Source organism: Tamandua tetradactyla, chromosome 23, assembly GCF_023851605.1.
Source record: "Tamandua tetradactyla isolate mTamTet1 chromosome 23, mTamTet1.pri, whole genome shotgun sequence".
Taxonomy (NCBI): Eukaryota; Metazoa; Chordata; class Mammalia; order Pilosa; family Myrmecophagidae; genus Tamandua; species Tamandua tetradactyla.
The window spans coordinates 32,192,121-32,336,299 of record NC_135349.1 but is presented as its reverse complement, the minus strand read 5'-3'; the positions used below and the strand labels follow the sequence as shown (position 1 = coordinate 32,336,299).

The 144,179-nt window shown below is 37.3% G+C and overlaps 1 protein-coding gene and 1 pseudogene across 9 annotated transcripts; one reads left to right on the top strand and one right to left on the bottom strand.

The window, feature by feature from the left end:
* Positions 1-27,311: 27,311 nt before the first annotated feature.
* TNRC6A (trinucleotide repeat containing adaptor 6A) lies at positions 27,312-129,227 on the top strand. Of its 9 annotated transcripts, XM_077141504.1 has the most exons (25): positions 27,312-27,463; positions 27,847-27,894; positions 49,814-49,901; positions 57,348-57,369; positions 76,935-77,309; positions 87,128-89,707; positions 91,007-91,183; positions 92,076-92,251; positions 93,434-93,466; positions 94,960-95,040; positions 95,381-95,432; positions 100,669-100,811; positions 101,186-101,332; positions 101,481-101,618; positions 102,478-102,606; positions 103,021-103,098; positions 103,387-103,597; positions 106,204-106,335; positions 118,561-118,719; positions 119,387-119,527; positions 123,945-124,052; positions 125,423-125,644; positions 126,528-126,598; positions 127,203-127,342; positions 127,867-129,227. In XM_077141504.1, the coding sequence occupies exons 1-25, from the start codon at positions 27,459-27,461 to the stop codon at positions 128,240-128,242; spliced, it is 5,832 nt and encodes a 1,943-aa protein (XP_076997619.1). In that variant the 5' UTR covers positions 27,312-27,458; the 3' UTR covers positions 128,243-129,227. The 9 variants fall into 9 exon arrangements, with proteins under 9 accessions (XP_076997619.1, XP_076997627.1, XP_076997623.1 ...); XM_077141508.1 differs by lacking the exons at positions 27,312-27,463; positions 27,847-27,894 and adding an exon at positions 27,901-40,113; XM_077141507.1 differs by lacking the exons at positions 27,312-27,463; positions 27,847-27,894 and having other exon boundaries at positions 40,150-49,901; positions 102,478-102,546.
* A 5,966-nt stretch (positions 129,228-135,193) lies between these two features.
* On the bottom strand, positions 135,194-135,823 carry LOC143666608 (MOB kinase activator 1A pseudogene; annotated as a pseudogene).
* Between the last annotated feature and the right edge of the window lie 8,356 nt (positions 135,824-144,179).

Genomic DNA, 144,179 nt, shown 5'->3' with positions numbered 1-144,179 from the left:
TTTTTCTCTTTTAACTGTTTTACATTTGAAATCTAATTTGTTGCATATTAGTATAGCCACTCCTGCTCTTTTCTGATTGTTATTTGCATGAAATACTTTCCCCAACCTTTCACTTTCAACCTATGTTTACCCTTGGGTCTAAGATGCGCTTTCTGTAGACAGCACATAGATGGGTCCTGTTTTTCAAGCCATTCTGCCAGTCTATGTCTTTTGATTGGGGAGTTTAATCTATTAACATTTAATGTTATTACTGTATGGGCAGTACTTTCTTCTACCATTTTGCCTTTTGGATTTTGTATATCATTTCTAATTTTCCTTCTTTTTGTCTTTACTTAGTCTTTATTTCTACACTCTTCTCCACACTCTCTCCTGTCTTTTCCTATCTGTCTCTAGGGCTCGCTTTAGTATTTCTTACAGAGCCATTCTCTTGGTCACAAATTCTCTCAGTGATTTTTTGTCTGAAAATGTTTGAAATGCCCCCTCATTTTTGAAGGGCAATTTTGCTGGATATAGAATTCTTGGTTGGCAGTTTTTCTCTTTTAGTAATTTAAATATATCATACCACTGTCTTCTTGTGTCCATGGTTTCTGCTGAGAAATCTACCTATAGCCTTATTGTGCTTCCTTTGTATGTGATGGATTGCTTTTCTCTTGCTGCTTTCAAGATTCTCTCTTTCTCTTTGACATCTGACATTCTGATTAGTAAGTGTCTTGGAGTATGTCTATTTGGATCTATTCTGTTTGGGGTATGTTGCACTTCTTGGATCTGTAATTTTAAGTCTTTCATAAATTGGGAAATTTTCAGTGATAATTTCCTGCATTAGTTTTTCTCCTCCTTTTCCCTTCTCTTCTCCTTCTGGGACACCCACAACATGTGTATTCATGTGCTTCATATTGTCATTCAGTTCTCTGAGTCCTTGCTCATATTTTTCCATTCTTTTCCCTATATTTCTTTTGCTGGTCAGGTTTCAGCTTTCCTGTCCTCCAGTTCACTAATCTTATCTTCTGCTTCTTGATATATGACATTGTAGGTTTCCATTGTTTTTTTTTGTCTCTTCTACTGTGCCTTTTGTTCCCATAAGTTCTGTGATTTGTTTTTTCAGACTTTCAATTTCTTCTCTTTGTTCATTCCTTGACTTCTTTATACCCTCCCTCAATTCATTGATTTGATTTTTGATTGGGTTTTCCATGTCTGTTCAAACATTCTGAATTAATTGTTTCAACTCCTGTATCTCATTTGAATTTTTGGTTTGTTCCTTTGGCTGGGCCATATCTTCAATTTTCCTAGTATGATTTGTTATTTTTTGCTGGCGTCTAGGCATTTAATTGCCTTAATTTATTTATTCTGGAGATTGCTTTCACTTTTTTTACCTAGGGTTTTCTTGCTGGATGACTTTGTTGTCTATCTGTTCTTGACATTCAGTTCAGCTTATTCTAGACCTCTAACTTAGGCTTTATTTAACAAATTAGAATTTTTCAGTTCTTGTTTTCTTGCTTCTTGTCCTTCCTGTATGGTTTTCTTGTTTCTTGCCCTGCCTCCCCCACTCCCCACCCCTTAGAAGAGTCTACTTAGTTATTATAGACCCCAGCTAGATTTTCCCCAATCAAACTGACCTCCTCTCAGGAGGAAAGAGTCACCTGCATCAGTTTTCTCTGAGGGTGAGACCCAGCAGATTGAAGGGCTTTCCTATGAAGCCTGTGTGCTCTTTTTCCTAACCTGCCCAGTATGTGGTGCTTGTCTGCCTGCGGGTCCCACCAGCATAACTTGATGTGGTACCTTTAACTTCAGCAGACTGTCCATACTGGGGGCATGGTGGAGACAGAGGAGACGTTGAAGGCTGGTTTTAATCACTTCACTTTTCCAGACCCTGGGGTCTGAACTCTTTGAGGGAGGGATTCCACCTGAGCTGGGCCCCACCCCTCACCTGGGGAGGGCACAGCCTCCAGACAAGCTCTCAGACAAGCTTAATTCCGCCCTTGCCTGGGGCAGTTGAAGCCAAGAAGCCTTGAAGTTGTATCCAAAGAGTTGTCAAGCCTTAGAAACACAGCCACAAAAAAGAAAAGAAAAAAAAAACTTTTCAGAGCAGGACTCCTGTTCCTCAAGTTTGCCAATCAAGAGCTTAAGTTGGTACATTGCTCTTTGTATCTCCAGGTCCTATGTGCCCCCTCTTCTCCTTCAGGACCCAGACCTTTTCAAATAATAACAATAAAAAAAAACTCTTTTTTTTTTTTCTTTTTCCATCAGCCCTGCCCCCTCTGCACTGGGGCAAGAACCAGTGACCTCCACTTTTACTCAAGCTTCAGCTGAGCTAGTGGCCTATTTTTAGTAGTCAGAATTTGTTCATTAATTCCACAATTGGAGTTTGGTTGCACTCAGCCCCTCAGCTGGTAAACTGTCTTTCCTTTCCCCTCTGGGAAGCAGCCTGTGGGGGAGGGGCACTGGCTGCCACAGCTTGGGGAACTCACAGTTCTGGGTGGGTTCGCAGCCGGTCTAGCTGTGTCAGACCAATGTATGTTGGGTGTCTGGTCACTGACGTGGCCCCAGTAGTTGTGCTGTACTGTTCCTGGCTATTTATTAGCTGCTCTGGAGGACGACCTAATTCCCACACCTCACTAAGCCACCATCTTGGCCCTCCCCCCTCTTCTTTCAGTTTTGCTAGTGTTTTTCTCATGTATTTTGGGGCCTCCTGGTTAGATACATAGATATTTATGATTGTTTTTCTTCTTGATGGCTTTCCCCTCTTATTAATATATAATATAATAATGTCCTTCCTTGTCTCTTGTAACCTTTTCATATTTAAAGTCTATTTAGTCTGATATTAGTATAGCTAACCTAGCTCTTTTTGGTTACTGTTTGGGTAGAATATCTTTTCCATTGTTTTACTAATAACCTATTTGTATCCTTGATTCTTTTTTTTTTTTAACATGGACAGGCACCGGGAATCGAACCCGGGTCCTTGGGCATGGCAGGCAAGCACTCTTACCTGCTGAGCCACCGTGGCCCACCCTGTATCCTTGATTCTGAGTTGAGTCTCTTGTAGACAGCATACAGATGGATCATTTTTTTAAAATCAATTCTACCAATCTGCGTCTTTTGATTAGAGAGTTTAGTCCATTAGCATTTGTTCTAGTTTACTAGCTGCCAGAATACAATCTATCAGAAATGGCATGGCTTTTAAAAGGGGGAATTTAATAAGTTACAATTATTTTACAATTCTAAGGCTGAGAAATTGTCCCAATTAAAACAAGTCTATAGAAATTTCCAATTCAAGGCATCCAGGGAAAGATACCTTGGTTCAAGAAGGCCGATGACATTCAAGGTTTCTCTCTTGGCTGGAAGGACACATAGTGAACATGGTAGCATCTGCTGGCTTTCTCGTGGCCCTACAAAAAGGATTCTCTCCAAAATGTCTCCTCTTTTAAAGGATTCCAGTAAGCAACTCCACCTTCAATGGGTGGGGACACACCTCCATGGAAATCATCTAATCACAAGATACCACTCACAATTGGGTGGGACACATCTACATGGGAACAATCAAAATGCTCCCACCCAGCAATATTGAATGAGGATTAAAGGATATGGCTTTTCTGGGGCCCACCATAGATTCAAACCAGTACAACATTCAATGTTATTACTGTAAAGGCAGAACTAACTTCAACCATTTATCCTTTGGCTTTTATATGCCATATCTTACTTTTGTTTTACTTTTTTGTAAATTTTTAATGTTTTTATCGTTAAATATAACATATATACAAAGAAAAGAAAAAAAGACAATGATTTTCAAAGTAACTAAAACAGGTAGATACAACACAGATTTCAGAGTTTGTTATGGGTTACCATTCCACTATTTCAGATTTTTCCTTCTAGCATCTCCAAAACACTGGAGGCTAGGAGAAGATTTTTTTCTTTTTTGTGAAAAACAACAAATATAATGAAGATCAATAAATGTCAAAGCACACTGCAACAATAAGTTATACAACAGATTCCAGAATTTGGTATGGGTTACAATTTTGCCGTTTTAAGTTTTTACTTCTAGCTGCTCTAAGGTGCTGGAGATTGAAAGAAATATCGATATAATGATTCAGCAATCATACTCATTTGTCAAACCCAGTCTTCTCTGTATAATGCCACCATCACCTTTGAGCTTTCTCCCACTTTTGGGGGGTATTTGGGCTATGCCCATTCTAACTTTTTCAGTTGAAAGGGCCTGTTGATAATATGGGGTAGGGAATGGAACTAGTTGATGTTCTGGAAAGGCTGGCACCTCTGCATTTCAGGACTTATCTGGTCCAGGGACCCATCCGGAGGTTGTAGGTTTCTGGAAAGTTACCCTAAGTGCATGGAAACTTTGTAGAATCCAATACAATGCCCTAGGTATTCTTCATGATTTTCAGGATTGGTTTTGGTTGGGGTTTGGCATGTTATGATAGGTAGCAATGTCTAACTGAAGCTTGCGTAAGAGTGACCTCCCAAATAGCCTCTCAATTCTATTTGCATGCTCTCAGCTATTGAAATCTTATTTGTTGCACTTACTTCCTCCCTTTTGGTTAGGATGGCATTGTGATCCCATGGTGCCAGGGCCAGACTCATCCCTCGGAGTTATCTCCTATGCCACCAGGGAGACTTTCACCCCTGGATGTCATGTCCCACATAGGGGGGAAGGCAATGACTTCATTTGCAGAGTTGGATTTAGAGAGAGAGAAGCCACATCTGAGCAATGAAAGAGGTTTCTCCAGAAGTAACTTTTAGGCATAGATATAGTTAGTCTAAGCTTCTCTGCTGCAGAAATAAGGTTCACAAGAGAAAGCCTCAAGATCAAGGGCTTGGCTATTGATTTGGGCATCCCTAATGTTTGACACAGTATCTGAGGTTTCCCTGGTGGTAAAATTAATAGTTCTATATATTTTCTCCCATCCCTCAAGGGACTTTGCCAATACTTTTTGATTATCTGCTTAATATATTCTAGGATGTATCCAGGCATTCCATTAAGCTATACAGGATTAAATACCGTGTGTTTTTGATTGTTTAAATGATCTATCCAGACAGGTTGAGTTAGGTTATGTGCTACAGAAAATTTAAGTTATGGAAAAAATAAACCTTTCTTTCTTTGGTCTCAAAGAGTAGATCAGGTTCTAAAATATAGACAATGTCTTCCTTACCGTTGTATTCTGAATTACCATAATCCTGACCTGATTGGCTTCATTTTTAACTCTAAATAGCAGGTTGTACATATGTAAAACAGCCTTTCAAAATCCAGAAATAATAATTACCACTCCAGACTAAATATGACTCCTATAAGAGCTTACAATCCAGCCACTGATTTCTTATAAGTATTTTCTAAATAAGACCATACAATAGTTGCTTTTCTCAGTCAGTGCATCCAATAGCCACCTCCATTCATTAGACATCATGTATAATGTCCAAAGTCAACAGTCCATCAACACTCTCAATTTTAGATAATTTTACTGTTCCCAAGGGAAAGATAACCAATAAGCATACCCTTACCAAATGGAAAATTTAAATCTCTCCTTAACTCTTGTCACTCCCCCCATTCTTTACCCCTGGTGTTACTGTGGTGCTGTTGATGTTTTCTTGTTAAACATATCGCATAGTATGCATTAGCAGTTTTCCCCCATACTCTGAACTTCTACTTTGTGTACAAGATTTATACCTTTAATTTTGTCTTCCATGCGGGACATATGGGTCTATCCAACCCCCTTCAATCATGTTCACCTTCAATATGGTAATATTACTTATAGACCCACTAGTGAACTACCTTCGCTTTTAGCTATTCCCTTACATTTGAGTTTAACCTCATTAGCTAACCATTCACTCATCTCTAGCTTCCATGTATCTCTAGATCCCCTATAGTCTGTATTTGATAAACCTTTGGTTTTAACTTCACCGTGGTCATAAAAATGAAATCATACAGTATCTGTCCTTTTATGTCTGGCTTATTTCACTCAGCATTATTCCCTCAAGGCTTATCCATCTTGTCCTGTGCTTCAGGATGTCATTTCATCTTACTGCTGCATAATAATCCATTGTATGTATATACCACATTTTGTTAATTTATTCATCTGCTGATGGGCACTTGGATTGTTTCCATCTTTTGGTGATTGTCAACAATGCTGCTATGAACATCAGGGTGCAAATGTCTGTTTGTGTCACTACTTTCAGCCCTTCTGTGTATATACCGAGTAGTGATATTGCTGGGTAATAAGGCAACCCAATATTCAGTTTCCTAAGGAACTGCCAAACTGTCTTCCATAGTGGCTGTACCATTGTACATTCCTACTAGCAGTGCATAAGTGTCCCAATTTCTCCACATCCTCTTCAACATTTGTATTTCTTGTTTGTTTAATAGCTGCTATTCTTATAGGTATGAGGTGGTATCTCATTGTAGTCTTGATTGGCATTTCCCTTATTGTTAATGAAAATGGGCATCTGAAAAAGCACATGAAAATGTGCTTTTTATCCACTTGTATTTGCTCTTCAGAAAAAAATGCCTATTCGCATCTTTAGCCCATTTTATAATTGGGTTGTTTTTTCTTTCATTGTTGAGTTGTATAATTTCTCTATATATACAGGATAAGCCTTTATCTGATGTGTGATTTCCAAACAGATTTTTCCCACTGACTTGGCTGCCTCTTCACCTTTTTGACCAAGTCTTTTGAGGCACAAAAGCATTTGATTTTGAGGAATTCCCATTTATCTATTTTTTCTTTTGTTGCTTGTGCTTTGGGTGTAAAGTTTAGGAGGCTATCTCCTATTACTAGGTCTTAAAGATATTTCCCTACATTTTCTTCTAGGAGCTTTATGGTACTGGTTCTTATATTTAGGCATTTGATCCATTTTGAGTTAATTTTTGTATAGAGTGTAAGGTAAGCACCCTCTTTCATTCTTTCACTGTTAATATCCAGTTCTCCCATGCCCATTTATTGAAAAGACTATTTTGTCCCAGTTCAGTGAATTTGGGGGACTTGTCGAAGACCAGTTGGCCATAGATTTGGTGGTTTGTTTTTGCACTCCTGATTCAATTCCATTGGGCAATACTTCCGTCTTTGTACCAGTACCATCCTATTTTGACCACTGTGGCTTTACAATAAGTTTTAAAATCAGAAAGTGTTAATCCTCTTAGTTCATTCTTCTTTTTTTTAGGATGTTTTTTACCTATTCAGAGTCTTTTTTCCTTCCAGGTGATTTTGGTAACTAGCTTTTCCAAGTCTTTAAAGTAGGTTGTTGGAATTTTTATTGATACTATGTTGAATTTGTAGATTAATTTGGGTAAAATTGACGTCTTAACTATATTTAACCTTCCTATCCATGAGCAGTGAATATCTTTCCACCAATCTAGATCTTTGATTTCTTTTAGCAATGTTATGTAGTTTTCTGTGTACAAGTCCTTTACATCCCTAGTTAAGTTCATTCCTAGATACTAGATTCTTTTAGTTGTTATTTTGAATAGGATTTTTTCTTGAATTGACTCCTTAGTTAGGTCATTGCTTATGTATAGAATCATTACTGATTTTGCACATTAACTTTATATCCCACTACCTTTGTGAATTTGTTTATTAGCTCAAGTAACTTTGTTGTAGATTCTTCAGGATTTTCCAAGTATAGTATCATGTCATTTGCTAATAATGAAATTTTTACTTCTTCCTTTCCAATTTGGATGTCTTTTATTTCTTTTTCTTACCTGATTGCTCTAGCTAGAAGTTCTAGTACAGTGTTGAATAACAGTGGTGACAGAGGGCATCCTTGTCTTGTTCCTGATGTTAGCGGTGAGGTTTCAGTCTCTCTTCATTGAGTATGATGCTGGCTATGGTTTTTTTCTATGCCCTTTATCATACTGAGGGAGTTACCTTTGATTCCTACTGTTTTGATTTGCTTTTGTTTTTGTTCTGCTTTGTTTTTTTTGCATGGGCAGGCACTGGAAATCGAACCCACGTCTCCGGCATGGCAGGTAAGAATTCTACCACTGAGCCACCATCACACTGCCTGATTCCTACCCTTTTGAAATGTTTTTATCAGAAAAGCATGTTGAATTTTGTTGAATGCTTTTTCAGCATCAATCGAGATGATCATCTGATTTTTCCCTTATGTTTTGTTAATATGCTGTATTACATTAATTGGTCTTCTTGTGTTGAAATATCCTTGAATTCCTGGTATAAACCCCACCTGGTCATGGTGTATAATTCTTTTAATGTGCTGTTGGAGTTGATTTGCTAATATTTTTGTTGAGAATTTTTGCATGTATGTTCATTAGGGAGATTGATCTATAGTTTTCCTTTCTTGAACCATCTTTACCTGGTTTTGGTGTTAAATTAATGTTAAAGATGAGTTAGGCAGTATTCATTTTACCTCAACTTTTTGGAAAAATTTGAGCAAGATTGGTAGTTCTTTTTGGAATGTTTGATAAAATTCCCCTGTGAAGCTATCTGGCCCTGGGCTTTTCTTTGTAGGAAGATTTTTGATGATTGATTGAATCTCTTTACTTGTGACTAGTTAGTTGAGAACTTCCATTTCTTCTTGAGTCATTGTAGTTTGTTCATGTGTTTCCAGGAATTTTCCTCTTCATCTAAGTGTCTTGTTTGTTGGCATATAGTTGTTCCTACTATCCTCTTCTGATTTTTTTTAAATTTCTTCAGAGTCTGTGATAATGACCCCCCTCACATTTCTGATTTTGTTTATTTGTCTCTTCTCACTTTTTTCTTTGTCAGCCTTGCTAGTTGCCCATTGATTTTATTGATTTTCTAGAAGACCCAACTTTTGGTTTTATTGATTCTTTCTGTTGTTCTTTTGTTCTCCCACTCATTTAACTTTGCTTTAATCATTGTTATTTCACTTCTATTTGCTTTGGGATTAGTTTGCTGTTCTTTCTCAAGTTCCTCCAAATGAGCAGTTAAGTCCTCGATTTTTGCTCTTTCTTCTTTTTTTAATATAGGCATTTAGGGCAATAAATTTCCCTCTCAGCACAACCTTTGCCACATCCCATAAGTTCTGATATGTTGTATTCTTGTATTCGTTCATATCCAGATAGCTACCAATTTTTCTAGCAATTTCTTCTTTGACCCACTCATTGTTTTAAGAGTGTGTTATTTAATCTCCATGTATTTATGAAAGTTCTGGTTCTTTGGTATTTATTGATTTCCAACTTCATTCCATTGTGATCAGAGAAAGTGCATTGAATAATTTCAGTTACCCTTACTGATAATTTTCATTTCTACACTCTTGTCCAAACTTGTCTCCCCTGTCTTTTCTTTTCAGTCTGCAAAACTCTCTCTAGTATTTCTGTAGGGCAGGACTCTTGTTAAAAAAAAAAAAAAATCTCTTAGCTCTGTTTATCTGTGAATAGTTTAACTCAGCATCCATTTCAAAGGACAGTTTTTCCAGATAAAAAATTCTTGGCTGGCAGCTCTTCTTTTTCAGTAGTTCAAATATATCATACCACTGCTCTTGCCACCATGGTTTCTGACCAGAGGTTCACACTAATCTTATTGCAATTCCCTTGTAAGCGACAAATCACTTTTCTGTTGCTGCTTTCAAAATTCTCTGCTTATCTCTGGCATTTGACATTTTTATTAATATGTGTTTCGGAGTGGATCTATTAGGATTTATTCTGTTTAGAGTACATTGAGCTTCTTGGATTTACATCTTCATGTTTTCTATAAAGACTGGAAAATTTTCAGCCATTATTTCCTCAAATATTCTTTCTGGCCTTTTTACCTTCTCTTCTCCTTCTGGAACACCCGTGATGGGTACGTTTGAGTGCTTCATAGTTGTCAATCATCTCCCCGAGATGGTATTCTAATTGTTCTATTCTTTTGTGCATCTGTTCTTTCATGTATTTGAATTTGGATGCTGTTTTCTAGCTTGATAACCCTTCCTTCTGCCTCTTTAAATCTATGGTTGTGTATCTCTAGTGTATTTTTAATGTTATCTATTGTGGCTTTCTTTCCTGTAAGCTCTATTATTTTTCTTTGTATGCTTTCAAATTCTTCTTTATGTTCACTAATATCTTCTTAAAATCCTTTTTCTATTTAGCTATCTCCTTGAATTGATTTAGGAGATTTATTTGAACATCTTTAATTAGTTGTTCCAAATTCTGCGTCTCCTTTGATTTTTTAATTTGTTCCTTTGGTTTTGCCATATATTCTTGTTTTTTTATTATGTCTTTTAATTTTTGCTGGTATCTGGGCATCTAATTACATTCATAAGATTATTCTGAAAGTTGTTTTCTCTCTGGTCTAAGATTTTTTGTTGTTGATTGGATTCATATTAAAGCTCTTCTTTGGCATTTGTTTCATCTGTATTTCCTACCCAAAAGGGCCAGAGTCCCACATGGGGGTGCAGACAGCTTCAAAGGGCCCTGAGAGAGGGTCAGAAAAGCAGCTTACCAAAATTGCACTTTCCCAGGCTTCCCATAAGATGGCACTCTTGAGCAACATATTCCCCACAGCCCTACAAATTTTTTAGCCATCTGTGCCCTTTGCTTCTGAAGCAATTGGAAATATTGGCACCATGATCACTGTGAGCACCTGCTTTGAAAGGGCCAATGATGCAGAATCCAGAGAACCGATTTTTCCAGCTGATAATTGGATCAGAACTGTGCTGCATAGTAGGAGGGTTTTCCTGACTCTCTGAATTCATAGCCACCCATTGGGCAGGATCTGAGCCAATCAGAAGCTGCACTTGAAGGTGGGGATGGGCATTGGCCGCCATGGCCAATGTGTCACTCACAGCAGTTCCTCAGTCTGTGGGAACAGTGGCACTGCTATCACCACATGTGCCTGTCCGGAAAGGACCAAGGCTGCAGGACCTGTGAGTCCAATTTTGCTCACCACCAGTGGATCAGAACTGTGCCATATCCTCCTCTGCTCCCAGTGGGAGGGCTTCCCCATCTCTCTCAGTCTGCTGCAGCCAGCCAGGCAAGAACCGGACTAACCATTCAACTACCTTTTAATGAAATTAAAATAATAAGGAAAATTAGTTCATATTTACCTGTGTGGGTACTATTCCACTACTTTTCATCCTCTGTGTAAATCTAGATCTCAATCCTATTTCAATTTCCTTCTCTTTGAAGTACTTCTTTCCTCCATTTTTTTTTTGTAGTGCAGATCTGCCAGTAACAAAATCTTTCAGATTTTTATAGCTGAAAAAGCTTTTATTTTAGCTTTGTTTTTGAAAGATAATTTTGTGTTTTTTTTTTTTAATACTTTAAATATGTTGCTTCCCTGTCTTCTTGCTTTCATTGTTTCTAAAGAGAAGTCTGCTGTCACCCTTAACTTCATACTTTGGTATGTAACATTTCCTTTCTCTATGACTACTCTTTTTTTTTCAATTAAAAAAAATTACAAGAAACAAACATTCCCAACACATACACTCAGCAATTCACAATATCATCACATAGTTGCATATTCATCATCATGATCATTTCCCAGAACATTAGCATCAATTCAGAAAAAGAAATAAAGAGACAACAGAAAAATATAACAAACAGAAAAAATAAAATTTTACATGCTATACCCCTTACTGATCCCTTTCATTGATCACTAGCATTTCAAACTAAATTCATTTTAACATTTGTTTCCCCTATTATTTATTTTTATTCCATATGTTCCTCTCATCTGAAGCCAAGGTAGATAGAAGGAACATCAGACACAAGGTTTTCACAATCACACAGTCACATTGTGAAAGCTATATCATTATATAATCATCATCAAGAAACATGGCTACTGGAACACAGCTCTACATTTTCAGGCAGTTCCCTCCAGCCTCTCCATTACATCTTGGATAATAAGGTGATATCTACTTAATGCATAAGAATAACCTCCAGGATAACCTCTCGACTCTGTTTGGAATCTCTCAGCCATTGACACTTTGTCTCATTTCACTCTTTCCCCTTTTGGTTGAGGTTTTCTCAATCCCTTAATGCTGAATCTCAGCTCATTCTGGGATTTCTGTCCCACGCTACCAGGAAGACCCACACCCCTGGTAGTCATGTCTCATGTAGACAGGGGGAGGGTGATGAGTCTGCTTGCTGTGTTGGCTGGAGAGAGAGGCCACATCTGAGCAACAAAAGAGGTTCTCTTGGGGGTGACTCTTAGGCTTAATTTTAAGTAGGCTTGACCTATCCCCTGTGGGGTTAAGTTTCATCTGAACAAACCCCAAGACTGGGGGCTCAGCCTATAGCTTTGGTTGTCCACACTGCTTGTGAGAATATCAAGAATTCAACTTGGGGAAGTTGAGTTTTCCCCCGTTCTCACCATTCCCCGAAGGGGACTTTGCAAATACTTTTCCACTCACTGATCAAATCACTCTGGGATTCATCAGGGCATCACCTGGACAAACCAACAAAACCTCATGTCCTATACAAAGTTCCATATACTTAAGGTGTTCAATCAACTATCTACATAAGTTATATTAGTAGATACACTAGTCAAAGTGTAGATTTCTACCAAATAAACATTTTTTGCTTTAGTCTCACACATTAGTTGAAATTTTAAAATATTAAGCACGATCTATTTTCAGCACACTGCAGTAATGACATTCTTTTGTTCTTCCTCATGCAAAAACATTTTTTTAATTTGTACATTTAGTCACTATCAGTATACACTCTAGGTATTCCTAGATTACACCATCTCAATCTTTATCGTCTATCTTTCTTTGTGATTTCATGTATGCCCCAGCCCTCCTCCCTCTATCATTCTCATATGCAGCTTCATTCAGTGTTTTAACATAATTGTATTACAGTTAGGTAATATTGTGCTGTCCATTTCTGAGTTTTTATATTCAGTCCTGTTGCACAATCTGAATCCCTTCAGCTCCAATACCCAGTATCTTACCCTATTTCTATCTCCTGATGGTCTCTGTTACCAATGAAATATTCCAAGTTTATTCACTAATGTCAGTTCATATCAGTAAGACCATACAGTATTTGCCCTATTGTTTCTGGATAATCACACTCAGCATAATGTCCTTAAGGTCCATTCATGTTGTTACATACTTCAAAACTTTATTCTGTCTCACAGCTGCATAATATTCCATCTTATGTAAATGTCACAGTTTGTTTAGCCAAGTGTCTGTTGATGGACATTTTGGCTATTTCCATCTCTTGGTAATTGTTAATAATACTGCTATAAACATTGGTGTGTAAATGTCCATTTGTGTCCTTGGCTTCGTGTTCTTTGAGTAGAGACAGCATATAGATGGGTCCTGTTTTTTAATCCATTCTGCCAGACTATGTCTTTTGATTGGAGAGTTTAATCCATTAACATTCAGTGTTATTACTGCATGGGTAGTACTTTCTTCTACTATTTTGCCTTCTGGATTTTACATGTCATATCTAATTTTCCTTCTTTTTACCTTTACTCATAGTCTTCCTTTCTACACTCTTCTCCACACCTGTCTCTTCTGTCTTCGTATCTGACTCTAGTGTTCCCTTTAGTATTTCTTGCAGAGCTGGTCTCTTGGTCACAAATTCTATCAGTAATTTTTTTGTCTGAAAATGTTTTAATTTCCCCTCATTTTTGAAGGACAATTTTGCTGGATACAGAATTCTTGGTTGGCAGTTTTTCTCTTTTAATAATTTAAATATATTATCCCACTGTCTTCTCACCTCCATGGTTTCTGCTGAGAGATCTGCGCAGTCTTATTGGGCTTCCCTTGTATGTGATGGATTGCTTTTCTCTTGCTGCTTTCAAGATCCTCTCTTTCTCTTTGACCTCCGACATTCTGATTATTAAATGTCTTGGAGTATGTCTATTTGGATCTATTCTCTTTGGGCTATGCTGCACTTCTTGGATCTGTAATTTTAAGTCTTTCATAAGAGTTGGGAAATTTTGAGTGATAATTTCCTCCATTAGTTTTTCTCCTCCTTTTCCCTTCTCTTCTCCTTCTGGGACACCCACAACACGTATATTCATGCACTTCATATTTTCTTTCAATTCCCTGAGTCCCTGCTCATATTTTTCCAGTTTTTTTCCCTGTAGTTTCTCTATGACTACTTTTAATATTTTTTTCTTCATCATTGTTTTAAAACAGTAGATTAATATTTGTCTTGGTGTTATTTTCTTTGTGTGTGCATTTGTATATGTGTTTGGAGATTCTTGGATCTGTGATTTACAGTTTTCATCAAATTTTGAAAAAGTTTGCTATTATTCCTTCATATATTTTTTCTACCTCCCTGTTCTGTCCTTCAGGAACTAGAATAACACCTGCATTAGAAGGCTTTAAGTTGTCCCCCTGTTTGCTGGTGATCTGTCCATTTATTTTTTAGTCTTTTTTCTCTGTATCTTTTTTTTTTAATCTAAGGACATTTCCTTTTCTTCCATAAAGAATCCATACCCCTTTCCCATGCTCCCCACCTGCTGACATTTAGTTTTGGCACAATGCCTTTGTTACATTCAGGAAAAGTATATTACAATGTTACTGTTGACTATAGATGTTAGCTTGCATTGTTTGTACTTTTTGCCATATACCATCTATTTTCAACACTCTGCAATATTGACATTCATTTGTTCTCCCTCATGCAAAAACTTTTTTTTTGTTTGTACGTTTAATCAACATCATTTCCAGTCTAGGCATTCCTAAATTTTACAGTTGCAGTCTTTATTCTCTACCTTTCCTTCTGGTTTCGTACGTGCCCCCAACCTTTCTCTCTGGGATTATTTGAATGGCTTATGGAGAATGCACGGGAAGCTCTTAGCACAGTACCTGGAACAGTGGTACTGTGTAAGTAGGAATACTTGATAATTCTATTATTTTCTTTTGGCTGAAACTTTTACCTATGTATTTTTAAAAACTTTGAAAAATATATAGATTTTATTAACAAAGTAATATTTATTCATAGTTTAAAAGTGAGGTAAAAAATTATTATGGTGATGAATATACAACTACGTGATGATATTGTGAGCCATTGATTGTATACCATGCATGGAATGTTTGTATGTTAAGAATGTATGTGCTTGTACATTCTATCAATAAAACTTTTTTTTAAAAATGAAGTCATCATGTCTTATTAAAAAAATAGCAGAACTCTGGCTTATCCTTCCTGCCCCAATGTTTAACTTCCAGAAAGATCCACTTCCAATAATTTTAGCTGCTTTTGCTATCTAATTACATATTTCTAAATCTGTAATTTCAAAAAATTAAACAGCATTATTTATTACATTTCTACTAGGGAAATAATGCTTAATCTTCTATCCTACTATCCTCTACAAAAATCACAATTTGGGGTTAAATCAATAGTCAATCTTCGTTATGAATATGCAAGCATTCTATACGGAACTATATAAAATATTGTGATTGTCCTTTTTTATTCCCCTCCCCATATTTCATTTGCCTTATTTTTTGTGCTTATCAATGAATCTTTCCCCCAAATCTCCTCCAGAGCTATAAAACACCTCAGTATGGCCAATTTGATTCTATCTCTATTTTTTTTCACTTTCCCTCTCTCTCTCTATATATTTATTTCTCTCTTTCTCTCTCTCTCTGATCTCACCCCTAGAGCCTCACTAGAACCTCATGCTCCTGTCCCAAACTAGACTGGGGCTGCTAAGCCTAATGAACAACTGACATCATCCTGGGCTCTTCTTTCATTGCACACTTGAGGATTCCTGCCACCCCTTAGGATTGAGGAAGCACAGATTCCATGTGCTTAGAAAACTCCCTTTCTTTAATGGAGCTCTCCTTTCAGTAGCTTTCTGAGAAAGGGTGCATGGTAAATGAAATGTGAGACAAATTGAGTCTGGAAATGTTTATATTTTGTTTTCATGCTTGTTTTATAATTTAACTGGGTATAAAATTCTAGGTTGACAATTATTTTTTTTTAAGGACTTTGCTCCATCCTCTTCTAGCTCCCAGTGTTGCCAGATGCTATTCTGATTTTGTACTTATTTTTATTTTAAACTTTTAGGATTTTCTCTTCAGCTCTCATGTTCAGAAACTTCATGGTGTGGCCAATTGTGGGTCTGAAACTTTCTTATTTCTTTGAATATCATTAAGGAAATGTTTCTTTTCTCTTTCTGAAAGATCGATTATTTGGAAATTTAGCTCCTGGACTGATTTTCTAATTTTCATTATATTTTGTCTTGATTTTGATCCTTCTGTTCTATATTTTTGTGAGACTTTCTCAATGCTTTTGGGGATTGAATCATGCATCCTAGAAAAGATGTATTCTTGATCTTAATCTGCATTCTCATGGGTGTGAACCCATTTGTAAATAGGACCTTTTTAAAAAAAATTTTATTAATAAAAACAATCAACATACCATGCGAATATTCTTAATGTATGAACATTCCATATTTGTTATGCATTCAGTGGTTCACAATATCATCACATAGTTGTATATTCATTACCATGATCATTTCTCAGGACATTTACATCACTCCAGAAAAAAGAAATAAAAAGGAAAAAAGAAAAACTCATGCATACCATACACCTAGCCCCTCCTTCTCATTGACCTCTGGTGTTTCACTCTACCCAATTTATTTTAACGTGTTCCCCCTATTATTTATTTTTACTTCATTCTCTGTATCATTTAATATAATTGTTGTTACTCTGTCTTCAAAGTCACTAATGTTTTTTTTCAACAATCTAATCTGCTGTTAACTCCATCCAATATACTTTTCTTCTCTGAAATTGTAGTTTTTGTCTCTAGAAGTTTGATGTAGGTCTTTAAAAAATATCTTCCATATGTCTTTTTAGCATAGGAATATAGTTATAACAATTGTTTCAATGGTTTTTTTCCTCCTGTGTTTTTTTAACATCTGTATCCTTTCTAGGTCAATTTCACCTGAATAATTTTTTCTCCTCACTTTGATTATATTTTCCAGCTTCTTTTTATTTACTTATTTATTTTTGCATGCCTGGTAATTTTTGATTGCCAAATATTCTGAATTTTACCTTCTTGGGTACTGAATATTTTTGTATTCATATAGATGTTTTTGTGTCTTTTTCTAGGGTGATAGTAAGCTACTTGAAAATAGTTTGATCTTTTTAATGATTTCTTTTAAGCTTTGTTAGACGGTATCAGAGCAGTATTTTCTTTAGTTCTAACTTTGTTTCCCTGCTGATGCGAAAGCCTTTTGACTACTCCCCATGATGTCCTATGAATGATAAGGTTTTCCTGTCTGGTTAATGGGAACAAGAAATATTCCAAGCTTTTTATGAGTCCCAGATATTGCTCCCTCTGATCCTTTTGTGTTTTACCCCCAGTCTTGAATAGTCTGGTGACATGCAGGTTCTGCTTAGTTCTCAGCTAAAGACATACTCATGACTCTCTGCAGATCTCTAGAGTTCTCTATCTGCATGGCTCTCTCCTCTCTGGTATTCAGATCTGTGAATGATGGCCATCTTTGCCTTCCCGGACATTCAGCTACATTGCCTCAACTCAGAGAGATGACTGGGCTCTACTTGTGTTCCCTGTTCCTACACCACTGGCTGGAAAAATCCTTCAAGCAATAATCTAAAGCAATCAGGGTTCACCTCATTTGCTTCCCATACCCCATCCTTTCATTGTCTGATGTCCAATATCTTGAAACTATTGTTTCATGAATTTTGCCTGTATTTTTAGTTGTCTCAGGAGGGAGGGTAAATGCAATCCATGTTAGTCCATCTTGGTTGGAAGCAGACATCTTCTTCCTCATGAAACTTTTAATACATTTATTTATCTACCTATCAAATAAAAACATTTGTTTATGTCTTTTCAGATACACAGTTATAAACTTTTACTGTTGTTAACTATTTCAGTGCTCAAATTTGTATTTAATTTGGCCAGTGGGAATACATATATCTTTATATTATTTAATTATAAAAATGGTTAATACAATATTCATCCGAAAAAGTTTATGGGCTGAGAGTGATGGAAGGTGGGCCTCCAAAGAAATACCGGAGGCCATTATAAGAAAAAATAGGAAAGCAACAACTGATTATTTTAGGAATGAAAGTCTGAGAGGCCTAGTAAGGGGTGGAAGTACTCACTTTATTCTCAGCAAAACAGTGAAGGTGCCTGGTAGATCTGGTAGTAAACCAGAGCCCTGTGGGAAGAACACTGTTTGCATCTGAAAGATAAAGCAAAACCCAGCATATCCAAGTGTCATGGTCAGGTTCATGTGTCAACTTGGCCAAGTGGTGGTACCTGTTTGTCTGGTTGGGCCAGTGCTGGCCTGTCTGTTGCAATGAGGACATTTCATAGAATTAAATCATGATCATGTCAGCTGCATCCACAGCTGATTCCATTTGTAATTAGTCAAAGGGGAGTGTCTTCTGCAATAAGTGATGCTTAATCTAATCACTGGAAGCCTTTTAAGGAAGATTCAGAGGAGACAGTCTTCTTCCTGCTTCGGCGGGTGAGCCTGTCCTGTGGAGTTCGTCTAGACCCTCCATCAGAATCGTCAGCTTCACAGCCTGCCCTGCGGATTTTGGACTCTGCGTTCCCACAGTCACATGAGACACTTTTATAAATTTTATATTTGCGAGTGTTCCCTATTGATTCTGTTTCTCTAGAGAACCCTAATAAATACACCAAGAAACCAAGCAAATCTCTAGGAAAACCCAGTACTTGCTGGCAGTCAAGATGGTAATCAGCAGGAAATAGTGATGCTGCTTGATACACATTCTGGAATTGCTTTGAAGAAAGACAACATTCATTCTTCATTATTCAACAAATATTAATTCAGTGTTAACTACCTCCTAGACACTGCTCTGGGTACTGGGAGATACAACGCTGAGTACAACAGAGAAATCCCCATTCTCAAGAACTGTGTATGTCAGCAGTGCTTGGATAAGATAAGTTATCTCATGAGAACGTGAGCAGCTCCAACCCTAAATTCTCAAGGGTCTCTTCAGGGGGACTGGGTTTCTACCTGAATAGGAGGAGACCAAGCATCTATGAAGGTAATATTGGGACTTGACTGCCATCTATATTCTTGTGAGGTCCAGAGATCCCAGGGAAAAGGAGGTAGCATTTTAACTAAGCAATTTGGAGTAGGAGTTTGTTAGGCAAACATATGGAGAGAGATGTACCTTTCAGAGGAAATAACATGCTCATGTCATAAAAGCATTGAAAAAGAGATGAAATTACAAATAATTCAGCATCATAGGAATATTATTACAACATAGGGATTTTAAGACATTGGGCAAGTTAGGAAGTAAGAGTTCATGGAGAGCTTTTTATGTTAGGCAAGGGGCTTCAGAGAGTATTCTATAGAATATAAATATAATTCAAGAATTTTAAGTAGTACCTGATCAGATTTGTTTGTTTAAAGAGACCACTTTTGTGGAGATTTGGATGCAGAGAGGTAAGCAAAGCATGAGAAGAACCATTCCTCCATTTAGTATTATCAAGTGCCTAATATGTTCTAGGCATTGTGGTAGATGCTAGGATATTGTGTTGAACAAGGCAGACATGGTTTGTAAGTGCTCATCGAACTTACGAACAATCAGGAGAATCTAAAGATTATACAAATAATGACAGAAATATTTAACTACAAATGTGATTAATGTTATGAAGAAAAAATATAGCATGCCTTGAGAATATGTAATTGGGAGACCTAACAGGTTGAAGGCAGGTGGTGGTCAGAAAAGTCTTTCCCAAGGAAGTAACATGTGCGTTGAGAGTTGAAAGATGGTTATTTGCAGGCTCCTGGGTCAAGGAGTTGGGGACCTTTTTGAAAATGAAAGAAGAGCCTTTAGATTGTCTGGAGCATGGTAAGAAATGGAGTAGTGGTGGGAGATAACAGTGGTAGGTGAGCCTTATAGATCATATTAACAATATCAGGCTTTGAATCCAGAGTTCTCAAAAGCCTTTGAACTGTTTTAGGCTGGAGGATAAGATGGCCAAGTTTCCATTCTAGGAACTATCACTAAGGTTGGTGTATGAATGATTTTTTAAATTAATTTTTACAATTGTTTTTAGATATAACAACAAACACAAACATTCTTAACATATGATCATTCCATTCTACATATATAATCAGTAATTCACAATATCATCACATAGTTGCATATTCATCATCATGATCATTTCTTAGAACATTTGCATCAACTCAGAAAAAGAAATAAAAAGACAACAGAAAAAAATTTCATACATACCATATCCCTTACCTCTCCCTTTCATTGATCATTAGCATTCCAATCTACTAAATTTATTTTAACATTTGTTCCCCCATTATTTATTTTTATTCCGCCTGTTGTACTCGTCTCTTCATAAGGTAGATAAAAGGAGCTTCAGACACAAGGTTTTCACAATCACGCAGTCACATTGTGAAAGCTACATCATTTGTATGAATGATTTTAAGAGGCTAAGAGTGAACATGTGCAATGCTGGTAAGGATGTCGAGTAATTAGAACTCTTTATGCTGTTGGTAATATGAACTGGTACAACCATTTCAGAAAACCATTTGGCAATTTCTCAAATAGTTAACTATACACATCCTAAGGTACAGCAATTCTATTACTAGGCATTTATACAAAAGAAGAAAAACATAATCACCACTGTTCACACACACAAAAGACCTGTACAATAATGTTCATAGAAGCTTTATTCATAATAACCCCAAACTGGAAACAATCCAAATGCCAATCAACAATGGATAGATAAACAAACTGTGGTATATCCATATGATGAAATATTTTTTCAGCAATCAAAAGGAATGAACTTTTGATACATATAACAACATGCTTCTCACTAACTTATGTTTGACAAGACAAGCCAGGCACAAAAGAGTATGTACTGTATGATTCCATTTATATGAAGCTCTAGAACAGACAGTACTAATTTATGGTGATATGAATCAGAAAAATGGTTGTCTAGTGTCAGATGTGGTAGGGGGCGAGTGACTGAAAAGGGACACAGGACATTTTCTGAATGATGGAAATTTTCTATTTGTTCATTGTGGTGGTGGTTATATGAATGTACTCATTTGTCCAAACTCATTAAATTTTCACTTAAATTGTGTAAATTTTATTTTATGTAAACTGTACCACAGTTTTTAAAAGAGGGAAAGAAAAGAGTAAATCCGTGGAATTTTCAAGGTGTAACAGGGGTGTCAATGACAGAGGAAGGGGAGGAGAGAAAAGATGATATGAGAAAAATAATTTGCTGATGCTTTGAATGGGGCAGAGGTTTTGGCTGGGCAACTTTAGTGACCAGTAGTATTATTACTGACAAGGGGGAAGACTGGGAAAAAGACAGGGTGGGGCAGGGGTGGAAATAAGAAGGCTAATTTTAGACATGTCAGCCTGAGAGGCCTGGGAGGCATCACTTGGCTCTATTACATTAAGCTTTTCCTCTTTTCCCTCCTACCATGCTAGTTTCTTCATTACTTCCTCAGCATATCAGAATTCCTCAGGAGGCATCCTTCTCTTCTCACTTCATAGCAGCAGTTCTTAATAAAGCAGTACATCACCTCTGCTCCCTAGAGGCTTTGGGGAAAAGGTCAAAGGGTTTTTAGTTATCACAGGGGTTGGAAATTGCTCTAAGATTTGCTTCATGGGGGCCATGGTTGCTGGACAGTGATAGTTCCATAAATAATGGAGATTTCTCCCTCTCACCCAGCATTAACATATTTGAAAGGCATGTTTATAATTATTTGAATGCCTAACTCTTTATTTTGAAGTTTAAAATTTCCGGTAATGCAAATGCCACATAAATTGAGGGAGAACTGTTTTCTATTTGTTCAGAACTTGACCACAAGTTGTTCTTTATTCCAGAAAAATTCCATCTCCAACAGCACTACAGCTATTGGCATGTGAGTAATCAGTTCAGCACTGCATTCGGAATAGTGATTCCACATACAGGTGCCAGGATCTGCCTACCTCATTATGCCTTCCAGGGGAGTCCATTGCCAAGCACTTCCATATTAAAAGACGTTTTATTTTATTATAGTTACTTCCCCTTTACTTCTCTTTTATAGTAAAAATAAGCCATGATGCATCTATATATTTAAATTATGTTTAGGTACTTTATTATCTATGATTTTAATTTCAAGATATTGAGAGGTAGTGTTACAAAATACTTGCCATTAAAGGGGAGTGCAAGCAGATCTGTATGTAGTGGTTAGTGATGTGAACTCTGGAGCCAGATCATTTGAGTTTACCACTTACTATTTTTAGTGACTTTGGATAAGTTAATTACCCTCATCTGTAAAATGGGGAAAGTACTCCTAACTCATAGAATCATGTGAGGAAAAACAGTTAGTGATTAGTTAATATTTGTAAATCACTTGGAATAATGCCTGATGGCACTTACTAACTACCAAATAAAATAAATACTATCTCTTCCCATTTGTAAATCACTTGGAACAATGCCTGATGGCACTTACTAACTACCAAATAAAGTAAATACTATCTCTTTCCCAGGAGATCTTACTCACATTCATGTCCTCAATTTCCATTTATACAAAGTTGTGGGAAAATTCTAAATTTAAAAATATTTAGAGTCAGTCTTGCCTAAAAATTACCAGATAACATATATATCTTACAGTGGTATTTGGTAAAAGCCATGGGAGAAAAAAGATCTTTTTTTTTCAGGCACATAATTTTCTAAGTGTTAGGTTAGTCATTTACCCTTCTCAGTAAGATAAGGGAGAGAGAGTTGAAGAACATTTATATTCTGGTAACCTCAGGAACCAAAGGAACAAAGAATCCAAGGGACAAAGACAGATGCAGAAAAGATCTTATTTAAATTTCGATTTGTACAGCCTGTGTTTCTTATTACGCCCACTAAGAAGGAGCAAGAAGTTTCCTGAGATAGTTACAGGTTTTTCCTGAGATATTCAATAAAAAGTTCTTGGAGGATGTTACATACAAATTCTCAAACTGTAAATTTCAACCATTATGTATGCAAAATATTCATTTAGTCTATGGAATATGCTTGTTGTGGGATATGGCATTTGCTCATTTAAGTGAATGGTGTTAATGAAACTCATAACTCCAAAAACCTTTTTTTTTTGTTCCTGATTTTGCAAGTAAAATAAAAATGGTGGTTCCAACAGATTTCAACCCAAATACAATGCAAAGCCTGTTTTCTTCTACAATGATGACTCATAAATGTAAACTTCCAACTTGAGACTCTTCCTTTGCTGTCCCCCAGGCCCAGCTTTGCTTTCTCTTTCATTCTTCAGCTCTTAATGGAAGCTTTACATTTTCAAAGAAACTTTTTTTGACCACACAGTCTATGTTATGTTCTTTTGTTTTACACTTTCCTGAAGCAACATTCTCTTTCTTCTATGCACCTGTTGCAATTTGTAATTATATACTTTATTGTTTGCTTTTTAAAATATGTAATACAGATAGATTTGTCTACAAGACTTAATTTCCTAAATTAGCTCCCTAGAAGTGTCATAGAACAAAGCCCTAGCACAATACCAGACTTTTTTTTTTTTTTTTTTGGCAGTCTGGAGTACACAGGTGAGATATAGGCTAAAGATATGACTTTGAAATTCATTAGTGTACAGTGTTTAAATACAAGAGAATAGATCAGATCACTCATCCCAAAGATAAATTGGAGAAATAAAGTCTGAAACAAAGCTTTGAGGATGTCTAACATTTAGTTACTATAAAGTTGAAGATTTGGGCAAAGACGTATAAAAGGAATGGCCAAAAAGCTAAAACCAAATCCAGGAGAATGTATTTTGTCAAGATAGCCAAGCAAAGAGAGTCTCTTAAGAAGGAGGGTGTGCCCGTTGAATCTGTTGTGTACCCCGGAAAAGCCACGTCCTTTAATCCTCATTCAGTACTGCTGGGTAGGATCTTTTTTGTTTGTTTCCATGGAGATGTGGCCCACCCAATTATGAGGGGTGATTTTGGATTAGATGGGTTCCATGCAGATGTGTCTCCACCCATTCAAGGTGGGGTTGCTTACTGGAGCCCTTTAAGAGGGAACCATTTGGGAAAGAGCCATGAGAACCACCAGAACTGACAAAGCCAACAGAACAGCCAGAGCTCTGGGGAAGCCATTGAAGAGGAAGCTAGCAGCAGATCTTGCCATGTGCTTTTCCAGCTGAGACAGAAACCCTGAACGTCACTGGCCTTTTTGAACCAAGGTATCTTTCCCTAGATGCCTTAGATTGGACATTTTCACAGTCTTAGAACTGTAAACTTGCAACTTAATAAATTCCCCTATTTAAAAGTCATTCCATTTCTTGTATATGGCATTCTAGCAGCTTGCAACCTAGAACAGAGGGAGTGGTCAGCTGTGGTAATTGCATTTGAAAAGTAAATTAAGACAAGCACAGAAATGTTACTATTGAGTTTGGCTACATTAAGGTCACTTGTGAACTTGATGAGAGCAGTTTTGGGGGAGAAGGCCGGATGTCAGGTTAGATGGGTTGGGGCAAAGGAGGTGAACAACTGGAGGCAGCTTATGTAGAAAGCTGTTTTGAGAAGCTTGGCTGAGAAGGACAAATGGGGCTGGAGAGAAATGAAGCATCAAGGGAGTTTTTCTTTTTTTATGTGTGAAAGTTACTGGAATACGTGTGTATGTAAGATGAGAAATATTCAGCAGAATGAGAGACTGATTATTTAATAAAGAGAAAGGGTAATGAGAGGAAAAGATCGCTTGGTTGATGTCTGGTAAGAAGTCGGTGCTCGTCTTATACTGTCATTCTTCTTTAACTAATTTTTAGAGTGCTGGTTTAAAATAGTTATGTACCCCAGAAAATTCATGTGCTTTCAATTCTGATCCAATCTTGTGGGGCCAGACCTATTGTTTAGGGTAGAACCTTTCAATTAGGTTTTTTCCACAGAGATGTGATACACCCAGTTGTGAGTGTAACCTTTTGTTTAGATGGCGATGTGACTTTCCCCATTCAAGATGGGTCTTAATTAGTTTACTGGAGTCTTTAGGAGAGCTCAAAGAGAGGGAAAGGGTTCAGAGCTAATGGAAAATCAGAACTTTGGAAATAGAGAAGCCCCAGGAGACACCAGGAGCTGAGAGAGCCAGACAGAAGCTAGACAGGAGTCAGAGACCAGCAGATGTTGCCATATGCTTTGCATGAGATGCTAAGCAAGCCAGAACCTGGAGAGAGCCAAAGGAAGCCAAGAAAAGAAATCCAGAGTTGCCCCAGAGACGCTAAGAAAGGACCAGCAGTTGCTGGCCACTTGCCTTCCCATGCTACAGAGGAAACCAAGACACCATTTGGCATTTTTTAGGACTCAAGGTATCTTTCTCTGGATGCCTTAGTTTGGACATTTTTATGGTCCTAGAATTACAAACTTGTTAACTTAATGAATTCCCTTTATAAAAGCTGATCCATTTCTGATATTTTGCATACATGCAGAATTAGCAAACTAAAACACTTAGGTACAAAAATCAAGCAGTAATTACAAAGTGATGGGCATGGTTTTATAGTACAATCTATATTTCAGTCCAGGAGGAATCATGAAGTATGTCAAGTCAGTATGAACAGCTATTCCAGAAATTCTACCTTCTTAACTTCCATGGAGCTGGGAATTAGTTCAACTTCAGCACTATTGGCATTTTGGGCAAGATAATCCCGTGCTGTGAGGGGCTCTCTTGTGAACTGTAGGATGTGTAAGAGAATCCCTAGCCTCCCTCCACCTGGATACCACAAGTACCCACCCCCTCAGTTATGACAACCCAAAATATCTCCAGATATTGCTATATGTACTTAGGGGGCAAATTTGCCCTATTAAAAACCAGGGAATTATTCAAATCTAAGAAAGTTTAACAAAACCATCAGTTAACCTTAATAGCTATGTAAATGTTGATGAATATTACTGGTGTTATCACCTTATGCCGTTGTGGAAAATTATTCATAAACCTGTTACGTAAGCATACGGTGCTAAACAAACATGATCATATTTTTTATCTCCTAAAGAAATACTGTAACATAATTAATAATTATAATTGTTAATATAAATTTTATTATCATTTATTATAAAAATTTATAATTAATAATTATTAACTTTTTAAGAAAAAGGATCACGAAAGAAAAACAAACCAAATATTTGCATGGTGTGAATTGACCTTACGGATAATGGCAAGGAAAGGAAAGTCACTAGCATTTGTTTAGTGCCGCTATGTTTCACATTTTGTAAACCTGATTTTTTAAACAAATGTATTTCTAGTTTTTTACTTGTTCGTTGTATAAGACAAAACAGACAAAAAGCAGACACACTCAAAGAAGAAACTAAAAAAAAAAAACACAATACACTGGTTAAATTTTTGTTGCATATATTTTTGGACTTTCTGTGCATTCATTCATTAATTCATCAGTAAAATCGCACATCTCTCTATGAAAGGTTAGTTACTGAACGATCAAGGGAGGCTTTTGTTTTTAATGGGAGAGACTTGAGCTTGTTTTAAAACTAGTTGAAAAAGAGGAAGGTGGGATAATCCGTGGTGTGAGGTTTCTGAGAGGAGGGAAATATATTTTTTGATTTACATATATACATGTATCTTACCATCTACATATATATGTATCTTAAGTGTATTAACATATATGTATCTTATTGTGTCTGCATGTTTCTTACTGCGTGCGCTACTTTGGAACCTGCTGTCTCTCTTATTCTTGTGACAGTGTCCCGTTATTCTTCCTCCACATTATTTTTATAATATCCGCATGCATGCCAGCTCAATTTTTAAGCTACTTCGTGACACTGGACATTTTGTTGTTTTACAGTTTTTCACCATCATCAATACTGCGACCTAACATCTTGATAGTGAAATATTTGTACATATCCAGGATTATTTCTTGAGCAGATATTCGTGCAAGTACAATTGCTGAGTCAAAGGGTCTGCAAAATTCGGTGTGTAAGAAATCGGGTTTAAATCTCAGCCCCGCTCACGTAGTCATTCCTTATAGAGGGAAACGAGAAGCAGAGAAGTAATATAACGGACCCAAGGTAAAAAATAATTAGCAAGTGGTCGCATTCAGAAGCTGCACGGGCTCATAGTGCTGCAGCAGGAGTAGAATTTGCGGTTTAGGCGATTTTTTTTTTTTTTTTTTTTTTTTTGGTGTTTCAGTAGAGGAGGGGCGGTAGGAGGAGGAAACTTGTGTCGCAGCAAAGGAGGAGGGGAGGGCACCAAGTCAGTCGGCCGCGGCGAGAAAAGGTGGGCTCCGTGGACCCCTCAGCCGCTCTGCTAGACGTCTCGGAAGCTGTAACCTCCCAGGGGTCCGGTCGGGAGCTGCGCGCCTTGCTCCAGCAGTTGCCAAAAGCTGGCCAGGTCTGCCGACTACGCTGCGAAGGCCTACATCTTGGGGCCAGTGGCTGCGGCGCCCCCGGAAGGGGTTGCGTAGTGGGGCATTCACTTCCGGTTTGGGGCCTGCAGCGACGGCGGCGGCGGCGGCGGCAGCGGCGGCAGCAGTGGGTCGGTGTAGAAAATGGCGGTGGTGCAGCGGTTCGGGCCTCTTCCCGCGGCGCTGCGGAGGGTTTGAGGCTCGCGAGCCTCGTTCCCCGCGCCCCACTTGCTCGTGCACTTTACACACATGAGGTGAGCTGGGCGGGGACTACCCGCTGGACGGGCGTAGCCTCGGTCGCTACCGCAATGCCCGCGATTGCGGGCGGTGGTGCCGGGCGACCCTGAGACCTCGGGCCTCGCAGGGAGGGCACGGGCTGCGGGGTTGCAGAGGTCGGGCGGGCGGGGAGCGCACTGGGGACCGCCCTGCGTAGCCCGGCCGGGCCACAGGGCTGTGCCTTGCCCCCGCCGCCTGACCACAGTCCGGGCTGCAGACCCGCAGCTTTGTGCGCCCCCTCCCCCGCCACGCGCCTTCCCCCCCCCCCCCCCCGCCCTTTCCCCTCCCCCATTCCACCCCTGCTCGAGCCTCTGCAGCAGCAGCTCCGTTTTCACGCGCATCTCGTTTTATTCTGTTCTAGAGAATTGGAAGCTAAAGCTACCAAAGACGTAGAAAGAAATCTAAGCAGGTAAGATGGGCGAGCCTTCGTCTCTCGCCCCATTAATCGTGTATTTTCACTTTGGCTCGCCCTTTCTCTGTTTAGAAGTTCCCCCGTGTCATTTTATTTCGCACGCAGGGAACAGATATTCGGGAGAAGCGGCCGGAGGGAATATGGGATGGAGGGATTGCGGGGAGATGGGTAATTACGCGTGTGTTCTTTTCTTAGAAAAAAAATCAGCGAAAAGCAATTCTTGTAAACTTAGTTAAAGCATTCTCACCCTTTTAGAATTTAATTAGGGGACTTGCGCATTAATTACTATTGTAAATGGTGCAGGCATTGTGTGACTCATGATTGAGGCGGCCCTTATGGCGGGCTGTCAAACTGTTTTGGCTTCCCCGTTATTACTTTGTAGCTCAAATTGTTGCCTTTATAAAGAAGATACTATGTGTTCGCATTTTTTCACCCCAACACATTGTGGTTAGGCGGATTCTGTTGCATTGGAAACAGTTTTGCCCTTGAACTTTACCAAGTATAAGCTGCATTTGGTTTTCCTTTGAAACTTTATTTGTTTCTGCTCTTTTTAACAACTGGCAAAATAATAAAAAATCTGTTCCCAGTAAGTGCTTACCGTTTCTTTTTGGCTGGAGTGCTCTTGCACTAGTAACCTAAATTATCACAGCAAAGGAAGTTTCTTTTGTAGTTTAAACAATGTCTTCATGGCAGTGTGTAGCTTTATTGAACTTTAATTGCTTAAGGATCAGGGCATTGCGCTGTATTTAACTCTTATTCATATTCCTTTTATGCCTTATGTCTTTCCTTTTTTGCCATTTGCCATTGTCACTCAAAGAAACTTCTAGATTAATCAAATCAGGGAATGGTTTCTTTCACTTGGACTAGAATTTCTCATATCTCAAGATTTGGTGTAGTTTGCAGTTGATGGTTGTAACTTTTAGGTTTATGTATTAATAAAATTCAAGTTTTCTGGATGTTTTTCACCTTACAGAATCATTCCAGATTACAGGCTTTTTTAGTTTTATAGATATTAATCTGTTCACATGATCATTAAAGAGTCTGTTTAGTTGGTGAAGGATGGACATCATTAACTTACCCAATTAAAGTGATTTTTGGTGACTTAACATAATATGGGATCATTTAAAGGAAAGTAAGCCAGACATCACTGACTAAATAACTTTTTCTGGGATATTTAAGTAAGTTTTGTTGTTAAAAGCTATTGAAGAAATATTAGGGTATGAACCAATAAAGGAAACAGGTTGTGTTATTAAAGTGTAACTTCAGCAGCAGAAAAGAGTTTGGAGTTTGGCTCTATTTCTCCTTTCCATTTTTACTTTGTCAGAATAATCTCTATGGAGGTTTTCGAAAATTTGAATAAAAATCGTCTCTGCACCAGGTGTAATTTTCATATTATAATGACTGTGTAGAATTTGGAGGTTTGTATCAGTTAAGTATCAGAGTTTGAATCCTAACTCTGTAACTTACAATGTGACCTTGACTCTTGGCAAATTGCTTAACCTCTGCCTAATCTATAAAATGAGAAGTTTGGGCCAGACAGTTGCTGAGGTCTGTTAGGCCCCTTGAGTTATATAAAAAGGAGACTAATGTTGTCCCCAGCCACAGAAATCATGTACTAGAGTAAGAAGAGTAAGTACATAAGTAACTGTTATACAAGGTAGGTTATGTAAGGGTCAAAAAAGATAACATTTCATTTTTAGGCTTAAGGATCCTCAGCTTGTCAGAAGATACCACAGGAAAAGGAAAAACAAATATCAAGGAAATTATAAGGGATTGTCTATTAAGGGTCCTTTGAGAGGGAAACATTTCATAAAGGTTAAAAGTATTCTTTTTATAGGATTTTATAGTATACTTTATAGGAAAAGAGATGTGATGGGGGAGGGGGCATGTGCTTCCTTTCGACCCTTCTCTAGATTTACTCTTCCTTTTCCCAAATACGAATAGCATTTCTCTTTATCCATAAATGCCCCGATCCCCAGGAATTCAAGGCATTATTCTGTGTTGATTTAACATTTATTGAGCATCTTCTATGTTCCAAGTACAGAACAGGTACTAAGGAGGGGAGGAATGGAAGTAGCTAAATTTATTGAGTACTTATTACCTGCCGGGCACACTTTTCCAAGGACTTTACATGTATTAGTTCATCTGATCCTTGCAGCACCCTATAAGGTAGCTATTATTATTATTCCTCTTTTGCAGATGAAGAATATGAGGCACAGAGATTAAGTAAATTGCTGGTGGCCACACCTGTGGCTATTAGAGGTGCTGTGTGGCTTTGGAACTACTTGAAAACTTTAAACTTCTTTTTGGGGAGGCAGAACCCACAGATACATGAAATACCTGTAGACCAGGGTTTCTCAGTATGGTTACTGGTAACATTTTGCATTGGTTAATTCATTATGATGAGAGGTGTCTTACCTGTGTAGGGTGTTCAGCGGCATCTGCCAGTAGCACCCTCCCCAAATTGTGACAATCAAAAATGTCTCCATAGTTTGCCAAATGTTCTGAGGGGCAAAACTGTCCGTGGTTGAGAACCACTGTTCTAGATCTTCATTATTTTGAGAAGATAATCAAGCAGTTGGATTTTTAATGTAGAATCTCCAAGACTTTAAGTGTTAGGTATTTTAATACCGTGGAAACGCAACCCTATCTTGAGGACCCCTAATTTGGAATCTCTGGTCTCTGAATGTCAAAGATGCATTGTGTGCTGCCATTCTCCTACAGATCCTCAAAACAATGTGCCAGGTAGCTACTGCTACAAAATTAGCACAAGTTATGAACTTAAATAAACTATCTCTCAATTCACTGTTGGCCATTAATATTGTTAAATTATATCATTATCATGGGCATTCAGAAGAGAGAGTTATCATACCTAGGTGTGGACCATGAGCATTGGAACTGGATTTTCAAGAATGAAATCAATTTTGAAAGGCAGGTAAAAGGGTAGAGTAAGAACAGAGCCGCAAAACTACAGGCACAAGATCTGAAAAGTAGTAGGGATTATGAAATAGAAGTAAAGTAGTTTAGTTTGGAATATAAGGGATTTGTAGCAAATAGTTGTGGCCAAATTTGGAGTTTCTTGAATGTCAAATTGAGGAGCTTGCCTAAATCTTTTTGTAGTGGAGAGCTTTTGCATGCTTTAGGACTGAGTAGCGACAAGAGCACAGTAGTAGTCTTAGGGGCTGGGATTATTGGTTAGACATAATTATGGGAGATCAGCTAGTGATCTGGGCAAGAGGTCATGAACACCTGAATTAAAGGGTGATAGAAGAGAGTGTGAAATGCTGTGGAGGTGGAATTTGGGATTTGGTGGCTGATTACTTGTGAGAGGAATCTAAATACACAGAGGTCTCCATTTTGGATCAATGAGAAATTGACCCAGCCTCTGATCAGAATGGAGATCAGAATACTAATAGGAGTCTGGGGAAAGAATATGATGTCTCATTTTCCGGTTGTATAAAATCTCTTCTAGTGCTATGCAGTTGGTCTAATTTGTACGTATATTTTGGAGGCCATAGTCATAGAATCATTGAGTATTTAGAGCTGGTTATGACCTTAGATAGAGATCAGCCAGTATTTTGACCTCTTCTTTTTACAAAAGCTATGGTTGAGCCAGTATTTTGACCCATTCATTTTACAAAAGCTGTGGTTGAGAAGATCAAGTAACTTGCTCAAGGTTATATTCTCTGACCAAGTGACGGGGCTGGGATTCAAACAAGGCATTTTGACTCCAACTCTAGTGTTCTTCCTAGTATTTTATTTTATGCTTCACAATAGGAAAAATATAATTTTGATATCTCCTTTTTTTCTGAAAAGGTAAGAACAGTTATGTCTATATTTTATGCCCTTTCAAGAAATGAGTAATCTACTTTAATGTAGGCTGCATACTTCATGTTATATTGTTTATTTTTTCCCCCTCCTAAACCAGATATTGAATGCCATTGTTCAACAAAAGTTTTTAAAAGTACTTCATTATACCACATAATATAGCATGTAAACAGGGACACTGTTCGAAACACTTCTGCCTGGGGAAAATGTTATATCATAAGAGACTGTAACAACAGGAGTAAATTGGAATATTTAGTCTCCCTAGCTAACTAAAATGGATCCTGCTCTTACAATTCATCAATCTTTACCTGAAAAGTCTGTTTTTGTTAAACTTTTCTGTTGTTTTCCAGGGATATGATTTGCAGGCTGGTGAATTCATATTAATATGTGTTTCTAGCCTAATTTGGCCGACTATATGATAAATAAATTGATAGAACAAATAAAGCGCAAATTGTATGCTTAGTTTAAAATGTGTAGCAACTGTCGGGGGAAAATTTGAATATAAACATCATAAAATCTGACTCCTATTCTGTAGCCTGTTCTGCATTTTGGCATCTGAAATATGCCTGCAAGTACAAATTGGAAAGACTTAAAATCCATTATAGTTGTGTTTTATGACAACCTCAAAAGTATTGCCTGTGATTGAAAAACTAAAGATCTAGGTATGTATATTATGGGTTCTCTTCAGATTGACTTATGACAGGTCTGTCACTCAAGAAAAACTCCCCCTTCCATTTTAAATAAAGAAGGGGGGAAAAAACCCTAAAAAGAACAGTGGACTGAGTAGATATATTTCTTACCTAGATTTACTAATTATTTACCAATTAGCATTTTGTTACTTGTGTATCTCCCAAGAACAAGGACATTTTACCTAACAACGAATTACCGCACAGGGGAAATTAAACTTTGTCACAATACTATTTCGTTCATATCCAAATTTCCCCAATGGTCCCAGTCCTGTCTTTATAGATGCCTTTACTTTTACCCCCCCAGTTCTTTAATCCAGTGTTGCATTTAATTGTCTTGTCTGTTTAGTTTCCTTGCATCAGGAACAGTTCCCTAGCCTTTTCTGCCGCTTTCATGGTATAGTCCAGGCTAGTTGTTTTTGCAGGCTTCACTGTGAATTTGCCTGATGGTTTCCTATGATTCGATGTGGTTTTAAAAATGTTTGGGCAGGAATATCCCATAGGTGATGATTTGTTATTGATGTATTATATCATGCTCCCTCACCCATGATTTTTAAGCAAATTAACTGGAAGGTTATTCAATGCTTTTACCTTTACACTAACTCATTATTTCATTTTAGGAAATAAGCAAGTAGTTTAAACTGAGATGTAATTTAAATGTTTAAGGTTAAAATAATTGTAGGTCTTCATGTTTAAATTGATCAGTTGTAATGATTGATGGTTTTATGAAAGAAGTAGTACCCTTATGAATTGCTAGACATAGACGTTGTTTGTTTTCAGCTTTGACCAATGATATAACTCTGGTAAGAAATTGAAGCGTTGGAGCTGGTTTTGTAATGTGCTTTCTTAAGAAGAATTCCCTTTTGAAGTTCGAGTAGCAGTGTGCCACTAGAACAGGAATTCTCATCCCTCTTATCTGATAGGAGGAAGTGTGAAAAATGGAATGTTTCTTTTTTTAAAAAATAAATTTTAAATAAACTTTTAAAAAATGGCATTTATTAGATTTCAAAGAATCATGGTTCCTGAGAACTTAAGAAGTATTGCATTATAGGAAGGGTGTCAGAGGAGCAGAATAGTGTCAATAAAAGGTGTGAGATTTAAGAACAGAAAGAAACATTGAACCAAGACATGGTTTTTGTTCTAAAAACAAAAGCCATGAAAATAGATGCTGTTTAAATTTCCTTTTTTAAATGGTCTTAGTTTAAGAGTGATTTGTGTTTGCATATTCTGTATGTGTATGTGTTGGCTATGAAGGAGAAATCCTAGCATTTCTATACTAGGGGAAAGCATTTTGAATTTTTAGCAGTGGTATGTTATGTGACGATGACTCAGCTGACTTCCCGTTTCAGATGGAATGTTGAAAACAAATTGAAACCTGGTTGAAGAATTTTATACTTTGAACCTTACAAGATATTTTCTGTAAACAGCAATTGATTGGATTTTGTATAATAACAAACAAGATTCAATTAACTCACTTGTTTTGCTCTCTCTACTATTGGCTTTCCATCAACTAGCATTTATTGAGCAGCTTGCTGCAGTGATATTGAATATTTTTATGGTGTGTTTTGTTGTCTTCAGTCCCTTCTGTTCTTTTGAAGAAGCCTCCCAAAACATGTGTGTCCACACAAGGAAATGGTGGTGCATGATGCTAAATATGCATTGATTTCTAGTGTATTTGATTTCTCTTTGATAAGTGACTATACACAGGATGAAATATTTTATATGTTGTTTTGCTTGGGAATCCCTAGGCTGAATGAAGCATTTACATGCTTACCATATGAAAATAGAGAGGGACCCATAATGTGAATTCTTTTCACTGCTACAGGTTAGTCATCCTCGAGTCACAGTTCTGAGCCTGTCACTGTTTCTTATAAACCTTTGTTGGCTCCCCAGTGACTCAAATTAAAGCTTAGTTTGTTGTTCTCTGCTTAGTTTATCTGTTATTCCTTGTCTCTTCTACCTCTTACCCTATCCTCAAATTCATTCTTCAATTTCTCCCTCAAATTTTAAAACTATTATTGAGATATTATTTATATACTCTCTTAAAGGATTCAGAATGCACAATTCAGTAGTTTTTAGTGTATTCACAGAGTTGTGCAGCAATTACTCTACTTCAGTCTCTATGGGTTTGCCTATTCTGGACATTTCATATATTTACTCTTTGGCCTTTTGTGTCTGTCTTTCACTGAGCTTGTTTTCATGGTTCATCCATTTGTAGCATTTATCATTACTTTATTCTTTTTATGGCTGAATAATATTCCATTGTATGACTACCACATTTTGTTTATCCATTCATTAATTGATGGACAATTTTTGATGTTTCCCCTTTTTGGTTATTATGAATAATACTGCTGTGAGCTGTCATGTACAGGTGTTTGGACATTTCTTCATTTCTCTTGTGTATTTGGAGTGGAATTGCTGGGTCCTACAATAACTCTAATTTTTTGAAACTATCAGTTTTCCAAAGGGGCTGCACATTTTACATTCCCACTAGCAGTGTATGAGGGTTCCAGTTTTTCTCCATTATCATTACCACTTGTTAATTTTTATTGAGATATCTTCATGCACCATGCAGTCTATCCAGAGTACGTAATCAGTAGCTCACAATATCATCACATTATTGTGTATTCGTCACTATGATCATTTTTCAGAACATTTATATCACTCCAGAAAAAGAAATAAAAAGACAAAAGAAAAGCCCCATACATCCTATACCCCTTAGTGTTCCTTCTCATTGGCCACTAAATTGTGATCTACCCAGTTTTTTTTAAATCTCTTACCCCCCCCCCATTATTTATTTATTTATTTATTTGTCCTTATTTTTTTACTCATCTATCCATATCCTGGATAGAGGGAGTGTCAGCCACAGGGTTTTCACAATCACGTGGTTACATTGTAAAAACTATATAATTATACAGTCATCTTCAAAAATCAAGGGCTACTGGAACACAGTTCATCAATTTCAGGTATTTTCCTGTAGCCACTCCAATACACCATAATCTAAAAAGGGATTATATGCATAAGAATAACCTTGAGGATAACCTCTCGACTCTGAAATTTCTTAGCCACTGAAACTTTATTTTGTCTCATTTCTGTTTTCCCCCTTTTGGTCAAGAAGGCTTTCTCAGTCCCATGATGTGGGGTTCCTGCTCATCCCCAGGTTTCATTTCCCATATTGCTAGGAGATCTGCATTCCTGGGAGTTATGTCCCACATAGAGGGGAGGGCAGTGAGTTCACCTGCCAAGTTGACTTAGAGAGGCCACATCTGAGCAACAAAAGAGTTTCTCTGAGGGTGACTCTTAGGCATAATCATAAGTAGGCTTAACTTTTCCTTTGCTGGAATAAGTTTCATAGGGACCAGCCCCAAGATCGAGGGCTTGGCCTATTAAATTGGTTATCCCCAATGCTTGTGAGAATATCATGCATTCCTCAAGTGGGGAAGTTTAATATTTCCTCCTTTCTCTCCAGTCCCTTCAGGGGGCTTTGCAAATGCATTTTTATTCTCTGCCAAAAGGATGTATTGGGGCATCACACTGACCTGTACAAATCAACAGAATCTCACTCCGTAATCAAGATTCTTTGTAATTAAGTTGTTCAAATAAACTGACCATACAGCTAAATTAGATATTGCACCACTTGTTATCTTTTTCGTTGTAGCTATCCTAGTGAGTATAAAATGGTATCTCGTGGTTTTGATTTGCATTTCCCTGATAACTAATGGTGTCAGCAGTTTTTCATGTTCTTACTATTTGCATATCATAGGAGAAATGTCTATTCAGATCCTTGCCCATTTTAAAAATATTACTTGTCTTTATTAGAGAAGTTGTGTATTTACGAAGCAATCATGTATGAAATACAGGATTCCCATATACCACCTATTATTAACACCTTGCATTGGTGTGAATCATTTGTTACAATTGATGATAGCACCTTGTACTATTGCCTACAGTCCATGGTTTAACTTATGGCTCACTGTTTGTATAGTATAGTTCCATGGATTTTGTCCATTTGTTAATTGGGTTATTTGTGTGTGTGTGTGTGTGTGTGTGTGTGTGTGTGTGTGTTCAGTTGTATGAATTCTTTATATATTCTGGATATAAGTCCCTCATCAGATTTATGGTTTCCAAATATTTTCTCCCATTCTGTGAATTCTTTTTCAGTTTCCTGATGGTATCCCTTGAAGAAAAACTTTTAAATTTTAGTAGGTCTTGTGTGTATCTGTTTTGCTTTTTTGGAGGGTGGGGGGTGGAGTGTCACCTGGGTATTGGTACCCAATCCAAGGTCATAAAGATTTACTTCTTTGTTTTCTTCTAAAAATTTTATAGTTTTGGCTGTTACACATAGTTCTATGATTCATTTTTGAGTTAATTTATATATATAGATATATATATCTGGATGTGAATATCCAGTTCCAGCAACATTTGTTGGAAAGACTATTTATCTTGGCACCTTTGTTGAAAATCAGTTGACCATAAATGTAAGAGATTATTTCTGGGCTCTCAATTCTATTCCATTGATTGTATGCCTATAATTATGCCAACTCATACTATCATGATTACTGTAGCTCCACTTTTTGTTCTTTTTCAAGATTATATTGATTATCTTGGGTCCCTTACATTTCTATCTGAATTTTAGGATTAGCTTTCCAGTTTCTGTAACAATGGCAACTGAGGTTTTGATAGGGGTTGTGTTGAATCTGTAGATCAATTTGAGGAGTATTGCCACCATAATTAATATTAAATGTTCCAGCTTATAAACATGGGTTGTCTTTCCATTTACTCGGTCTTTAGTTTTTTTTTCAATGATATCTTGTAGTTTCCACTGCACAAGTCTTGCACATCTTTTGTTAAGTTTATTCCTAGGTATTTATTCTTTTTAGTGCTATCATAAGTGAAATTGTTTTCTAAATTTCATTTTTGGATTGTTCATTGCTAGTGTATACAAATACAGTCAATTTTTCTATGTTGAGCCTGTATCCTGCAGCTGTGCTGAACTGGATTCTTAGCTCTGATAGTGTGTGTATATGTATGTTTGTGTGTGTATTCTTAGGATTTTCTAAATGCAAGAGTGTGTCATCTGTGACTAGAGATGGTCTTTACTTCTTTTCTAATCTGGGTGTCTTTTCTTTCTTTTTCTTTAATTTCCTCAACTAGAACCTCCAGTATGAATAGAGGTGGCAAGAGCAGGTATCCTAGTCTTTTCCCTGAATTTAGGGAAAAGTATTCAGTCTTTTGCCATTAAGTATTGATGTGAACTGTGGGTTTTTTCATAGGTGGTCTTTATCAGGTTAAAGAAGTTTCCTTCTATTCCTTTGTTGTTTTTTCATAGAAAGGATGTTGGAGTTTGTCAAGTGCTTTCTGTGTCTTTTGAGGTTATCATGTGGTGTCTATCCTCTTTTCTATTAATATATTGATGTATTGCATCGGTTGATTTTCATGTGTTATACCAACCTTGCATTCCTGGGATAAATCCCACTTGACCATGATGGACAATTCTTTTTTTATTTATTACTGAATTTGATTTGTTATTCTTTTGTTGAGGATTTTTCAGTCTGTATGTATGAGTCATTGACTTACGATTTTTCTTTGTTGATGCCTTTGTTTGTTTTTAATTCCTTGTACCTGAGTTGATCTGGTTTGGGATCTGGAATCCGGGGCTTCAAGCTATTGATTTGGCATCTACCTCGTTCTGCATTGTGCCGTAATTGTTTTCATATATTCAATTCCTTTTTCTACTGTATGCTCTTTTTTCTGTGGGAGGAAGGGCATGTTGTTATTACAGCCTTTTTTATGTCTTAATCTCAGCCTGGTGTAATATTTTTATCTAGTCTCTTATAGCTAACATTCCATGTACAACTTACTATGTACATATGTTAAGGACTTCATCTGCATTACCTAATTTAATCTTCACAACAACCCTTTGAGGGAGCTGCACTTTGAAACTTCTCACCAATGAGATGGAGGCTTAGAGAAGTTAAACAAGTTGCTTAACGTTACACAGTTAGCTGGTGGAGTTGAGATTTAAGTCCATTTCTCTTTGGCACCAGAGCCTGAGCTCTTAACTGCATGCTGTACTGCCTAGGAAATGCTTATATGAATAGATTGAATTTAAAATGGTCGTTGAAGAAGTAGAATGACAGTAGGACTAAGACTGAAAAGAGTGCATTTTCCATGGTGATGCTGGAGTGATAGGTAGTAAAGGCAAGGAAGCAGAAATTGGCATCTAATTAGAGGGTCCAGTTGTGGGGAGTACAAAACAAGTAGAACTGGTTTTTCTCTTCCAAAGCGACAATTAGTCTTGTTTGAAAGAAGTGAGATTAACATCTGAAATAATTAGAAAGTGAGTGTTATGTAATTAAAGGTCAAGGGTGAGGTCTGTGTGGGCTGAAAAGAATAATGAAGGAACTGATAATTAAGCTAAGCCACAAAAGAAGAGTAGGCTTTAGGTGGGCAGATTTGGCAAACCTGGGATTTGGGTCATCCTTACCAAAGTATTGCCTTGTATTATCTGACAAATCACTTAGATGTTCTGAACCTTGGTCTCTTTTAACTGTCAACTGGGAATAATAGCAGTTTTGTTTCAGGAATATTGTAGGTTCAAAATGGATAATATGTCAGAATACTTTGTATACTACAGAATGATTCTGTCGTTATGGTGGGATGTTTATTATACACTCAGTTTCTAATCTCACCAACTTTCCTCAACCTGAGCTTGTTTTTTTTTTTAACATGGGCAGACATCAGGAAATGAACCCAGGTTTCCGGAACAGCAAGTGAGGACTCTGCCAGTGAACCACTGTTGCCTGCTCAACCTGAGCTTTATATTTTGAAATAATTTCAGTTTTAGAAAAGTGTTCAAGAATGGACAAAGAATTCCCGAATATCCTTCCCTCAGATTCCTCAAATATTGACATTTAACTACATTTGCTTTATCATTCCTTCTTTTTATATGCATAATGTTTTTTTTTCTGAACTGTTTAACTTGCAGTCATGGTATTCCTTTACCCTGAAAAATCCTTAAGCATATGTTTCCTAAAATCAAGGACATTTTCTTAGTAACCACAGTACCATTATCAAAATTGAGAAATTAACAGTGGTATAATCTTCTTAGCTCTACAGACCTTTCTTAGCTCTACAGACCTTACTCAATTGAAATTTTATGAGTTGCCTCAATAATGTCCTTTGAGCAAAACAAAACAGTATTTCCTGGGCACGGATTCAAACCATGATCACATGTGGCATCTAGTTTACATTTGTTTAATAATCTGTTTTTCATTGTTCTTCAAGACCTTGATATTTTTAAAGAGTACAGGCTAGCTTTTCTGTGGAGTATTCTTGTATGTTTGTTGATGTTGCTGTATTTGTCCAGTATTTCTGTATCTGTGTTTTGTCTGATATTTCTTTATGCTTAGATTCAGGTTATGCATTTTTGTCAGGAATAGCACAGAACTGATGTTTCTCTCAGTGCTTGATGTCAGGAGACATGATGTCTATTTACCCCATTACTGGTGATGGTAATTTTAACCACCTAGTTAAGGCAGTATCTGTCTCTTATCATGGCTATAAATGTACTATTTTTGTCTTTGTAATTAATAATTATCTTGTGGGGAGATACTTTGGAGACTGTAAATATCTTTTTTCTCATCAAATTTTCACCCATTCCTTTTAGCATCCATTGATTCTTGCCTGAATCAATTGGTTGGTAAGTGAAGATTTTCTAATTCTATTATTTATACATTAATTGACATTCACTGTAAGATCTGTTACCTTCTACTCTTTTTTAATTAACTTATTAAAATCAGTATGGAATCATAGGTTCTTATTTCTATCCAATGGATTGTAAACCTTTACTAGCATTGTTTATTTTATTACTCAAATTTTGGGGCCATTTAAAAGCCCCTTCAACCTGAGCCTACTTTTTCAAGAGATCTAGGCTGACACTTGGACTCTCATTGCCCCCTCTGCATATTTTATCCCATTTCCTATTTCCTATCTTCCTTTCATTCTTTTTTTTTTTTTAACCCGGGTCTCCGGCATGGTGGTGAGAACTCTGCCTGCTGAACTACGGCGGCCCACCCCTGTTCATTCTTTTTTTTTTCCACATGGGCAGGCTCTGGGAATCGAACCCGGGTCCTCTGGCATGGCAGGCAAGCATTCTTGCCTGCTGAGCCACCGTGGCCTGCCTACCACCCCTGTTCATTCTTAAGAGGAAGTTGTGCTGTTTACCAGCACCTGTGACTCCAGTGCTAAGCTTTCTGCTTGTGTTTTATAGTTCAAAATCATATAATATTTAGAAATACTAAATTTCTTCTCCTTTTCTCCCCTCCCCGCTCTTCCCCCCCCCCAATTTTTTTTAACCACTTAACAACCTACTCCCCCATTATTTATTTTTTGTCCTTATTGTTTTATCATCTGTCCATACCCTGGATAAAGGGAGCATTAGCCACAAAGTTTTCACAATCACATGGTCACACTGTACAAGCTGTATAGTTATACAGCCATCTTCAAGAATCAAGGCTACTGGAACACAGTTCAACAGTTTCAGATATTTCCCTCTAACCCCTCCAATACACCATAAACTAAAAAGGGATATCTATATAATACATAAGAATAACCTCCAGGATAACCTCTTGACTCTGTTTGAACTCTCAGCCACTGAAGGTGAAATAATTTCAGTTGATTTTGTCTCATTTTTCTCTTCCCTCTTTGGTCATGAAGGCTCTCTCAGTCCCATAATGCCGGGTCCTGACTCATCCCCAGGAGTCACGTCCTATGTTGCCATCTTTGTACCTCAAATATGGTACATTATGGGTGTTCACTAACTGTGGTATAATGTTTTTGCCATACCATCCTGCTACAGACATTCAAAGAATAAGAAATATTGAAATTGGACCTAATGCCTTGGGTCCTCTATTTAAAACCAGTGACTGTTCAGTCTTTGTTACTTTTGATGTTAATACCTTAATTACACATCTATGGTTCTTGAAAATATAGTATTTTATTTCCTGACAATACATTCTGTTATAAAAGGGTTCTTGCAGAAGATGGTAAGAAATAAGAAAAAAATGGTGGAGATGCACAGTACAGGGGATAGATATAAGAAGATCTATCAATCTGTCCAGAGAAAAAGAAGATTTATTCTCTGTGGCTCTTGAAAAGAGAGCTAGTACTTTACTTTTAAGAACTGCCATTGTGTAGGTGAAAGGAAAGAACATGATTTTGAGACCCTATATTTAAATTCTGACTCTACTCTGAACTAGCTGTGTGATCTCAGAGAAGTTACTTAACTTTTCTGAGCCTCGATTTCTTTATAAAAAGAAAATATCTTTACCTTTCATTAAAAGATATAAATAAGGAAATACATGTAAAATGCTCAGCATGTCATTGCAGCATTAATCACTCAGAGGTTTGATTTCATTCCTAGGATCCTTAGGACCAGTGAGTGGAAATTACTAAGTAGATATTGGCTTAATGAGGAAAGAATTTTCTAAAAAGAGGCTTAACTGTTGAATAAGCTGCATTTAACATAGCTGACTCTGCCATTGCATGCTGGTAGGGAAGCTCATTCTTGGACAGTGCACATAGTGATTTGTATTGGTTTCTGGAAGATGAGGCTAAAATTTGAAGCTTAGCATGAATAATTGTGTGGAATATGCCATTCTGATTCTGATCTCTTTTTTCCCCTAATCCAAATATTGCATTTCCTCCCATTTTATGTTTAAAAATCAATTTCAAGATATTATTCACATACAGAAAAATTCACACATTGACTTGACAAATACATACACCAGTATAAAACCACCTTCCAATCAAGTTATAGAACATTTCTATCTTCCTATAGCATTGATTCTTAAAATCCATTACAAAGGCTTTATACGTGTAACACAGGCTATAAATAAGTAAAAATACCAAGTTCTTGTAAAAGGGGAGCATTTCTAGAGCAACAAGGCAGATACATAGGTTCTTGCAGATTTGAGGAATCCTGCTACTAGCTTTCAAAGGATGGATGATTGCTGACAGCAATGTTGTCTTAGTGGAGCATGTATCAAACATGATGGAACAATTAGACCTATCAAATCCATCAACTTTTAATCCTTTTGATAGATATGTAAATGATATAGTCAAATATCTTAGTTGAACTGTACTTGCATTTAAGTACAGGAAGCCGAAGGGTTTGGTTACAGATGGTGCATTTATGTATTTTTTCCAGTTGGCTTTCTGAAGGAGGAGATGTGGGGAAAATGTGCCTAGTTGGCTGTGATTATAGTGTTGAAGAGCGGAAGGTTTTCTTTTTTTTCTTTCCTGAAGTGTCCTTACAATACTAGCTGAATTCTGGAGAGGAAGTGTGGTAAATCTTTTAGTATTAAGGAAACCACTTTTGGCCAGAAGAACACTTACTTAGCTTATCAAAAAGCCTTTAAAATGAAATTTGAGAGGAAGGGAGAAAAAATTCCAGATAAATAGTAAGGAATATCCTATAGAGTGACATTACAGTGACATAGAACAGGATTAGAAAAGGAAATGTCTGTAATTCACAGAGCAGAAAGAACAAGTACTGCAGATTTCAGATGTTTCTGTATAATAAGCACTCATAATATCTTAAAACGTGTAGGGAAATACAGTCTTTTGGATGCCACAGAGACTTGGTGAGCGGGGTTTATGCCTAGGCATTTATCTGTTTACTTGAGGCACTGTACTAAGTAAGCACTTCACATTTAATCCTTATAAAAATTCTATGAAGAAGATATATATATGATTATCCCTAATTTTAATATGAAGAAACTGAGGCTGAGGAAGGTTAATATTTAGTACTCAGTGTTTGCTCTTGAGTTCTGCATGTCTTCTAGGATATGATACCCGGGACAGGAAATAAGATGATGATGTAACTAAATTGCATTTGTTTACTAATTTTATTCTATTCCTCATATGCTGTGGCTATATCAGTCCTTGACTTTCCAGGATGGTAGTGTGAGTGAGCTTGCTGCCTCATTACTTCTGTTACACAGAATGTGTGAGAATGAGTCATGTTTACAGTTGACATCAATTTGTTATACTACTCTCTTAGCTACATAATAGCTCTACACAGGACAAAATGACAACAAAGTATAGCAGCAGGTCTCATACTCTTCTACTTTTAACAGATTTTAGCGGTCATATACTTATCTTTACTAAATTATCAATTATGCATAAATTATTTATTTTGCTTTTTACTGTCTACCTGTATCCCCTTTGCATCACTTTAAATAAATTTATTTTATTTTTTAAATAAAATGCAATTTTATTGAGATGTATTCACACACTATACAACCCATCCAAAATATACAGTCAGTGGCTCCCAGGATCATCATGTAGTTGTGCAGTCGCCCCCACAATTAATTTTAGAACCTTTTCATTACTCCAAAAAATAAAATAAAAATATATAGAAGAAAACCCAAAACATTCCATATCCTTAATCCCCCCTATTATTGATCCTGGTATTGGTGTGGTACATTTGTTACTGTTAATGAAAGAATATTAAGATAACTATTTAATATAATCCATAGTTTGCAATAAGTATATTTTCTCCTATTTATCACTCCATTATTAATTCCTTGTAATAGTGTCGTGAATTTATTCTAGTTCATGAAGAACTATTTTATATGTGTACTGTTAATCACAGTCATCGCCCACCATGAGATTTGCTGTTACACATTACCACGTTTTCACCTCTAGCTTTCCTTCTGGTGACATACATAACTTTAAACTGCCTTTTTCAGACACATTCACTCAAAATTCAGCACTGTTAATTATACTCGCAGTAACTTGCTGCTGTCACCTTGATCTGTTTTGAAACATTTAAATTCAGTATGGTTAAACATTCTACACATACTAAGCAAGCACTCCCCATTCTCTAGCCTCGTTCTATTCCCTGGTAGTCTATATTCTACATTTTGTGTCTGTGAGTTTGCATGTTATAAGTAGTTCATATCATTGAGATCATATAATATTTGTCCTTTTATATCTGACTTATTTCACTCAATGTCCTCAAGTTTCATCCATGAAATTTGCTTTAGGATCTCATTTCTTCTTCCTGCTTAATAGCATCCCATCATATGTGTATACCATATTTTGTTTATCCATTTGGTGGTTGAGGGACACTTAGGTTGCTTTTATCTTTTGGCAATTGTGAGTAAAATGCTGCTGTGGACATAGGTGTGCAAGTGTCTGTTCCTATTCCTGATTCATATCTTCTCGGTATGTCCCAAGTAGCCTGATTGCCAGATCATAGGGCCACTCTATCCTTAGCTTTCTGAAGAACTATCAGACTTTTTCTCAGAGCAGCTGTATCATTGTACATTCTCACCAGCAGTGATTAAATGTTTCTATTTCTCCACATCCTCTCCAACACTTGTGGTTTCCTGTTTGTTTGATAGCAGCCATTCTAATAGGTATGAAATGATCTCTCATTGTGGTTTTATTTTGCGTTTCTCTAATAGTTAGTGATGATGTGCTTTTTAGCCATCTGTAATTCTTGTTCATATCTTTTGCCCATTTTTTAATTGGATTGTTAGTCTTTTTATTGTTGAATTGTAGGATTTCTTTATTAAACTTTTATCAGATATGTGGTTTCCAAATATTTTCTCCTTTGAGTTGGCTGCCTTTTCACACTTTTAACAAAGTGTTTTGAAGCACAGACGTAGTCAGTTTTGAGGAGGTCCCATTTATCTATTTCTTCTCTTTGTTGCTTGTACTTTCAGTGTAGGGTCTAAGAAACTACCATCTGTCACTATATAGATCTTAAAGTTGTTTCTCTTTATTTTCTTTAGAAGTTTTATGGTACTGGCTTTTATATTTAGGTCTCTGATCCATTTTTAATTAATTTTTGTATAGGGTGTAAGATAGGGGCACTCTTTCATTCTTTTGGATATGTATATCCGGTTCTCCCAACATCATTTATTGAAGAGGCTGTTCTGTCCCAGTTGAGTGGATTTAGGAGCCTCGTCAAAAATCAATTAACCATAGGCCAAAAAAGCGTAGATGATCTGAGGTTCTTTTTTTCTGAGCCCTCAATTTGATTCCATTGATCAAAAATGTCTATCTTTATGCCAGTACCATGTCGTTTTGACCACTGTGGCTTTATCATCTGCTTTGAAGTCAGAAAGTATGAATCCTCCCACTTCGTTCTTCTTTTTCAAGATGGGTTTTAGCTATTTGAGGCTCCTTACCCTTCCAAATAAATTTGATAATTGGCTTTAACATTTCTGGAAAGTAGGAATTTTGACTGGGATTGCACTGACTATGTAAAATCAATTTGGATAGAATTGACATCTTAACAACATGTAGCCCTCCAGTCCATGAACACAAATGTCTTTCCATTTAGCTGTGTTTTGCAGTTTTCTGTGTATAGATTCTTTATATCCTTGATTAAATTTAATCCTAGATATTTAATTCTTTTAGTTGCTATTGTAACTGGAATTTTTTCCTGGATTTTCCCCTGAGAGTGCTCATTACTAGTTTATAGAGACACTACTGATTTTTGTATGTTGATCTTGTATTCTGCAACTTTGCTGAATGCATTTATTAGCTCTAGTAGCTTTGTCATAGTTTTTTTTTCCTTTTTTCTTTTTTCTAAGTATAGGATCATGTCATATAGTGACATCGTGCACATATAGTGAAAGTTTTACTTCTTCCTTTCCGATTTGGATGCCTTTGGTTTCTTTTTCTGGGCTAATTGTTTTGGCAAGGACTTCTAGCATTATGATGAATTAAAGTAGTGACTGGGCATCCTTGTCTTGCTCCCAGTTGGAGAGGGAAAGCTTTCAGTCTCTCACCGTTCTATGATATTAGGTGTGGGTTTTTCATATATGTCCTTTATCATGTTGAGGAAGTTTCCTTCAATTCCTGCTTTTCAAAGTGTTTTTATCAAGAAAGGATGCCGGATTTTGTCAGATGCCTTTTTTTTTTCATCAATGTCATCATATAGTTTTTCCATTTTGATTTGTTGATGTGTATTATATTAATTGATTTTCTTGTGTTGAATGACCTTTGCATACCTGGAATAAAATTATTTGGTCATGGTGTATAATTCTTTTAATAGGTTGTTGGAGTCAATTTGTAAGTATTTTATTGAGAATTTTCGCATCTATATTCAATAAAGAGATTGGTCTGTAATTTTCTTTAGCATCTTTAGCAGACTTTGATATTCAGGTGATGTTGGCTTCATAGAATGAGTTGGGTAGTGTACCCTCTTCAACTTTTGGAAGAGTTTGAGCAGGAATGTTGTTAATTTCAAGGAACATCTGGTAAAATTCATCTGTGAAGTCATCTGGTCCTGGGCTTTTCTTTGTTGAAAGATTTTTGATGACCGATTCTAACTCTACTTGTGTTTGGTTTGTTGAGGTCTTATATTTCTTCTTGATTCAGTGTGGGTTGTCCATGTGTTTCTAGGAGTTTGTCCATTTCATTTAAGTTGTCTAGTTGTTCGCATGCAGTTGTTCATAGTATTTCTATATGATCTTTATTTCTTTGGGGTCCATGGTAATGACCCTCTTCTCTTCTGATTTTGTTTATTTGCATCTTCTCTCTTTTGTCTTTGTCAGTCCAGCTAAGGTTTGTTGATTTTATTGATTGTCTCAAGAACCAACTTTTGGTTTTATTGATTCTATTGGTTTTTTCCTCTCTCCATTTCATTTATTTCTGCTCTAATCTTTATTTCTTTCCTTCTGCTTGCTTTGGGATTAATGTGCTGTTTTTTCTCTAGATTCTCCAGTTATTCAGTTGCATCACTGGTTTTAGCTCTTAATACTTTTTAAATGTAGGTGTTTAGGGTTATGCATTTCCTTCTCAGCACTGCCTTCTCTGCATCTCACAAGTTTTGGTATGTTGTGTTCTTTTTATCATTTGTCTTGAGATATTTGCTGATTTCTTTTTTGACCCACTGATTGTTTAAGAGCATGTTGTTTAACCTTTATATATTTGTGAAATTTCTGGTTCTCTGGTTATGATTTCCAGCTTCATAATGATCAGAGAAAGTGCTTTGTATAATTTCAGTCTTTTAAAATGTATGTAAAGACCTGTTTTGTGACCCAGCATGTGATCTAGCCTAGAGAATGTTCCTTGGGGGGAGAAGAATGTATATAATGCTGTTCTGGGATGCAGTGTTCTTTATGTCCATTAGATGTAGTTCATTTATCATATTGTTTAAGTTCTCTATATTCTTATTGATTCTGTGTTTATATGTTCTATCTTTTAGAGAGGGTGGTGTGTTGAAGTCTCCCACTATTATTCAGAGATATTTATTATTCCCTACAGTTTTGCCAGTGTTTGCCTCTTGTACTTAGGGGTACCTTGATTAGGTGCATAAATATTTATGATTGTTACTTCTTCTAGGTGAATTGCTCGTTTTATTAATATAGAAAGTCCTGGTCTCTTATAACATTTTTTTTTTTTGCATTTTAGTCTTTTTTGTCTAATATTAGTACAGCTATCCCAGCTTTCTGTTGTTGTTACAGCTTGCAAGGAGTATCTTTTTACATCCTTTCACTTTCAACCTATTTATATCTTTGGGTCTAAGATGAGTCTCTTGTAAGGCGCATATAGTTGGATCATGTTTTTTAATCATTCACCAATCTTTGTCTTCCAATTGGGGAGTTTAATCTACTAACATTCAGTGTTTTATTACTATGAAAGACAACCTTTCTTCAACCATTTTATCCTTTGCTTTTATTCCTCAGATCTGTTATTTTTCCCTTATTTTCCCCTTTAGTTACCTTTACTGGTAATCATCATTTTTTAATTCTCCTCTAAACCTCTTCTGTGTTTTTTAAAGATATCAATGTAGTCAATTTATGTTTTGTAATCACATCGCTGTACAACTGGAGCATTATTTACTTGTCTAGCTTTCTCATTTTATCTTCTGCTACTTTTCTACTGCCATATGTATTCCAGTTTTGAGAAATGATTTGCAGCTTCTGTATGTCCAGGTCATGTCTCTGAACCTTTCCTTGTCTGCCTGACTGTCATGCTGTCCCCTCTGGAAAGCTTTTTTTAGGGCAGAGTTTTGTACATTCTCCTTATGTTTTGATTTTCTTGTGTGGTAAGTCTTGGTTGTCTGTTAGTATTATGAATGAAAATTTAGGCGTTAGACTCTAGGGTGATTAACAGAGGTCTCTTTACCCAGTAGGTTCCTATCCTCAATGCGGAGGCTGATGCTGGCCTCTATATGTGTGAAGGGTGTTGATTGGTAGGCTGCACTTTAGAGTATGATGGAGGGGAGTGGCAGTACCCTCTAATAAGAAGGACTTTGATCTGAGGCACCAAATTGACTGCTAGAATCCTACTGGCTTCCTGAGGGAGGTTTAGTTTCTTTAGAGCATGTTTCCTGGGTTTTATTCTGGATTCAAGTGCAACTGCTTCCTCTGGTCATGTAGGCACAGGAATAGAGAGTGGATGGTAGCATTTGAGTAGCCGTGTACTTTCTATTCCTTAGACAGCTTTTTTTGTTCTATGCCTATTCTTGCTTTCCCTGCTCTGATCTTTGGACCTCTCTAGAGCTCTACCAGAAATGATGGTACATATATCTATCTGGACATCTCTTGTAGTTTATTCTGTATTGTGGCTTCCTTTATTTTTGTTTATTCTTTAGCTCTGAATAGCTTTTTACCTTTTTTTTTCCTGTCATTTCATTCAGTGGGAAGGAGGAGGCAAACACATTTGTTCAGTCTATCGTTTTAAAGTCCTGAACTCAGAGGTTCCATTGACAACTTTGAGCATTTGAAATTTTAAAAATTGAAATAAAACCTATATAATGAGTTTATTACTGATTGTTTCAAAATTATTGATAGAACAGTTTGGAATGTTTATTGAATGTGAAATTATTGTAATACTGAAATACAGGTCACCAATTATAAATAACTTGTGTTCTAAAAATATTGATAGAGCTGTTTAGGAAAGTCAAAGAAAGGTGGTAACCAAGATAACTGGGCGGGAGAGGATTGGGGGAGGTCCCAGTCATTGCCATTAGCTACTGATTGATGATATGGAGCCAGCAGTAGGTTAACTGGGACTTATACTTATCTAGAATGTTTCTTACATTCTAGAATTAAAGGAAATTGCTTGTTTCCCAGTGTACGGTTTACTAATTTTAGGTTGTCTCCCTTGATGTGACATTAAGGTTGTAAAACTCTACTACTTGTGGCTTAGTAAAGAAGAGTTAGTTAAACTGTATAGCAGCCACACTGTATGTGTAGCCTATAGTTAGATTTAGATTGCAGTTTTGTGTTTTATTTCAGATGAATGTTTAAAGAATAATAACACCATTTGCTATATCTTTACTTCTAGTAAGAGTGAAAATGAACTTGTATGCAACATTATTTCTATTTCTTATACATTTTGGGAAAGTTAATTGCAACTGTGTGGTTCAGGGATTTAGTGCAAGAAGAAGAACAGTTGATGGAAGAAAAGAAAAAGAAAAAAGACGACAAGAAAAAGAAGGAAGCTGCTCAAAAGAAGGTAGTATATGTATAAACTATTTATTTTAAACAGTTTAAACATAGATTAAGAAAGAAAAGTATTCTTATTGGGTGTTCTTTTTAAAGTGTTTGATTTAATGTTAACTTCAGTGGAGATTCATTTTAATGTTTAATGTTTTAAAGTATGCATATGCAGTAATTTGCTGAGTGTGTACAGTTTAATGCATAGCTAATCAGTCTTTCCAATAGTTTTTCAAAGGTAAGTGCATTATGTAGGTCTTTATCTTTTAATAGCTGTTTTTGGGTGTTCATAATACATTATTTTATAAGCGTGAAGAGCATGAAATTTGTAGCTGCATAACTGAGGATTTGAAACCTGGCATGCCCACATAGGGTGGCATGGCCTTAAATTTTATTTAACCTCTCTGATCCTCAGTTTACCTATGATTTGTAAAATGAGAATTGAATTAAATGAGAATGTAATTCATATATATAATAGGAAATAAGGTAATGTGGGAATCCAGTAATAAAGGAAATATTAATATATAATAGGATATAAAGTATCAATTTCCTTTTCCCTTTTTGCTTAGTACCTGGCTTGATTTTTTTAAATTTGCAGTTTATAGAAGGATATATAAAAATAATCCTATAACATTATTTGCTGGCCCAAGGACTCTAGTCAGGACATTATAGAAACTATAACCAAAGCTACACAAATTAAGGTAAAAATAAATGATTATTTCTATCATTTACAAAGTTTTTTAAAAAGTTAATAATAATAAAGGTTAATAATAATAAAAATGGTGAACTAAGCTGGGCACCTCCTAAAGTTTCTCAAATCTTAAAAATGTTCTAAAAGACCCAGTGAAATTACTTTTCCATTTCTCTATTCTAAAGAAAAATTTGTTTTAATAGATGCCTCTTTTATACTAGGCATTAGATTTAGACTATCCAAATAGTAATATACTTATCTCCACATTATTTAATAGGGAAAACAGGATAAAAAGATCTATGGTAGAGACATTTATTTACTGGAAATTGTTGAAGCACAGAGAAAAGTGCTTAACTTGGCCTCAGATGGGACAAAGGGACATATAATTTCTTATAATTGAAATTAGGTAGGTGAATAAGGAGCAAAATAGAAAAGGATTCCAGCCAAAGGAAACTTAGAAGTGAGCATGCACAGCCTGTATGTGTTAAAGTAGGAGTTTTGCCTGGGAAGGGAAGAGGGTAAATCTTATGCAGTGGGAAAATGTCAGGGAATGAGATTGGAGAGGTTGGTTGGTGGTAGCTGGAAGCTGTTTTCAGGGCTTTGGCCATTGGTGTTGGGGACAATACTGAAGACGTTTTAATAAAATGACACAGAGATCTGTGTTTTAGAGAGTTTGGCTTTGCGAATTATAGAATTAGATTAGAAGGAGTAGAAACTGAGATACTGATGGATGAACTATTGAAAGAATCCACAGACTTTGTATAAAGGTTATCAAAAGAAAATAATCTGGATGGACTCTTAGATTGCAGATTGAGTGACTGAGTACATCTTGGAAGAGGTTAATCAGGTTAGGGGAATATAAAGAAAGTGGAAAAGATAAGTGATTCATTTCTGGACATGCTGAGCTTAAGATGTCTATAGACAATCCAAAGTGTATATATTCAGCAAATATATATATGTATATTCAGAGAAGTGGTGTACAGAGCACTGTGGAGGAGTAAGGATGAGGCTAGATGAGATGATAGATGAACCTAGTCTCTGCTTTTGGCTGCTCTCTGGTGACTGGGAAGAGATACATGGAGTATTAGTCATTGACTGATGATGCCTCAGACTTCTGTTAGAGGTTGTTGACTTAGGATGGTCTTATCATCTGATGAGTCTTCATGCAGGATGTGTTATGAAAAAATTATGCCCTCTGTAAGTTTAATGTTGGGGGAAGGATTGTCAGACACCACTTCTGTAGTGTAAAGGCCATTTACTCAATGAAGGAAGCACTTAAAAAACTTATTTACTGAGTTTATTGAAGAGGATCCTTGGGTATACTTTATGTAGAATCATTAGGTTGGCAAGCTTCTGAGTGCTCATGAGGCCCTGGGGGTCCCTGTTTCTGAGTTCAAGATTTACTTGATATATCAGGATGTTATGTGAAATGGCTGGAGAAGGGAACTAAGACAAATATATATAATGATATATGTTTGTTTGGAATTTGCACTATTTACTTAGTAAATTCTAAGAAAGAAGAAGTTTGCCGGAACGATTTCTTTAAATATTATGTTCCTGAAATATGTAATATAAATGTAGATTTTTAAAGAACATTTGCTCTTTTATTTTTATTTGTGAATGTAGTTTTAAGTTGTAACATACACAAATAATTTCTCTAATTGTTGAAGTTCTTCCTTTTGTAACCATATCTCTAAATCACCAGGTCAGTACTGGTGATCCCTTATGTGTGCCCAACATAACTGTGTCTTTAACACATGAATAATGATTTTTTTTGTGCCATTTGGCTTTTCACCAAATCTGAAGCGGCAGCTTTCCATACTCTCCCACTCCATCTCTGCCTCACTTCATGGTTCCAGGCTCTCAGCACAACTATGTCCTTCTGTAAGAACCATTGTCAATAGCTTAATGAGAGGGAGTTTCTTGTTTTTTGTGTTTTTTTTGCCAGCTTTTCAGTCAACACTTACAGGGTATCCCTATGTATCCCTTAGAAACTAATAATATCTAGCTGCTGAACAATATAATAAGGAAGGTTTAAAATCTCTAGTAAATGTTAGGTTTAGTAGGCTAGGCTGCCACTGTAAATAAGACTGTTCTCCAATTCCAGATAACCAGCTTACAATGGAATTTTGAATACAAACCATTGGTGAAATGAAGACAGCTGGTATTTCCATAGGCGGGGGCCAGATAGCTCTTTTGTAGTAGGCAGAACCAAAACAAAAAACAAACACAAAAACCACAACCACCATAACAATACCTCTCCTAAACTGGCATACTTGAGCCCTTAATGAAAGAGGAGTTTTAAGGCACGTCCTTGAACTTGTCTTTTGTCTGTAGTGGAGCTAATAAGTGTATCCAGATAGGTGACAGACATTTCCATGAACCAAGCGGGCAGGCCCATCTATATAAATGTTGAAACATAAACTCACCACAGTGAAATCAATCTGCCAGTTTTATATAATCTGTATATAATTTTAGAAAAAGACTTCAGATAATATCTGTTCTAATCCATCCATTTTACATATGAGCGTTAGAATGAATTGTGGCCATGCTTGATTATTTAGAATGACAGAATAGCCATATAATTATATTTATATTACATGTAATGTATAACTTTATATATTTTTTCTAACTCTAGCTGGTGCTTTTCAAAAACCTGTACCATGCCTTTTCCTTTTGATAGGGAATGTTATACTTTTGCTTTCTTTTCAACAGCTAAAAGTGACCTTCAAAACTGCAAAATGACATATTATGGTATTTCTTATTCTAGAGCACTTAATAGGTCCTTATGCTTTGAATATAGAAAAATATAGAGGTTTAACAGTCCTTAATAACCACTGTGGTCTATTAAAGGAATTTAAATTGAGACCATGTGTTATTTTCTATTTAAATAAAAGACCAGATAAAATACCTTCCTATATAAACAATTAGACACCAACAAGGCTCACTGCAATATTAAGAGGTTTTTATTAATTTTAGCTATAGTGCTTCTCTAATAATAGAGATCAGTAACTGGATGACTTTGCTTTTCAGTTTCTTTTTTTCAAACTACTTTTTAAAAAAGGTGATGCATAATACTCTTCTATTTCATATTTAAGAATTATAGCTATTTACTTAGTCTCTGATTTTCAGGCTTACAATTTAATTTGATAACTTGGGAATGCAGTTTCCGAAGTTAAAAAAGGCAACAATAGTAGGAGTATATTACCAGGGCTTTCTCTTCGGTTTGTTTTTAGAAGTTTCTAGAAGGAATCTTGAGGGAAGTATAGTGAGGAGGAAAAAGGAGGTTGAGAAATAGATTGATTATAGAGGGATAATTTAGTATAACCTTTATTTTAAGCATGTAATTGCACTTCCTAGAAAGCATATAATGGTTGAGGGCTGGACAACATAAATTGGGGTCATGTTGTCGTTTAGTGTTGAAAATGTTTTAGTCACTGTTAGTGGCTTTTTGTTGTTACTGTGTTAAGAACTGAAGGAATTTTTAGGGTTTTGTAGTTTTAAATTACTAAGTTCTAATTTAAATAAAACTTAAGTACTAGAAAACTTCCAATTTCATACCCTTTTTTGGAAATTTTAATATTTCCTTGTCATGTCTCTTAAGGTTTGTTTAGATTTGAAACTATTTAGCAGTCTGCTTAGTAAGTTTTCTCAGTAACCTAGATGGTAATACAACCAGATTATGAGCTTTGGCCTCATCTAGGACAGTTAGGTGTACTTTTACACTCCTACTCCTCTTTATCCCATTTTTCTTTCGTTACTCATTCCATTCAGCAGACCTCGGATTTAGACAGAATGCTGCTTGCTAAGAAATTGTAGGAAAGCTCTCTGAGCACTAATAATTTTATTTAAAATTGGTGAATTGAATTCATTATTCCTAATGTTAAGTTACAGTATCTGGTACTGTATTGTATCTGACATTGTAGATGATCAGAAAAGGAGATTAAGAGTGAGTATAGAGTGAAAAGAAATGACTGAGCCAAAGCTTGAGCAAGTGGGGGTTGATTGCAGTGGCAGCAACAGCTAATATCTACTGAATGCTTTCTATATGCTAGGGACAGGTGTCACTGTCCCTGTTTTTGAGGTGAAGAAAAAGAGCTTTAGAGATAGTATCTAGCTAGTCCAAGGCCACACAGTGTTGATGTTGGAGCCGAGATTTCTAGCCAGGCTCTCTGGCTTCAGATCCACACTCCTAACCTCGCAAGCCTGCTTAGGGGATCTTGGTGTTCACATGAACCTGACAGAACAAAGAACCTAGCGTGTTAGGTGTCTGCCACTTGTTTGATGGCTTCATTAACAAATTAGGTCATTGTGATAGTTGCTTGTGGAGTCACAACTCAGATGTTGTTTTTTAAAGAATATGTATTTGTGTGTGTGTGTGTATATATTGTGTGTGTATTTATATATATATAAATTCTCCCACACAAATATACATATACACACACAAAATGGAAATAATTTCCCTTTTTAGATTTGCCATGATCTTTAGTCCTGTCATGCAAGAGAATCTGTAATGATACTTCCTATTTGAAGCATTTTATACTTTTTCTAAAGAGATCTCATATTTTATTATTAGACTCTATTAATAGCTATGAAAGGTAATATGACAGTTTTTTCCCTCCATGTGAGGAATTAGGAAACTGGGACCCAGAAGGTTTAAGTGACGAGGTCATTTTAAAGTAAAAAAAAAAACAACAGGTGAAATTAATTCTAATAATATATTTTATGTAACCCAATATATGTAAGATATTACTTTAAATATAAAGTATTGAGCTATTCTGTATACTTTTTTTAAATACTAAATCTCTAAATCTTTGATATCAGGTATGTATTTTACACATCTTATTTTAAACTAGCCACATTCAGTGTTAAGTAATCACATGTGTCTACTTTTTTGGACAGTATAGACTTAGGCAGTTACTCTTAAAGTCATTGAACCCTCTTGGAACATTCTTTCTTTGAGTGCTATACTGTTTGTCCCTGGACCAGCCTCCCCAAAACAATTTTAAAGAAATTGAACTAAAACGTATCAGTTAGGAGCACTTGGTTTCTACATTGCATTCCTCCACCATACTAATAGGACAGTGTTCTAGTGGGAGGTGCTTTGGGTATCTCCTTGGTGCCATTCTCAGTAGATGGCAGACTGGTGAATGGGTTGGCTCTTGTTCTGAAGCACCATGGAGTTGTTTTTCCAAAATTGCGTGTTGGATATCTTTATGTTGTAAGGCTCAGAAGAGAAAACAATATTGTATACCTTGGCTTTTAGTAATGTGGTCATGGTTCTATTTACTGAACTTAGTTTCCTTTGAAAGTGAACTGTGGAAGAGACCAATAGAGTTAAAAAAAAAGATTTATAAAATGCGGAATAATTTTCATCCTAATTATTTGGCTTCAGAAAATTGTGCATTTTAAATTGTCTAAGACACTTGTGATACTTTTCAAAATATTCATATACTTTGTTCTTATAAGGCTTATTTATTTATTTAACAGATTCTTAAAATAATTTCTTCTAGAAATAGTTGAAATGTTGTCCAGCCAGTTGATGGGCCTTTGACATTGTCTTAACATCAATTTCTTAAAAGTGTTTTCATCCATGTAGAGTAAAAGATGGCTCTTCATTATTTTGCATATCAGTAGTCCTCTAAAACTTCCTAAAACCTGAAACATTTTTGTGGGTCTCTAGAGAAAGATTAATATTTGGTATGGCTTCAATATTTGGGTAATTCATTGCCATAATGTTCAATAATGATATAATTTTTGAAATGGTACTTTTGGTAATTTAATATGTTTAAGCAAAATGAATCATCATGTCCCATAGCAGTTAAGGATAGCTTTATCTTAGAAATTATTCCTGGTTATTCAGTTACTAATTATCCTTTCCTCACCTCCCTGCCTAGCTTTGTATCTTTCATTTTAAGGACTCCCCTCTACAGTTAGTCTTGATCAAAAGATTGATTTTGTTTGTGGTTGGCCAAAGTCCTTTGTCTATAGTTGACTCTTTCTGTTGAAGGCGCTGGAAGTTTGAGTCAGGTGGCTGGAGGCAATCTTGCTATCCCCAAACTTCTCCTCCTGCTTGCAGTGTCAGAAGATAGTGGAAGTAGAGAAAGACTTTGAAAAGCAGTAAAGTTAGGGCTCATGTCTTATCATCTGATCACAGTAGCTTTAATGAATTGTTAGATGTGTCAGAAGTGATAAATTAGTTTGAAAAATTCTCCCACACAAATATTTAGGAGTTGACTATGCTTAACTGTAAAAACAGCCAAACTCATAGGAGTTAAATTGATTACTAATTTGGTCAAAGTGTTTATGTGAAAGTTTTCTTAAAGAAAACTTAATCCGTCTTTTATCATTTGAAACAAGAATATTTGAAGCCATTTAAACCTATATAAACCCATTTAATCCATTAAATGTAAAAGTGATAATTATATGAAAAACATCTTAAAACCAGTTGATAAGAAAAGTATAGATTTTATCTTTAAAGCTCTACAGTTATAGAACAATAACAATATCTTCTCTGCTTTGTGTCTAAAACATGTATTTCAGATTTTTAAAAAAATTAATAAACTTGATATCAGGGACAGTGGGGCACATCCATGGGAAAAGCATGCTTTTCTTTGCGTACCTTTTCCTGTGCAATTCATCTAAGTGACAAATTCCTTATTTAATAAAAGTGTATATGTCTTATGATAGTAATAAATGAACATTTTATCATAACAATCCATTTCTTTCAGTTTCATATTTACATTGTTTTTTGTTTGTTTGTTTTTATTTTAGGCCACTGAACAAAAAATCAAAGGTACGTTGTTTAACACTCTTTTTAAATTCTTTTTTTCATTGAAGCAAGGTTGTTTATATGCATTTTTATTCACCTCCAGGATGGGAGAGAGAAGAACATGAAAGAAACAGGGGTGGGAACAGACTTCTTCAGTGATATCAACTTGGAATCATCTTTTGGGGTTTATTATTTATTGTGGTATATATGCCACCTTTACATTATATTGCCTCAAGACCTACCTTAAAGCTATCTCCTAGGATAGATACCACTTCCTAACATACTGCTTTTTTTTGTCTTTAGGCACACACACTTTTCCTTCATCTTCTTACCAGGACTACATCTAGGACTCCCATCCCATTCCTTAGTGGTCTGTCTGATTTATTCCTGTGTTCTCTATATGATTATCCCCAACTTCTTCTAGGCAGAGCGACATCCACTCTGTACTGTTACTTAGAGTAGTAGATTGCTGACCTCTTGGTCATTGTGCCAGCGTCATCTAGTATATCCCAAGCAAAAGACTTCTGGATGGTAGATTCTTAAGAAAACAAGAAAGAGCCCAGTTCCTCTCAGATCCTGAATCAGAAGCCCTACCTTGTAAAGAAACTTCTGGGGCTCTCAGATACTGAGCTGGTTGTGAGGCCTCAGGATTCTGAATTTTTATTTTTTAGCTTTATCAAAATTATGATCTCTACATTTGATTGGTGTATACATTCACAATACTACCTATTTTTATGAGGTTGTCATTAATTGAAGTATAATATTTATTAAGTGCAGTGGTATAAAAGTGAATAAGTCCTTGCCATAAAGTGGATTATATTTTACTGGAGAAAGAGTGCCAATAGGAAGAAACACCCAAACCAAATATAGTAAATTGTAATTTGTCTAGAGTAAAGTTGTACAGGTTGTCTTGGGGCACAGAGGAGTGATAATTAGCCAAACACAAGAACTTGAGGAAAACCTCCTTGAGACCATGAATTTTTAAAGATGAAAAGATAACCAAAGAAAGAAGGAAGTTATAGAGATTAGCGTGATCCAAAGCACAGAGGAAAGAAATAATGTGATATAAGAAGTGATGGTATTCTCAGAGCATTAAATACCCAGTAATAAGTGGTTAGGGTTGAGACGGAAGAGAGATAGGTCAGCTCAAAGAGGGTCTTATTTAAGCTGTTAACTACCAGAGAGTTTTGTCTTTTATTTTATGGGCAGTTGGGAACCAGAGGGATGACATTTCTTCTTTTCTTTTTTTTCAAAAAAGCTATTTACAACTTCACAAGGAAAGTATTGGCTGAGCGGATTCTCGAAGGGTAGGTAGGGGCTCTAAAGATGGAGCTAGGAGAAGAAAGTCATTCTGGGTGTTGGAGGCAGGTAGACATTAGCAGAAAATATTCAGAGAATGAAGAATCCAACTTATACCTCTACCATAGGAGGAATGAGGGCAAGTAGCAGAATAAGCTTGGAGGTAGGGAGAACCAGAGAGCCTGCAGAGGTTTTTAAATATCATGCCCAAAAGCATGGGATATTTCTTTGTCAGTGGTGCCTAGTGTCACCAATAGAAGCAGGATCAGAGAAAAGAGAAGAAATAGAGGATGATGAGGATTTGAACTGGAGTCTTAACAGTAGGGGTAAAAAAAAAAAAAAAGAATGTTAGGTTTATGAGATATAACTGACAGGATGGCAGCTGGTGTGATCAGAGAACAAACTGAAGGTTGTATTGAGGCTTTGAGCTTGGGTGTCTAAGAAAGTTATAGGAATATGGAATGATGTAGGGAGGAACAAGTTTTATTTAGTTACCTTGCCAAACTGATTTTGCTACAACTTCACTTTTCGCATACCACACTCCCTTGTATTGGAATGTTTAATTGTTCCTTTGTTGCTCCTGCTTCAAGACCAGACTCCTCTGTTTGGCTTTCAGGGCCCTCTTTAATTGGACCTCCTATGATCTAACTGATTTGTTTCCCATCACTACTTATAATTTTTAGGAAATTATTATCTCATGTTCATTCATGATTCTATTCAATTTCTCCACCAAGAATGCTTTCACTATGCCTTTTACCGTTTCTAAATGTCTCAGAGCTCATCTTCTACTGCCATTGATCTCCCCCTTTCTGATATCTTAGGATGTTATGCCGTATCTTAAATTTTGGACACTTGATCATATTCCATCTTAGACTTTTCATAACTTGCATATACTTATTTCTTCAACATGATCTTTGAGTACTTATGGATTATATTCTTTCAAAACGTAAATCATCCTTTACGTCCTTACATGAAATAAGAACATATTTGGATCTTCGTGTTCTTAGATTTCCCATAGCTCTGAGAATGTTAGCTTGAGGATATGAAATTTGCTCCGAAATATATTATTTTGTTGTCTTGCGAGCTTCTTTTGATGGTGGTTCCCTTCATAATTTGTCGTATTTATTCTGATTCATGAAAATTTTTTATTTTTATACTGTTTGCCTATGTAGTCCTTATCGGTTTGGACTCACAGAGATTGCAAACTAGAGGCTTGAGGGTGAATTTAGTTAACACGGGTAGTGTTAAGTAAACCTTTTATCTTGGAATAATTTTAGATTTACAGAAAAATTACAAAGATAGTTTAGTGATTTCCCATATACCCCTCAGCCAATTTCCCTATTATTAGCATTGTATATTACTGACATTGGTACTAACTAAAATCTAGAGTTTATTTAGACTTTATCAGTTCTCCCATTAATTTCCTATTCAAATCACCACATTGCCTTTAGTTGTCATATTTCCCCAGTCTCCTAGTCTTCACACTGTTTTTATTATCCTTTAAGTTTTTAATTGATGCAACATTTAAAAATCAGGACAGTCCATCTAATCTAGAATCCCAGCCTCTCTTTCAGTGTATACTGTCGACACCATTTTTGTCTTTTTATCTTATAAATTCTATACAAAGTGCAAGGTTAGGCACGTGCGGCTGCTGAGTACTTGAAATGAAATATGACTAATATGACTGAGGGACTTAATTTTTAATTTTATTGGATAGCATGGCTCCTAGGACCTTCTTGATTATGACAGTGAAGATTTTAGTGTTGAACCCAAGCATAACTAGTTAGGCTACAACCCTTTCATAGAAGTTTGAATGAAGCTTATTTTTTTTCCTAAGACTAATGCCTTCATCAGTTAAATAACACTTGTTAAATTAATGTTGCTGCAACTCAGTGGTGGCATAGACTCCATGATTCATCTAATAAAAATGTAGAACCAGTATAATGAGTGATAAAATGAAATTCTTGAATGTTTTATTTTTACCTTATGACTTGAACTTTGAAAGACTAGAGTTAGCATGAATATTTAAATATTTAAATGTCTTTTAAAATATGTGTATTATTTAGTGTTTCAGTGAAAGAGCAAAGTAGTGACATTCTGAAAAATTTATGGGGAAGGGTAGGGATGGATGGATAAATTTAAATTGTCTTATGTCCTTTCTAATATATAAAGCAGTGAAGGAGGAGAAGATGTAACATCTTATATTCACTGTGTCCTTGGGAATTTATAAATAAAAGTGATTTTTTAAGAACAGACTTTTAGTCCTGTTTAGAAACATGCCTCTTTGTACATTCCTTACAAAAAAAAGTACTATTGATTCTTTTTTCAGTGCAATTTTATTGATATATATTCACATATAATAAAATTGCACAATCAGTAGTTCACAATATCAACATAAAGCTATACATTTGTTACCACAATCAATTTTTGAACAGTCATTACTTAAAAAAAATAAATAAATAAGAATAAAAGTAAAAATAAAAAAGACCACTTAGAACATCCTATACTACCCCCCCATTGTGTATTTATTTTTTTTCTTACTCATCTGTCCCTACACTGCATAAAGGGAGTGACAGTCACAAGGTTTTCACAGTCATATGGTCACACCTTAAAAGCTGCCTGTAGTTAGTTATTCAGTTGTCTTCAAGAATCAAGACTATTGGATTGCAGTTCAGCAGTGTCAGGTATTTCCTCTAACTATTCCAATATACCAAAAACAGAAAAGGGCTATCTATATACTGAATAAAAATAACCTTCAGAATGACCTCTCAACTCTATTTGAAATCTCTCAGCCCCTGAAACTTTATTTTGTTTCATTTTTCTTTCCCCTTTTGGTCAGGAAGCCTTTCTCAATCCCATGATGCCAGACTCAGACTCATCCCCAGGAGTCATGTCCCATGTAGGGGTGAGGGTAGTGAGTTTACTTGGTGAGTTGGCTTAAAGAGAGAGGCCATATCTAAGCAACAAAAGAGGTTCTCTGTCATTTGAACAATTGAAACACGGAGCCCAGAAAAAGAAAGAGGTTCTTTAATCCTGTATAGATTATTGTAATGCCTTAATGCATCCTAGAGTATATTAAGCAGATAATCAAAAAGTACTGGCAAAGTCCCTTGAAGAATGGGAGAAAGAACATGAAACTATTAAACTTTACCATCAGGGAATCCCTTGATACTGTGTCAAACTTCAGGGACCCTCAAATCAATAGGCATGCCCCCGATCTTATGAAGCTTATGTAGGTAACGGAGAAGCTTAGACTACCTGCAGGCATGCCTAAGAATTACTTCTGAAGGACCTCTGCTGTTGCTCAGATGTGGCTGCACTCTCTCTAAGCCCAACTCTGCAAGTGAAATCATTGCCATCCCCCCTACTTGGGACATGACATCCAGGGATGAAAGTCTCCCTGGCGACATGGGAGATGGCTCCCAGGGATGAATCTGGCCCTGGCACATGGGATCAACAATTCCATCCTGACCAAAAGGGGGAAAAGAAGTATAATTAATAAAGTATCAGTGGCAGAGAGAGTTCACATAAGTTGAGAGGCTACTTTTACACAAGCTTCAGGTAAGGTAGACCTTGCTACCTATCATAACCTCCAATCCCCAACCAGGGCCATTCCAGCCAGTCCTAAAGAACACCTAGGGCAATATGTAAGATTCCACAAGGGTTCCATATACTCAGTAACTTTCCAGAAACCTACAACCTCCAGATGGGTCCCTGGTCCAGGTAAGTCCTGAAACCTAGAGGACCCAGCCTCTCCAGAATATTAGATAATTCCATCTCCCTATCCCATATGAGTGACAGATCCTTCCAATATCAAAAATTTAGAATGGCCGTAGCCCAAATACCCCTAAAGAGAGGGATGGAAAGATCAAAGGTGATGGTAGAATTATACAGTGAAGATAGGATTTAACAAATGCATATGAATGCTGAATCATTTCATTAATATTTCTTTTAGTCTCCAGTATCTTAGAGCAGCTAGAAGTAAAAACCTAAAATTGTGGAATTGTAACCCATGCCGAACTCTGAAATATGTTCTACAACTAATTGTAGTGCTGTATTGCTTTTTTGTATATATGGTATTTTTCACAGAAAAAAAAAGAAGGAAAAAGTCATTTGTGATGATAAAAGAAATATTTAAGCCTTCTAGCCTCCTGTATTCTGGAGCAACTAGAAGGAAAGAAATCTGAGAGGGTTGCATGGTAGCCCATGACAAACTCTGGAATCTGTCCTGTAACTACTTGTTGAAGAGTGCTTTGAAAACTATTGCTTTTTTATTTCTTTGCTTTGTATATATTATACTATATAATAAGGAGGTTGAAAAAAAAAAAAAAGAGGTTCTCTGGGGATGACTCTCAGACATTGTCATAAGTAGACTTTAGCTTCTCCTTTGCAGGAATAAGTTTCATAAGGGCATGCCCCAAGATCGAGGGCTTGGCCCATCAAATTGGCAGTCACCAATGCTTGCAAAAATACCAGGTCTTCCCCAAGTAGGGAAATTTAATATTTCTACCTTTTCCCCCAGTCCCTCAGGGGGACTTTGCAAATAATCTTCTGCCCAAATTACTCTAGGATCTGTCAGGGCATCACACCAACCTGTTCAAAGCAAGTACTGTTGATTTTTGAAAGTTAATATGTTTTTTTTTCCTCATTGTTCATCCTTCTGTCCATTTATCATGCATCCATCTGTCCATTCGTGTGTATCTGTTGTGACAGTTCTTTCTTTAGGTGATATCATAAGTAAGCCATGCTCCAAAGAATAACAAACCCTGAACTCCTGAGGGACATGTGGGGAACCTTAAGTGGAAACAGGAAGAGGGGAAAAAGATACAGATTTTCTTTAATTTTTGGCAATCAAATAGAAAAGAATGGTTTATTGCTGTTGTTTTCTTTCTGGATTAATGTAAGAACTTATGAAATTGAATCAACATTTAACACATTTTTTTCCCTTGCCCCAATTGGAAACCATTATTCTTAATTAATTCTAGTCTTAGTATTTGCTTTCTTTTCTATCAAATGCAATTTAATTAATTAAATCCATTGATCTAGGAGGTGGTAAAAATATTCAGGAACTGTTAAGTGAGTTGCATGTCAAATCCTATTGTAGATATTATCAGTTAACTTTGAGCACTTGCTGTATGCCAGGCACTGTGCTTTATGTTTATTTCATTTACTAAAGGAAAATATTCTAAATATTTAGCCACTAATAGGAAATGGACATCAGCCATTCAGAACACATACTGGAGTAGGGTCCTAAAGCTATTTAATATGCTAGAAGTAACCCCTTAATTATTAAATTTCGGGAAGTCGCTGGGACCCAGGAAAGGATCAGGGCAGCAGTTGGGCACCCTTGGACTTCAGGCAGTTGGTCTTTAAAAACTAATATGAGAATAGGACTTCTGTGTACTAGCACACTACAAATGCATTAATCCCGACCACAGCTCTCTGAAAGTAGAATATTATCACCATTTACAGGTGAAATAGAAGCTAAGAAAAGTAACTTACCCATTGTGTAGCTAATAAGTGCTTGAGCCAGGATTTGACTGCAAACTACTGGGCTATACTGCTTCTCTTTCTTTGAAAACAGCCCTACAGTTATATGGAAGACAAACTGAGAAGGCTGTAGCCATCGTTGCTCATGCTTTAATAATAGTCAGTGAATGAATTAAAACTATGCATCTTTTTGAAATATTTCAGGGAAATCTTTTAAGAGATTTTATACTGTTTGCTTTGTGTTTGACAGCAAAGAAATAGATTTCATAAATTGTATCCCCTCTTAATTTTGTGAATCAGAGGCATTTGACAGCATTGTGATGAGTGAGGAAGTCAGCGTTCATAAATCATTAAAGAAAGCTCTCAGGTTATGGTGAAAAAGACCAGGAACTTTAGAGGCCAAGCAGTAAGCTGATTCTAAAAGCTTTCTTCAAGCTTCAGATCTTTAGGCAGTGAAAACTGATCCCTTTATGGAGGAAAACCCTATCACAAGATTAGGTTTGAAATGAGAATTAGAAAAAAAATACTACCATCCCCTCTCACCCCACCATGTATGCTCAGAGCCTCCATTTCATGTATTCTTCAAAAGGGGTAGAGCACCTTCTAAAGGACCTGTACAGTAGTAGAATCTTATTCCAATATGCTAATTGAAGGATAAATTTGCTGAAGTCATAAGGACATAGTTTAACTTCTAAGATATGACTGAGGGTGAACAATTTGAGTGCATGGGAAAAAATGTTTAATTTGTCCCCCTATTAACAACAAAACACATTACTTTCTCTTTTAGTTGTTGCTGCCAGTGTCCATCATTCTTATGAGATCATATTGGGAGACAAAGATAAATGAAAAGTAATTGTATAGCAATGCATTATTTCAAAGGTAGGATCCATAAAATGCTATTATTCATTCAACATTCATGAAATATTTATTAAATGCCTACACTGTTTTAGGCACTGTTGTGATTAAGTATGAGCAAAACAACCCCAAATCCCTGACCCCATCAAATTTCCATTCTTATCTTTGTATTATTTTAGTAAAAGTAAATATATCTCTAAAAGGCTTTCATTGGTTTTCCTGTGCTCTCTACACCTTTTTCTCTATAAGGTCTTAAATTTTTCAATGACAAAGGCTCCTGGTATAAGGAATTTCAGGCACCTGAATTTGGTGGCTTGTTGAGGGATTACTGAACTGCAAAGATTTTCAGAAGAGAAAATTGAGGTCCAAATAAATTATGACTTCAAGAGTGTTGCCAAACCTTGTTCTCCCAGTCACACACATAGAAAAATGATATTTTTAGGGCTGTTAGGGTAAACAGAGGAAGCTGCTCACAGCTGAAGGCAATGATCCTGGAATCTGGTTACCCCAGACTGAGGTGCTCTGCCCCTCAGCACATCTATAACCCATCCTGTCACACGTTTAGGAAGCTTTGCTTGTACAAAAGTTGAGGCTTAGTTCAATGTTTTTCTCCATAGTGTACATAGTAGAAATTGGGTTTTTTTATTACAGGCTAGTATTATATAATATTTAAAAGACTTGTTCTCATTCCACATGAACTCTAGAGGAACACTGAAAATATCTTGCTTTATGAAAGGCAAATATATGTTAACTTGTTTGAAGTAGAAGCAGAGGTTTTTACTGGCTAAGAATTTGCTAGTGGCAGGTATTTTCCTTCCAATGGAAGATGTCTTTGATCTAGGTAACAAATGAGATTCCTAGCTCCCACTATGACAAGAGGGAAGAATGGTCTTTATGTGGAATTGTGTCAATAAAATAATCATTGTTAGGTATATCAAAGTTTCTAGTTTTCCTTTTCTCCTATTGAGAAAGAAAAATATGTAGATTAATGTACATAATGAGATTATGTAGACTGTTTAGAGGACCATTTTTAATACTGCTTATTTTTACCTTCAGATGTCTGTGATGAGACTGGAGCTGAATTAAGGAGACAGGAAGTAGATATGAGAAAAGCAGAAATTTCTTGCTCTTAGCAAGGTGAGCTATTGTTAAAAATTAGGTTCAGGAACTAATGAGAAAAGGAGCCCATTGTAGCTGGATATTTGTGGCAGCATCCTGCAGTTCTGTCCTGAGTTCCTGGAATTTTTACCTTGGCAACAATTAGGTCTTCAGTTTTTTTTTTGTTTGTTTTTTTTTTTTTGCTTGGGCAGGCACCGGAAATTGAACCCGGGTCTCTGGCATGGCAGGCGAGAACTTGCCACTGAGCCACTTTGGCCCACCCAGGTCTTCAGTTCTAATGGAAAAAAAAAAATCAGACTTCTGGTTGACATTTTGGAGTAGAATTAGGCTAGATTAGCAAGAGTACCTTGATTAGCTATGACCAGTCAGGGGAAAGTGTCACTAGAGGACAGAACCACAATATATACCGTAATTTGCTTGTCTGTGTTTGATTTACACATTTCTTCAGTTCTAATAAAAGTTATATCAGTACTTTAGAATGAGTACTGAGTGAGAGCTTTCTTCTAGTCCTGTAGACTTAAGGAAAATGTACCTGCTAAACCAGTGATTAGAGGCAGGCAGATGCGACCAGAAGCAAAAAGTATAGGTTCATCTACTAAAGATTATCCTGGAATTTTAGTACAAATGCATCACAGTGGTTAAAAGTCCAGGCTTCTTGTTTGTATGACCTTTGGCAAGCTTAACCTGTAAATCTCAGTTTTTTTGTCGGTTGAAAGGAGATCTACTTAATCTACTTAATACTGTGCGGATGGAATGATATAGAATATGAGTTGCAAGGCCTGGTGGTAACAATATGCTGAGTATGTGATAGATAATCTCATTATTAAGGTAAGGATACTGGTTAATTTTTTTTCATTTGCAGTTTTCAGAGACCAGTAGTTGGTGAGAAAATCTATGACTATAACTATCCTAGTAGAAAATGAATGCTCAGACTTGGGTTGGTTTCTGTTCTAGTTTTTCCCCGTTAGTATTAACTCATTGAGCGTACATTCATGGTTTAGTCTTCATAAATAATTTTGATGGCTATGAAGTAATTTGTGAGTAGCTAAACCATAATTAGCCTTTCCTGTATTTTTAGAGTTTGTTTCTAATTTTCTTGCTGTTATAATTGAAATGAAGCAATGTGTACTAGAAGGGACATTGGTTTGGGGTCAATTTTTTTTTTTTATACATTCCGGCTCTGCCATTTATTACATGCTTGATCATGGGTAGCCTTCTTCTGAGACTTAGTTGCCTCATCTGTAAAATGGAAATGATATTTCAAATGTGTAGAATGATGATTAAAATAAGAGATAACATATATTCCCTGGAATCCAGCTTATTCTTCATAAATTTTAAATGCCATCACTGTGGTTGTTCTGTATCCTAGCAACCTTTCAGCCCTTGAAAGAAGCAACATGCTAGCAGTTTTCCCAGTCAAGTCAGGGTTCTTCCCCATCCACATGATGATTTGGTTCTTCCTCTTGTTTAATTAGAACCTGCTTTAGCATGGCTGAATCACAGTGCAGTGTCTTTGTCTTAGTGTAAGGAATATGTTTTACAACACGAGAATGGGATTTTATCAGCTTCAAAATTTGGCAGGCCAGAAGTGGTATTTTATTGTTTTAATTTATATTTGTTTAGTTGGGAAGTGGAATATTATATGTTTAATCACATCAGTTTTTCTTTTTATGACTTTTTCATTCTTATTTCTTTGCCCAATACCTGTTAGATCTAAGGGGTTTTGTTAGCAATTATGTGAGCTCTTTGTTCATTAGCATTTCATTAGCATTCATCCAGTATATTTGATGTAGATATATATTTCCAGCATAAGGATTCTGTGTTATAAGTTTGAAGTAATTCTGAGAATGAAATACTAGGCAAGGATACTCAGGCCTAAAATCAGGTCTCATAGGGGATACATACGTACAAAGAAGATGCAAATGTATGTTCAGAAGAGAGACAGAAATATTAAATAACCTTTTTACTTTTAGTTTGGACTCCCGTCATGAATTCTAGTGAATATGTTGAATGTTTCTCTATGTGATGCCTTGTAGCTTTAAACAAACAGTACTCCACCTCCTTAGGGTTAGAGAGGGTGGCGGGGGGGAGGGGAGGAGGGTTGAATGGATCCCTTAACTTATTCCAAAAAACAAGTATTTCCCAGTTTACTTTTTTATTTGGAATACCCATGCAAATTTTTTTTAAAAATTAAATATTCAGCATTCTTTCATTTAAAAATTTTAGCTTTTTATAAGCTTGTAAAAATTGTAGCATTTTATAGTATAGCTTCAGTTTATCTGGATACTTTTGTATATTTCAGACATTCTCTTCTAATACTTAAAAATTAGCTAATTATCCTGTATTCTTAAATAATTTTTATCTTTTGTGACTTATGACAGTTTCTTTATCATATAATTTTTTGGATTCTTCCTTTAAAATGTTGTCTTTAAATTTTAATATGTTTGGGACTTTTGTTCCTGGAAAAACATTTGTGTTCTAGTTGAATTCTATTAGGTGTAATTTTTTTTTTTTTTTGACTCACAAGTGGAAGTCAAGGCTCTCTAGATGTTAGTCCATTATCTTCTTTGAACGGTTTTATAGACATACTCATACATAAGAGCCATATATAACATTTGATTTAATAAGTATTTACAGATTCTGATTTAGTAAGTATTTGAGCTGAAGAATCTGTTTTGTTGTTGTTTGTTTTTTAGCAAGTACTTCTAAGCAATTCTAATTAAACTGTTCTAGAATTGTACATTATGGAAGAGAGACTTAAGGGCAATGCTTAATAATTTGCCAGGGCTGCTAAAACAAATTCATAGCATAGACTGGCTTAAACAGCAGGAATTTATTGGCTCAGTTTGGAAGCTAGAAGTCCAGAATCAAGGTATTAACAGGCCGTGATTTCTCCAGAGTCTGTGTTCTGGTGGTCGCTTATAGGCAGTCAGTCTTGGCCTCTGTCACATGGCCATCTGTCTCCTCTTATGGCTTCTGCTCTTCCTGCTCAGCCATCTGTGTCTGCTAGATTCCTTCTGCTTATAAGGACTCCAGTCATGTTGGATTAAGGAGCATCCTGTTTCAATTTTGCCTCATGTAAATCTTTGATGTACAAATCTTTACACTCATTTGTAAACCCCAAGTTAGGACTTGAACATGTCTTTTGGGGGAGACATGTTTCAGTCTATCACCCTCAGTCTTTCTTTCTTTTAAAGGGTGTGCCTCTGCCTGAAAAATATTTTTTTAAACTTCTACTTTTCTGAGTCTTGCGTACTCTTCGGACAAGAATTTATGAATAGATTTTGCAAATGTGGATATTCATTATCTCTAAAAGAAGATCTTATAGTTTAGAACAGATGTACTTTCCTTCGACATTTTGCCTGCAGAACAGAATTTGGTAATAGGGTGGTTTTATCCTGAATTCCTCAATTCAGGAAGCTCAAGGTAGTATCATATTCAGTGATCTAGACCTACAGAATTGAATTGATTGTAAGCAGTGTTTTCCTTTATGCTAGTAATTTAAGATGGGAGATGTTTGTGTGGAAAAATAGAGTCCATTGAGGGGGCAGAGCCAGGTGCTTCCCTCAACTCAGTAAAATGTATACTTCCCATTTTTCTAGAATTTGTGAAGTGAATTTAAACTACATGAATTCAATTTAATCTTTTTAAAAATTTTATCTTATTTTGAACTAATTGTTTTTATCTTGCCATTTGGTATTCTTAAAGAAATTTTCAAATAAATAGTAGTTTTATGTCTTATAAAATATAAATACAGTTTGTTTCATTTCATATTGGTTTATAAATTTTGTATTTCAAGTTCTCAAATAGCCATTCAATTCAACCTACTTGCTAAGGAGCAGCAGAATTTAATGGATTGGCAAATAATCTGAAATCAGCTAACAATGCTTAGAACTGCAACCCTTTTTCACAACAGAAATTGTAGCACTCCTTCATTTGTATGAACTTAAAAGCCAGGCTTCGCCACTGTGCCCTTAGGCATTCCAGAACTGCTTGGAGTTGGCATAGGACAGAGAATGTATATTATACAAGGGAAGTACATTACAAATCATCCAGAATGCCTATTAAGGAGCAAAAGGAAGATTTTTCTAGTAGTACAGGGTTTGGCCATGTGTTAAATAAATTTGAATTATATGCTCGTTTTAACTGAAAAAACTGCTCTTGCATTATTCTCCCTTCCCTTCCCTTCCCACCTTTAAATGTAAGGAAAGGGAATTCAAGCTATTATTAGGCCTCAAATTCAGGGGAAACAACAAGCCTTACATCTGTAACAGTAAAGTGACATTGTGCTTTTCCTCTATTTTCTAATGAAAGCTGCAGTGTGGGAAAGCACCAGAAGTTAAAAACACCTTTCTTTGGAATTTATTTTTGTAGATAATTTTCTACTTCACTTTGAAGTTCTCATCAGGTTTGTATTTTTTGGAAATCTGTGCCCCTATGTGTTAATGCTACTGCTGGAAATTTGACTTCACCCAAACTTGTTTGTCTTCCTCTGATGGTGAGGCACATTCTTTCATGTAAATGTTATTGAAAGCTACTTTCTTATTTTAGGAGATCAGCTAGAATAATTGATTAGAGAATTTAGGCCTAAGGAGGTTACAGCTACATATTAGAAACATTAACAGTAGAGAAGAAAGATAAGTAGTATATGTAGTGTTCCTAATAAACACTTGGATACTAGTTTGTTACATGTTAATTTTTCATGTTTCTATGAGAATTTTATTTTGTGGTTCTTAAAAGCATACAATGATTGCTTGTAATAAAGATTTTAAAGTTGTTTCTAGATATTTGTTTTTTAAAATATCATTTGAACAATTGCACTTCAATAAATAAATGCTTTTTATTGCACTTTAATAAATAAGTGCTTAAATTTGGAATTTATTGACAGCTAGAAATTTTGCCTGGAAAGTTTTGTTAGGAAGTTTTTTTTTTTTTTTTTTTTAACAAAAATCAATGAGAAATACTTAGGAAAATCCTATATTGTTGCTATTACCTGAGAATAACATTTTCTAACTGAGGCTCTTTCATTGATATACTCCATTATTGTGGTATATGGTATATATGCCAAGGAATTTAGACTAATTTTGAAAGCAGTTTTATGACATACAATTTGGAACAGGTAGATCATAGATTTGAGGAGAGGGTAAAAGGAGGTCGAGCAGAGATCAGGACCTGAGCCAGTAAGATCAGTTAGTAGTTTTTACAAGAATGAGTTGAGGAGGGCCTAAATCGGAGCATTTGGAAGACAATGATACATATGTATTTTATCAAGGAAATAATCTGTTGAACTAATTGATTGATATGGAAAGATTGAGGAAATATGCTTGCTTGAATAACTAAACAGTGTGACCATTCACTAGAATGAATGGATTCTTGCCTTTTCTTTTCATCTGCCTACTACTTAAACCTGTTCTTGAGGTCTTGTCCATTTTTTCTCATCTAATGCACTCTATTTCTACCTATATGAAAGCCACATTCACATTTCTAGTCCATACTTTTATTGAACCCCAAAACTATATATTCAACTGCATTCTAGATATAGATATCCTATAGTTCCAATAGTTAATCTGAGAATCCCTGGGAGACTCCCTGAGATGCTTTTAGGGGTGTCCCCAAGCTCTTTTCATAATAATAAGATCTTATTTGCCCTTTTCACTTTAATTCTCTCATGAGTGTATATTGTAGTTTCTCAGAGACTGTATTATGTGGAATATCGGATAGATTGCAGAAGCAAATAAGAGAATCCAGCTGCCTTTGGCTAAGTCAGATATTAAAGAGCTTTGCAAAAATGTAAAACAATGGACACTTCTCACTAGGTTTTTTGTTTGGAAAATAGTTTTCAGAAAATAGCTTTTTATGTTAATATGAATAGATTAAAAAATAAACCAAATACTTGTAAAAGTTTCTCAATGTATATTTCTAATATGATAAATATCTAGATATAACCCACATAAAGAAATGCTCTTTGGAGTTCTCATTAAGTTTTTCTTTTCTTTTTTCATGGGCATGCCCCAGAAATCGAACCCAGGTCTCTGGCATGGCAGGGGAGAACTCTCCCTTCTAAGCCACTGTGGCCCCCCCCTCATTAAGTTTTAAGATTGTAAAGGGGTGTTGAGACTTGGAATTTGCTACTCTGTAGTACCATCAAACTTGAACAGATCCAAAACAAAACTCATTATCCCTCTTATCTCCCAAAGTTGATTTTTGTCTTCTATTTCCTATCTTACTAAATGGTTATACCATGTCTACCCAGATCCCAGGCAGAGAGCTGGGATTCATCCCTATTCTCCTTTCTTTACTGAGATGATAATAGTAATTACTTGTATTTATAAAGTACTAAGTACTGTTCCTAATTCTTTACATCTGTTGTCTTGTTAAAACTCCTCAACAATCTTACAAAGTTATGGGTATTAACGGGTATCCCTATTTTACAAATGAGGAAAAGAGACAAATGGGTTAAGGACCTTACCCATGGTCATATGGCTAATATGTTGCAAAGTCCATATTGGAATCAAGCAAGTCTCTTGAATCTGAACTTCTTTGTTCTGGAACAGTTATGTAAGATTCATTACATGTTTCTTGAGGTTGGTAATATTCTCTGTAAAGTCATCATTCTCTGTAAAGTCATCATGACCTGGTGTTTATTAGAGGGATAAAATCGTTGAGAACCTTTTTGTTGTTATACTATAGGATCTTCCACTCCTCCCTGAGTCCATTTTGGAAAAGTATATTTTATAGAGCAGGGGATTGGAAATTATAGCCAAATTTGGCCTACTGTCTGTTTTTGTAAATGATGTTTTATTAGAACACAGCTATGCCCATTCATTTACGTGTTTTCTGTGGCTGCTTTTGTGCTACAATGGAAGTTGTTGAATAGTTGCAACAGAGACTCTGTGGCCCACAGAGCCTAAAATGTTTACTGCCTGATCCTTTAAAGAAAAGGTTTTCCAAGCCCTGTTACAGGACATTGGATTTCTATTTTATTGGTATAGATTGTGCATAGTGGTTTCTTGTCTTTCCCAAATCTTCTCTACATTTCAAGTTATGTCTTTCTTCTTTATCCCTAATACTATTTATTTATATCTCTTCCTTTTGTTCCCATTTTTGGGGAGTATTGAAATTTGGTTTGTGGGTAAATAATGTTAATGTTTGTGTTCCATCTATTTCTGTGTTCTGCAATAATTTAAATAGCATTAGACTTAGAGTTAAGCTGCTTCTTAAAAATGTGGCAGCAAAAAGTGTGATGCCATTATTCTCTGAAGCTATCTGGTTATGGTGGGTGCTTCTATTCATTTCATCATTTCTTCTATGCTAATTAATTACTCTATTTAGATTTCCTGCCTCTTCTGGGGTCCTTGTTAAGTCATTACCTCCTACACCTTTTTCGAGTTATTTATAGACTTGAGCGCAAAGGAATATATATCAAAAAAATGAGAGAAAATCATCTCATTTTTTCATTTTCATTAAAAGAAATTAGGTTAGCCAGTAGTTATCTTTTTATAGAACTATACCTTGGATTTATTTGTTCACTTTAAAAAGTCATTTACTGATTTTTACCTTTATCTTTTAATTCTTTCCTTCTGCTTCCTTTTGTTCATTTTTTAACTTATGAAATTAACTATGCCCTATATACATTCTTGTTTGTTTTAAATAATTAAGGCAGATTTTTCCGTGAGCACTGGTATCTTAAAATTTGGTGTATGTACTGTATTCACTAATATCTTCTTGATAACCTTGAAGTTTTGATACTTAACAATCTTTCCAACTTGAAATTTATTTGCTAGTTCCATTGTTTCTAATTTCATTGCTTTGTAATCTAGAAATAACATCTGCATTTTTCCTTTTTATAATTTATTGATCATTTGTTCCTATAGTGTTGTATGTATGTGTGTGTGTAATTTCTATGACTGTTTTGTAGGTGCTAGTCAAAAAAAGCGTTATCTGCTTTAAAAGTGTATGGTGTTTGTTTTTCTTTCAGTTTTTCTCTTTCTAACAAGTGAATTTAACAAATATTTTGGGGTTTATTTTTCATATTTTATTAACCACATCTTTGAAGTAATTATTTTATTCCATTTTCTTTATCTATTGAGTGATCAAGTTTTATTTTCAGTTTTTCCCCCTTCCAGTACTTTGACTATTTACTGAAGTAGTTACCTTAAATTTTAACTACATATAAACAGTAGCCAAAATTATTCAGTGTCTACATGTTGTCCACAGTCTCATCTCTATACCATTAAATATTTCTTTACTTCTTACTACCACATCCCGTGTTTATATCTGAGATTTTAATAAATTGTTTAATTGTAAACAATTATAAAAAATTGTATTTTCACTATAAACTATAAACTAAATTTGTAATAATTTACATTGCCTAATGTTTTTACTGGTTTTAGTGATGATTTCTGATCCCAGAAATGAATACTTAGCCTTGTTTCCCACATGGTGCTTTACTGATGAGATGTACAACAATTCTTTGAGTTTGAGGTTGGGGTGGAATTGCTAGGTATACAGATATAGGTATTGCTTCTGAACCCCTAGTTACTGGTGTCTTTTGATTTAGTGTTGGTGTTCTCATGCATATCTTTATGTCGTTTATTCATAGTGTTTGCATAAAGATTATCTTCTCATTTCTTGGCTATATTAAAGAATATTTTCTTGTTGCTTTCCATATAAATAATGTCTTGTTTGGGTATAAAATTGTCACAATCTTTTCTTTTTAAGAGTGTTTGTTACAGCAGGGGGGATTGTAACACTTTCACCTTCCAAATACCATGCTAAATTCAGTACTAAGCATGAAAAACCTGAGTTAAAGTCAGTGTTCTCTATGATTTTTAAAGTTAGATATTTTATCTTCCTTTGGCTTCAGAGGTGCTTTAGAATATTCTAATGCCTAATTGCCCTCATTAAATAGTGTTTTAAATAGCTAAGATTTGCTTATTACTCTGAGGCACACAAAGGAGTGTATGTTATTGCTACATTCTGGAAGCATTAAATTTGTGGCAAGATGAAATTTTTACACATAAAGTATTCAGAAAGCACTTGGCTCAAATTGCTAATAGAAGGCTCGTCAGTGAACTTGAAGAAGAATGGTAAGGATTCCAAGCAATACTCAGATATTTGTGATTTTTCGCTGTAGCTCTCCTGAAATACAACTTGCTTATATTACTTTAGTGACATTGAAAAAATAGAAGACCAAGATCATATATTGAAAAGTATTAATGTCAGTGAGATAAACTAAATCTATTAGTTCTTCAGAGAAGGGAGATAATGGTATGGCTAGATTCTTAAGTGAGCAAAAGAAGGCTCTAGAGCTGAGGGTGGATAGGAGGAGTGGGGCCACTATTGAAAATCACACAGGAAACCAAATATTACAGTATCATATCTACTGTAGGTGTTTGATAAATATTTCTTTTATTTAGGCCGTGATAATAACATCTGTCTACTGAGTGGTTACAGTATTCTGGACCAGGGTTTTCCCTGCTTCATAGATAAGGAGAGAGATCTAGGGATAACCCAGTGAGTGAGTAGTAGGGCTGTTAATATTCTAGGACTGGAGTGCTTCACCCTCAAACAGAGGGTTTTCTTTGATTGTTCTCATGGGTAACATGGAGATGTCTCCCTTTTACTTTTGACGGTGTTATCTTTGAGGCTGTCTCAAAATCTCAGAGAAATATTAATCTGCTACAGAAATATGAGGTGGTAGTGTGCTAAGTTAGTATTATGAAATTTGGTTACAGTCGAGTAATAGCCTCTAGTTATATGGAAGATCTTGTATTTGGTGCTTTATAAACATTAACCCATTTAACCTTAGGATAGCTCTGCAAGGTATTATCCTGGGTTTACGGTGGAGACAACAGGCTCAGTTAGGGTTACACAATTTGCCGGAAACACAAAGGTAGTTAAGGCAGAGCTGAGTCTGACATGCAGGTTCCTCTGGCAGAAAAACTCACATACTGTGCTGTCACTCTGTAGTTTTAGAGATTGGTTATATCTTCATTGGTTTAAAGCATTTCCCAGATTTTTAAAATATCTGCTTGGGTGGGTCGTGGTGGCTCAGCAGGTGGAATTCTTGCCTGCCATTCCAGAGATGTGGGTTCGATTCCTGATGCCTGCCTATGTTAAAAAAAAAAAAGAAAGAAAGAAAGAAATCTGCTCCATCAATTTATTTACTTATTTAATTTTTTCTAGGGGATCCAGAAATTAACTGTTTGTGGTTTCTGACTATTTATGCAGTGGGCAAGGGCTGTTTACCAGATTTGCTTAAGACAGGATATCTAATTTATTTCTCTGGTTTTGCTTAGTTTCATCATAGACTTCATACTGTTATCTTTACATTTTCTTCCTTATTTTGAGTGTGTCTTACTTGATTCAGACTTCACATTTTAACAACAATGAAAAATTATCTTTGCCATTTTGTAAGGAAACTAGTGACTTCTTTCTATCCTTGTTCTTGTGTGGTCTTTTAAAGATAAAAATTAGGGACTCAACACTTTAAAAATGAGGCAGATCAAGAACAGTTTTCAGTAAACTAAGGATTCTTTTAGGTCTACCAAAATTATTTGCCATTTTCATCTTTTTAGTCATTGTGAGTTTTGTAGTTGTGTAATCAGTGCTTTGTTCATAGATCAAAGAGTAATATGGGGAAAGAGGAGATGTTCAGCCTATGGTGTCATCCTGGCCAAGGAAGGCCAAGGATATCCCTGCACGCTTACTTCTTCTGTTCCTTTAGGATTGTTTTTCTAAGTGCCTGTGAATTTAGATGGCTTACAATGGAGGTAAACTTTACTGGCTAATCTTTTTCACCCCTTTTCTTTTGTTGGGATTAGTGCCAGAACAGATAAAGCCCAGTGTAAGCCAGCCTCAGCCTGCCAACTCTAATAACGGCACTTCCACAGCAACCAGCACTAATAATAATGCCAAGCGAGCCACAGCCAACAATCAGCAGCAGCAGCAACAGCAGCAGCAGCAGCAGCAGCAGCAGCAACCGCAACAGGCCTTGCCTCGGTATCCTCGGGAAGTACCACCACGATTTCGCCACCAGGAACATAAACAGCTTCTAAAGCGGGGTCAGCATTTTCCTGTGATAGCAGCAAACCTGGGATCTGCTATTAAAGTGTTAAACAGCCAGTCAGAAAGCAGTGCTTTAACAAATCAACAGCCACAAAATAACGGAGAGGTGCAGAACAGCAAAAACCAGTCAGGTGAGAGAAGGCATTTCTTACAAGACTCGAACTATAACCATTAGTAGTTTAGCAAGTTTATGAATTCATGGCTTTTGGTGATGTATTTGTATTGGCTGCAAAAAAAGAATTCTATATAGGGAGTTATGAATGGGGAATCTTAAAGTGTTTCCTATAAGTTATCTGCCCATCCTACTTTAAAAATAATTCTTTTTATCACTATCCTCCAGGTTCTGCTCATTTTAATAAGCAGCTTAGAGCTAAAATTGACCAGAACGCCATGTAGCTAAAATTGAGCACTTTCTTTTTACCAAGTTATATGCTAAGCAGTTGCATATATTATTGTATCTGATCCTCAAAAACCCTGTGGGATGTAAGTTATCCTTATCTCCATTTTTCAGTAGAGGAAACGGAGGCATACAAGACATTAAATAACTTGCCCAAAGTTGCTCACATGCTGTAAAAACACTGCCACTCGTGCAATTAATGTTCAAAACAGCAAATTCATTTTCTTATTTTCTTCAGAGTGGTTTTTCTCAGCTCCATCAGAATTGTGAGACAGAAAATAACTCTAGTATGTGGTTAGAGTTTCCTCATGTCAGTTTACTTTAAAATGTTGTGATAGAATCCGATTGTTGGTTGGTCTCCATTACTTCAACTATTTTTAAGCCTTTATCACACACCAGATAGAGAATTGGGAGCTAATGTTGAGGAGAATCAAGGATTCCAATACGTGTAAAAACACTTATTGAATCAGTATAGCATAGAAGTAAAGAAAAGTCTCTCGAATCATTTGGACCTGGTTTTTAAATCCCAGCTCCATTATATACCAGCAGTGTGACCGTGGGCAGGTTACTTAATTGTTCTCTGTTTCTGAGCCTCATTTAAGCAGCCTTCCCTCACTGTCTCAGATAGTTACTCACTTTCTACCTCTGTGCTCTCTTATATATACTGAGAACTATTCTGTACATTATAATATATTATGGTATTTCACAGCTAATAAGTAGCAGAACCTGGAATCACATCAAGATCTGTCTGACTCCAAAGCTATGCTCGTAACCACCATGCTGTGCTTTGGCAACATACTGGATGTGATAGGTAAGGAGAAAGAGGACACAGATGTGAGTTTTCTAGCATAGGTAATTAGAGCAGGACATTATTGAAAAGAATATAAACTTAAGTTATCCTGAATTAATACTTAATTCCCAAATCACTTGGCCACTATTGCCTGTGTGAGCTTAGTCAAATTTTTTAACTTCTCTGACCCTGTTTCCTAATCTGTAAAATGGAACAGTAGTACTCACATGCAGGTTGCTTTGAGGATTAAATTATATGACATGTTTAAGCAATTAGTGTAGTACCTAATATTTAGGCAATGAATAAATTAAGTTTTCTTCTCCTTAAGTTTTACAAAAGGAACTGCACACTTTTGAGGAAGAAGAATTTGATTTAGACGTCTTATATATAATCTAGGAGAGATATCAAGTAGTAGGCAATTAGTAATTTGGTTTGAAGTTTATTAGGAGAAGACTGGTAGGAAGCAGAGGTACGAGTCAGCAGCATAATAAACTGTAGCTCAGTAGGTACTTTTCAGCTAAGCAATGGCAATATAATTAACAGGATAAACTGGAAGGTGGGGTAGTATATTTAGAAAATGATTTGTTGAATATGTTTTTCAGTTTGGGAAGTGAAAGAACAAAGCTGCGTTTGAATGGTGACAACAGGAATTTTGAGACTATTGTTTCTCAAAAATGGGCATGGGTTAATAAAACCAAGTGTTACAGTATACATTCACATGAGAAGGGGGCATAACATGTGGGCAGAGGAAGAAGTGTTTAAAAAAAGACTGAGAAGGAAATATATCCTGCCTGTTTTGAAAAGGACTTTACGAGGTATTAATGTGGATATTAAGATAGAATTCAAGAGGGTACAACATTCTGATTGAGGTCTGAAATTAAATCCCCAACAACTAGAGAGAATGCACATGGTGAAGGGAAAGCATTATGAAGAATAAACTGCTTTGTGCTTTTTTCTAAATTTTTTTGAATCCCTTTCCAGCATTATGTCCCATATTTATATTAAATTATTTTCATAGCAGCTGCTAGGAATGGTAATAGAAACTTTAGCTACAAAATAGACCATTTGAAGTCAGCAAATCAGGTTAGGCTTCTTAGTGGTGTTAGATTTGTCCCAGCTCCTGAAGAGTTATTAATGGTAATGATATAATAGCTATCCCTTACAGGGTGCTTACTATGACCCACATGTTGGGTTAACTCATTTAATCCTCATTTCAAGATTGTATATCACCTTCATTTTACACATTAGAAAATTGAGGACAAGTCTAATTGTTGAAGAGAAGCAGTGTACTGGGCAGTATAAATAGCATGAGTAACAGCCCAGAAGCATGAAAATTGTATGGTGTTAAATTCGTGTAGTTCAGAATTGTGAGCAAATGATCTTAACTACTTTTATTTTTGTCTATTTATATTTGTGTTAGGCTTTTTTGTTTCCTGAATAGAGAAAGTGGAAGTAGTAGGTTTGACATTTAAACTAAGGAATGTTAGAGTCTTCATGGTAAAAATGAGAAGTGTTGGATATGCCTCCCTCATGCTCTTCAATGCATTTCTTATTTATTCAGTGTAATCAGAGCAAGGGTAGTGCAGCTAGATGAGATTAGGGATCTTATAAATTAGATGTTAGAAACTAAATGGCTTCAGGATCTAGCAGATAAGTGAAGTTCAAGATGATAAGGAATGATGGGAACTATGATAAATGTATTGATTCTTTACCCTGTCCCAATATCTTTACATTCTCATTAAAAAAAATTTTTTGAGAACTCTATGCTGGTCAAACCGGAGAACTCTGCAGAATAAACCCTGGACTGCCAATTTTTGCCCGTTTCTCAGATATGTTCTAATGGTTTTAGTTGTAACTTTGAGACCTCTCTTTTGCAGTTGACTTTTTAGAACCCTAAACTAAGGGATCAGGTCCTGCTGGTATAGTCCTTGAATTTGGGGGATCCTCAGGCCATTGAATCAGAGTTTTGGGGGGATTAATATGCTCTACAGAACAGGCAGTGATATTTTCCTGGGCTAACATGTTCCATTCCCCACTTTTTATTATACAACTGACCATAAAAGTTAAATTGATACATAAAAGATGAAAGGGAAAAAGTTAAAAAATAGAATAGCAAACACCCATATACCCTCTAACCAAATCCAGCAATTGTTAACAGTTTTCCATCTAACTTTCCATCTGTTAACTTTTAACTTCACCTATCCCTCTCTCCACCCTTATCTCCTCCCCTTCTTCATATATATACAAGCCTCGTAGTTGAAGAGAAGCACATATATATATGCACACACACACACACATATGTTCAAGTTGCAGACATCATGGAACTTCACCTTTAATACTTCCATAAATAATTTCCTAAGAATAAATATAGTCTCCTATATAGTTACTAGTCCATTATCCCCGCAAGCAAAAGAATATTAGCAATTCAACAGTGTTTTCTAATATGTAATTCATGTTTACATCTCTAATGGTTGTTCCAAGAATGTCTTTTTGCGTTTGTTTACAATATTATACTATTCTTTAAAATACAAAGCATGCAAAATTGGTATATATTGCTTAGTGATGAATTCAAACATAGCAAAATATAGAAATTTGCATGGGTGGTTACCACTGTTACCCATGAGGGAGTACCCAGTAGTTTTTTCTACTTATGTTGGTAATATATTTTTAAGATATGGGGGTATATGGGTATTTTTTGTATTACTCTTCATAGCCTTTCTTAGGATCAGGTAAATGATGATTGACCAAGAATTGGGGGCTATTGAAAAAAAAAATTATCATTCAAGTTTCTGGAGATGTTTAAAGATTACTGCTTATCTACCTGTGCTTTTGATTCTCTTTTCAATATAGTACATCCTTGCTTTCCATTCTACTTCTTGCTCTCAACTTGCATCCCTTGGCTATACTTGAATCTTTACTGTGCATTACAAAAAATCCTTTAAAACCCATTCTCTCTAGGCTATTACAGAATTCCACTCCTCTCCTTTCAGAGTTCTTCAAGAAGTGGTCTATACTTGCTGTCTCTAATACATTATTTCGTTCAGTACTCTATAATCTAGTTCCTGCTCATTTGACTGAAATAGCTCCTTCAGAGGTCACTGATCTTCTGAATGTCATCTCTAGATTCTTAAGTTTTTATCTTAATAGATACTTAACATTTGTCACTTCTTCCTTCTTGAAGCTCTTTTGTTGCTTGTCCTCTGTGTCACTCTATGTCCCTTGTTATCCTCATTCTGTTCTCTTCCTCTTTTGTATTTTATAATTGTTTTTATTTGGCCAGTCTTGAAATTTTTTGTTCTCCAGTATTTCACTCTCCCTTCTAGGTTTTATTCCCCACTATGTCTTTGTTCCAAATCTTCACTCACTTTTAGGCTCACTTTTAGGTCTTCTCAGTATCTTTGATCTTGGTCCTTTCAGACTCTACATATCTCAAAGTAAGTTCATTACTTTGCCCCCATTCCAGTTCCTCTTTCTGGATTCCTTTGCTCAACACATTGGCATCCCAATCACTCATCTAGAAACCCTGAAATCATGCTTGACTTTTTCATGTCTCAGGCCACTGGTTCACCATGCCCTCCTGATTTTAACTCCACAATATTTCTGTTTTTCCCTCTCCTGCGCTGCTACCACCACTGTCCCCACTGAGGTCCTCACCATTTGAGATCTGGTATAGAGCAGTAGTCTCATGAATGTCTTATATATAGCTTTCTGTCTACCGCCTTCAACCCCCCCCCCCCGCCTTAAACCGGAAGCCAGTCATGATCCATACATTGCATTTGGTTTGGTTTTGCTTTTGTGTTTAATCTGGGACAGAGGTTACCTTGTGACCTGTTTTTATAAATAAAGTTTTATTGGAACACAGCATTCACATTTATTTACGTATCATCTGTGGCAGCTTTTGCACTTTAGCAGAAGAGTTGAGTGGTTGTAATAGAGAGTGCCTGTCACACAAAGCCTGAAATATTTACATCTGGACCTTTACAAAAGTATTTCCTGGTCCCATGAACTAGTTTAGAATAATTGAGACATTTTGTGCTTGTTCACTTAAGTGTTATTTAAAATTCTGCATCTAAGGTTTTCTGTCATATTCCCAATGGTCCTACTTATACTTTCTGGAAGTACTGTAAAACCTAGATACTATTTACTTCAGAAGCTCTTTCCCCTCTGGTGAGATTGAAAACTTTTAAGGCAGAAAGCACGTGTTAAACTATTTTGTTTGTTACAATTAATAAGAAAAAGTTAATTTCCATTAAAAAAGTTCTTCCTGAAAAAAAATTCTCTCTTTTTTTAATACAGCTTAGAATTATCACCAATCTTTGCTCCAGCCCATGCCTTCTCTTTGATCTTTCTGAATAGATGCTCTGAAATGCCCTGTTATATTCTTTTTGAGGTATGGTACTAGAGGTGTCCCCAGTTCTCCTCTGGTAATTTTGTATGAAAGTAGAATGCTGCTACTGATTTGTATTTCAAATGTTTCTCAGTAATGTGCAACTTTCAAATGTTCTTTTGTCTACAGCACTGCAGTGTATAAAAATTTGTATTTTATATTCACACTCAGTAAAACTCAACTACCCCTTTCCTCTCTAATACCAGAGTTTTACAATTTTATATTTTTTGACTATTGCCTGAAAAAGCTTAACAGTTATCCTCTACCTGGTGTGTGTTTATCTTTCAAGTCATTTAGAATGACAGATTTTGGCTTCCTTTACTGACTTTTTTCCAGCTTGGAAAAATTCTCTGACTCTGAAACAACTGATTTTCAGATGTGAATTCTGAGGAGTCCTGCTTTTTTTAATCCTTCAGTGTCTTTCTCCTTCATCTTTTAATTATTCCCTCTAAACTACAAACTCATTCATAACAAAAAAGGCCCATGTGACCCACTCTTAGTAACCCAGTTCTTAAAATAGCCTTTTATTATAGGTTTTGTTGAAAGTTTCAAGTAGTTTCCAAATTTAAAAAATGAAATTTGAGCTAATAATTACTGATGGCATCATTCCTCTTTTTTTCTTAAAGTGCGCAGGAAGATATAGCAAAAGACAAAGTTAGACTGCCACCATCTCTAATCTGTGTTGTTACCAGAATCTGAGAGGGTATTTCACTAACCGATAGAACTGGTTTGCAAAATATATTTTGTGTTGTTTGCTTTTTAGTTTTGCTGTGGTGTGTTCTGACATTTAAAAAGTTTCAATTTTTAGGGCGGGCCGCGGTGGCTCAGCGGGCAAAGTGCTTGCCTGCTATGCCGGAGGACCTCGGTTCGATTCCCGGCCCCAGCCCATGTAACAAAAAAACGGAAAAACAAAATACAATAAAACAAGAAAATGTTTAAAGATGTTTCCCTTTCTTCCTTCCTTCCTTCCTTCTATCCTTCCTTCCTTCTCTCTGTCTTTCCTTTAAAAAAAAAAAAAAAAAAAAAAAAAAAAAGTTTCAATTTTTAGAAGTCAAACCTATGGCTATTTGTTTATTGGTTTCTACCCTTACTTTTATATATAAAAAATTCACATTCATTAGGAACTTTGTGGTTTCATCTTTGAATGCTTTAATGATTTGGTGGAATTATTTTTGATGTATTTTTTCACCTAAAACATATTTTTCCACTATCAAATAATCCTTTTGCCTCACTGATTTAAAATGTTAACTTTTAACATATACTAAACACTTAGACCTGAATCTGGTTTTGGTTACTTTTTCTGTTCAGTTGTAGTGCTTATATACTCTGTCAGTATAGTGCTGTTTATTGTGTAATGATGCAGATTCCCCACTCGTAACTCTTCTTATTCAGATTCTTTTGGGGGGTTGTTCTCTTCTATTTGTTTTATATGAATTTTAAAATCACTTTTACCAAGTTACAAACTCTTGTTGGCAGTTTCTTTAGAATTGATTTAAACTTAGAGCATTATTACATATTCTTATTGAGAAAGAAGTTTCTATATTTAATCAAATTGTCTTTTATGTCCTGAAATTTAATCACACAGAACTTGAGTTTTGTTAGTTAGTTGTATTCCAAGTTATTTTATGGTTTTAATTGTTGTTATGGTTAGGGTCTTTTCTCCATTATATTTTATCATTGCTTATTCCTTGTGTATAGGAAAACTGTTGATTTAAATATATTGATCCTTTTTTGTCTCTTTTCCAAGTATCCATTCCTCTCATTTTGGGGTCACATTTCATTGTTGTTTACCTCCAGCACTGTGTTAAGTAGTAATGTTGAGGGCAAGTATTCTTGCCTTTTTCCTGTCATGGGAATGCTTCTGATGTTTCACTCGTAAATATAAGGTCCACTCCTTCGTTTTTAACTTGAATAGTTTTTTTTAGGTGTCCAATCTTATTTTCTTATTCCTATCTCATGGAATTGACAGCACAGAAAACACACACACAAATAACATCAGTGGGAACTTTTGCAGTAGTCCAGGAGAGGCGGATGATAGCAGACTTGACTTTTGCCAATTTAGAGAAATGTAGATGAATTTGGGACTTGTTGATGATTTAGATATGCTGTGCACAGGGCATCATCATGTTTTGGGAATAAATATGCTTTAGGAAACTTCCCAAGGTAAGGAAAACTAGTAAATAAGAAGGATTGTTTTTTTTTTCCTATGGAGGAGACATCTCTGGGGGGATTAATTCAAGAATTAGCATTCTGCTTGATATCTAAGTGGAGATTTCAAATAAGTAGACTCTTGTACCATTTCAAAAGGGAGACATGGTGGAATGAAAACATGTACTTTGGAGACAGGACTGAACTGATGATAATCAGTAACATTCATTAATCAGTAATGGCCCTTGTTTAGTATACATCTGGGTCAGATATAGCAAAGGATTTTTATTTAATAGTCATTTAATCCTCACAACAACTGTATGAGATAGGTACTATTACTATTATTATTCTAACTGTGCAGGTGAGAAAGCAAAGATTGAGCAGTCTTACCTGTGGCCACAGAGAGTCTGGCTCCAGAGTCTGTGCCTCAATCACTGTATCAAACTGGGGCACTTATTTGCAGCAGGCACTGAACTAAATGCTTTATATATGATGAAATGGTTAATGAAATGACCAGTTAAAGAAGTACGAGTCTTGCAGATTTGGTCATACAGCTGCTGAAGTCCAAATTTGAACCTAGGTGTCTCCCCGGTTACAGCTATGTACTTAGGCACTTTGCTGTATTACCTTCTGATGAATTCTGCCTTTCTCATTTGATTTTCCACAAGCTAACCTCTGAACCTCAATTTCCTCATCTGCAAATTGAAGGTAATACCTATGCTTTGGGGTTGTTGTAAGGATTCAATGAAAAGAGTTCATGTAAAGAATATATTAATAGTAGTAAATGCTGAACATTTATATGTTAACTGATTGTGCAGCTGCTGGTGTGTTGCTTTTTCACCTAGTGAGACTGACTTGACTTTTTGGTACCTTATCTTTCATGAGAGGAATCCTCATAGATATTGAAAGATGATGAACCTTATTTGGCAGCTTAAAGAAATGATTCTTAAACAGGGAATGGAAATCAGTGTCCCCTATGAAACTTTAAAGTGCAGATTTAGTGAATTATGTATTTATTTTTGGTCTCTCTTTCGTTCCTTTTTCCTCCCACTCTTTCTGGTTCACTATATTTTGCTTCTTAGGAATAGTCTATGAGAGGAAATTATTTATTTTGAATCTTATTTTCCATATTAACAATATCCTAATAGTGTGTTACAGTTATTTCATTGGCCTACAACCCTTGGAGGTTGTTTCATTAGGTCTGAAATATGATTTGAGATTTTGATTCCTCTTGTATTAGAGAATCACAGTATAAGCATCTCCTAAAGACAATCTTAATGTAAATATCTAATGCAGTTAATATCTGAGTAATTTATAATGACCAGATCATTAAATTGAAGGAGAATATTGAATCTGGGAAATTAACAAATGTACTAGAACTGCCTTACCTGCAGTACAATGACTAGAATAATAGGCAGCAGTAGGCCTAAGATAATAAAATTATATTGGCTGGTCATTAATGGTCTTAAGTTTCAGCAGTTGAAATTTTACCATAATTCTAGGATCTTCAGCATATCAACAGTTATTTTCTGTCGTCTTTTAATAAATATGGTTATAAAGACAAATTAAGAAATTTTATGAGGGGAAGTGAAAAGAACTGAAAATATTGTTGTATGCAATATTTTAGGTTGAATATGGACAATAATGAAATTAAAATATGATGAAAAAGACTTCAGAATTTTTATCATCTTGTTATAATACCCAGAGCAGTTATATGAGAAAGCTATTCTAGAAAAGGGAGGAGGGAAAAGATAATGAATAGATTTTATCAGGTTTAGCCTGTTCACTTTATCCTTACCCATTCTTTTACACCCCAGCCCCTTCTTTCCCATGGCAAGCCTCTGAGCCGGGGTTCTCCCATTATGCTAATGCATCACTAACACTCAGATCATCCTGGTTCCAGAATTCTTTTACTTGCTAATCAACAAACAGTTCTTAATTTCAACACATATTTATTGAGGAGCTATTATGTTCTAGGCTTCCAATACTGCTTTACGATCTTAGGATAACATTTGTGAACAAAACAGCAGCATTCTCTACCTGTGTTGAATTACTGGATACGGAAAGTCAGTGGCTAGAAGATGACTAGTACCTTTGTAACCATACTGCCAAGTATCAGCTATAAAATGTTAAAATACCTCTATTAGATATTCGTCATTGTTTCTTAGTGCCATTTTGCACAAATGACTTACACTTCACAAATTGTTGTTCTTTTCCTTTATTCTAGAGATAAACCACAGTACTTCAGGATCCCATTATGAAAATTCCCAGCGGGGATCTGTGTCTTCTACAAGTGACTCTAGCACAAACTGTAAGAATGCTATTGTAAACGACTCTGAAAAAGAAGCATGGCCCTCGGTTGCTGGCAGTGATCCAGAGTTGGCTTCAGAATGCATGGATGCTGATTCTGCCTCCAATTCTGAAAGAGAGAGAAACATCACTATCATGGCTTCAGGGAGTACAGGTGGTGAAAAAGATGGCCTTAGAAATAGCACTGGACTTGGATCCCAAAACAAGTTTGTGGTCGGTAGCAACAGCAATAATGTGGGCCATGGAAGTAGTACTGGGCCATGGGGTTTTTCCCATGGAACCATAATAAGCACATGTCAGGTCTCTGTGGATGCTCCTGAAAGCAAATCAGAAAGTAGCAACAATAGAATGAATGCTTGGGGCACTGTAAGTTCTTCATCAAATGGAGGGTTAAATCCAAGCACTTTGAATTCAGCTAGCAACCATGGTGCCTGGCCGGGATTAGAGAACAATGGACTTGCCCTAAAAGGGCCTGTAGGGAGTGGTAGTTCTGGCATCAATATACAGTGCAGTACCATAGGCCAGATGCCCAACAATCAGAGTATTAACTCTAAAGTGGGTGGTTCTTCTACCCATGGTACCTGGGGAAGTCTTCAGGAAACTTGTGAATCTGAAGTAAGTGGTACACAGAAGGTTTCATTCAGTGGTCAACCTCAAAATATTACCACTGAAATGACTGGACCAAATAACACTACTAACTTTATGACCTCTAGTTTACCAAACTCCGGTTCAGTACAGAATAATGAACTGCCTAGTAATACAGGGGCCTGGCGTGTGAGCACAATGAATCATCCTCAGATACAGGCTCCATCAGTTATGAATGGCACTTCCATTTCTCACCTTAGCAATGGAGAGTCAAAAAATGGAGGCTCTTATGGTACTACATGGGGTGCCTATGGTTCTAATTACTCTGGAGACAAATGTTCAGGCCCTAATGGCCAAGCTAACGGTGACACTGTGAATGCAACTCTAATGCAGCCTGGAATAAATGGGCCTGTGGGCACTAACTTTCAAGTTAACACAAATAAAGGAGGAAGTGTGTGGGAGTCTGGGACAGCAAATTCCCAGAGTACATCATGGGGAAGTGGAAATGGTGCAAATTCTGGAGGAAGTCGAAGAGGATGGGGAACGCCTGCACAAAACACTGGCACTAATATACCCAGCGTGGAGTGGAACAAACTGCCTAGCAATCAGCATTCCAATGACAGTGCAAATGGCAATGGTAAGAAGTTTACAAATGGATGGAAGTCTACTGAGGAAGAGGATCAGGGTTCTGCCACATCTCAGACAAATGAGCAAAACAGTGTGTGGGCCAAAACAGGAGGTACAGTAGATAGCGAAGGTAGTACAGAAAGCACTGGACGCCTTGAGGAAAAGGTAACTGGTGAGAGTCAGAGTAGAGATAGAAGAAAAATTGATCAGCACACATTACTCCAAAGCATTGTAAACAGAACTGACTTAGATCCACGTGTCCTATCCAACTCTGGTTGGGGACAGACTCCTATTAAGCAGAATACTGCCTGGGATACTGAAACATCACCTAGAGGAGAAAGAAAGACTGACAATGGGACAGAGGCCTGGGGAAGCTCGGCAACACAGACTTTTAACTCAGGGGCATGTGTAGATAAGACTAGCCCTAATAGTAATGATACCTCATCTGTATCAGGGTGGGGAGATCCCAAACCTACTCTGAGGTGGGGTGATTCCAAAGGCTCAAACTGCCAGGGGGGATGGGAAGATGATTCTGCTGCTATAGGAATGGTCAAGAGCAATCAATGGGGGAATTGCAAAGAAGAGAAGCCTGCATGGAATGATTCGCAAAAGAACAAGCAGGGATGGGGTGATGGACAAAAATCAAACCAAGGGTGGTCCATTTCTGCCAATGATAATTGGGGAGAAACTTCAAGGAGCAACCATTGGGGTGAGGCTAATAAGAAGTCCAGCTCAGGAGGTAGTGACAGTGACAGGTCCGTTTCTGGTTGGAATGAACTTGGTAAAACTAGTTCTTTTACTTGGGGAAATAATATAAATCCAAATAATTCATCAGGATGGGATGAATCTTCCAAACCTAATCCTTCCCAGGGATGGGGAGACCCTCCAAAGTCTAATCAGTCTCTAGGTTGGGGAGATTCGTCAAAACCAGTTAGTTCTCCAGATTGGAACAAGCAACAAGATGTTGTTGGATCATGGGGAATCCCATCAACTACAGGCAAATCTCCTGGTACAGGCTGGCTGGGGGGACCTATACCAGCCCCAACAAAAGAAGAAGAACCCACAGGCTGGGAGGAACCATCCCCAGAATCCATACGCCGCAAAATGGAGATTGATGATGGAACTTCAGCTTGGGGAGATCCAAGCAAATACAACTACAAAAATGTGAACATGTGGAACAAAAATGTCCCAAATGGCAGCAGCTGTTCAGACCAGCAAGCACAGGTACATCAACTGATACCATCTGCAAGTGCCATCTCAAACAAAGAGGCAAGCAGTGGCTCTGGTAAGTTGTAATTTTTTAGAGTCTAAGATATTATAAAATACATCACAGTATTCTGAAGGCAAGCCTTGTTTCAATTTACTGTTAAAAGATCTGTTTAGTGAAGTATTTGAATATACTTACTATAATCCAGAAGAATCTTGAGGAAAATTATAGGGAAATTATTCACCATTCGTTAAGAGAGCTCTACCTTTGGCGATATTGTGAATCCTACATACTTCATTCTCTGTTTGGAATGCTGTAGAGACGATTGAAAAAGTGTCAAGTGGAAATGCTGTGTATTTTTCTCAAATCTTCTGACTCAGGTCCTTACTCGTTTTTTTATGGTTTGACTAGAATATAGTCAGAAATAAAACAAGTTTCTAAGAATGTACTCTAAATACTAGGTGCTGTATTTGTCCTTAGAAGGGATTTATTTAAGTAGGAATGAAATCCAAGTCTTCTAGTTACAGTGGGTACTTAAAACACTTGTCGATAACTTTCTAGTATATTCCTACTTTCCTTTCTCATAGCAGGAACTAATTCCTCTCTCTGCAAATTATCTTGATGATGACATTTCCACTGAGTGCCATCAGAATGCATTGGCTTTGTTAATGGAGGTTTTATTGAACAATGTCCTCATTGGGCATGAAAATAGGAGTGCTTTCATAAACTAATCTTTTAGCACATATATATTGATATATATATGCAAGTATAGTTTATTAATTTAGCTTTAATTCTTAGAAGGAACAGGTAAGGTAAACTTGTTTGTTTTGGTTGTTGTTTTTTCTTTTTAAAAAGTATACTTTAGATTTTTAAGAACCATTGTCCAGCATGTATAAAAGTAGGATGCTTACCCATTATTAGTCTGGTAATTATTTTTCCAGTACGGTGTTGTTGAAAGGTTGCACTTTGGGTTAAAATTTTATATATACGTGCATGTATGCACAATTATCCAGCTTGATCACTTGCTTTAATTCGCTAGGCTTGGCTCAGAATGACTTGACCATTTCTAGGAATTAAGTTAATCCTCAGTGGAGGATAATTTACCATAATTGAGGTTATTCAAAACAATCTGCCCTAAACCCAGAGAGGATTTTGAAAGAAAGGTGAAAAAAATATTCACAACATATAGTTAAATTATAATGGAAATCATTTATTGGCTTTACATAAAACATGCCATCATTTTTGCCTGTCACAACATTATTGTTCAATACGTAAACATGTTCCTCATCCTTTGTTCTCTAAGTATTCTTTATTGCCCTTATTCCACTGTACCTCCCTACCATACGCTGATGACTTCTTTTCCCACACTTTCTAAAGGCTGGGGTGAGCCCTGGGGGGAGCCTTCTACTCCAGCCACAACTGTGGATAATGGTACTTCAGCATGGGGTAAACCCATAGACAGTGGTCCCAGCTGGGGTGAACCCATTGCTGCGGCATCCAACACATCCACGTGGGGTTCCAGCTCTGTTGGTCCACAAGCTTTAAGCAAATCTGGTAAGTTACTGATAATCCCTGGTAGCTGTTTTGAAGCAGTGGTGATCACTCATATACTATAATTAAATTGGATATTTTTTGTAACATTGCTTGAATATCCTTATTATAACGTGGCATACTAGGTGATGTTTAGTATTTGCCTTTTTGCATTTGTAGCATTATTGTTCTTTTCTCTTTCGTGACTTTTGGTCATTTTTCCTGGAAGTCTCACTTATTTGAATATACTTCACCAAATCTAAATTGTATTTTGATAAATTATCCGGAAAATGTCTAGTAACTTTCATACAATCCAACATCAGAGGTTGTATAGCATAGCCATGGGGGCACATACCAGACTGGTGTGGCTCAGGTGCCTGATAATTTCCTAAAAATTAAACCAAAAATTAGGCTTTGTTCAGAAACGACTCCAGTGTTCGGATCAACATTGTCACTATCCCATAGTCAGTGTATAGAATACACATTTTAGAATCCTTTTGGTTGGGTGTGGAGATGAGGTACTTTCTGGTTATGACTTCCAATATTCTTTGGCCACTTTCCTTAAGGATATGTGTCAAAATTAATTCTTTTAAATTTCCTTCATCCTCTTTGCATAATGTTTGTCATTATGCAGTGTATTGTGTTGGTTGAAACAAGTATGCCATCATGGTCCAGTTTAGAAATTCTCTGATATGTGAAAGCATGGGAGAGAGATTTCATGGGATTTTTAAGTAAAAATAAATTCTTGTTTAATGGAGCTTTTAACTCAGTAGAAAATTATACATGTTGGGAAGGGAAATAAAAGCAGGGATTTGCACTTCCAGTCCCCATCCTTTAAAAAATATGTTTGTCTTCTTTCTAGAAGGAGTTGTTTTATTAAAGTATGTTTCTCTTTGTATCATAAATCCAAAAACAGGACCAAAATCTATGCAAGATGGCTGGTGTGGTGATGATATGCCCTTGCCTGGAAATCGCCCCACTGGCTGGGAAGAGGAAGAGGATGTAGAGATTGGAATGTGGAATAGTAATTCATCTCAAGACCTTAACTCATCTTTAAATTGGCCACCATATACAAAGAAAATGTCATCGAAGGTAAACATTTCAAGGGCAATGCCCTTGAAACTTTAAATTCCAAAGATAGTTTACCCACAGAAAATTTAATGTTCTGCCTGCCCATTTATGGCAATCAGTACAGTCCAGGCAGTCCCCAACTTAGGTTTAGCCACTTGTATGGGCAGCCACCTAGAAAAAAACATTAGACCACAGGAACTTCCTTTCTCCCCACTGCTACAGCTTGGGATTTCTCTCTTCCTTCCCCTTCACCAGTGCTGCCTGGGACAACTCCTTATCCCAGGGTGGTACCTGCAGTGGTGAGGATGAACAGAAGGGCAAATCTCCCTGTTGACTCTTTCCATTCCACTGCCAATCCATCTCCCATTCCACCTTCTCACCTGAAGTCCCTGACTTCCCCTTTATTCAGTCAGATGAATCCTCCCTACTCATCCCCCATCTTCGTCCCTTTCCCATCTCAATGGTTCTGTGACAGAAATCCCTAGGATGTATTGAATTTGATTTTGCTTTTATATATGGACAAATCCTATTCCAAAACCTGGCTGTACATCAGAATCATGTGGCATTTGTTACACAGCTTCATGTACTCTCAGCCTACCGAAGTTTTGAAAATGGACCCAGCCTCTTGTCCTAAACAAGCTCCCCAAATGCTTCTGGTGCAGAGCCATGTTTGGGAACTACTGATTTACAGCATTGGTACTTAAGAGATGTTGATGGCTGGTGTTAGATTCTTCTGGGGACTTTTTCTCTTATTCACACTGTATGCCTCGTCCCCCAGGTGATTCTAATACATCCCTCCCTATCCTATTTGAGAACTATTACATTTTGAGAAATCTTAGAATTTGTATATCTAGTGGGTTACTGTACTAGGTAACTACCACAGTCCCTCCCTTTTAATCCTGGGTTTCTAAGTCTAGGACCTCCCATTTACATCTTATAATTTTCATTTGACTGAATTTGCCTCTTGCCTCACCTTACAGCATATAAAGTGCTTTTTACATATTTTACATAAATCATTTGATCCTCATAACATTCTGAGATAGTTTACCAATGACGAAGTGGAGACTAAAAATGGTGGTGACTTGCCCAAAGTTGTATAGCTAGTAAGTGACAGAGCAAGGATTTAAGTTTAGGTCTTCCAGTCCATACCCTGTGTTCTTCCCACTGGACCATGCTGTTTTGTGACTTTGTCTTTCCTTACAGGGTCTGAGTGGCAAAAAAAGGAGAAGGGAAAGGGTGTGTAGCCTTTTTACTCTTTCTCCTTTATTTCTACTAGTAAAAATCTTTAGAAAGCAACTGCAAACATTTATTTAGCCTCTGCTGTGTGCCAGGTACTGTGCTTGGTGCTGGGGATTCAAAAACACTTAGATATGAGCTATAGCTTCAAAGAGCTCATAGTCTAGTATGGGGCATTTAAGGAGAGCTTCATAAGAGTGTCAGCTTGAATTTGGAAGATGCCTGGGGGTGAGATGTGTTAAATAAATAGTCACTAGCCCAATGTAGCTACAATGTAGAATTTCTAGAAAGAAGTAATAAGCAATCTGGCTCTATAGGTAAATTAAGGACAGATTGTAAAGTGCCTTCAGTACCATGCCAAAGAATTTCAACTTTATTCTATGTAAAATATGGAGCCATTGAAATTAAGTAGCAAAAGACTACAGAATTTTGTTTTTTATTTTTAATTTTAAAGAAAGCTAACCAATGATAGTATGAAAGATATGTTAGAGGAGAGGAGGGACCATGGTTAAGAATCTCAGTTAGGAAGTTTCTGCATTAACTCAACTTAGAAATGTAGGCCTGAATTGGGAAACAATAACGGATATACAGTGGAAGGGACTCATTTGAGACACATTTCAGAACAGAGGGGACAAAAGGACATGGAAACCAGTTAAACATGGGGGTGGGAGTATAAAAGGAAAAGAAATCAAAGACGACTTCAGAAACGTCGGAAAGGGTTAGGTGCTTGCTTCAGAGACATGCTGCTAGAGGGGGAAATTATCAGGCTGTGTTCTGTTCTACAGTCAGAAGGAACAGCTAGTAACAATGGGATTAGGGAAGTTAAGGCCACTGATTGAGTATGGTCCTGTGATCTTCACATAAATGAGACCTTGGTCTCTGTGGTCTCAGTGTCCATACCCACCAGCCTACTAATTACAGACCCTTTATTCTCTCAGCTCTCATCTAAATGTAGTTTCTGTACTGCTTGGCAACACAAATTGAAATTTTAAAATAATTTTCGTATAGAAACTACTGATGGTTTTTAATACAACCCTTAAACCATAATTATGGATTAAATTGCTTTTTCTGAACTGATCTGAGAACCATTTTTACTTTGTTTTGGTGTAAGAATTCCAAAAACCCCAGACTATATTTAATCTTTTAGAACAAAGTCTATTTGTAAGTTAATCAGTTCTCTGTTATTCAGAGGCCCTTTTTTTCTTTTTGTGGGTCATCCAGGCCCATTGCTTCTGTCTTTTCCTTCTGACTACTTGCCTTTAGAGATTTCTCTATACATTACAGCTATACCAGAGGACTGGAGCAAAGGAAGTTGAAAATTAAATTAAGTTGATTTTTTAAATTGTTAACAACTCTGATTAAAGTTGGTTGGAGGAAAAATTATTGGCTAAAAATAAGAATTGAGAATTGTCTTGAAGTTTTATTAAGCCATCACTAAACCCAGATAAATAGAGATGGCCATGGCATCTTTTCTACTCTTTTATTTTACAAAGGGAATGATGAAAGGTGGAAACAAACAAGAAGAAACATGGATAAATCCATTTGTTAAGCAGTTTTCAAATATCGGGTTTTCGGTAAGTATGGTTTCCTAGCAGCCTCCCCCTTTCCTTTAATGGCAGGCTATATATTTTTCCTGGCTTATTTTGTTTTCTTAACAAATTATTCTTCATCTTTTAGCCCTTATGAATGTTCTTGAAGTAAGAGAAAATTACCCTTTAAGCCTTCTTTATTTTTCTGAGTTTTAATTTATATGGCTAGAAGTATTAACCACAATTTTATATAAAAATTTTTTAATCATGTTAGGCAACAAAAAAATTAATCTATATGATCCACTTGAATTTCAGAAATAGTGAAATTCGTCATTTTAAGATTTGGTTTTCTTGATAAATTAAGGTCTGCTTTTTCTTACTTCAGAGAGACTCACCAGAAGAAAATGTCCAGAGCAATAAGATGGACCTTTCTGGAGGTAAGATGATCTAATTAGTTTGATGATCAGTGACCCGCTTCTACTAAAAAAGCACTGACCCAGATTAGGAGAGGAAAGCTCTGTATTCCCATTGCAGTATTCCTGTTTGCTCTCCACCCTACATTAAAATGATGCGACTTTAAATTGAAGATCACTGTACATATCTAAGATAATCGTGATATTAGTCTGATTACTTTAAATATATTCATATCAAGAGTGAATTATCCCCATTAGAGGAAATAGTCTTCTTGATTCAGGGATCAGTGTGTACAAAGGCCCAGAAATATGACAGAGACACCTAAAAACATACTGGGAAAATTGCAAGTAGTTCCATGTAATGGGACAAAAAAAAAAAAAAAAAACCACCAAAATGGGATGGAGGGAATGTGATTATAAATGACAGGTAAAAAGGCTAGAAAACTAGCTAAGTGCTAAATCATGAAGAGCTTGGGGTTTTAAACTTCATTCTGAAAGTAGTGGGGAGACATAAAAGAATTTTAAAGCGGGACATACCATGATTTGGCTTTATGTTTCAGAAAGATGATTTTGGCTATAAATTGAAAATATCTTAGGACAGCCAGCATTGGCACAGAGGGCACATTTATAACTAATGTTAGCAAGACCAGTTAGAGATTTATTGCAACAATCAGAAGAAATTTCAAAGCCCCCAACGAAGATAGTTGATGGGAAAAACCTATTTTGCTGGAGATAGAGGAATTGGAATTGGTCACATTTGATAGCCAGTTTGAACCAGTTTGTTATAGGGCATGAAGGAGTATGTTTATAAACGACTTTTCTTTTCTGGACAATTTAGTAGATGTTAGTGCTGTTTTTTATGTTTATAAAAGACTTTTCTGGACAATTTAGTAGATGTTAGTACTATTGTATTAGTGTGTGTCCTATCGAGAGAGAGAAACCACACAATAATTTGAACAGGGAAAGCTTAATATAAAGAATTAGTAGCTTTATTGAGGAACTTAAGCAATAAGGGTTTGGTAGGTAAGAACAGAACACTAAAGAGTATATGAATAGCAGATAGTAACCCTAGATCTGAGATACGACACCTAAGGAAGAGTCCTCCATTCCCCATTCCCCCTTCTCTCCCTACCCCTCAGATTCTCAGGCATGGCTGTGGATCATTGCGTGGCAGAGAAGTCACTGTGTGCCACCCCAGTGGAATCCTAAGAAATACACCCTCTACAATATTCATGAAAGATGTTCATGAGATTTCTCATCAGAGGGACTGCTACACAACTGCCAGAGAGGGGGTGGCCAGGGGTCACTGGGTGAGGCAAGCACTGTAGGTACCTCTTGCTAGAAAAGTCTCCAGTGCACTATACTGACAAAGCTTCAGTACCAAGTGGCAAAGGAAAAAAGTATTTAAAAGGCCCAGATCCATGTTGACAGAGCAGTTGAAAGTATGAATTTGTAGTTAAGACAATAAATCAGTAATTGACAGTCCACCCCTTTTGAACACTTTAAGTGTCCACTCAGAACAATTGTTTTGACTCCCGGTGGAAGCATTTACTCTGTTGAGGACTAAGATTGCTAAGCCAGCTTTCTACACACATTAAACTGCAGTGCAATGGCAAAACAGCAACTCTGTTTGTACCTGACTAGTACAAGTTTTCTTTTTTACACATGAAAAGGCTTTCACCCTTTCCAAAATGAAATGCGCAGTCCCAAGATTCATCGTAACTGTCACTGGCTTTATTTATTGCCCATCAAATTCAGTTACATTTTGTTATGTAAAGACTAATTTGTAACATACATTTTCAACACCTTCTGTGTATTTTTTGATAAGAAAATGGTTAAAATATACAAATAAACACATATGCCTGATATGTAATAGAAAATCTAAAAAGCTACTATTATCTTCTTTTTTAAATTGATGACAAGCTATCACTGGTTTCTGTGGCTTCTTTCTTTCACTGCCTGTTCCATACTTCCATCACCCTCAGCCAGAACCTCAGTTGCTCTGGGTTCTTTAACTGGAAATGACCCAAACTGTCATTCTTGAAGAGTCTGAACCTTCAGACTAGTTTTCCATTAAGCTTTACTATGGGGCATGGAAGCACTAAAAAACTACCCAAAGAATCCCCATGGGTTCTAGACAGTCCTCACTACCTCCATTCTGTTTTAGCAAACCTATTTCCCCTTGATAATTGGAAATTGGTCACTTCAGCCATATTGGCCCCCTTTTTGCCTATTCGTTTATTGCCATAAGGAGTATATAAAATGTCTGTGTGGCACCAATTCAGTAGAACAATTGTTTTTTCTCCTGGTAAAGAAGTCTTTACATTCTTGGGGACCAAGATCACTAAAACAGAGTTGCTGGGACAGGAAGCAAGAATTCTGTAAGTGTCTTATTAGGTGTAATAGTAAGGGAGGCCATTCCTAGTTTCACCTTTTAATTCTAAGACCCATGTATTCTGGTAATGGAAAAGACATGTACTGCATCCTGTAAGAACACCATCCTTTCAGATACTGTCTCCTGAATTTCTTTATAACTTTAGTCTTCAAGAAACCATTCTACCTTCCAATTTGGCCACCCACTTTCAGATGATGGGATATGTGGTAAGACCAGTTAATTTCATGGGCATGAGCCATTGCTGCACTTCCTTTGCAGTGAAATGAGTTTCTTGATCAGACCATGCTGTGAGCTATGCCATGATAGTAGATGGAATTCTGTGAGACTATGGATGGCAGTCCAGGCAGAAGCATTACAGTCAGGAAAGGCAAATCTTTATCCAAAATATGGATGGGTCTTTTGCTGTGAAGAAAAGTCTTTATCTGCTCCATGGTTCACTGAATGGCAGAGAGGACAGTGGAAGTTCACCCTCTAGGGTGCTGGGAAAAGCTGTTCTCCATGACATGTCTCACCAGAGATACCTGCTTCAGAATTCTTTGGAGGTATAGGGAATACTAAGAGAAGCTGCTTACTGGCCTCCTGGGCATTGGAGAAGCTGTAAGACTGCCAAGTGAGCATATTGGAACCAGGAAGCAGAAACTCTTTTCATCTTGCAATGTCTCTCCAGTCCTTTCCAGTGACAGCTTTAGTGCAGCTGGCAAAGGAAAAATATGTGAAGAGCTCAGACCTGTTTTTCACAGACCAGTCAAAAAGCATAAATTGATACTGAGAGACAATAAGTCAATAATTGGCTGTTGTTTGAGATATGAAATATAGTAGGAGTAGCAGGTTTGATAGACAGGTGACTGAAGTTGTTTGAAAACCATGTGGTGATGTAGGAAATGTGAATAGGGAGCTAAGGAGGGATAGAATAGAGAATAAGTTTGTAATTAATTGGACATGAGTAGTAGTATAAGGTACAAGAATAGATTGACCAGAAAGAGTTGTAGGGTAATGAACCAAAGACAAAATCCTAGAGGAATGATGAATTTAAGGAAAGATCCTGAGGAGAAGTAGGAAAAATTAGAATAGAATAATTTTGCGGAAGCCAAGGGAGCATGGAATTTTGAAAGGAGGAAAATGATCATCAAGGAGTGGAGTTGACATTTGGGGGTGGCAAGTATGGAGTGGTGGATCATTTGTAACTTTAACCATGGACCTTATTAGAGAACTGGTAGCTATAAGAGAACTGGTAGCTATAAGAGATTGCCACTCTCAGCACTCTGTGGGTTTGTAAAGGGATACAGAAGTGTTGGGAATAGTTTGGAGAAGATACAATTTCTGATACTATTTTAAAGTATTTTATTTGGGCAGGCAGAATATTTCAGGGAGGGGTATTTACAAGAAAGGAGATTATATTTAGTGCAGAGGAGAAATTATGACTAGGAGAGCAGGGTCTCGGGAGAGGGAAAGATGTTAACCTCTCTGGTCTCTAGTGTTCCCATATTTTGAAAGTGGGTAGTGAAAAAAAAAGTGGGTAGTGAAAATAGTTATGCACATTAAATTAATTAGTGTACACAAAGCACTTATAACAGCTCCTGGCACATAGTAAACATTAAATGTTTAAATTTATTAAATAATGATTTATCATGGTGGGTGCTTCTTATTCTTTTTGTTTCTTTGTTAATGGGAATTATAGTTATAGAATTTAGCAGATTACGGATGACTAAAGATACCTAAATTATGTTACTCAAGTCATCTTTTTAAAAATGAGCTTTTAGGCTACTTTCTGTTTGCTAGTTTATTTTCAAGTTCATTACATCAATAGAAACTCCTGCCTACCCCTACCCACACACATACTTGGCAACCAGCTAGAAGTGTCAACTTGTTCTCCAGAATCAAGTTTCCCAGGTGTCCCCTTTTTCTACTCTACATCATTTGTCTGCTTTGAGGTTGTGACATCTGTTGTGGAAGCCATGGGAGTCTCACCCCCATGAATTCTCCCACACTGGCTTCCCAGAGAACTCAGAGGCTGGTGCTGAGCCAGAGAAATCAGTCAGTCCTCACACACACACAGCTACACCCTATCACATGGACAGTCTCAACCCAAAGAGGACCACACACACACTCATTTGCAAGTACACACGTGCCCATAAAACACACATACACATTCACTTGGAGCTCCCCATATTCAGGGTCTGCAGAGTTCCAACCCCCTCTTCTGCTAGCCCTGTGTACTCACGCCAGCCTTCCCCATCCCATGTGGATCCCTCTACCCTGAAGTTGAGACACCAAGAGGGGCTAGGGGCTTCTGCCTTCTGAAATTTCTCCCTTCATCTCTCAGGCCTCCTCTCTCTGCGTCCCCCACCCCCAAAGGAATCAGGGAGCCTAGTTCAAATTGATTGTTTTATTGGCTGTTTATATACAGACAAGTTTAGAAAAGGGCATGTGCTGCAAAGGGGCTACTCCTTCCCAGGCTGCGCTTGTGCTGCTCTTCCCAGAGAGGGTTGTTCCAGAGGCTGGAAACCCCCACCCAACTGGGACACTTTCAAGAAAAGAAAAAGGATTCCTGCCAGAATTGCCCCGCCCCCCCCACCTTCTCCACCCTCCTCCTTCTGTCTCCTCTCACCTACCTTCCCGCCCCTCACACCACTACTCTGCACTACAAGGTCATACTTTACAGGACACAAACTTTTGAGTATCTGCTAAACCCAACTTCCTTTGTGAGAAATGCAAGATTTATGAAATGCAGGTGCATTTTTCACTTATCCTTGTCAAGGCAAAAGTCATTTCCATTTGGAAAGTGAATATTTTGCTTTCTGCTTTTTTATCTGAGACCAATTAGGTTAAATTCCTGCTTGACCATGTTGTCCCCTCATTTATTAGGAATGTTACAAGACAAACGAATGGAGATAGATAAGCATAGCCTAAATATTGGTGATTACAATCGAACGGTCGGGAAAGGCCCTGGTTCTCGGCCTCAGATTTCCAAAGAGTCTTCCATGGAGCGCAGTCCTTATTTTGATAAGGTAAGATATGTGTTTATTTTTACTGGCTAATAAACCAATAGATTTAACATAATTTTCACATTAATATTTTAGACATTTCGTATCATATGGTTTTATAATTCAGTGCCAGATCCTTTTATTGGATTTGTAGTTCCTTGTCCCATTGTCCTATTTTAGCATAGGGATTGCATATATATTTCTTCCTGATCCCATAAAATATATATTTGGTTCTTTTTGTATATTTTAGATTAACACTAATCTGATCTCTTCTGTTTTCTACCTGTTTCCTGTTGATGCTGGAATGTCATGTGACTTCTCTTCTGTTCCTGAAATGATTTCTTCCTTCCACTTGCTTGTTTGGCTGGTGTTGCACATCTTTCTGTCTGTCCAATCAGGATGGCATTGTAGCAGATGAATCCCAAAACATGCAGTTTATGTCCAGTCAAAGCATGAAGCTTCCCCCTTCAAATAGTGCACTACCTAACCAGGCCCTTGGCTCCATAGCAGGGCTGGGTATGCAAAACTTGAATTCTGTTAGACAGGTAAGTCTACATGTGTATTTTAGGCTCTCTTTTAAATGATTTGTATAAGTTATAAGATCTCCTGTTGCATAGTTACTGTGTTTAAATCAGTTTGGTAATGGAATGCAAAAAATACCCTGTGGGTGTTATTGTTTTGTTTTGCTTGTAGAATGGCAATCCCAGCATGTTTGGTGTTGGAAACACAGCAGCACAACCCCGGGGCATGCAGCAGCCTCCAGCACAACCTCTTAGCTCATCTCAGCCTAATCTCCGTGCTCAAGTGCCTCCTCCATTACTCTCCCCTCAGGTAAATAAGCTTCTGCTTGATCTGTTTTAGTTTATTAAAACTGCCAGAATGCAGTATACCAGAAGCAGAATGGCTTTTAAAAAAGGAATTTTTTAAGTTGCAAGTTTATAGTTCTAAGGCCATAGAAATGTCCAAACTAAGGCATCTAGGAAAAGGATACCTTAACTCCAAAGAAAGGGCCTATTAAGTTTAAGGTTTCTCTCTCGGCTGGGAAGTCACATGAGAATGTCTACTTAGCTTTCTCTCCTGACTTCTCGTTTCATAAGGATTCCACTGGGGGTGTTTTCCTCCTGCATCTGTGAAGGTCTCTGATGGCATTAAAGCTTTTTCCAAAATGGTTCCCTCTTAAAGGTGTCCAGTCAGCAACCCCACCATGAATGGATGAAAAACATCTAATCAAAAATTACCACCCACAATTGGGTGGGTCACATCTCCATGGAAAAGATCCCACCCAATAATTTTGAATGAAGATTAAAGAACTTGGTTTTTCTAGGGTAGGAGAAAGTTTCAAACTAGCACAATATCCTCTTTTATTTATCTGGAAAAGGACCTTAATTAATTTTGTAAAGAGGCAAGAATATTTTGAATCTAAAATTTACCATTCTTTTCCATAAAACATCTTAAGAGAAGGAAGACTATAGCAAAATAAAGCTGGCTGGTTTAAGATTCATCTTTTGTCATTATTTACCTGTGAAAGTATATGTGAACAGTGAGCTAGTAAAACAAAGATAGGTAGGAAAGAATATAACCACTCAAATGGATAGTCCACAAGCTTAATTGCTCTATTAGTAGTTTGAAGTATATAATACATTAAGCTAATTTGAGTTTGTCAACATTAACTTATCATTGTGATCCTAAGGTTCCAGTTTCATTGCTGAAGTATGCACCAAACAACGGTGGCCTGAATCCACTCTTTGGCCCTCAACAGGTAGCTATGCTGAACCAGCTATCCCAATTAAACCAGCTTTCTCAGATCTCCCAGTTACAGGTAAGTAGAAAAAAATAAATACGTTATTCAGGACACATTTATTGAGTGTCTCCTGTGTGCTGAAAATTAGATTGTGTAGGAGACAGGACAAGCATGCTCAGGCCTTTATGGAGCTTACACTGTCAGAAGGACAGATGGTGAACAGGTGTGAAGAATGGTATGAGGGACGGCCCAGCCAAATCCAGGTGGTGGGGGTAGGGTGATCAGGAAGAATTGCCCTGATGATATGAAGGTTTAGATCAAACAAGAGATTGAATTTCAGCAGAAAGGTTAGAGGCCAGAAAGTCCAAGGAAGATATTACTCCACATGAGGGAGGAGATGTGGACATTGGCCAAAATGAGCCATAGTTGGTATGATGCATCCTAAAATATAAAAGTGTAATAATGACAACCTCCTTGTATTCTTATCTACAGCGATTGTTAGCGCAACAGCAAAGGGCGCAGAGTCAGAGAAGTGTGCCTTCTGGTAACCGGCAGCAGCAAGACCAACAGGTAGATTAGATCTTTCTACTTGCTAGCTATTCTTTGTTTTAATAAACTCCACTTATCAATTCCATTGTAATAAAACTCTAGAAATGTCTTTATTGAAATATAATTTAATTAGAATACAATTAGTTCTTCATTAAATCTGCTCTTTACCTAGAAGGTGTATTAACTGGTATATTAATGATTGTTCTACCTTCCTTCTAAGAAAGAAATGAATTAAAAAATGAAGAGGAATAGGTGGGTCTCTGTAAAAACTTTTTCCACGATCTTTCCCAATCATTTTGTTGTCTTAAGGGCCGACCTCTTAGTGTGCAGCAGCAAATGATGCAACAGTCTCGTCAACTTGATCCAAACCTGTTGGTGAAGCAACAGACTCCGCCATCTCAGCAGCAGTCACTCCATCAGCCAGCCATGAAGTCTTTCCTTGAAAATGTCATGCCCCACACTACACCTGAGTTGCAAAAAGGGCCATCACCAATAAATGCTTTCAGCAACTTCCCTATAGGTGGGTTTCTTGACCAAAGCATCAGCTGATGCTTGAGCATCAAAAGTGTGCATCCTTTGTCTTACCTTTTGGCTCTATTCCCTTGTAAAAGCTACATTAATTTTTTTTTTAACTATTTCCTCGTGCAAGTCACTATAGCCCTTTTCTAGGTTTAGCCCATCATCATGCTTCAGGAAATTCCTACTGTTTCAAAAACTCTATGCTTGGTTAAAGTGGGTTAAGGTTAAAATAAAGGAAGCATGTATTTTTAAGACTTGTATATCTTAATTATAGGGTATGAAGGGGAGGATTGAAATCACTGTTGTTAAAAACAGCACACTGAAAAAATTGTGAGCAGTGATGTTTTAGGGAAGCCACTGAAAGGGTCATATTTGTACTTTTCAGAACCTGGAAATTTAGTTATTGCCTGTCTTGACAAATACAAATGAATGGAATAAAAAAGAAAACGGAGGTGGAAGAAGGGATTGCCTTTATCACATATGCAGTAGCCTGTCTTCTCCCTTTTTGCATTTTCTTTCTCTTCCCTTACAGTGGTTTCTTAAAAACTAACATTGTTGGTTACTAACCTAACTGTAACAAAGACTTAGTTAACTGGCACATTCTGGCTGTGGGCAGAGATTAGTGCCTGCTGTTACATCTTTTATTGCTTCAGTGTGGCTGAGCTGGTACTTTATTGGCTCTCCCTTATATTGCCAAGGACTCTCAACTAGGACATAAATTGTACTTTGAGCCCTTGGAATTGTTAGTGGTTTCAAACACTTTGCCTTTCTTGCAGCTCCCTTGTCAGTTACCACTGCAGGTGAATACCACAGTAAACCATTTGGTGATGACCAGTTGATCGTAGAGTCTGGTGATAAAAGAATACCTAAGTACAGTGATAAGTTTGGGTATTAAAAGTGAAGGAAAGTGTGTAGTGAACTTTCACTGTTTGACTCTACACACTTGACATATTATTGAAGTTTTAATTCAGAGAAAATATCTCATACACCCTCGTCAGATCTAAGAATTTAAAGCTATTTAAAATAGTTGAAACTTTAGGACGTATAAGAATCATCTGGGTATGTGGTAAATATACTTATTCTGACTCCAGATGGAAAGTCTCCATTTTTACTAGCATTTCAGGTGGTTCTGGTGTTGAGGTCCCTGGATCACAGTTTAAGAAACACAGGCTTAGTTTTCTGAACACTGTGTCAGATTTGAATTTCTGTCCTTATTCTAAGAGACTAAGTCTGACAAGCATCATTCTGTCATCAGAGTTTAAGTAAATCATGCCTTACGTAGGATGTGGGACTCTCCCCTTTAGGTATAATTATTAGGGAAGGGCATTTTTACTTTTAAAATGATGATATCATTTGACTGGTTAGCCAGCTGACATAGTGTTCAGTTTGCAAGCAAAATATAGCCCCTGAAAGTGATCACATGTAATTCTTCATATGTGGTATTCTTGGGGGGGGGGTAGCTAAACTGATATATTTTATTAGAGGTAAACTTAAGCTTGTATCATGTAGCCTCTTTGAAAATGTTTTCCCTTAATTTGCCAAGTGTTCTAGTTTGCTAGCTGCCAGAATGCAATATACCAGAAATGGAATGGCTTTTAAAAGAGAAATTTAATAAGTTGGCTGGTTTATAGTTCTAGGCCAAGAAAATGTCCCAGTTAAATAAGTCTACAGAAATGTCCAATCTAAGGTATCCAGGGAAAGATACCTTGGTTCAAGAAGGCTGATGAAGTTCAGGGTTTCTCTCTCAAGTGGAAGAGCACATGGTAAACACAGTCAGAGTTTCTTTCTTATCTGAAAAGGCACATAATGAACACACAATCAGGGTTCCTTTCCTATCCAGACGGGCACATGATGAACATGGCATTATCTGCTAGCTTCTTCTCCTGGCTTCCTGGTTCATGAAGCTCCCCGGGAGGCATTTTCCTTCATCTCCAAAGGTTGCTGGTTTGTGGGCTCTCTGCTGCTCTTGGCTGTTTCATTCTTCATTGCTCTCAATCTCCCTTTTCCAAAATGTTTCCTCTTTTATAGAACTCCAGAAAACCAATCAAGACCCACCCACATGGGTGGAGACACATCTCCCCTAATCCACTGTAACAACCACTCTTGATTGGGTTACATCTCCTGGGAGATGATCTAATTATAGATTCAAACATACAGTATTGAATACAGATTATTCTGAGAAATATAAAATATTCAAAATTATATAGGGAAATAGTTTTCTACACTTAATGTAATTATAGTATCAACAGTTTTATGGTTCAAAACATTGTACTATTGAGAGTTAGGATAGCTATTTAGGGTTTGTTTATGTTTTTCTTTCTCTGACAACCTAACTGAGACTCCTGACACTGTTTTTGCATGACCTTTCCCAGGAGTCCAGAGTATCTGTGTTCGCTGCTTTGCCTTTCTCTGCTATCGTTTGCATTTGCAGGAAGATATTTGTTAAAGAACATTAGGCCAGATTGAAAATATTAGATTAGTTACATTTGATTTTCTAGAAAATAGAAGTTGTTTCAGAAGAAAAATGTGCTATAATTTATAAGGTTCTATTTATATATTTTTAAGGATGTGCTATAATTTATAAGGTTCTATTTATATATTTTTAAGGCTTGAACTCAAACTTGAATGTAAATATGGATATGAACAGTATTAAAGAGCCACAGTCAAGACTAAGGAAGTGGACTACAGTGGACAGCATTTCTGTGAACACATCTTTGGATCAAAACTCCAGCAAACATGGTATAAAATGGGTTCTTACACCTTGCCTTTAAGTATTTCTGGAAGAGTGCATGAGTGCTTCACTGGTAGAATGCTTGCCTACCATGCTGGAGACATGACTCCCAGCCCATCACACCCCACCCCACCTCACCCCCTCAAAAAAGAAAAAAAATTCCCGGAGTATACTAAACTTAGACCACTTTATTTTATTTTGACTATGTATTTTCAAAGCCAAATTATCTTAAAACTTTTTCTCATTTAAAAAGTGATTTATTTATTATTAAATTTAAATTACAAAAACATACCAAAAAAGGCAAAATTAACTCATATTACACTGTTGTACAAAAGAGATGAGATTATATGCATTTTTTTTAATTGCTCTCCTTTTGGTAGTCATTTAGGGTTTTTTCTAGTTGATTAAGTTGTTCTAATGTTCTGCTCATTAATATTTACTTGCATTAATCTATAATGTGTTTATAGTTGGGAATTAAAACTTCTACCATAATATCAACTTCTTGTATATTGATAGATTTTTTTCTTTATATGTTTTGTTGCTATGTGTAAGTTATATGAATTCAGTATTACTGTCTTCTCAGCAGTTTAATCTTTTAGAAATACCATTTTCATCTTATTTACTGTCTAGTTTGCTAGCTGCTGGAATGCAATATACCAGAAACGGAATGACTTTTAGAAAGGGGAGTTTATAATAAGTTGCTAGTTTACAGTTCTAAGGCTGAGAAAATGTCCCGATTAAAACAAGTCTATAGAAATAGCCAATTAAGGCATCCAGGGAAAGGCACCTTGGTTCAAGAAGGTCGATGAAGTTCAGGGTTTCTCTCTCAAGTGAGAAGGCACATGGCAAACACAGTCAGAGTTCCTCTCTCATCTGGAAAGGCACATAGCGAACATGTCATCATCTGCTAGCTTTCTCTCCTGACTCCCTGTTTCATGCAGCTTCCCGTGAGGCATTTTCCTTCTTCATCTTCAAAGGTTGCTGGCTGGTAGGCGCTCTGCTTCTCGTGGTGATGTCATTCTCTGCTCTCTCAGAATCTCTCCCATTCTCCAAAATGTTTCCTCTTTTATAGAACTTCAGAAACTAATCAAGACCTGCCTAGATGGGTGAAGACATGCCTCCAACTAATCCAGCTTAACAACCACTCTTGATTAAATCACATCTCCGGGGAGATGATCTAATTACAGTTTTAAGCATTCAATGCTGAATAGGGATTAGAAAAAATGCTGCCTTTACAAAATGGGGTTAGGATTAAAACATGGCTTTTCTAGGGTACATACATCATTTCAAACCAGCACGTTTACTATTATCCATTCACCCAGCAAATGTTAGTAGAATATCTTCTGATTTCTAGAGACTGCAAAATAAATCCATCCCAAATGAATATATACATATGTACATACATACATGTAGCCATGTACACATAAACTAGTAAAAACACTTGCCCTGAAGGAGCTCATTGTTTAGTTGCAAAAGCAAATGCAAAAATAGTCATGGTTCAATGTAATAGATATGAGAATTGTTAATATGTATAATAGTGCAGATAGGATAATAATACAGAGTGCCATCAGATTATTGAGTCAGAAATGTCTAACTTTGAATTAGGTATTCATTTCATCCTGAACTGAGTTTTTCAAGTTTACCAAATAAATAAGTAGGGGAAGAACAACAAAGAGAGAATAGCATATGAAAAGTTTAAATAAAGCAAACCCTGATGTGTTCTGTGAGTGTTACTGGGCATGTCTGGAAGTGAATGTATAAATGAGAGAATAGAGGAAAGTGAAGCTGGAATAGTGGGTATGGAACAAATCATGAAAAAAGGATTTTTTTTTTTTTATTAACGGAAAGAAAAAAAAGAAATTAACACAACATTTAGAAATCATACCATTCTACATATGCACTCAGTAATTCTTAACATCATCACATAGATGCATGATCATTGTTTCTTAGTACATTTGCATCAGTTTAGAGGAACTAGCAACACAACAGAAAAAGATATAAAATGTCAATATAAAGAAAAGAAATAAAAGTAGTAGTAATAGTAAAAAACAACAACAACAAACAAACCAACAAGCAAACAAAAACAAAAAAAAAAACCCTATAGCTCAGATGCAGCTTCATTCAGTATTTTAACATGATTACTTTACAATTAGGTATTATTGTGCTGTCCATTTTTGAGTTTTTGTATCTAGTCCTGTTGCACAATCTGTATCCCTTCAGCTTCAATTACCCATTGTCTTACCCTGTTTCTAACTCCTGCTGAACTCTGTTACCAATGACATATTTCAAGTTTATTCTCGAATGTCCGTTCACAACAGTGGGACCATACAGTATTTGTTCTTTAGTTTTTGGCTGGATTCACTCAGCATAATATTCTCTAGGTCCATCCATGTTATTACATGGTTCACAAGTTTATCTTGTCTTAAAGCTGCATAATATTCCATCGTATGTATATACCACAGTTTGTTTAGCCACTCTTCTGTTGATGGAGATTTTGGCTGTTTCCATCTCTTTGCAATTGTAAATAACGCTGCTATAAACATTGGTGTGCAAATGTCCGTTTGTGTCTTTGCCCTTAAGTCCTTTGAGTAGATACCTAGCAATGGTATTGCTGGGTCGTATGGCAATTCTATATTCAGCTTTTTGAGGAACCGCCAAACTGCCTTCCACAGTGGTTGCACCCTTTGACATTCCCACCAACAGTGAATAAGTGTGCCTCTTTCTCCGCATCCTCTCCAGCACTTGTCATTTTCTGTTTTGTTGATAATGGCCATTCTGGTGGGTGTGAGATGATATCTCATTGTGGTTTTGATTTGCATTTCTCTAATGGCCAGGGACATTGAGCATCTCTTCATGTGCCTCTTGGCCATCCGTATTTCTTCTTCTGGTAGGTGTCTGTTTAAGTCTTTTTCCCATTTTGTAATTGGGTTGGCTGTCTTTTTGTTGTTGAGTTGAATAATCTCTTTATAAATTCTGGATACTAGACCCTTATCTGATATGTCATTTCCAAATATTGTCTCCCATTGTGTAGGCTGTCTTTCTACTTTCTTGATGAAGTTCTCTGATGCACAAAAGTGTTTAATTTTGAGAAGCTCCCATTTATTTATTTCCTTCTTCAGTGTTCTTGCTTTAGGTTTAAGGTCCATAAAACCACCTCCAGTTGTAAGATCCATAAGATATCTCCCAACATTTTCCTCTAACTGTTTTATGGTCTTAGACCTAATGTTTAGATCTTTGATCCATTTTGAGTTAACTTTTGTATAGGGTGTGAGAGATGGGTCTTCTTTCATTCTTTTGCATATGGATATCCAGTTCTCTAGGCACCATTTATTGAAGAGACTGTTCTGTCCCAGGTGAGTTGGCTTGACTGCCTTATCAAAGATCAAATGTCCATAGATGAGAGGGTCTATATCTGAGCACTCTATTCGATTCCATTGGTCGATATATCTATCTTTATGCCAATACCATGCTGTTTTGACCACTGTGGCTTCATAATATGCCTTAAAGTCAGGCAGCGCGAGACCTCCAGCTTCGTTTTTTTTCCTCAAGATGTTTTTAGCAATTCGGGGTACCCTGCCCTTCCAGATAAATTTGCTTATTGGTTTTTCTATTTCTGAAAAATATGTTGTTGGGATTTTGATTGGTATTGCATTGAATCTGTAAATCAATTTAGGTAGGATTGACATCTTAACTATATTTAGTCTTCCAATCCATGAACACGGTACGCCCTTCCATCTATTTAGGTCTTCTGTGATTTCTTTTAACAGTTTTTTGTAGTTTTCTTTATATAGGTTTTTTGTCTCTTTGGTTAAATTTATTCCTAGGTATTTTATTCTTTTAGTTGCAATTGTAAATGGGATTCGTTTCTTGATTTCTACCTCAGCTTGTTCATTACTAGTGTATAGAAAAGCTACAGACTTTTGAATGTTGATCTTGTAGCCTGCTACTTTGCTGTACTCATTTATTAGCTCTAGTAATTTTGTTGTGGATTTTTCTGGGTTTTCTACATATAGTATCATATCGTCTGCAAACAGTGATAGTTTTACTTCTTCCTTTCCAATTTTGATGCCTTGTATTTCTTTTTCTTGCCTAATTGCTCTGGCTAGAACTTCCAACACAATGTTGAATAATAGTGGTGATAGTGGACATCCTTGTCTTGTTCCTGATCTTAGGGGGAAAGTTTTCAATTTTTCCCCATTGAGGATGATATTAGCTGTGGGTTTTTCATATATTCCCTCTATCATTTTAAGGAAGTTCCCTTGTATTCCTATCTTTTGAAGTGTTTTCAGCAGGAAAGGATGTTGAATCTTGTCAAATGCCTTCTCTGCATCAATTGAGATGATCATGTGATTTTTCTGCTTTGATTTGTTGATATGGTGTATTACATTAATTGATTTTCTTATGTTGAACCATCCTTGCATACCTGGGATGAATCCTACTTGGTCATGATGTATAATTCTTTTAATGTGTTGCTGGATACGATTTGCTAGAATTTTATTGAGGATTTTTGCATCTGTATTCATTAGAGAGATTGGTCTGTAGTTTTCTTTTTTTGTAATATCTTTGCCTGGTTTTGGTATGAGGGTGATGTTGGCTTCATAGAATGAATTAGGTAGTTTTCCCTCCACTTCGATTATGTTGAAGAGTTTGAGGAGAGTAGGTACTAATTCTTTCTGGAATGTTTGATAGAATTCACATGTGAAGCCATCTGGTCCTGGACTTTTCTTTTTAGGGAGGTTTTGAATAACTAATTCAATCTCTTTACTTGTGATTGGTTTGTTGAGGTCGTCTATTTCTTCTTGAGTCAAAGTTGGTTGTTCATGTCTTTCCAGGAACCTGTCCATTTCTTCTAAATTGTTGTATTTATTAGTGTAAAGTTGTTCATAGTATCCTGTTATTACCTCCTTTATTTCTGTGAGGTCAGTAGTTATGTCTCCTCTTTCATTTCTAATCTTATTTATTTGCATCCTCTCTCTTCTTCTTTTTGTCAATCTTGCTAAGGGCCCATCAATCTTGTTGATTTTCTCATAGAACCAACTTCTGGTCTTATTGATTTTCTCTATTGTTTTCATGTTTTCAATTTCATTTATTTCTGCTCTAATCTTTGTTATTTCTTTCCTTTTGCTTGCTTTGGGATTAGTTTGCTGTTCTTTCTCCAGTTCTTCCAAGTGGACAGTTAATTCCTGCATTTTTGCCTTTTCTTCTTTTCTGATAAAGGCATTTAGGGCAATAAATTTCCCTCTTAGCACTGCCTTTGCTGCGTCCCATAAGTTTTGATATGTTGTGTCTTCATTTTCATTTGCCTCTAGGTATTTACTAATTTCTCTTGCAATTTCTTCTTTGACCCACTTGTTGTTTAAGAGTGTGTTGTTGAGCCTCCATGTATTTATGAATTTTCTGGCACTCCGCCTATTATTGATTTCCAACTTCATTCCTTTATGATCCGAGAAAGTGTTGTGTATGATTTCAATCTTTTTAAATTTGTTAAGACTTGCTTTGTGACCCAGCATATGGTCTATCTTTGAGAATGATCCATGAGCACTTGAAAAAAAGGTGTATCCTGCTGTTGTGGGATGTAATGTCCTATAAATGTCTGTTAAGTCAAGTTCATTTATAGTAATATTCAGGTTCTCTATTTCTTTATTGATCCTCTGTGTAGATGTTCTGTCCATTGATGAGAGTGGTGAATTGAAGTCTCCAACTATTATGGTATATGTGTCTATTTCCCTTTTCAGTGTTTGTAGTGTATTCCTCACGTATTTTGGGGCATTCTGGTTCGGTGCGTAAATATTTATGATTGTTATGTCTTCTTGTTTAATTGTTCCTTTTATTAGTATATAGTGTCCTTCTTTGTCTCTTTTAACTGTTTTACATTTGAAGTCTAATTTGTTGGATATTAGTATAGCCACTCCTGCTCTTTTCTGGTTGTTGTTTGCATGAAATATCTTTTCCCAACCTTTCACTTTCAACCTATATTTATCTTTGGGTCTAAGATGTGTTTCCTGTAGACAGCATATAGAAGGATCCTGTTTTTTAATCCATTCTGCCAGTCTATGTCTTTTAATTGGGGAATTCAGTCCATTGACATTTAGAGTTATTACTGTTTGGATAATATTTTCCTCTACCATTTTGCCTTTTGTATTATATATATCATATCTGTCTTTCCTTCTTTCTACACTTTTCTCCATGTCTCTCTCTTCTGTCTTTTTGTATCTGACTCTAGTGCTTCCTTTAGTATTTCTTGCAAAGCTGGTCTCTTAGTCACAAATTCTCTTAGTGACTTTTTGTCTGAGAATGTTTTAAATTCTCCCTCATTTTTGAAGGACAATTTTGCTGGATATAGGAGTCTTGGCTGGCAGTTTTTCTCTTTTAGTAACTTAAATATATCATCCCACTGTCTTCTAGCTTCCATGGTTTCTGCTGAGAAATCTACACATAGTCTTATTGGGTTTCCCTTGTATGTGACGGATTGTTTTTCTCTCGCTGCCTTCAAGATCCTCTCTTTCTCTTTGACCTCTGACATTCTAACTAGTAAGTGTCTTGGGGAACGCCTATTTGTGTCTAATCTCTTTGGGGTGCGCTGCACTTCTTGGATCTGTAATTTTAGGTCTTTCATAAGAGTTGGGAAATTTTCAGTGATAATTTCTTCCATTAGTTTTTCTCCTCCTTTTCCCTTCTCTTCTCCTTCTGGGATACCCACTACACGTATATTTGTACGGTTCACATTGTCCTTGAGTTCCCTGATACCTTGTTCAAATTTTTCCATTCTTTTCCGGATAGTTTCTGTTTCTTTTTGGAGTTCAGATGTTTCATCCTCCAAATCACTAATTCTATCTTCTGTTTCTTTAAATCTGTCATTGTAGGTATCCATTGTTTTTTCCATCTTTTCTACTTTATCTTTCACTTCCATAAGTTCTGTGATTTGTTTTTTCAGTTTTTCTATTTCTTCTTTATGTTCAGCCCATGTCTTCTTCATGTCCTCCCTCAATTTATCGATTTCGTTTTTGAAGAGGTTTTCCATTTCTGTTCGTATATTCAGCATTAGTTGTTTCAGCTCCTGTATCTCATTTGAACTATTGGTTTCTTCGTTTGACTGGGCCATATGTTCAATTTTCTGAGCGTGATCCGTTATCTTCTGCTGGCGTCTGGGCATTTAGTCAGATTTCCCCGGGTGTTCGACCCCACAGGTTGAAAGATTTTTCTGCGCAGTCTCTGGGTTCTGTTCTTCCTATCCTGCCCAGTAGGTGGCACACGTGGCACACGCCTGTCTGTGGGTTCCACCAGCGAAAGTTGCTGTGGGTCCCTCAACTCTGGAAAACTCTCGCCGTAGGGGAGGTTCGGCAACCGAAGCGTCTTGGAAGAATGCCAGCCGGCCCGGGGTTCCAAACGCGGGGAGGGTCGCCGGCTGTCCCAGCACAGGAGAGCGTCCGGCCAAATTAGCTAGTCGGCCCGGGGCACCAAGCGTGGCGGGAGGGCGCCAGCTGTCGCAGCCCGGGAGAGTGCACTGCTCCCAGCCGACGGGGGAGTCACGTGTTTGGAAGGGATCCCCCGGTCACTGTTCTCCGCAGTCTGGGGATTTCCGCCCCAACTATCTCAGTTGTTCCGGGGGGCCTCGTGTGGTGGGGGCACCAGCCGCCGCGGCCTAAGGGGACCGCCTGTCCAATTCTACCAGCTGGCCTGGGAAGGTGGAAGGGAGGGACTCCGGTCGCTTGCTGTCCCACCCAGGAAAGCCCGTGCCCCTTGGTGATCTCACCGGAGCTGGTTCTCCCAGATAGTCAGCCGTTCCAGGATGGGGTACGCTGTCCCTTTGATTTCCCTCGTGGCTCCGGGAGCTGCTCTGTATTATCTCCACTCCCCCAGTAGTTGTTCTGGAGGAGGAAAGGTGAGGGCGGCAAGGCTGTCGAGGCTGGTGGCGGAGGAGCACGGTGAAGGCGGGGGAAGAGGGCACCGTGTTGGTTGGAGAGCAGCCGGAGCAGGAGGGGGAGGAGGGGGGTAGGGAGGTCGGGCGGCTCGGCTGCTGCGGGGCGCGTGCGCTGCGCGGCGGTCCGGCGGAGAGAGAGAGGGGGTAGGGAGGTCGGGCGGCTCGGCTGCTGCGGGGCGCGTGCGCCGCGCGGCGGTCCGGCGGAGAGAGAGAGGGGGTAGGGAGGTCGGGCGGCTCGGCTGCTGCGGGGCGCGTGCGCCGCGCGGCGGTCCGGCGGAGAGAGAGAGGGGGTAGGGAGGTCGGGCGGCTCGGCTGCTGCGGGGCGCGTGCGCCGCGCGGCGGTCCGGCGGAGAGAGAGGAAAAAAGGATTTTAAATGACACCTGTGGACATTTAGAAACACAGAAGACTTTGTGACGTCTAGGAGGGAGATTAAAGTAGATAGCAGACTTGAGAGAGAATGCATCAAAGAGAATTTTAGAATTAAGGCCAAAAGGACTTGGAAACTAAACTCATTCTTTATTCAACAAATATATGGTTATCTGCTGTGCCGTCCTCATCTTTCGCCTCCTTGAAGACTGAGTTCAGGAGTCATTCCCAAGAAATGTCCTCTAGGGTTTGCCCCTCTAGTGTCTGTGTCTTGTAAAAGTATCTGTGTAGACCTGTCTCCATCACAGTCCCGTAAATTCCTTGAGGACAGTGACCACACTTTGTTTACTTTATTGTTCTATTCTTTAGCACAATAATTGCATTCAGTGAACATTCACTAAGTGAATGGGTAAGTGGGTGATAACACAGTTAGAGCAAATGTAGGAATCAAGGCAGGCTTTGTGTAATTCATAATGAATTGGTTTAGACTTTATGAGTGTAGTATTTTGGGAATAGTTCAATGTGGAAAACTGCAGTAAGAAATTAGAAATAAAGATCCAGTGCTCAGGAGAAAAATCTGGGCTAGAATAAGATATGGTACTCCTCAGAATGTTGAAGCCATGGCTATGGGTGAGATTGCCCGGAGTGAGGGAGCATATACAGAGAAAACAGCAAGCCCAGAAAAGGATGGCTAGAAAGGTATGATGTTGGAGACCCAGAAAAATGTTTCTACCAAATAGTTTTCTGTCTTCTCAAGTTAAGGTGATATTTTTCCATGTTTGTGTTACATATCTGAGTTTCAGTATCTTTGTAAAAATGAATTATTCCCTCCAGTTCACTATTATAGGTGTAGTGTTTTCATATTCTCTAGTGTTTAGTATTCATATACAGGTATGTAGTAAGCATTGTATAAACAGTATCATACTGTGGCAGCACAGTGTTTGAAAATAAGTACACTTGGAATTCAATCCCAGCTCTTTAATTCACCAAGTGTCAGTGTTTGCATCTGTAAAATGAAATGATGCATCACAGAATTGTCAGGAGGATTAAATGAGATGGTATCTATTAAACTCTTAGCTGCTTGCTCAGTACCTCACAGGCAGGCAGTGATTGGTAGTGATATCTTGTAAGTAACCTATTATAAGTTTGTTTTATAAATTTAGGCCAAAATACAAGTGTTTCAATGACTTAGGAATAATTTTGTAGTCATATTTGAATTATTTGTTGGTTATGATCTTTATATTCTTTTTTTTCCCTTTTATTTTTTATAATATTTTTATTATAGATAATAAACATTCTTGACATACTAACATTCTTGAGAAGGTTACAATCAAAGGCTTACAGTATCATCACATAGTTGTGTATTCATCACCATGATCATTTTTTTGAACATTTGCATCTCTTCAGCAAAAGAAAGAAAAAAGAAAAAACTCATACATGCCATACTCCTTACCACTCCCTTTCATTGATCACTAGTATTTCAATCTACTCAATTTATTTTAACTTTTGCTCCCCTATTATTTGTTTATTTTTTATCCATGTTTTTTACTCATCTGCCCATACCGCAGATAAAATGAGCGTCAGACACAAGGTTTTCACAATCACACAGTCACAATGTGAAAGCTATTTCATTATACAGTCATCTTCAAGAAACACGGCTACTGGAACACAGCTCTTCAGTTCCAGGCACTTCCCTCTAGCCACTCTAATATACCATAAACTAAAAAGGGGATGTCTATATAATGCCTAAGAATAACCTTCAGAATAACCTCTCGACTCTGTTTGAAATCTCTCAGCCGCTGAGACTTTGTCTCATTTCTCTCTGGTAGTGAAACCTTTTGTCAAGAAGGTTTTCTCAATCCCTTGATACTGAGTCCCAGCTCATTCCTGGATTCCTGTCCCACATTGCCAGGGAGGTTTATACCCCTGGGAGTCATTTCCCACGTAGAGAGGGGGAGGGCGGCGGTGAGTTCGCTTGCCTTGTTGGCTAAGAGAGAGAGATTCCACATCTGAGCAACAAAAGAGGTTCTCTGGGGGTGGCTCTTAGGCCTAATTTTAAGTAGGCTTAGCCTATCCTTTGCAAGGATAAGTTTTATAGGAACAAACCCCAAGATTGAGGGGTTGGCCTATTGATTTGGTTGTTCCTACGGCTTGCAAGAATATCGGGAATTGTCCAAATGGGGAAGTTGAATTTTCCCCCTTTCTCCCCATTCCCTCAAGGGGACTTTGCAAATACTTCTTTATTCACTATTCATATCACTCTGGGATTTATTAGGGCATCACACTAACCTGGACAAACCTACAAAATCTCATGCACTATTCAAGGTTCCGTGTACTTATGCTGTTCAGTTAAACTGTCCATATAAGTTAAATTAGGAAAAGCAGTAGTCAAAATATAAACTTTGTACTGTCTAAACATTTCTTGCTTTAAACTCACACAGAAGTTGAAGTTTTAAAATATGAATGACCATCTATTTTCAGCACCCTGCAATATTGACATTCCTTTGTTCTTCTTCATGTAAAAACATTTTTAAATTTGTACATTTAGTCACTATTGTGGTATACTCAAGGCATTCCTAGATTACACAATCTCATTTTTTATTGCCTGTCTTACCTTCTGGTTTCATATGGTCCCCCAACCCTCCTCCCTCTACCCTTCTCACTCACATTCAGCTTTATTCAGTGCTTATATTATTGTGGCTACAATCAGTATTGTGCTATCCATTTCTGAATTTTTATAATCAGTCATGTTGCACAGTTTGTATTCCTTTAGCTCTAATTACTCAATCTCTACCCTATTTCTGTCTCCTGATAACCTCTGTTCTTAACTGAAATTCTCCAAGTTCACTCATTAATGTTAGGTCATATCAGTGAGACCATACAGTATTTGTCCTTTTGTTTCTGGCTCATCTCATTCAGCAGAACGTCCTCAAGGTCCATCATGTTGTTGCATGCTTCATGACTTTATTCTGTCTTATAGCTGTGTAATATTCCATTGTATGTATATACCACAGCTTGTTTAGCCACTCATCTGTTGATGGATATTTGGGCCATTTCCACCTCTTGGCAATTGTTTAATGCTGTTATAAACATTGGTGTGCAAACATCCGTTTGTGTCCTTGCCCTCATGTCCTCTGAACAGATACCTAGCAGTGATATTGCTGGATCATTTGGCAATTCTATTCTTAGCTTCCTGAGGAACGCCAAACTGCCTTCCATAGCCGTTGTACCATTTGACACTGCCACCAACAGTGGATAAGTGTGCCTCTTCCTCCAAATCCTCTCCAGCACTTTGTCCTTTTCTGTTTTTTTTTTTAATGGCCATTCTGGGGGGTGTGCAATGATACCTCATTGTGGTTTTGATTTGCATTTCCCTAATAGCCAGGGAATTTGAGCATCTTTTCATGTGTCTTTTAGCCATTTGTATTTCCTCTTCTGAGAATTGTCTGTTCATGTCCTTTGCCCATTTTTTAATTGGATTGTTTGTCTCTTTTGTTGTTGAGTTGAGCAATTGCTTTTTATTTTCTGGGTAGTAGACCCTTGACTGATAATGTCGTTTCCAAATATTGTCTCCCATTGTGTAGGCTGCCTTTTCACTTTTTTCTTAACAAATTTTTTGATGCACAAGAGTGTTTAATTTTGAGGATTCATATTCTTCTTAAAATAAAATCCACTATGGTAATTATCAGACTATTTTTTAAGCAATGGAATCCATTTTTCAAATGAAATGTTAATTAAAACCTCAACACATAAGAGAATTAAGAGAGGTTCAGTATGGAAGAGAGCCCAGAGCTCTTTATCTCCTTGCACCTTCTCACAGTCTATAGAACACAATATGGTATCCACAGATCTAATAGAATACTTTCTTATAAATTTTGAGGAGCTATAAGAGTACCTGCAATAGTATATTTTACTCATACATCGCTATTGTTTTTCTCTTTTTAGGTGCTATTTCAAGTGGTTTCAGGCTGGAAGAATCTCCATTTGTTCCCTATGACTTTATGAACAGCAGTACTTCACCAGCCAGTCCTCCAGGATCAATAGGAGATGGCTGGCCACGTGCCAAATCGCCTAACGGCTCTAGCAGTGTTAATTGGCCACCAGGTAAAATGCTGATAGCTTTCTCATGAGAGCATGTTTCCAGTTAAGGTATTTTTGCATCTGAACTATTAGCTAATGATTTAGCCCAATCTCATGTGTTGGGACTGATAGATGCTAAGAATAAGAAGGAATGTAAAAATGACAAAGTTGAGCATGAAGTCTTGGGTATGTATGTATGTTTAGCCAATGCTTTTGTGCCCTAAGCAGATGTCCCATTGATCAGCATGAAGAAGCATATAAATCTAATTCATAGCTCCTATTCAGCTGTGTCAGGGAACTAACTTGACAGTATTTGCAGTTGTACTTAATTAAGTTGGCTTAATTGCGCAGTGTGTCTATGGCTTGTTTTCTCTTACCTGTGGCTTGGGTGGTGTTTGGGAATCATGTATTATGCGTGATTGTTCTACAAGCCTACACCTTCTCTAATAAAGAGAAAAAATGCTATGGCTTTGAGATTTGTCATAATATATAAATCCAGAGATATTATTTTATTTGTAAATACTTTTAAGTTAAGATATTTGTAAAACAGTTTATTATACTAATTGTTAGTATAAACTGGAAAATAATGTGAGAACTGGAGAGACTTTAAAAATAAAAGTTTGAGATACTTAAGAATGAATTTTTAAAATGATGATTAAGCCTAGGGCTAATTTTAAATTTTCATTTCCAGAGTTTCGCCCTGGTGAACCATGGAAAGGTTATCCAAACATTGACCCTGAAACTGACCCTTACGTCACTCCTGGCAGTGTCATAAACAATCTTTCAATTAATACTGTGCGGGAAGTTGACCACCTCAGGGACAGGAACAGTGGTACGTAGATGCACAAAGTCAGAATTTCTGAGTGATGATGGGTGATATTTGTTCAAAGTAGGTATGAAACTTTCAGCTGCAAAGGTCACAGTATCTAATATCTGAGGTAGTCATGAAGATGAAAACAGAATTCTCCTTAATTTTCCTATAGTTGACTCTTTAATTTGGCTGCTCTTAAAATGATGAGGATTTATTATCTCATCACTTGGTATGGTAAACACTTATTTTTACTTAGTAAGTTAGTACAAAGGACTGACAAACTTTTATTTCTAGTAGTTGTATTAATAACCAAAGGTTATTACCTACTTTCTTAATGAGGCACAATACTGTAATAATATAGATAGGGGTGTATCTGGTATGTAAAAGATGTGGTTATATTATTATGTGCTCATAATCTCTGGATTGTTAAGGGCTTTGATTTGTTGGGGCAATTAAGCTTTCTTTATCTCTCAGAGTAAAAATAAGACCAGGTCCTGCAGTCCAGATATACTTTTACTGGATTATCAAATAAGTCATCATATTATCTACCACCTGGTTATTTTTCACAACATGTATTCCGTGCATGCTTGTGCATTAGAAGAGAGGTAAATGAAATGAATGAATATCTCTATTCTGTTTTTATAACGTATCCTCCTGTCTATCCCTTTAAACAGTTTATTTTTTAAAAAACTAGATCAATAGTTTTCATTAACTATGTAATTTATTGTTAACAAGTGTTTATCATATTCAAGAAGCCTCATCATTCTAAAATGGCTGAATTTAACAGGCAGCTATGTGAAAGTAGTAGAGCTCCTACTTAAACAGAAGAAAAATAGGGGGAAGATCAGATTGTGGATAGAGAAGCATGGCATTTTATATGACATGGTAGCAAATTATTTTTGTTCTTTTCTATAAAGCTCTTATTTAAAGTCGATGTTTATTCCAAGACCTCCAGTTTTTAGCTGCTTTTTAAAGACAGAGAAAAGAATTTGGTGTCCTTAAAATCTTTCATTCTATATCTAAAAGCTTAACAAGAGTTACATTATTCCTTTCCTGCCCTAAGGGTAGCACCTATTTCACATTTAACTTGACTGTGACCTGGTCCCTGTGATTGTGCCCTGCTGGGGAGGAAAAAGTTGGTGGTTGTGGCAAAGGAAATAGGAAATGGAGTCCCCAGCAGCCCTATTATTTGATGTGATTAGAACTGGTAGTTAGGGGTTAATTGAAGAGATCAGTTACAGGAGGGAATCATAGTGAATAATACATGTCCTGGGTCTTTTTATTTTAACTTAAAACATAAATGAACATCAATTTTCCAGTCTTTTGATATAGATCAAAGTCTTTTCTTTGAATTTTAATCAGGTGATTGGTGTTCCCCACAATACAAGTTCTATAATTTCCAGTTTCAATTTCTTTAACATAAAAAGAACTTGAAGACATTTGTGAAACAGCCTAAATGCAAAATCCTTCTGGATCTTTATGCTTTCTCTTTTTGTTACAGTGATCTAGCCATACCTAATAGAAGGCAGGTATTTTCAATAAAATCTTTAAAACATTTTCACGTTAGTTTCCATGTATATACTTCTTTTTGCTTTAATATTGAGCAATTCCGATATGGAAGTTCTACAGTAATGTGATGAAACAGTTAAAGAAATGCTTTTATAAATTTAGTAGATTGAAATGCTAGTGATCAATGAAAGGGAGGGGTAAGGGGTATGGTAGGTATGGATTTTTTTCTGTTGTCTTTTTTTTCTTTTTCTGAATTGATGTAAATGTTCTAAGAAATGATCATGATGATGAATATGCAACTATGTGATGATATTGTGAATTACTGATTATGTGTGTAGAACGGAATGATCATATGTTAAGAATGTGTGTGTTGTTATTGTTTTAAAAAATTAAGAAATTAATTTTTTTAAAATGCTTTTATTCTACCTTTAAGGTAGTTTATATCTCTTACAGGGGGTGTATAATAGCCATGTAGGAGTTGAGTCTGGTAAAGTCCATCAGAGGACTTTAGGCAGTAAGGGGCAGATGGGTACAGGGGTTACCAGTATAAGGTATGATTATCTTATTTTAGAGTGGTAAAAATATCAGGAATGTGGTATCCAGAATTCTAGTCTGGGTTCTTCCACTGACTAACTGTGAGCATTAGCCATGCTTGGCCTTTGCTTCCTAATATGTGAATTGAAAGAGTTGAATAAAATCTTGAGGATCCCTTTTGGCTCCAGATTTTTATGATTCCATGAAGTAAGAGAGAACTGCTTAAAGGGGAAAGACAGAGGGAGCTCATCTCTTTCAAAACATTGCCCCCAATTCTTTTCTCAAAGACCAGATTGGAGGAGTTCCTTCCCCACCACTTCATGTCTACACAGACACTCTTGATTGCATCTCCTCCCTCTTTATTCTGGATCAGCGCAGAGCTGTCTGGTGTAGGTATCCATGTGCCTAATGGACTTCTCGTGATGTTTTGAATCTCTGAGCCTCACATTGTGATCTTGCTGCCCAAGAAACATTATTTTTCCAGCCCTCTTTTGCCCCTGTTAGCTCTTGCCATAGTAAGTTTCTTAGAGGAAGCTTCTGTGCACTATCCTGGGGTCATTGAGAAGAACATTGAGTCAAAGTCACTCATGAGAGTATTTTGTTGGCTGCATGTTTGGGCTGCCCACAGCCTAGAAGGCAGTACAACTCCATCGGAAGAAGCTACAGAGAAGATAGGTCCTGAGTGACCCTCAAGCAGTGGGAATTTTTTTTTTTTCAATTGTAGAGCAGATTTCAGAGTTTGGTATGGGTTACATTTCCACCATTAAGTTTTTGCTTCTAGCTGCTCTAAGGTATTAGAGACAAAAAGAAACACGTCTATGTAGTGATTCAGCAATCATACTCATTTGTTAAAACCTACCTTCTCTGTATAGCTCCACCATCACCTTTGATCTTTCTGTCCCACTCTTTAGGGATATTTGGGCTATGCCCATTCTAACTTTTTCATGTTGGAAGGGCTGTCAATATGGAATAGGGGGATAGACTTAATTGACGTTCTGGATAGGCTGTCCCTCAACATTTCTGGACCAGATAAGTCCTGATAAGCAGTGAGAATTTATTGATAACTTTCTGGGGCTTAATTGTAGCAGATGATTTTCTCTCCTCAGTGCTTTTCTAAATAGTAAACGCTGAGTATTATTTAGAGGCAGATTTCACCAACAGGCCAATTCAGAGAGGTTTCGTGTTGTTGCTTTCAGTCAGGCACTGCCGTTTCTCACGTAGAGCCTCATCACTCTTGCCGGAGTGATTTTTTTCCTCCACACAAATGTATAATTTATGACATTTTTCTGTTTAAAATTTCAAATCTCAAATAGCATCTCTTTTTCTCCAGACTGAAGAAATTCAGTCACAGTAACTTAGAGGATCCTTTTCAGTCTGACTCCAATCCATCTTCGAAGTCTTTCTTCCCTTCTTCTACTTCTACTCCTTGCACCCTGCCCTCCAGCCACACCTAGCTGTTCATCACCGTTTTTCCAGAACAGTATAGTCTTCAACAAACTTAGTCATCTCTGTATTGCCTCCTATTCTTAGTGTGAAACCTACTATGTCATAGACATGATTGCTGCTTCATTGAATGGGAAATTGGATGAGTGAGAAACCATCTGGGAAAGGATAATTCAAGTGTAAAGAAAACAAACAGAATTGTGAATAGCTCTTAAATGTTTGTAAAACAATGAAAACCCTAGGCTGCAAGACAGCCTGGAAAAATGGGCAAGGTATAGAAGGTTCTGAAAGTAAGTAGAGGAGTTTAGATTTGATATGAAAGAAAATAAGAAACGATTGTTGATTTTGAATGAGAGAATTAACATTTAAGGTGGGATTCTCTGACAGTGGTGAGCAGGATCGATTAGAGTGGTAGTGGATTATGGCATTGTTGTATTGATCCACGTAAGGAGCAAGGATGCAGCTAAGCTAGAGTACTGGGGAGAGATGCTAGGTGTTGGAGACTGACTGACTGACTAGGGGGCATGATGGAGAAGAATGAAAGCCTGCTAACTGGTAGTACCAGTGAGAGAATAGTTTGATCAACAGGCTATCCAGAAAGAAGTCATTGGAGTTAAGAGACGGAGTTAAAATCAGCAAGAATTAGCCCTCCCCAGGAAGGAGAGCTAAGTGCAGTCTCTGTTTCCATATCTGATTGTTGAAGTGTATTTTCACAGTTATGGGAAAATGGGATAAAAGAGAAAATATCAGCTCTGAGCCAAGGTAAAAACAATAAGAAAGTTATTTCTGAGCATGCTTTTGAAGGAAGACGCAGTCTTGTGTATGATCTGCTACCTTGAGCTTACCTGTTTTATCATTGGGCAGACTGTTAAATTTCAATTCTCTGCATGTGCTTGCAAGCATCGCATCCCTTGTTCTGGTTCACAACTAATGGGGCTCTTCCCCAATGCAGGGTCATCCTCATCCTTGAACACCACGCTGCCTTCAACTAGTGCCTGGTCATCCATTCGTGCCTCCAACTACAACGTTCCCCTCAGCAGTACAGCACAAAGCACTTCAGGTGGGCCTCTTCCTGAGCTTGCCATTCCAGATGAGGTGGGGTTTAGTCAGAACTTTGGCTTGTTTGGTATTTGTTTGTTTTTTGTGTTTTTTTAAAATAAATTCCTCTGTTTATCTAAAGCGTTCTTTTCAGAGAGTTGAGAGAATATATTTACAAGCCTTGGGAAAATGTTTTTAACCCTATTTGTCCTACTTTTTAGATTAGTTGTTGTATACTAAAATAATGTGTTTTCACCAAACAGCCCTCACTGTGCTCTGAGAGTCATCTCAGCTATGTAATTAAATGTAATCACTTCAGAGCAGTTCTCAAAGCGTCTGCAGTGTAGGGCCCCCACTTTGTTTTTTAAAAAATTTCCAATCCTTCATAAACTGATACTTTTGTAAAATACTGTAAGTGTGAATTTTTAATTGCTAGAAAAATGATTACCTGCGCAGGGATTATGGCAATGTCAAATTGTTATCAAAGTCCACAAAACTCTTCATCTGAACTTGTGTACTTACTTGTTTTGTCTCAAACCAGTAGCGAGCAACAGCATCCTGTGGCTGGCGGTGTGCTGTGGCTGGCACTATGGCTGGTCTACAGACTATGCTTTGAATAGCACTGACTTAAAGACATGGTGCCCTTTGTGAGTCAAGAAGAAAAATAGTTGGCAGTGATGGAAAATATAAACTTTCCAGCCCCTTCTGATCCCTGTACACCCCCTAGTACTCCCACTGTTATGAGGCAATGCATGTCAGCAAATGAGTCCCTTTTTTTTTTTATTTAAAAGCCAGTCAGGCCTAGTTTGAATCCTAGCTTTCCATTTAATAGGACCCACAGAAAGTTTCTTGACCTCTTTGATCCTCAGTAAAATTTGTGTTAGGATTGGAGACAGTTTTTGTGACGTGTCTGGTGGCCCATTGCCGGGTATAGAAGGTGCTTAGTGAGCATCTGCTGTAATTACTCCTTGAGTTGGGGCCACTACTTTCATAGTCTGTTTTTTACATGAATAAGCAACAAAGTTCTAAAATCTATTTAATGACCCATAGGACTCCTTAAGTAACTTAAGTACGGTTATTAAGGTAATGAGTTCCCATCTGCTACTTCAGTGCAATTTAAAGCAGTTTTTTGTTTTGTTTGATTTTAATCAAAATCCAGTTTTGTACACTAAACTAAGAATCTTATAGGACTTAAAACTGTAAATAGTAGACAAATGATCTGATGGGGGCAGTTTACTTTTTCTTTTTTTTCCCCCCCTTTAGCAGTTTAGTTCCATTTGGGGGACTTAATTGAGTTTCTTTTCATTTATTTTGCTTTTGGTAGAGGGATGAATGTTATTCAAATTTCCCTTTTTGAAAGTTTTATCACCCTTTTTTTTTCCCTTTGAGTAGCCAGAAATAGTGATTCCAAATTGACATGGTCTCCTGGTTCAGTTACAAACACCTCTCTGGCTCATGAGCTGTGGAAGGTCCCTTTGCCACCTAAAAACATCACTGCTCCGTCCCGCCCACCTCCGGGACTGACTGGTCAGAAGCCTCCCTTGTCTACGTGGGATAATTCTCCCCTTCGTGTAGGTGGAGGATGGGGAAATTCTGATGCCAGATATACCCCAGGTAAGATGAAATCTTAAGATAGTTTCATATGGTTGATTTGCCCAACACCAGCTAACACCAATGGTCTAGTTTTGGTTTGACCCAAATGGCAAACTATTGCATTACCCTCTGTAAAGTGGAATGAGAACTTAAAATGAACATACAGTTCCTAGTGCATTACTATCTTCTGCAGTTTCTTAACCCATTTTACTTAACATTTACACAAAGACACTGAACATTCAGTGATAAAGTTAATGGAATGGGGTTCTCCTGAGGGTTCCCCTTTCTTTCAGAAGTTTCTCAAAGAATATGCCTTAAATTCTGTGGCTGCTAGAAGAGGGGATGATGCTGAGGGCCAAAGAGGAAGGCCAGACCAAACCAAGAAGTGTCTGGACAATTGAAAGTTCTGAAAACAAATGCCCTTAGAGCTTACCACCTTGTGGAACATATATGCAAAATAATAAAATAATACATTTTCTTAGATACTTCATATAATCATAAACTAAGGCCTTTTCCCAGCATTTTCAGGTAGTGTTAATTTTATAGGTGAAAAGATCCCCAAAGAGATATGGTCTTTGGTAACTCACTACCCTGCCATGTGATCATCTGGGACCTTTTCTGAACCCATTTTCCCTAAGACATTTGTCCCTTCACCAAGAATAATTAGTGCCTGGATCAAGGCAGGAGTGAGCTCACATTCTGGGCCTAGAAAGCAGGCATCCCATATAGAGGTGAAGTCGTCAGAAGGCAGAGAAGGAAGCCAAGAGCCCAGAGGATCTTACTGTGTAACTGGAATTATACAGTATTTTTTGGAGTATATTTGTCTGGAGTGTATTTGTCCTAAATAGTTATTTAGGCTATAAGCTTGGGAAATGCTCTTGTCTTTTTTTTCCCCCTTGTTTAGGTTCCAGCTGGGGTGAGAGCAGCTCAGGGAGAATAACAAATTGGCTTGTTCTAAAAAACCTTACACCTCAGGTAAGAATACCAGTTATCCTGGTTTGTATAGATATACCAGGGAGTATGGGTCCAAAGGTTTCCAGTCTTCTTTAAGTTTGAGATGAGGGCTACCAAGGCCTCAGTCCTCAGAGGTCATATAAATGGAGGACAAAGCCAGACTGAACAGAGGAAATAGTAGGTAATCCATAGACTGATCTGGTGGTTCTCCAAGAATAGTAACTAGGAAAGGTGACCAAAAATACTGATTGCTAGGTCTCACCCTGGAGACTCTGATAATAGGTCTGGGATAGGATCTGGTGTGGAGGTTGGATGTTAAGAGCAGTGCTTTGGTAATTGTCCTCAGGGAGGAGAGCAAAGGTGAAGCCATAGCAGGGGCAGTGGCTGACTAAGGGATTGGGGATGTCCAGGAGTCTGGAGGCCACAGAGGCATGGCTCTGGAAACAGTGGAAGCAGGGAGGGACCACTGCACAACATCATAGGATCACTTACTAGTGAATAGTGGTGCCAGGAATGAAGAACTTTGGGGACAGTAGAAAGGACCAGAGAGTTGCAGCCTGAGATAGCCTCTTAGATGACCCTCATGATATGCATCTAATTGGCTGTTCCTCACCCTGTTTCCTAGATTGATGGCTCAACTCTGCGTACTCTGTGCATGCAGCATGGCCCACTGATAACATTCCACCTGAACCTCCCACATGGAAATGCTTTGGTCCGTTACAGTTCAAAAGAAGAGGTAGTGAAGGCACAAAAGTCTCTGCACATGTAAGTTGACCATTCTGCTCCTGACACCTGGAAAATGACCTCATGGCTTGAAGAGTTTGGGGTCCCCTCAGTTGTGAGAAAGAAGCATATGAAAGCATAGCTAATGACACTGTGCCTGAGTTCATGGCAACATGCAGGGGTTCCCAGCTGTAGCCTCACAGTGTCTTGGATTCATAAGGGGAAAGAACCCCAGAATTGCCCATAGAAGACAAAAAGACATAATCCTGAGATACCATAGCCAGGAAGGAGGAGGTTAACCCTGAGCATGGCATGCAGGCTCCAAGAGAGCTGTAGATAGAGGTACCCTGCCTCGTGCTGCCTGCAGAAACTACTCGTTGAAAGGAGGGCATACTAGTTAAATTATGTGTTGGCCCTCTCTGTCCCTTCTTCCCCTTTCCTTTCTACCCCCATTTTTTTTCTTTTTTAAAGCACAGAGACTTTCTAAGTTTTACCCTCACTTATGAAATTAAGCAAACCCATCAAATATGTCAAGTCTTCATTCCTGCTTTGTCTCTTCCCTCTAGGTGTGTATTGGGGAACACTACTATTCTTGCTGAGTTTGCCAGTGAAGAGGAGATCAGTCGTTTCTTTGCACAAAGTCAGTCTCTGACCCCTTCTCCTGGCTGGCAGTCTCTTGGGTCCAGCCAGAGCCGGCTGGGCTCCCTCGACTGTTCCCACTCATTCTCCAGCCGGACCGATCTCAATCACTGGAATGGTGCTGGGCTGTCGGGAACTAACTGTGGAGACCTTCATGGCACTTCACTCTGGGGGACCCCACATTATTCCACAAGCCTGTGGGGTCCTCCAAGCAGCAGCGACCCCCGGGGAATTAGCAGCCCATCCCCCATAAATGCTTTTCTTTCTGTTGACCACCTGGGTGGGGGTGGAGAGTCCATGTAACCATGTAGATGTAGACTCATGAACTGTGACCTCAAGATGCGAAAGAAAGAGCACTAAGCTGGGCTCGCCACTTGCAGCCAGGGGCCACCTGTGGGAACAGCTATTCTCTGCACATTTTCCACTTTGTTTTCCCCAAAACATATCAGTTTGAATACTTGAATCATGCAGGCCAATATTATAATGTGAAAAGGTATCTATCTATTTACACTCCCAAATAGCGCCATACATGCTAAACCGTATAGAATGAGCTCACTTGTGTATATTCATCATGTTTAGCCTTTGGATTCTTTTTTCCTCCCATCCCCTCCCCCTGCCCTCATTTGTTTTTTAATTTTTGCAAAACCATTTTTTTGGGCTGATAATGTATGAGCTTTTAACTTTGCACTGAATGATGTTCTCTCCGTCTAATCGGCAATATGGGGGGGCAGCTGTTCCAGTGTAAATGTTTACTCAAGGACGTTCTGAAAAGGTGTGCGCTCTCTACTATGCCTTGACGTTTGCCTACCTTATTGTGGGATCGTGGAGTTTAAAAGATCAAGTTATGATACTGACTTAGGATTATTAATGAAAGTATTGCACCAGTTTTTTCATGTTGTAAAACTAAAGAATTTCGCTCTGCAGTTTGAAAAACTGTGGCCACAGCTGTGACTTGCAGCCCACCTGCCACCCAGGACGGGCCCTGCACTTTGAATAGGCTTTCCATTTTGTTTTGAAGGTTCCCACGTTGAACCTTCTTGTTTACAGATTTTTTGTTTGTTTTTTGAGAAAAAATGTTTACTCTTCCATCATTTAAAAAAAAAAACTTAAAAGACAAAAAAAAAAAAGGAGGATGATTTAAAAGATGCTTTCTATCTCTGGGAAAAAGGAGCAGCATTTGGCCATGTTCTTTTGTTTTTTCTATTCCTGTCCTAAATCAAAGAGCATGGTTCTCAGGAAAACCAGTTCCCCAGTTAAAAAAATAAAAAATAAAAATAAAAAAAAAACTCCTTGTAGTTTCTTATAGGAAAAAACCCCAACTTTTAGCACTGATACTACATATTGCTCTGTTAAAGAATTTTCTCTGCCAAAAAACAAAAAACACACACACACACACAAAAAAAAACACGCTTAAAGCTGGAGTTTGACATTCTGCTTTCAGATGCTGTCTTTTTATTAGTGAGTGATGATGGTTTGCTAATAATCAATAGGTAATAATTTTTGTAATCCCATCAAGTGGCTCTATATGTTCCCGCTCTCTTGTGACTGTGTTAATGTTTAACTGTTGTACCTTAAAGCCGAAATCAGTAACTATGCATACTGTAACCAAGGTATTGGGCTTACAGAGTTGTTCGTTGTATAAAGAAAAAAATTTTAAATGTTGTTGCAAAACTAACGAGTTAAACCATTTTTAAAATTTCTTTCTTCTTCCCCCCCTTTTTTGCCCACGAATGGTATTATAATAGCTTGCTTAGTCAAAGAAGAGAGACTAAACAAGGGTAAAATTTTAACAGTACAGAACTTGCCATCATTTCATTGCCTTGATTCTAACTGTTTTGTGTCCTAAGATGCAAAAGAAGTCAGTGGCTTTTAACTGTTTACAAATAGAATGTGATTGTAAAATGTACAGTTTGGTTGTGTTTGAATTATGAAATTTCTTCAGATATAATAAACCATGACTTTTTGGCTGCTCAACATTAATTGTCTCTTTTTTGTGAATTTATTTGTAGGCTCTTTTTTACAAAGAAAGTTTCAAAGTTGCTATATATGAGGGTTCTCATAGAGCAACCAATTAAAAATCTAAGCAAATATTTGAACATTTTATCTGAACTTATCCACAACTTCACCCTGAAACAATGTGAGAACAGTGGGAAACTGTAGTTTGCTCCTTCCTACCCTCTTTGAGCATCTTTGGGATCTTTTTTGCTCAAAACTCTTCTGTGACTTCATCTTCCCCACCATTTGTGCCCATCTCAAGCCTCAGCAAGAGACCATTCGGAACATGAAGCTTAATGACTTGACAGTGTACTAGTGTTAAACTCATACCTCTGTTACAAAATGAGAAATGCCACAACCTGGACTGGCCTTTTCTTCCCCTTTTATGGCTCTGGCTTCTCACTGCAGGAGCTCTGGGCAAAACCTGTGTTACGTATTTCAGTGTATGACTTCAAATCATCATGCTCCAACTTGCCAGGTGGAAGCTAATGTTGTTGGACACCTTAAATACAAGCAAATATTGTTCAATGCGTTCAATGTATATTGACTTCCATACTGATTTTTTCCAAAAACCAAAGGTAGTTTTGAAAAACCGTCTGGAAATGTTTGGAACATTAAGCTGATTGACCTTTTGGGGCTTTGAGTAGTATGTAATTGACTTCATAACTGCGTTAATTGTATTGTTAAAGTGTTTGAGAGTTTTTTGCGCTTGTTATGTGGAAATAAAGTGTTTGATTTAAAAAATTGAGAAGTGGTTTTGATTTTTGTCTAATTCTTAAGTAATATAGTTGTATTCCCTAAGTGACTGTGTAAATTCCTGTATTTCCTAATCTGTCCCAACTGTGAGTGCTTTAGCTCAGGCCATCATCTCCCATACACTCGCATCTGACCATGCCATTTCCCTGGCTCACTAATCTTGGGTCTAAACTTTACTAAGCTTACTAATTCTCGGTCTACAAGAATTGGTCTAAACTTTAACGTGGCTAGTTCTGCATTTCCAAATGTGCCCCTCAGCCCCAGCTCCCTAGCCATAATCTGAGCTCTGGACATCTTGAGTTGCTCTTCTCCGCCAGTGTTCTGCCCAACGCTACTTGCCCGTTATGAGATGGCCTCATTGAAGGCAGCTTCTCTTATATACTCTTCCCCATCGAGTAGGCCTCTCCTGCCATTGCTGCTTGCTACAAAATGTGATACCATCTCTGATCATTATCTCAGTACTGTGCTAGACCACCAAAAGATCGATGAGCTCTTGTTTATCTTGATAATCTAATTTGTCAGACACATGGTAGATGCTGAGTAAATATTGGAAGGAATACCTGTTGACAATGGAGAACTCATTAGTAATTTGTGAGGGCAGGTGAGCCAGAGAATGATGTTAAGGTTGAAGAGAAGTTCTTGACTGATAGGGTCAAGCTCAGTTTGAGTAGTGTGAAGATAAGGCTTGAGGTAAAAGAAGGATATTTGGATTAAGACTGACACATTAAGGTTACACTATACAAGCTGGCCTAATATTTAAGAGATCATTTCCATGCACTGGGACAGTACTGGTTTTCTGTCTTCTCCAACATTCAGGAGACATTTTCCTATCTATTCTTTGATTTCAGGTGTAAGTCGTGGCATCTGAACCAAAGCCAGAATCAACTGAGCCTTGAGGGCCCCTTACAGAGACAAATGAGGCCTTTTGACCTAGAGAAGCTTCTGAGTAGGCAGCTGTAAGGGCATGGGGATAGGGGAAAGAACAGTAATTGTGAATATATTTAGGATTCTCTTTCTGTGCCAAGTGTGTTGTACTCAGCTCACTTCAGAGCATCCTCAGCCTGGTCCTAGAACCAAATGAAACAAGTGCAATGTTCTTAAATTGTCCACCAAAATACCCTCAATTTAGAGGACAGAGGGTGTGTATCCTCTTGGTATCTGGGGGTAGTTTTAAGCTTTGTATTCTAAGTAATAAATGCATATGAATGTGACATACTTACTGCATTTGTTTTCATTTAAAAATAATGTTTTAAGAGCTGGTCAAGTTGTTTTTCTTTAGAAAGATGAGCCATCCCACAGCAAGGCAAGGTTGGGGCACATGTGCCCAACTTTAAAAGGTAGGGCTGGGAAGCTTCATCCACAGCCGCTGACAAGGGAACCTGGGTGGCAGGGAGTCACTGACTGAGCAAGAAGTCCAGAGGGTGACTTCCCCACTTAGCAACCCCACCCTTGAGTCAGTAGGCCCTGCCTAATCCCATAGAGACCCTGTCCTGGGCTGACTACCTTGGCCCACTCGATAGGGAAGTACCCCAAACTGCTGGAGTCAGTTTTAGGTAGTAAGGGAAGCCAACTTCTAGGAGGGAAATCTTTAAAAGATACTCTGGGAACCTAAACAGTTTTGCAGGCCTGAATCCAGTTCATGGACTACCTTTAAAATACTGCCATATCAGGGCCAATTAAAACGTTTTAATTGACTTAGTTTTTTATCAGCTTTACAGAGGAGACGATGTCATTATATAGGGAAAACCAGGACCACTTTGTCATTTAAATAGAAGACAGCTATGAAATAAAAGTATTTTCAATTAGAGACTTACCTGCCAAAGTTAGAAAGTGTCGAAGAGGAGTTCAAGGCATGCTACTGCCACAAAGCAAGACTTCCTGCCTGGAATGATCACGTGGACTGCAGAGGGAAAGCTTCATGCATTTGTAACTTAAAATTAATCATCTCATTTACTTAAAAAGCCATGTCACATTACCCCTGCCCCCAGGGGTGGTTCCCAGACAACCTGCTCTGTCCCACTTTAGGGCTTTGGCTCAACGTTCAGGGGTTCAGGGCGAAATACCCCTCATCGCTGCTTCCCCCGAATCTGCAGAGAAGTGCAACATAGACAGTAAATGGGGAGGTGGTGTTGGGGACTTCCCGGGCAGTGTTCCTTGAAGCATGAGACTGCAGCACGCTGAATGGGGCAGTCCCAGGTCATCCCTGCTGACAGGTCACCAAAGGCAGCCCAGAGCAATTGAAATAAAAGCCACACTTCTTTCTGAGGAGGTGGCATTTAAGCAACAGCCAGACTTGGGAAAGAGCAATGCAGGCCAGAGCCCTGAGGCCTTTGGAGTGAGGAGACCAGTGCTTCTGGGACGAATAAGCAAAGGAGAGTCCGAGAAGGAGGCAGGGGCCGGCGCCTTAAGCAGTTCCCAACTCTGGCTGCATCCACTTTTTTTTTTTTTCTTTTCTCAAATTACCACCGTTTAATTTATAGCAAGTTGCCTTTATTACTATTCTAGGATGTGGCCATTTCTGTTTCATTATGGGGTTAGTCATGAGAGGAGGATTTCTATCACCAAAAATCCATTGGGGAAAGTGAGACCCTCCTTTTGTTTGAGAAGGCTTAAAATATTAAAAATGGGGATGAAAGTACAACCCTAGTTGAGAAACATAAGCTCATTCCTTGCAGCCTTAAAAAAAAGTGATCAGCATAAACATAAAGAGGTTTAAAGGGACCTTTGTACAAACTTCAGTCATTGTATATGGAATCTTTTTAGTAGGGCTTTTCTCTTTTATCACAAGCAATCACCCCACTCTAATTCCTCAAATGATGTACGGTTTCAGCCTAAATTAGATTAAAGGTTTTATTTCCTTTAAAATTCTGTAAATAATTAAGAATTTATTGAAACTGAGTTATTAAAAATGGAATGTCTAAGCAATTCTTTTCTTTATAGTCCTGTGGAATAATAAATCTTTTTTTAAAACCAGCAAGATGATAGTGAGTACTCTGCAAAAACAGAAAGCTGATGAAATTGAAGTTTTTTGGCAACTCTTCCAGTATAGTTATTGTGCCTCCATACATTTTTTTTTTGCCTCAGTAGATTTTTAATAGCCAGCTAGAGTTTACTAAACCCTAAAAACCAAGTGATAAATAGATATTTTATTCATTAAAGGGAAATCTTTTCTATCCCAAAAGATATAAAAGAAGTTCAAGTTTTTACTGATTGTACATGTAGAATGGAATGATTTCTAATTGTTTTGTTAATTCTTTTTTTAATTAATTAAAAAAAAAAAAGAAATTCAAGTTTTGATACAAAAACAATTAAAATAGGCTAAAAACCCAAAGGGACTAAATCCATTTAATATTAACAGAGCAAAAAAAATTTTTTTATTTCTCCCATTTTTGTCTCCTTTAAACCCACATGTATTAAGGAATAGGAAGGGCACACCCAGCATTTAGCTGTGTTATAAATTGTGTACACCTTCATGGATTCTATTGCGGTCTTTCTTAAGTTATCCTTATTGGGATAAAGTTTGTGCATTTCTCTTACTACATTACTCTTAACTAAGTCTCAAGTCACAAGAAAAGCATACAAAAGTTTTTTTAAGGAAACTCAAAGCAAAATCAATCAAGTACTCTGAGTACTTTCTTCCATTCCTCTACCAAAATGTCAAGGCCTCTGAATCAAAATAGTGTCTTTGAGACCTAAGTTTGTTGTAATTTTTTTAAGTTTTCTTTTTCTTAATCCAACACTACACATGTTAATTAATTTGACGGAAGCATTTGAAAATTAAAATCTGCAGGATCAACCTTAGAAGCCTTTAAAACAATTGTCCCTGACACACACATAGGTGCCTAACAATTTAGATGGGTTTATATGTCAGTAAATCCCAAATAAAGATTAAAAAATAAAATCATTTTAGATACATGACTTTGCTCCCATATGCTATATGAGGATTGAAACTGTAATAATGGGTTTTATAAAAAAAAATACATATTCTTATCTATAAAACCTAGCATACAAAGTTGAAACTAAAAGTTATCCAAAGTGACACAAAGTGTTCTAAATATTAAGGGGACTTAAAAATGCCTTTTCTATTTGTAAAACAAGTGGAATAAAAGTGAACTAACTGTGTTGTTAGAAATTTGTTTTGGAAACTTGTTAAGAAATTACAGGTGAAAATTGTTAATATCCATTGAACTGTCATTGAACAGACTCAATCATTTTCTTCAGCAAAAGAATAATAGGTACACTAATAAACTCTAGGTGAGTCATTAGACATTACAACCAAGAGAGCCTCTGGGACAGTCACAGGCATGGTCACAGGGTGGGCTGTGCCCTGAAGCTCTCACTCTGAAGCTATGAGGCCAACTACCTCTGGGGCAATTTTATCTGTAAACATGGACAATGGGTGCCTGTTTTCTTAAAGTTTGCATTACTAGTCTACAATAGTTAGCAGAAAGATAGCTCTAGCAGTAGACAGAGCTAGAGGGAATGATGTTCCAGAAGAAACATTCATCTGTCTTTTGATCCAAGCTTCTCAATTAATTCCTGAAGAGGCGCCAACTCACGCCTATCGATCAAACTCCTGAACAAAGAAAATAAATGCTTATAGGAGGTATTGAGGTGAGCCTCCTCGTGCAGCTGCATCACAGAATCAGTGCTAAGGATAAATATGGGCATGAAACCTGAACAGAAGCTTTAGCATTGTCTTTGCCACAGACATAAAGTTTTTAGGAAATGGGACACAAATCTTAGAAGGAAAAAGAGTTTCATCATCAAGCTGATCCTGAACCCAAGTCATCAAATAGTCAATGTATTTTGGAGCAGAACATTTGATTGGCTTTTTAATATAAGTACCATCTGCCCAATGATACTCATTCGTGGACCTGCACACATGACTGAAGAGCTTGCATCAGTGCAGAATTCTGTAACAGTCCATGCAACACGTTGGTCTGGTTGAAGAAATCCACAGTGTTGACGGCGACCCGTTCATTGGGATCCCTCCCTCTGGCTTGTCTCAGATTCCCACTTCCTAGAGTTGCTTCTGCGTGTTTTAAGAATTCATACTGATGAGACCCTTCAGGGATCTTCTTCTTTGGTTTGGATGTTTTCAGAAGAGTGGCTGCTGAAGAGGAGGCTCATCTTTGGTCCTCAGGCAGTGGCCAGAGGCCCACAGGCCCAGGCCGCAGCCGGGATTCAGGGCCCACCCTAGAACCTAGAAGGAACAGCCTGGAAGGTCACGGCTCCGAGCCAGACCCAGCGGGGTCCAGCCCGTGCGAGCTGGTGCAAGCCGCCAGGCTGCATCCGCTTTTGATATTAAGATTTCCTTTTTAAATAGATATTCTTAGATTCTTTATCTTTTTACATTTTTTATTGTGAAATACAAAAAGGCAATAAATTTTGAACTACATTGTAACAAGTAGATATAGAACAGATTTGCTGAGTTTATGGGTTACAGTTCCACAGTTTTAGGTGTTTCCTTCCAGTGGCTCTAAGACACAGGAGAAAATATCAATATAATGATTCAGCAGTCATACTCGTTTCTTATATTCTTTTTAAATGAGCCAAATTTTTAAAAATTCTAAGGTAAATAATTCAGGCAATGGGCTGAAATGGCAGAATGCCTGAGGTTTGGGGAATATGGCAGAAGAAAAGCTCAAGCAACTCCCTTCCCACTTGTCCCATGGCAATCACACTCCCGATTGATTCAGGTTTGTCCTGTTCTTAGGTTAAGTCGCGGCCTTTGGTGTCAGACCAACCTCGGTTGAAATCTGCATCAGGCTGCCCACTAGTTCTGCCCTCTCCCCCAGTATCCTTTCTATCTGCTCTTTCTCCAAAACAATTCTCCATCCAGCCATCTCACCATCCCCCCATCCCCATCCCTTAGTCATTTCCTTCCAGAACCCGGCCATTTCCACACCTGCCCATTCTTTTCTGTTTGTTTCATTTCATTTTTCCCACAACCTGTTCTTATAAGGGCCAGGCTGATCTTTGGCTTTTTGCCTTCTTAAAAATTGTGATCTCATTTTTGTATAGTAAAATACCTATTTGTAAAGTGGGCAGTTCGGTGAGTTTTGGCAAATGGAACTTCCCCCAGGCACCACTGGGGTGTTATGTGAAACACAGTAAAAACAAGAACGATAGCATCTGATCACCATAACCACAATAACAGAGGAGTAGTCTGTATAAAAGTAAGAAGAAATCCTGAGTTTTGCAGATGTGGCTCTGTATTAGTTTCCCAGGCACTACCATACCAAGTTACCACAAACTGGATGGCTCAAACCGAAAGAAATCTATTCTCTCACAGTTCTAAAAGTTAGACGTCTGATCAATGGCTAAGAGAGTCCAAACAGAGTCGAGAGGTTATCCTGGAGGTTATTCTTATGCATTAAGTAGATATCACCTTGTTGTTCAAGATGTAGTGGAGAGGCTGGAAGGAATTGCCTGAAAATGTAGAGCTGTGTTCCAGTAGCCATGTTTCTTGAAGATGATTGAATAATGATATAGCTCTCACAATGTGACTGTGTGACTGTGAAAACCTTGTGTCTGATGCTCCTTTTAGCTACTATATCAACAGAAGAGTAGAACATATGGAATAAAAATAAATAATAGGGGGAACAAATGTTCAAATAAATTCAGTTGAAATAGTGGTAAATGAAAATGAGGGGTAAGGGGTATGGTACGTATAGTTTTTTTTTTTTCTCTATTATCATTTTATTTCTTTTTCTGTTGTCCTTTTATTTCTTTTTCTAAATTGATGCAAATGTACTAAGAAATGATGAGCATGCAACTATGTGATGATATTAAGAACTACTGATTGTATATGTAGAATGGAATGATATCTAAATGTTTTGTTTGTTAATTTTTTTTTAATTAATAAAAAAAAGTTAAAAAAAAAAAAAAGTTAAACGTCTGAGATGACGTCTTCCTAGTTTCTCGCATTCCTTGGCATGTAATGCTGCATCGCTCCAATCTCTGCCAGATATTGGGAGTCTTCACATGGCTTTTTTCCCTCTGTGTCTCTCTGTCTCTGTGTCCAAATCTCCTCTTCCTTATAAGAAGGTGTGTCTAGATTTAGAGTCCACACTCATTCAGCATCACTCCATCTTATCTCGATTACATCTGCAAAGACCTTATTTCCAAATAAGGTCACATTCACAGGTATCAGGGGTTAGAACTTCAACATATGTTTCTGGGGGATGCGACTAGGTCACAAGGACTTGGGATATGGGTAAACCTTCCTTCACCGGGTGGCAATGCATGAAGGGTCGTGGAGTTGACACCCAGTTTAGAGCAACCATTATCACTGAGCTGTGGAAGGTGGGCAGAAGCCCTGTCTTGAGGAAGTTCACAGTCAGGGGAAAGCAGGGCAGGTGTTTAAGCACCAAATAAGACAAGTAAACTGAGGCTGTCAAAAATTTTAAGTCTAGCCCAAAGTCAGAAAGTTGATGAGCAGTGGAGTCAAGGGATCTGAACCCCTGTCTGTCTGACTTCAAACCGGGGGGCCTTAGAAAGAAGGTCAAAAGCTTCTGGGAGCAACAGGGCCTCTCATACCCTGCTTATGGGAAGGTAAAGTGATACAACCACTTTGGAAAACAATTTGGTAGTTTCTTAAATAGTTAAACATTGACCTGCCATGGGATCCAGCCATTTCCCCGCTAGGTATTTACCCAAGTAGAAGGAAAGGATATATTCATACAAAGTCTTTCTCATAGCACTTAATTCACCATCACCCAAAACTGAAAACAACGCAAATGTCCGTCAACAGATATATGGATAAACAAATTGTGGAATATCCATTAATTGACTACTACTCAGAAATAAAATGGAATTAATTATTGATATACACAATGGCATAGATGAATCTCAAAATAACTATCTTCAGTGAAAAATAATAGAGCAGTGTAGGTACTACATGGTGTTACTATATAAAATTCTAGAATGTGCAAACTAATCTATAGTGACAGAAATCACATCAGTGTTTTTCTGGGAGTAGGAAATGGGGAGGTTACAAAAGGGGTTGTGGTGCTGGTTTCACACATGCATAGATATGCCAAAACTCGTCGATCATCCATTTTAAATATATGTGGTTTACTGTGCACCAATTATATTTCAATATAGCTATTTTTTAAAAGATAAAAAATAAAAGAATTCCATTTGGTCTGCCTTGCATTAAAGTATTTAAAGTACTCCTGCAAGCAAATCTTTACTCGCATGGCCTTTGCAGCGGCTCTGGTAGGGAGCCTGCAGCCAGCCTCTGGTTGGCCTTGCCAACCCTGCTGAATGTGTAACCCTTGTTTGCTGTGGTTTCTCTCTGATTTGGAGAATTTGGGGTTGCAAAGACCTTCAGTCCTGGACCTCCTTGCCTGTAAGTAGAGGCAAGAGCCACCAGAGGGCGCACTGTGATTTCCTTTTTCTGAAAGAGCCTTTGAGAAGCAAAGTTATGTTGTGGGGAAATGATTAGGCTTTTCCACATGGTCTTACTTAAATCTTTAAAAACCAGTATCAAAACAAGCCAAACAAAGCACTGACAAAACTTTTGATTTCCTCAACAGAGGTAATCATCAAAATCACAAATTCCATCTTCTATGCACCAGCAATCCCACATTTAGGATCTAACCTACAGATATTCTAGTTGAGAGGCCATTACATTGACCAAGATGCTCACTGCAACCTTGCTTAAAATAGCAGAAAATTGTGAAGAAGTAAAATGCCCTTTACCAAGTGTATTAAAGCAGTTCATCTCATTAATGAGCATGGAATTAGCTGGCAGCTCTTGTCAAAATGCAGAGTTTTGATTCACTAGGTCAGGAGTGTGGCTTAGTTGATGCAGGTGCTGCTGGTTGGAGGAACACATGTTGAATAGGAAAGAATCTGGGTTTAGTTTCAGTAGTTGGAATAGTCCAAGAGCAGTGGTTTCAATGACAGAGAATAATATTCCTCTGATTGCTTTGCTATCAATTCGTCTGGCTGCAAGTAGTCCAGGGCTGGCTTCCCAGCTTTACTTAGGGATCTGAGGCTCCTCTCATCTTCGATGCTCTTTCTCCTTGCAGCATTGCTTTCATCTGCATGGGCCAAGATGTCTCACTCCCAGTGCTACTTTCATCCAGTGAGAAGAGAGGAAGTGGGATGGAAAAGGTATTGATGTCTCTTCCTTTTAAGGATATGACTCCTGAGGTTGATGCATAAATTATGCTTACATCCCATCGGGCAATATTTAATCACCCTTAGCTGGGGAACCTGGAATTGCAGTCTTTTTTCCAAACGTCATGTTCCCATCTAAAATGTGAGGGTTCAGCTATTAGAGAAGAAGGGGAGATAGGATATTGGGGATCAACCAGTAATATTTGCTGCCAGAAGGGACTGGTTAAATAAACCACGGTACATACAGAAACTGGAATATGCAGTCATTAGGACAATGAGGTAGTTCTATATATACTACTATGGAAAGGTATCTTTGACATAATTAAGTGCAAGTGGTAAAGTTGTAGAAGACATATTAATGTGATCCCATTTTTATTTTGGGTAAAATGAAATCTATGCATCACACATGCATTCCTATATGTGTGTGTGCGTGTGTATGTGTGTGTGTGTGTATTGCTTAGTCTTAGTCTTAGAAGAGTCTAGAAAGATTCACTGGTGGGGTATGAATTCTTAGGGGATAATACAATGTAAAGGGGGCCACAGTGAGGAGATATGAATGACTGTTTTGTGAAATTTCTCTAAGCCTAGGCCATAGCTTGCATTCAGCTTTCTGCACAAGGGGCTGCAGGGGACCCGAATTCAGGGAGGGGAAGGATGAGACCACACTTTTGTGGAAGAAGCTATCACAAACCACATCTCAGCTGAGCACTTTTCATTTAATCCTCGATATGAGCTAGCAAGGAAAGGCAGTGTATATCTGCTGGTTTTGTCTGCTGAGCATATCCTCGCTCTTCATTAAGAAACCCTAACCTGATTTCTTTGCAGGAACAACTCACGTGTGCAGGATCAAAGAGCATTCTATTTTTTGGCCCCAGTGATTGGTTCAAAGATCATCATGTGGCCCAAGGGAGAACGATACCAGTCAGGCCAAGAACTGGTTGGACAATTGTCAAATCTATTGAGGATTCTCCTTTATTTACTGGACTTGAACCTGGGCAGACATTAGCCTAGCTACTCAAGGTCATGATGAAGAAAAAGTCTGCTTGACAGCAAAGATAAGGCAAGAAAGTACATGAGGAACCAGGTTCTGATGACGTTATCTGAGCCATTTGACCCTACCAGACCTGAAACTTTGGGCTTTACAGTTGTATGAGCCAATATTTCTACTTAATCTGGTTTAAGTTGGGTTTCAGTAACTTGCATATGAACGAGTGTTAAGTAATATACTTGGCAATACACCTCACCATTGTCTGAGGGAAACATATTTTAAAAACTATTGTTTGAAAGAGCAGACAGCTAGACTCAAAGAAGCCTTTCTCTTGGACAATCCATTAAACATGCCAGAAAAAACAGAATTTCATACCCCAAATCCATGAAACAGGGAGGGGAAGTAAGTACTTGGGAAAATAATCCCAACAGAGTGCATAATATGGAATTTATTTTGTAAAGGGAAAGCTGTTGACAGGGTTCTGGCAGGGAAGAAAATATGCCAAAAAGAAATAAACTAAAGATAATTTCATAAAGGGACCATTCAGCGAGATTTAGAAAGGACAGGAGCACCAAGAAAGGTTGGTAAAGTACCTGGAGCACCGAAGTTTGGAGTAGCAGCTACTCCCAGCCTAAAAGGAATAAAGATATGGAGGTGTGTGACAGCATTGATTGTGGGGAAACAAAGTCACTGCCAGGAGGAGAGGGAAGCAGCAAGGGAGCAGGAGTGGTGAGGGGCAGGGCGAGAGATAAACACCCCAACCACTTTTCTCCCAACCTCTGATCTCCGATTAGCCAAACCTAATGGCAAGCCAGAAAGTAAGAGAGACCAGGTGATATGATCCTTAGAAATCAGCCTCTGGGGCACAGAGCACAGTCAAAAAGAGTAGAGAATTGGTTAAGCGTGGATGACATGACTGAATGATGGAAATTAAGTATCTTAGAAGGCATGAAAAAGGAGTTGGAAGAGAATGGACCTTGAGGATAGATTGGAAACTTGTATCATAGTTGAAACAAGCAATAATAAAAGTAGTGTAAATATGGGAAGGAAATGAATGCAAAAGAGAGGACCAATGAAATTGCCTCTGAGCCTTTTGGGGAGTGAAGAAAGTAGGGCATCCAAGAGAAGAAAAGCAGGTTTTCTTATAGCAGTGAGTTTGGTTTGGGCGTGGCATCAAGGGGCCTGACAAACAGCCCAGTGAAATTGTCCATTTGGCAGCTGGATGTAAGGGGCGTGGACACGGAATGTGTTCACCACTATATCCTCAGCACCTGGCCCAAGGCCTGGTACATTGTGGGTCTTCAGAAATATTTGTTGGAATTATGGCTGGCTGAATGGCTGGCTGACTGGACAGAAGGAGGATGGATGGATGGATGGATGGATGAGGGATGGATGAATGGAAGGCTGACTAGAAGAAAGGATGAATGATTTTTAAGGAAGAAGTAATAAGTAGAGATAGTTTGGGGATTATAAGCCAGAAGTTATGGATGGCGCCATGGAAATGGATGCGCACGTAGAAAACGTTTATCATTTGAGATGCAGAAAGGAAACTAGCCTTGGATTGATCCTTCAGAGATGCTCTGGATGAAGGCAGGTCATTGACACCCCCTACCCCCGACCAACCATGGTGTACAGGCTGCCTCCAGGAGGCACCTTTCTTTGATGGACAACAGTATCTAGGGAGGGACTCAGCTGAGAGCCATCAGCAACACTCTCACAGCAGCTGGGGAAGTGAATACCTTGGCCCTGTAAGGGGGTTGAGTGTCACATCACCGCATCCACTACACGTCACAAATGTAGATTATTCCTCCAAGGATTTGGTCCATGGCAGGAAAGAGAGACAGAGAGGCAGTTAAAGGAAGGCAAAAATCAGGAAAGCTTTATTTATACATATATGTATTTGGTCATTTCAGAAACACTTGAGTGTAGCTAGGCTGGGAGCAAGAGAAAAGGACAGCAGAAGGTGAGACTGAAGATGCGAAAATGAGGATAGCAATGTAACAGATTGTTATGTGTTACAAACAGATCTGTCATGGTTTCTATTTAATCCTGAGTGCCTAGAGTAGTGCCCAGGCCTGGCACATAGTTGTATTTAATAAATATCCGTTGAATGATTTATTCAGTGAGTAAATAAATTCTAGCCATTTCAATACTGAATAGAAATAAAAGACCATATATATGTATGTTTACCAAGAAATACATACGCCTTTTTTCTTTTTTTAACTTTTTATTTTGAACTGATTTCAAATATACATAACCATTGCAAAAAAAGAATACAAACCCAATACAGAGAAATCCAGTACACCTACAACCCCCCAAATGCCCATATATCCACCAGTTTTAACATTTTGCTACCTTTGTTATATCGTTCTGTCTATAATGGTATCTCTATCTATCTAATTATCTACCTATTTCTGAACACGTAAGGCTCTGTTGCATACATCATACTTCTTGAACACATAATACTTCCAGGTACATTTCCTACAAACGAGGGTATTCATTTGTACACTCATCTTAAATACACTATATTTCAGGTTTTTTATGTCTCAATAATGTCCTTTTGCGACTTTTCTCCTCCGTTCTTAGATTCCATCCAGTATGATATATTGAATATAATTGCCATTATCTGTTTAGTTCTCTATTTTTTCAAATTGTGGAAACATACATGCATCCCAGCCCCCCACAAGCCTACTATTCAGTGGAATTAATTACTTTCACGCAGTACCCTTCCACCATACTTTACTAGAACTTTCCCTTCGTCCCAAACAGAAACCCTACACTCATTTTGCTTTAACACCCATTGACCCCACGGCCCACCCCTAGTACTTTGGGCTCTATTTTCTGTCTCTATGAGTTTGCATATACTCTCATATTTTCTTTGCCATTGCAATGTGGGTTAAATTAAATATCTTAAATCTCTAACAACCTTCTTTGCTTAACTTAACTTCAATGGCATAAAATATGTTCCTTTCCACCCCCATCCCACCATCTTTAGAGATAGACACTAGACACACTTAAAAGAGGAGCCAGGACACCCAAATACTTCCATACTTTTAAAGCTGTGCTTTGCAGAGCCCCAGTGATTGCCATAAGCCTCTCAGAAGCCAAGCAGGCCACCTTCAGCCCCCAGTTCCCACTCCCCCTATCTAGGCTTCAACTCCTGCTGCATCTCTTTCATTTCGTATTGATCCATGTTGATGCATAAATCTATTTATAGAACGTTTTCATGCTTTTTCAAAACAACTTTATTAAGGTACAAATGGCATGTGACAGACTGTACAACTTTAAAAGCACAATTGAAGAATACTGACATATGTTTAACCCATGAAACCAATTCAACAGTCAAGGCGATGAACATAACATCAC

What these genes read in the sequence shown, in the direction of transcription:
- TNRC6A (XM_077141503.1), top strand. Translation starts at nt 49,752, where the DNA reads ATGCAACATTATTTCTATTTCTTATACATTTTGGGAAAGTTAATTGCA. An exon ending in TCAAAACTCCAGCAAACATG is followed by an intron (nt 106,336 to 118,560) that starts GTATAAAATGGG and finishes TTCTCTTTTTAG; the next exon opens with GTGCTATTTCAAGTGGTTTC. An exon ending in GCACAAAAGTCTCTGCACAT is followed by an intron (nt 127,343 to 127,866) that starts GTAAGTTGACCA and finishes TCTTCCCTCTAG; the next exon opens with GTGTGTATTGGGGAACACTA.